Source organism: Trichomycterus rosablanca, chromosome 9, assembly GCF_030014385.1.
Source record: "Trichomycterus rosablanca isolate fTriRos1 chromosome 9, fTriRos1.hap1, whole genome shotgun sequence".
In the NCBI taxonomy this organism is placed as follows: Eukaryota; Metazoa; Chordata; class Actinopteri; order Siluriformes; family Trichomycteridae; genus Trichomycterus; species Trichomycterus rosablanca.
Genome location: NC_085996.1, coordinates 5,598,252 through 5,742,430, shown reverse-complemented (window position 1 = coordinate 5,742,430; position 144,179 = coordinate 5,598,252). Strand labels below are relative to the sequence as shown.

The window sequence follows — 144,179 nt, the reverse complement described above, 5'->3', positions numbered from 1 at the left end:
CAAATTCCTGGCAGTATTTAGACTGGATCTTTGAGCACTGTGCTGTCAGAACTGGTGTCAATAAAATGTGCTGGTTTCTATACATGTAAATAAGTGAATTGTGTAAATGGAGAGTAGATGAGTGAGTGAGTGGGGTATAGAGTGAGGTATAAAGTGAGTAAGTGAGGTATAGTGTGATTGAGGTATAGATAGAGTGCTGTGTAGAAAAAGTGAGGTATAGAGTGAGTGAGTGAGGTACAGAGTGGGTGAGTGAGCGAGTAAGTGAGGTATAGAGTAAGTAAGTGAGGTATAGAGTGGGTAAGTGAGGTATAGCGTGTGCGGGTTTGTGAGTGAGGTATACAATGAGGTTTAGTGTGTGAGTGTACATGTGAGTGAGTGAATTAGTGAGGTATAGGGTGAGGTAGTGAGTGAGTGAGGTATAGAGTGAGGTAGTGAGTGAAAGTGTGAGTGAGTGAGCGGGTGAGTGAGTGAGTGAACAAGGTATAGTGTGAGTGAGATAGTGAGTGAGGTATAGAATAAGGTATAGTGTGTGAGTGTACGTGTGAGTGAGTGAGTGAGTGAGTGAGTGAATGAGGTATAGAGTGAGGTATAGTGTGAGCAAGTAAGCAAGTTAGTGAGGTATAGAGTGAGGTAGTGAGTGAGCGGGTGAGTGAGTGAATGAGGTATAGTGTGAGTGAGGTATAGAGTAAGGTATAGTGTGTGAGTGTAAGGGAGTGAGTGAGGTATAGAGTGAGGTATAGTGTGAGCAAGTAAGTGAGTGAGTGAGGTAGCAAGTGAGGTATAGAGTAAGTAAGTAAGTGTAAGTTACACACACATACACACACACACACACACACACACACACGCACAAACGCAAAATTGTTTTACTACCTCATTATTGTAAATACTATACTTTTTATTGTTATTATTTTGCACTGTTTTTATTAATATTTTATTCTATTCTATATTTTTGCACATGTAACTATTCTGTATATTTTTGTTCTTTCTTATTTTTATTGTTTATATTTCTCTGTAACTTGCTTTGGCAATACGAATGTCCTTATTTGTCATGCCAATAAAGCTTCTTTTGAGTTTGAGTTGAGTAAGTGTGAGTGAGGTAGTGAGCAAGTGTAAGTGTGAGTGAGTGAGTGAGTGAGGTATAGTGTGAGCAAGTAAGTGGGTGAATGAGTGAGGTAGCAAGTGAGAGGTATAGAGTGAGGTAGTAAGTGAGGTATAGAGTAAGTAAGTAAGTATATGTGTGAGTGAAGTATAAAGTGAGGTATAGTATGAGCAAGTAAGCGGGTGAGAGAGGTATAGAGTGAGTGAGTGTAAGTATGAGTGAGTGTACATGTGAGTGAGTGACTAAGTGAGGTAGTGAGAGAGGTATAGAGTGAGTGAGGTATAGAGTAAGTAAGTGAGTGTAAGTGTGAGTGAGCGAGTAAGTGAGGTATAGAGTGAGGTAGTAAGTGAGGTATAGAATAAGTAAGTAAGTGAAGTGTGAGTGAGGTATAGAGTGAGGTAGTAAGTGAGGTATAGAATAAGTAAGTAAGTGAAGTGTGAGTGAGGTATAGAGTGAGGTAGTAAGTGAGGTATAGAATAAGTAAGTGAAGTGTGAGTGAGGTACAGAGTGAGGTAGTAAGTGAGGTATAGAATAAGTAAGTGAAGTGTGAGTGAGGTACAGAGTGAGGTAGTAAGTGAGGTATAGAATAAGTAAGTAAGTGAAGTGTGAGTGAGGTATAGAGTGAGGTAGTAAGTGAGGCATAGAATAAATAAGTGAAGTGTGAGTGAGGTACAGAGTGAGGTAGTAAGTGAGGTATAGAATAAGTAAGTAAGTGAAGTGTGAGTGAGGTATAGAGTGAGGTAGTAAGTGAGGTATAGAATAAGTAAGTAAGTGAAGTGTGAGTGAGGTATAGAGTGAGGTAGTAAGTGAGGTATAGAATAAGTAAGTAAGTGAAGTGTGAGTGAGGTATAGAGTGAGGTAGTAAGTGAGGTATAGAATAAGTAAGTAAGTGAAGTGTGAGTGAGGTACAGAGTGAGGTAGTAAGTGAGGTATAGAATAAGTAAGTAAGTGAAGTGTGAGTGAGGTATAGAGTGAGGTAGTAAGTGAGGTATAGAATAAGTAAGTGAAGTGTGAGTGAGGTACAGAGTGAGGTAGTGTGTGAGTGAGGTATAGTTAGTGAGTTAGTGAGGTAGTGAGTGAATAGACTGACAGTCTGGATGACGAGACGTTTTGATTGGCAGCTCCTGGGCTCCTGATGCCTCTCACCGGGTGGAAGGCGCGAGAGCTGAGAGTAAATGTGTTGGAGCGGCGGGTTGTAAATGAGGACAAAACAAATCATCAGCGCTCGCAGCTGGAGCGCCACCCGACCGCGCCGAAAAACATCACACAGGAAAAGCTCGGCGCAGAATAAACAAGCGCTCTCAGCAGACAATGGGCAAAAATTAATGTGCAAATGTATGCACGGAATTAAACGGCAGAATTAAGCAGCTAAATGAGCTAGCTACACTCCAAACGTCAGAATTATGAATAATTACGCTAAATTTTCTGCTCCTAATACCACTTTTCAGGGTGTAAACAGAGGCCTAATTGTGAAAATTCGGGGTGAATGTTGGTGCTGCCGTCGCTAGCAGACGTTCAGGTTGTGCGGCGCCGATGCGGATCTGTTAAAACTGTTTTTTTTCCTTTGTAGGTAAATGTGGTGAAATAAATAAATAAATTATCATAAATGTATCATCATTTTTAATTACTGTCTTATTAGGGTAAGGGTGGGACCAGTGCCACCCAAAAACACTGGGCGCTGTGTATGAATACTGACCGGAAATGGGGGCAATTTAGAGCAATCAATCCACCTTCTGCATTTGTGAGAGGTGTAAGAAGTAACTCAAGGAAATCCAAGGTACCGTAAGGTGGCACTACGGATTCCAAAGCTGAGAGTTCAATCCAACCTCTGCCGAACATGTGTGTGTGTGTGTGTGTGTGTGTGTGTGTGTGACACACGGTCACCCACTGTCCCTCACCTGGTGTCAGGTATGTGTGTGTGTGGGCTGCCACTATGCAGCTCTCTGTGCTCCCCCAGTAGGTGGTAGTCTGTCGGGGTCTGGGAAAGAGTTAAAGTCGTGGGTGATGTTATTAAATTTGGGGAAGAATTGGGTCAGAATTGGGTCAACACTCACACTTACTGTCATTTTAGTTGCTCCACTCACCAAGCTTATACAGGGTGAACAAACTCACCACCTGAGGAGGCGTGGAGGAGCGAACATTAAAGTGAAGATGAAAGCGGCTCCTTTCTCTTCAGCTCAGACGAGGTACAGAAGGTGTCATGGCGTCCTCAGGAGAGCGAGGAGCAGCTCGCTGTCTCACAGAGATCAGACGTCCTTACAGAGCGTCAGGCGTGAACAGAGACGAGCAGATTAGATCCACTGAGAATTCATCGTTAAAAATAAATACAGATCTTTCTCATCACACAGTTAACCGGCCAGTTCTGTTTAACATTTAGGGTCACAGTTAGGGCCACTTACTTTATCACTACAGGGTGGTTCATAGATACAAATGGGTCTGAAGACTTTCTAAACCCACTATAAATAAATAATTATTGAAAATAAATAAACAGGGTGGTTAATTAATGGGGATTGAAAACTTTTAACAAACTTCAAATATGCTTTATAATTAAAAACAAATGATGGATCCAACAGCAGCTTCTAACAGCTGATGAACATGAGTGAGCCAGTGAGGAGGAGAAGGTTGGGTAAGCGTTTTGAAAAACCATTATGTAGTGAAATTTGTTTTAAAATTAAAAGTAATATATTATCATCCATTCATTTATAAATGCACAGAGTTCACAGACTGATTTGCTTATATCAGTCTTCTTAATGTTTAAGCTTTGGTAGCTCAGGGGTGAAGTTACCTAGCCTAGTAATCAAAAGGTCACTGGTTCAAGCCTCATTACTGCACTAGTTGCTGGTTTAACCCTCGATCTCTTGAATTGTACTCTTAGTCACAATTGTAAACTGCTTTGGATGAAAGCATCAGCTATTTCCCGTAATTTCTCGTAAATATAAACAGACAGGGGTCATGATATGATACACAACATCCTTACAAAGACACAGGACAAGCAGAGGACCGTATTCACTAAACTGGGTTTTATTAAAGTAAAGGATGGAATTGTGTGGTGAAAATAATAAACATGAAAAGATTAAACATAGGGATGAATTGTGAGCGTGAGAAGGATTAGTGGAGTTTTTCCCGTTAAAATTCATTCACTGTCTGTTTTACCACCAATTTATCCAATGATGGGTCCAGTTCACTGGATAAAAGGCAGGAAACACCCTGGACAGGTCACCACTCCATCACAGGGCGTGCACACACACACACAGAGACAATCACACAATTTACCTGACTGCAAGTCTTTGGACTGTAGGAGGAAACCGGAGTTCCTGGAGGAAACCCACACTGATACGAGGAGAACATGCAAACTCCACACAGAAAGGGACCTTCTTCCTGGGAGGCTACAGCGCTACCCATCAAGCCATCGCGCCGCCAATTGGCACAAAAAACATATCAAGCAAAACTGTAAATATTTAGCAACGATTGTGGCATTGAAAAATATTTCTATATTAAAGTTTACAGAAAAGCAATGACAGTAAATGACATCGGCACAGTGGCTAAGTGAGTAGCACTGTCGCCTCACAGCAAGAATGTCCTGGGTTCGATTCCCAGGTGGAATGGGGTCCTTTTTGTGTAGAGTTTGCATGTTCTCCCCGGAGCTCCGGTTTCCTCCCACAGTCCAAAGATGTGCAAGTAAGGTGAATTAAAGACACAAAATTGTTCATGACTGATATTAAACTTGTGAACTGATGAATCTTGTGTACATTTACATTTACATTTTCAGCATTTAGCAGACGCTTTTATCCAAAGCGACTTACACAATGAGCGGAACACAATGAGCAATTGAGGGTTAAGGGCCTTGCTCAGGGACCCAACAGTGGCAACTTGGTGGTGGCGGGGCTTGAACCGGCAACCTTCTGCTTACTAGTCCAGTACCTTAACCACTGAGCTATCACTGGCTATCACTGAGCTATCACTTGTGTAAGCAGTAACTACCGTTTCTGTCATGAATGTAACCAAAGTGTAATCAGATCATGCTAATAAGAAAGTAGTTTATGACACATGCATGATTTAGTTTGTGTTGTTCTGTTTTCCATCTTGACTCCGGGATGCAGCATGAACCTCAGTCAGAAAGGACACGCGTGAGCTCGTCTGCACTAAACGAACAAACGAACAGACTGACGGAGGGTTCAGCGCTGGAACTGACAGCAGCAGATCATCGACTCTGAAACCACATCGACATATTGGCACTGTGGGGATCTCAGCCGGGTTCGAACAGTTTCCTCTAAAAGACTAAGCTGCTCATTTTCACCTCCCCCTCCTTCCTGCACAGATGAAAGTGAGAGAAGAAAGAAAACATGAAGTTAAACTTTTTTAAGTGGCGGGTGGCAATTAGCGCAGTGTTAATGAACCCTGTCACGTCGTCTCACACTGATCAACAGACCTGCAGGCGAAATGTCTCAGTCCTGCTTACTGCTACTGAAGATATCTGATAGATATTTTAAGTGTCCATGTACTTATGGGTTCTGTTCCTGTTTTTAATGTCTACAATTACTGACTGTAGTCCATCTGTTTCTCTTTTAACCTGCTTTCACCCAGTTCTTCAATGGTCAGGACCCCCACAGGACCACCACAGAGCAGGTATTATTTGGGTGATGGATCATTCTCAGCACTGCAGTGACACTGACATGGTGGTGGTGTGTTAGTGTGTGTTGTGCTGGTATGAGTGGATCAGACACAGCAGCGCTGCTGGAGTTTTTAAACACCTCACTGTCACTGCTGGACTGAGAATAGTCCACCAACCAAATATATCCAGCCAACAGCGCCCCGTGGGCAGCGTCCTGTGACCACTGATGAAGGTCTAGAAGATGACCGACTCAAACAGCAGCAATAGATGAGCGATCGTCTCTGACTTTACATCTACAAGGGGGACCAACTAGGTAGGAGTGTCTAATAGAGTGGACAGTGAGTGGACACGGTATTTAAAAACTCCAGCAGCGCTGCTGTGTCTGATCCACTCATACCAGCACAACACACACTAACACACCACCACCATGTCAGTGTCACAGCAGTGCTGAGAATGATCCACCACCTAAATAATACCTGCTCTGTGGGGTCCTGACCATTGAAGAACAGCATGAAAGGGGGTAACAAAGCATGTAGAGAAACAGATGGACTACAGTCAGTAATTGTAGAACTACAAAGTGCTTCTATATGGTAAGTGGAGCTGATAAAATGGACACTGAGTGTAGAAACAAGGAGGTGGTTTTAATGTTATGGCTGATCGGTGTATATGATATAACTAAATAAAACTAGCTGAACACAATGCATGGTGGTGCAGTGGTAGCTCAGTGGTTAAGACACTGAACTAGTAAACACTGTTGGGCCCCTGAGCAAGGTTCTTAACTCTCAATAGCTTGAACTGTAATCATTTTGGATAAAAGTCTCTGCTAAATGCTGTAAATGTAATCAAATGCTCTCGCTCGTGTTCCGGTTCTGTAACGTGATGACATGCAGAATGCAGATGAGCTTAAAGCCGAGCGGTGACTAAACACTCCGGTCTCCAGGGACTCCTCTCCTCGTCTCTCCTCTCCTCTCCAAGCTGTAATTCAGAAATAGAGCTTTAATAACAAGCTACAGCGGCTTCGCATCATTAATCTGTAAATTAATGAAACGCTCCTCCCACGCGCTCATTCCGCTTCTGCTATTATTTTTAGTAATGGGGACAGGCACTAATGCTGCAATAATACACGCCTGCTTTCATTCCGGCGACTGGCCACTAATACCCCCCTTTCACACCTGCTGCAGGTGCCAGGGCTTCTACTCATTCTGGCAAGGCATGAGTCTATTATATTTATATATAGAGCGCTGGTCGTAGGTGGACACTTAGAGAATAGATGCTGTTTTCTTTTTCATGCACAACATATGTTCAACTTTCTCTAGTCTAGCGGTATATTTTTGGTTGGAGCGCTTGGAGGTGTTTTAAAATCCCAGTACTACTGCTACCATGCTGGTGTCACTGCAGGGCTGAGAATGGTCCAACACCCAAAAAACATCAGGTCAGTCGTTGTTCTGGGTCTCTTTCGATCAAGAAATAGCATACAGGGCAACAGATGGACTACAGTCAGTAACTGTTGTCATGGACAAATAAGGTGAGATGATAAATGAGAACAAAGATTACAGTTTACTGGATCGGAATAATTTATTAGCCGCATTGTGGTTTTGTACAGCAGTGGAATAGCTGAAGAACAAGAAACAGAACTGTGGGCATCCCTTTATACTGCTCTAGTTTGTTTGTTTGTTTATTAGGATTTTAACGTCATGTTGTACACTTTTGGTTACATTCATGACAGGAACGGTAGTTACTCATTACACAAGATTCATCAGTTCACAAGTTTAATATCGAACACAGTAATGGACAATTTTCTATCTCCAATTCACCCTCACTTGCATGTCTTTGGACTGTGGGAAGAAACCAACACAGACGTGGGGAGAACATGCGAACAAACAGAGAGATTCTGAACTGGGCGCCATCTAGCGGGCATAATTTTTTCTCCAGTGCCTGGAGCAGACACTAATTGGCCACTGTCTCTGCTAGGGGGGCGGGATGACCGGACTATGTGGGAGGGGTCTTCAAACACTGTGTAAGGACCCTGATTGGCAGATATAGAGAGGCGCCTGTGCAGAGTGCATGGACGAAAAGAAGGGGTCTGCAATCAGGGATCCTCCAGCAGTGGAAGACAAATTAACTATGCTAAATCAGGAGAAAATGCATAATAAATAGAAAAAAAAGATCCTAATAAATAAAAAATAAACCCCGTTAGTAAAATACCCCGTGTCTCCGGAGTGGAGATAATAATACCAACCCAAGACTTGGACAATTTTCTGAGCCAGGTTGAAAAGCTTGTAGAGTAGCTGAGCTTCATCCCAGAATTATTATATCATCATTATAAGCACATTAATCACATTACAATAAATATACATACAATTTAAGGACAAGCTATTTTATCGTAATTTTATGTCCGAAGGCAAAATGATGTCGTGTGATGTCACTGGTCGCATCCCAAGCCTTTTCAGAAAGTCACTCAGTTCCACTGAACACGTCCGTGTCGGGTTCCTATTTTTCAAATGCAAAAAAACAATTTCGCCTGGTGCTCTTTCTAGACAGCGCAGGTTTAATTGCTAATTGTTAGCCGGGAATGAATGCATTTGCATATTAATTAGCAAGCCCATTTGCATTTTTAATTTGCTGCCTTCAAAGGGGGCGAGATAAAAGGTCACACGATTTTAAATAATTTATGCTCCGTCGGTGAAAAGAAGCTAAAAAAAGAAAGAAAGAAAAAGAGAGAAAGAAGCGCTCAGCTGATTTTAACCCCTGAGAGCTTTTACAGATCGATGCTCTTTCAAAAACTGTTTTTACAAATCTAATTAAATGGAAGAGGGATTGGAACACAATAGCACGCGGAGTCGTCCAGCCGGGTACGGAGCGAAGGGCCGGACCGCGGATTATTCTGCTAAAAATACGAGGTGGACGATGTTTCCTAACCTGAGCTCAGTCGTGCAACTACAATCACAAAACCAGCAACACGAGGACAGATCTCGTATCGAATAAGGTCTGAGTCTGGGGGAATTTGTGCTTGTTTGATCAGCAAGAAGGTCCTGAGTTTGATTCCCAGGTGGAGCGGTCTGGGTTCTTTCTGTGTGGAGTTTGCATGTTCTCCCCGTGTCTGTGTGGGTTTCCTCCAGGAGCTCCTGTCTCCTCCCACAGTCCAAAGACGTGCAAGTGAGGTGAACTGGAGATACAAAATTGTCCATGACTGTGTTTGACATTAAACTTAAGACTCTAGATGAGTCTTGTGTAATGAGTAACTACCGTTCCTGTCATGGATGTAACCAAAGACTCGTCACCGTCACCTCGAGCGCTTCCTGTATTTCAGCTTGAGCTGATTCGAAACAAAAGACCGTGAAGATTTTCACCTGCTCGACCTGCTCGATGCCCCCGAAATAAAATCTCTATTCCTGCCTTCCTGCTTTCATGCTCCTTTAAACAAACGTGACGGCCTGTCTGCTACTAAAATACGTCGTGATCTCCCGACTCTCCTCTTTGTAGCGCTGATCCTAATTACACCCCTCCGAATACGGCAGGAGCCGCTACATTTAAATCTCAACATGTGGACGATCTAGTTGGCATTTGGTCTTTGTGCCTGTGCGCCCAAATTACACCCTGCCAGCGCTGACGGTCACCGAGTGAGACAGAGAAATATATAGAAATAAAATAAAGAGAGCGAGAGAGAGAGAGAGAGAGAGAGAGAGAGAGAGAGAGGTGTAGAGGCGAGTACGACCTGTCTGATCTCATCTTCATAAGCGAACTGGCTCATAAACGGACTCGGGTTCGTTCTGTCGTCTTCGTCTGATCGACACAATTAACTCGGCACGCAGGGACACGGAAACGAAAGGTGGCACGCTCACCGCGGCTCCATAAACGGAGCGGGCCGACTTCATTCACCTGGTTGAACGGCGTGAACGAGGGGGGTCTGTCCTGATTAAATAACCGATTCTCTCGAGCGGTGTATGTTTAAAGACGGATAACTTGACATCCTGTGACCGGTAATGATTGTAATTAGTGCACTGACTGGTCACGTCAAACACGACACACGAGGGACTGTTATTAAGACTTATTATCCACGAGGAGGAACGAGAAATCGCGAGACACTGGCGTCTCGAGCCGTGGCATGACCCGACCGCCCGGCGGCGCTGATTGGAGATGTTTCTGCAGAAGCTGGTTAATTAAATGTATGATTTGAGGTGCTGATGTGTCCATGACCCACATCCACAGTCTCTTTATTTATATTATATTATTTATTTATTTATTTATTAGGATTTTAACGTCATGTTTAATAACATGAATTTTTCGGGATAAATTAAGTATCTATCTGTCTTTGTGTCTGTTTATCTGTCTATATATGTCTATCTATCTATCTCTCTATCTGTCTATCTATCTATCTATCTCTCTATCTGTCTATCTATCTATCTATCTCTCTATCTGTCTATCTATCTGTCTGTCTATGTGTCTGTCTGTTTGTCAATCTGTCTATATTTGTCTATCTATCTATCTGTCTATCTATCTATCTGTCTGTGTCTGTCTGTCAATCTGTCTATATTTGTCTATCTATCTATCTATCTATCTGTCTGTCGGTCGGTCGGTCGGTCGGTCGGTCGGTCGGTCGGTCTGTCTGTCTGTCTGTCTGTCTGTCTGTCTGTCTGTCTGTCTATCTATCTATCTATCTATCTGTCTGTCTATCTAGTGCAAGATTAATACATCCACAATATTTTATTTCATCCTGATCAGGGTTGCAGAGGTACCCTGGCTTCCTCAGTTCCTCCTCCCCTTAGACTTACATCTGTGTAGACGCCCAGCAGGCCGATAGCACCGCTGTGCAGATGCCTTTCATCAATAAAACAGGACTGAAGTTTGTTCCTGATCCCACAAGCAAAACTTCGTATTTGCTCAGCGTCTTCGAGCTCACTGAGAAGTAAAGCTTGTTGGACTGCGGTCAGTGTCGAAAACCTTCCAGCAGCTTTTATTTTAAGGTCGACCTGCTGATAAACGTCGGCGATACCCCTCAAGACGATCCAAGTTCCTGAATTTGATTGTGCTTTGTTTCTCAGCAAAGCAAACTTTTATTGCTACCTTGTGCTGTAGCGCATCTGAAGTTGTATTTACCAGTTAACCATATGTACGAGCTTCTGAGGAGCACTTGAAGGCAGCATTACAACAATTATAATAAAGAATGAAACTATCATTGTTTCCTTGTAATTTAAAATTCCACAATGGCACGACCTTGTAATCTCAGACTCATGACCCTGAGGATCTCCGGTGTCTGATGCCCCTCTAATTCCTGCTCTTTGTAATTTAGGATTTCAGAGCAGCGCTCCGGTCCACAGCATCATCAGCTCGAAGCCTCATTACGCTCCTGACAAATGACCCGGAGAAAAAACTTCCATACAGCAGTTTGGCAGCTGTTCTCATTTGCATATGGAGGCATTAATTAGCGGGTGTGAGCGAAGGGGAGAATGTGACCCTGGGGTACGGAGCAGGGAGGCGATCAGCAGGGTGAGGGGTAGAGGATACATCCAACCATCCGACCCAGGGGGGACTTAGCCAACAGGAACTGCAATTCGTTCTGTACTTCAGTCTATATGGAAAAAGTAAGTGGACACCAGTTCTAATTATTCATTTTAACACTTCACGGATCCCAGCGGTGCTATCGGCCTGCCAAGCGTACACACAAACTAATCGGCTGTGCCTGAAGCTCTGTGATGGACTGGTGTCCAGTGTTTCCCAGTAGAACCGAACCCAGCGCAGCACAGACCAGAATGATGAAAATGAAATTAAATGAGAAAAGGGAGCAAATCCATCACACGGCATTAATCACAGCCAATCAAGTCTGTTTAGACGCCCAGTCGGTCAATAGCACAGCTGAAATTTCACTTGGATCTGAGCGTAATAGAACGCTGCACCAGAAATGCAGACGTTTAGGGTTTAACTTTGGGTTTGTCTTTTCCTTTGTCGAATTCTTCACACCAGTGATTCTCAACAACTTTAAAGCAACTCAGCATCAGTGTTAGTGCAAAAAAACTTTCAAAACATTAACTGTGATGTTTCATTATACAGATTTGGTGACCCAGTGTGTAAAATACGTGGAAGCTATATACGAGAGCTCTTCAAAAAGTCTTTAACTTTAATTATTAGTCATTTTAAAAACAATTGACATCACTTTCTACACAGTCGCCTTCCGATGCATTTCTCCAGCGTCGTACCAACTTTTTAATGCTGTCGGCAAAGAATGTTTTTGGTTAAACGAGTAGCCACTGATGCGCCGCTGCTTTCACATCATCATCACATGAAAATCTTCTTCTCCTTAAAGCTTCGAGTGTCCAAAAAGGTGGAAATCAGATGGAGCTAAATCCGGACTATAAGCGTCTCTCGGTCTCTCAGACACGACCGATTACTACCAAAGTACATCACAATCTTAAAAGTAAAACACGCTCTGCTATCCGTGAATCATTTAACCTGCATTGCTTCCCAACCTCAGTCAGCCAAATGTGTTTGTGTGTGCACCCGACCAATCGATAGCACAGCTGATTTTGGAACTTAAGCGCTTAAGGTTTCAGCGGTGCAGGGCTGGCACATTAAACCATTGCGCCGCCTAAACTGGGATAGATTTCTGTTACTTCTTAGCTACTTTAACTCAGTATCTTTTAAAGCAAGTCTGACGAATCAAGAACATCTTGGTGAACGTTTCTCAATCTGGTAAGAAGTAATGATGTTTATTTTTAACCTTTTTGTCTTTTAAATAAACACAGTTATTAATAAAATAGCTTTTTTCCTCTCTTGCAGCACAAACATCATACAAAAATACACCAGATTCCTTTGATAGATTTTTATTTATTTTTATTTTCATTTGTGGAAAAAGTACAATAGTTTTTTCTATACAAATAAAGTAAATGAAAGAACAGAAGAGACTGTGAGCAGATTCTTACTGCAGACATGAACCGGACAGTGGAGGAAACATTCAGGAACAAAACGACTCTTACAGAATCAGAGAAGCTTGTGCACGTTCAACACATCAACCAAATCATCTCACCTCAGAAACTCATTAATGCTTAAATTCATACCATAACTGCTTTGATTTCCATCTCATCACGGCCCAGATATTAGGAAATTCAGCTTTACGTACTAATAACGCAAGAACAAAGTAATCGAATATGCACCAGTGATTCTAGATTAATGAGAAAAATCCTGACTGAAGCGTCGCCACAAATAAAAGCAGTTTTATTATTGTGGACGTGAACACGGTAACAGCAGACGAGCAGGAATCTGAAGAACTAAAAGCAACAGAAGGAAAAAAACGATCTGTCTAACAATTCTAATACAAATAACTTGATTTCTTGAAAGGAAACACAGCAGATACATTATTAACTCATGAAAAAGTTTGGACGCCCCTTTTCTTTTGTTTAAGGTTTGCTTATTTCCCAAACAAGAAGTTATTTTCCCCTAAAGTAAACACATTTCTGCACAACTTAATGCACAATTGCAGTTTATATATCATTTTTCCATTTTATTTATGCATTTTCTCCCAATTTAGCGTAGTCAATCTGTCTTCCGCTGCTGGTGGATCCCTGATTGCAGTTGAGGTGGGTATTTTGCTGCTCACGCCTCCTCCGATTCGCACACAACCCTTAACGGAACCCTTTTCCACCCATGCATTCTGCACAGGCTCCTCTCTTTCTGCCGATCAGGGTCCTTACACAGCTTTTGAAGACCCCACCCACGTAATTTTATTCAAACATAGAAACAGGGGCGTACAAACTTTTGCACAAGACGCTGAGATGATGTTTAGTCTAGGGCCCGATCGATACATCATTTAGCCAATAATATCGGCCGATATTAAAGCTTGCTGTATGAAGTATCTGAATTATAATGAACTTTAAACAATCTGAAGCGTTTATGATTGGAAAAGATTTAAAAGTAATAGGTCGGGTAGTAAACGGGCATCAGGAACATGTAACGACAGGGTGAGGTTTGAACCTCGGCTTCACCGTTGGTCCTTTAAACGAGACTCTTAAAGCGCGAGTCGATTTTGAGTAGCTTGGCGCCTGCCAAATGACTAAATTATCACTGCGTATGATGTTAAAAGCTCAATAGCTCAGCTCGTGAGGATCCTGCTGAATTTGTGACCCAGACCCTCCGAGCACTGATACAGCCTCTCATTATTTTAGGTTGTCGATGTTTCAGACTACAGCTAATTCCCCAAACACCAAGTCAACCAGAAGATGTGTGTCTGGCTTTTGACCAGTTAAATACTTTTATTATTATTTTTTTTTTTTAAAGCATCTTACCCTCCTTTTCTCCCAATTTTGGGCATCCAAGGAAAGTGTATACATTCACCCGACACACACTCTCCCCGACGTGTGTGCAGTCCACCAATCACTCTTATTTACCTATACTGTGGTGGATTTTGCACTAAAAATCCTATTTATTAAGATTTTAACGTCATGTTTTACACACTTTGGTTCCATTCATGACAGGACAGGTAGATACTGCTTACACAAGATTCAAAAACCACAGACACGGGGGAGAACATGCAAACTCCACACAGAACAAACCCAGACAGCTCCACCTAGGAATCGAACCCAGGACCTTGTAGATGATGTGAGGAGCCAGGCTGGGCTTGCAAATACAGAATGTGAACGGAATTACGTGAACCACACATTAGTGCACCTTTAGTGCTGGTCCCAAGCCCAGATAAATAGGAGGGTTGTGTCAGGAATGGCATCTCGCTCTCTCGCTCTCTCTCCACCCCTTAGTCTAGTGTTTCCCACCCAGTAGACTGGAAGCCAATTGTGCCTCCTAGTGGGCGCCCAGACGAAATACGAAAGCTAAAGGTTTACGTCTCTGTGGGCAAAAAATGTCCTCTATAAAACGCTGAACACCTTCAGATGTTCCACAGAAAAAACCTGATTCATAACGATCGATGATAATGATCATGTAGGACAGAAGGAGCGGCTGTATGTGTCATATACACAGATACACGTGTACAGAACAGTGAAATTCCTTTTCTGTATATCCCTGCACAGGGTCAGACGTTGTACGGCATCTTATCTTATCAGCCGAGAGAGTTAAGGGGCTGCATGACAGATCTGTGATTCGAACCCACAACCCACAGCTATACCCACTAGACTCCCTGCGTACATGCAGAACTCGGTCCTTTAAAGCAGGATTATTCGAGCTGAAAATTTGGGTCGCAGAGAAAAGTAGTAATAATTAAATAAACTTGTACACGAACGCCCCCTTGTGGAGGCTTTATGTTACATCTTGTATAGAAAGAGTAAGATGCATTGTAAGATTGCAGCTAAAACGTTAAGTCATGGTACAATGTTCTGAATATTTCAGGTGCCAGTTCTCCCAGTTCTATAAGAGTGATTATCTGGCAACGTTTGTCTGTTAACCATCAATACACGTAAGTTATTGAATAAACCTGAGACAGGTCTGCACGTCTTTTTATTAAGATTATAACACACAAATGATAGTTATGGACATTTGTGCAGTCTTTCTCTGAAGCCATGGGCCACAAAAATTCAGCCGTCCACACTCACACAACCCAATAACTATTGAAATATCAGAACAATGTGCCACATTTCTGCTCATTGGGCTGCAATGCTCACACAGATTTGAAACTTTTCCCCAGGCTGTCTTTATTAAGCATGTGTTTATCGATACGTAATACAAAATTCACTTGAGGCTCTTGGTAAAAAAAGCTTATCAGTATAAAAAAAATAAAGCAAGGACACAAATTCCATAAACTCTAATCTTTATAAAGATCAGAGCGAATCCAAAAAGCAGGGAACTGAATCCAAACGCCTTTTTGTCCGTTTGTACCCGTTTGTTACCCTCACACACGCTGCCAGTCATTAGCAAAGCAGCACAAACTACAAAGTTAAACTACCAAAGTACCTGAGTTAAAGGAATGACTGATTTGATGTGATTCTCAGTAGTTTTAAGGAGTGAGCAAATCTACACGGCTTTACCGATGATCTACAAACCATACGGTGCGAGCTGTGGCAAAATTCAAGGCTGTGTTGTAATAATGGGCCGTGGGTTCGAATCGTGAATGTTCCACACAATCAACTCGTTTTTCCATCTTTTTCAGGATTAACAGGCTACATCAAGAGTCATCAGCTATACCAATCAATCCCAAGGCTTTGAAGCCCCCCCCCATCGCCATCCAAATGTACCCAATCGTGCCTGTAGACACCCGGCTGGTCGGTAGCGCCGCTGAGATCCGGGTTTGAATAGTGGGCTAACCTAACAGACCCGAGCACCACTCGAGCGCATACATTTGAAGTAAAAAAGGCTGTTTAGGCTTTAATTCAGTCTGATTTATTAGAGAAACTGATATTTTAATCGAGCGTTAAAACCAGTACTGTCCTCAGTGGCAAAATGTTCATATCAACCGGGCCCTAGTTTAACCAGTACAATCCCAGACTGGAAATTATTTTGGTCAACGTCATTTCAAAGCTAGAAATTCTAGAGAAATTTGATGAATCATGACTAACCCGATTTATTTATCACCAAACAATCAAGTACAGCTTTCAATCACCCAACTACAGTCTAAAAGAGACACGTCATTATACACAAAACAAAGAGCAGAAGAGCTTAAAGGAAGAGTTCTGTGTTGGAGGGATTTGGGACGAAGGAGTTCTACAGGGTGTGTGTGCTCACACAGTCACATGTCCAGGCCTGACAGTGAGGTTGTCAGGACCTGATCGATTTCTGCATCACTTCTGGTATTTTTAAAAGAGCAGAGTCGCCCTCTTGTGGACCCCACCGAGCACTGCTCCTGGAAAACCTAGATTCTTGTCTCAACAAGAGTCAGAATCTCTTTACCGGGTCGGTACAGGAGATTTCCTCCAGCTCCTACAGGTCAGACCCGCTTCTACCTGCTCAGCCTCAGCTTAATGGAGTTTTTCACCACAGGAATGGGGTTGGATGGAGGGGCCGGGACGTCCGACAGGTCGGTGTTAGGCGCAACCTAAAATGCAGAACGCAAACGTTAAAACACAGTGCTCTCAGATTTGTAAAACTGACTTTATTACAGTACTGAAATGTCAGTTTATCTGTCTATCTATCTATAATATATATCAGTCTGTCCATCCATCTACACAGATCAGCCATAACATTAAAACCACTCCACTTACCATTTAGAGGCACTTTGTAGTTCTACAATTACTGACTGTAGTCCATCTGTTTCTCTACATACCTTTTTAACCTGCTTTCACCCTGTTCTTCAATGGTCAGGACCCCCACAGGACCACCACAGAGCAGGTATTATTTGGGTGGTGGATCGTTCTCAGCACTGCTGCTGGAGTTGTTAAACACCGTGTCCACTCACTGTCCACTCTATTAGACACGCCTACCTAGTCGGTCCACCTTGTAGATGTAAAGTCAGAGACGATCGCTCATCTATTGCTGCTGTTTGAGTCGGTCATCTTCTAGACCTTCATCAGTGGTCACAGGACGCTGCCCACGGGGCGCTGTTGGCTGGATGTTTTAGGTTGGTGGACGATTCTCAGTCCAGCAGTGACAGTGAGGTGTTCAAAAACTCCAGCAGCGCTGCTGTGTCTGATCCACTCATACCAGCACAACACACACTAACACACCACCACCATGTCAGTGTCACTGCAGTGCTGAGAATCATCCACCACCTAAATAATACCTGCTCTGTGGTGGTCCTGTGGGGGTCCTGACCATTGAAGAACAGGGTGAAAGGGGGCTACAAAGCATGTAGAGAAACAGATGGACTACAGTCAGTAATTGTAGAACTACAAAGTGCTTCTATATGGTAAGTGGAGCTGATAACATGTACAGTGAGTGTAGAAACAAGGAGGTGGTTTTAATGTTATGATGAAATGCTTTGCTGTGGCGCCGCCTAACGGGAGCAGCCGGAAGGACTCATTTAATGTGTTTAAGGATCATTACCTGAGCAGGAGACATCGTCCCTTCTGTGTCCATCTCCTGCACACAAGGAACAAAACACAAAACAGGTACGGAATCGCTTGAGGGTCTGAATTCAATCTACAAACAGTGAAGTACCAAAATGAAAAAAATAATCCGCACTCACGGTTGCCTTCACCTCCGTTTTCACCTCTCCCTCCAAAGCCGCTGAATCTCCGACCTGTTACGAATAAACGGTTACGATCGTCAGCTCGTCTCATCAGTGTGCACATTAATCACCAGCTGTGACAGATGTGATGTTTTTTGGAGTGTAAATGAACAGATAGATCTACCTCGGCCATCACGACAGCCTGCGCCTCCTCCTGCACGGCAGCTTTGGATTCCGACTCCTGTGACAGAAGGATGTCGGGTCATTTTCATTATTTGAACGCAACAGCAGTGCTTAACAAACACTCCACAATGGTAAAAACTAGCATGCAATTTGAGACGCAGCCATTCGGGAGGCATATATATTTTACAGGTCATATTTACGTCAAGAGTTCATCGTTACCACTTTGAGTTTCTTGGTGTTCTCAGCCTGAATTGGTGAGCCTGGTCTCTTAGGTGCAGGAGAGGTAGAGGAGCTGCTGCCGGTGGTGGCGGTGGTGCTGGTGGTGCCCGCACTCACAGGCTTGGGTTCTACTCCAGAAGCTGGAACACAGAACAGGAATTAAACTGGTCTAAAGAAACAAGCAAACCCACAAAAAAAAAACAGGATTTAAGCAGCCATACCAGCACTGTGGTGGGTTCCTCCGTATGTTTCCACCTTCCCCTGAGAATCTGAGCCGGCAGTGAAACTTGCGGAGCTGCACGTGTGAGGAAAAACGATGATTATTTACAGTAGGGTTTAAATTCCACCTGCTGGTCAGGATATTGCATCCTAACCTTTATGGAACTAACACCATGTCAGCTGTTATGGCTATTATCATGGCTGAATAATAGATTCAGTGTTTAAACATCAGAGTAGGGGGTCGATTTACTTTCTTTACTCACGTGTATAGTGGTTAGAGTGTTTGTGTGACTATGGGGGTGTGGAGTTTAATAGTTTTCAATGGCTTATATGGTTTTTAAGCGCTAGTGCTTCTTGAATTTAAGCAGTTTGGAGGGGGGGGTGCTGAGGTGAACATTTCCTTGTTGTTTGTACAGTAGAATTTTGTTCTGGTGTTTTTCAGATTTACATTTTCAGCGCTTTTATCCAAAGCGACTTATAGTACTGTGACAGTACACAATCTAAGCAATTGAGGGTTAAGGGCCTTGCTAAGGGGCACAACAGCAACCTGGCAGTGGTGAGGTTTGAACCGGCAACCTTCTGATTACTGGACCAGCACCTTCACCACTAGGCTACAGCTGCCCTGAATAGAGGATGTGTTTGATGAACTTCTTGATCCACATGGGGGGCAAGTGGGAACCTGGTCTCTATTTAGCAGGTAGTTATGGGCGAGTTTGGTGTGTCCTATGCAGCATCTGGTGTAGATCATTTGTTCCCATCGTTTTTGGGGGGTATTAAGCTGCTGTGGTGTATGCTTTTATAACCGGTCTGAGATCGAATGAAAATCTGGTTTGTAAATAGATCCTAAAGACGTGTTGATATGACCATCAGACGTTTCGATTTTAATTGGAAAGTCTAAAAATTGTTCGCAGCTCAGTATGGCCTGTGCTTATATTAACAATGCTAACAAGAGTTAACAAGAACTGACTGAGGCAGAGAAGCCTTGCAACACATCCTGCTGAAGGAAAAAGGTCAGCAGTTAAAATGATGAAACACAAAGCACGTTAAGCTAGAGAATTTCATGTGTCCGTATAAACCTGTTACAATAAAAGTGTCTGAATTGGCCAAGAAGTCAAAAATAAATAAATACAATCAAGCGAAATCATCCCAATAATAGTTGTAGTTGTATAGGCTCTGGTTAGAGTAGTCCAGAACTGACAGGCTCACCGGTGAGGACTGGTACAGAGGGCGCTCTTCACAGCGTTGGCAGCGGTAGGAGAAGGCATGGGCATGCTGTTATCACTGTCCATAGACAAGTCCAGACTGCTCTCGTGAACAAGATGCAGGACTTCAGTCGATTGCTACAGGGCAGCACAAGATGATTTAACATCGTACATAATACAAATAATTCAGTTTGTATGTGTATATACTGTGTATAGTTTAGACTGAATAAACAAAACAGCTCGCTCGCCTTTCTCTTTTTCAGGACGACCAGGTCTGGCAGGAGCTGGTGGAGCTGTTTCCTCTTCACGTGCATGGCTGTTATTTTCCTGTCAGGTTCAAACATTTTACTGCTGATGGCCTGGCGGTACACTGGGAGCGGTCAGAAATGAACAAGATCAGTTACTGATAAACACGAGGGTGTTGTAAACCACAGATGATTCTAGAGCTTTAATTAACTTCAGTATTATGCTAATGAAAAAGTCTGTGGCATTTACAGCCACAAACAAAGTGCCGACTACACATAACTGTACAAAAAATCATCTGTCATGGTCAGGTGTCCACATATTTCTGACCATATGGTGTATCACTATGTTAGAATGAAAGCCTTTATTTATCATAAACACAGATATATGCGTGCAGTACTTGTTTGAAAGCTGGGGTCAGAGCGCAGGGTCACCCATTGTACAGCGCCCCTGCCCTGGCATTCGAACCCCCTCGATTAAAAGCCCAAAGTTCTACCAGCTGAGCTCCCACCATTCGTGTTAAAGAAGCGAATATCCTACCTGTGTCTGTGAACGACTGGATGTCGAGCGTCAGGTCCACGTTCAGATGTTCCGACCCCTCCATCTTTTTAAAACTGATCCCAATAACCCACATGGTGCAGAAAACCTCCCTGTTCACAAACATCAGAGTGAATAACCATCCCACACACACACACACACACACACACACACACACTTTAGAAAGGAGGGTTCGTCTGTACTCACTTATCGGCGCCTGTCTTCGGTCCTGGGTACGACTGGGGATTCACGTGGGCCAGCGTGATGAACTCGTTCTTCTCCAAGTTCCCAACCAGGATCCTGATCTTCGACTCGACGAGGCCGACCCTGCAGGAAAGGACGGCACGTTAGATCTTTTGGGCGTGCAAAAATAGCCACGAAAGCGTGAGAAACATCACTGCACAGGCTGTGTGAACACTGTTTATAAGAATAACACGACTCGTGCGACTGGGTACTCACCACTCGAGGTGCTGCTTCTCAGTGGACGCGCTTGCTAGCAACACAATATAATGCCTTGGAACATAAGAGACAGAACAATGCCGTTACACCCTTTAAACAGAGCTCATTCAGCTAAAGTCCAGGAAGAAAAAAGGTCTGCAGGGCTTCCCAGGTCTAAATCTAAACCCCAAACCCCCAAAAACCAAACACTGCCAGAAAAAAATGATCATGTAATAAATAAAAGCTTCAGGAATGAGTTCAGTGCTCATGTTACAAACTAAATCAGCAGCTTTCTACTGAGTAAAATTGGAATCTTGAACCGCTTCATCCTAGTCAGTGCCATGGTAGACCAGGCACTACCCAGAAACATGGAGTAAGGCAGGAGTACAAGCCTTTCACACACACAGGGACAATTTAAATCAGCCAATCCACCTAGTGCATGAAGATAAACCTGAATACCCCGAGGAAACCCACACAGACACAGAAATAACATAAAAAAATCTCCAGATCAACCAAAGACGCAGATAAAAAAGAGGTTTTGCTAATTAAGAAAGTACTTTATCTGGAATAAAATTGTCTTTAAATACGTAGCCACTCAGGTTAGGCAGAGGTAAATCGCTAAAGCTGAGATCTGGGGTTCTAAGGGGCTCTAAGTGCCGATCCCAAGCCCAGATCAAAATACGGAGGGTTGCTTTAGGAAGGGCATCCGGCGTAAAAACTGTGCCAAATCAAGTACACAAACCAGAATGAACGGAGAGAAGTGGACCAGTAAGAAAAAATAACCAACACTCAATTTCCCACAAAGATTTATTTTAGCTTGGAAAAAACAGTGTGGAAATAATGAAAAGGAATTCTTCACTTGTGGGAATCCTGTTTAGCAGAGTGGCTGTTGTTCTAGCTGAAACGATCACATAGAATAGTATCGCTCTATTTGTTTTTGAAACAAGACGTCCAACTAGCTCATGGTCAGGTGTCCAAATACTTTTGGCCATAACGTGCTACATTACCGTAGCACAGTCCACATTACACGGTAACTCAAACACTGCATGAGCTTCCACAAGAACAATCTTGTGCTGAATCGTTCAAGTACGCAACATTAGTTTAATGAAGGTGTTCGTTCAAACTGGGCGCTTTTCTACAAGTTAGCACTCGAATTGTAGGACGTTTTCATAAAGTATATAACATCCGTTGGCCAAAAATCATGGACCTACCATGACGACACATCTGGCAAGTTCTGATAGTAAAAAAAATTTAGTTTGCTAATCGCTGTAGTTTTACCTTTTGCTCTATTAGATTGTATATATTTAACACCCAGTAATAATACAGCGTATTAGTTCATACATTTCCCAGCCTGAATTTGCACTGATAAACCAGCTTTCCTCTTGTGAACGGTTTAGAATGTAAAAATGGACGAGAACGTAAACACTGGATCAGATTATCAGATCGTGAAGACGATGCGGTAGAAGCTGTCTGCACGTGGGACGTGATTTGGGGGAAATCAGATTGTAAAGCTCTTGTACAAAATTAAAGAAGCAAACTTGGTTTCGCGGTGTGTTGAACCTGATGGACGAGATTTAAGGTAAATTGGAAACTGTGTAAATCTACAAAATAAAGGAGATAAACGTCCCGGTTAAAAAATAAAAAGCTTTAATTATTTACCAGCTCTTTAGCTGACATGATGCACAAGGAAAACCAACTAATTTAGAGAGTTACTCATGTACGTACGTGTAATGACCTGGACTTGGTTATTATTTTATGCCAGATTAAAAAAAGTATCAAAGTTCCTTTAAATATTTATGCCAAATCTGTTCATTTTCCATATTAGGATAAATCCAGTCATCGGACGAGAACATGCACACTGGATGTTTATGGAGGAAAATAAATTATAAACACACAGAAATACGTTGTACAAATTGTGAACTAAAAGATTTTATTTTTGAATTGGGGTACAATTATAAGGGACAAGAACAAACACGAAAAGAAAATCAGTCTCATTATTAAATACCTACCTCAGAAACCACAAACAGAATGATTTATTATAAAAAAAAAAAAAAAACGCTTTCTACATTTTCTACAAGTATTAATCATCAAAATAAACATTAAAAAGCTAATTGTGGTTTTTATTATGCTTTTATATGCTTCACGTTTTAATTGAATAGTGAAAATACTGTGCTGAGGTGCAGGTGTCGGGGCCGTTACGGTAAACAAATCTTTATTGAAATATTTCGATCTCACCATGTGTGTCCGACAGGATAAGCAGATCAATACATACTTGTATTTCTGAAAGAAGTTTGGTGCTTCAAATAGTTTGGACCAATCAGCTTTGCTCTGCAGTATTTCATCTGTGATGGCAAGACCTGCAAACAAAAAGAGAAGGTTTTAATACCCGTACCACTCTGCACTTCTGTTTCTACTCCTCCTTTACTCAACAGCTCCTGTTATGGTCGCCAGAGTGGATCGATCATCTCCATCTTGCCCTGTCCTGAACATCCTCCTATGTCACATTAACCACTTCATCCATAATCCTCCATCCTCAGCACCCTTCTCCCAATATAACTCTCATCCCTGCTCTGCACATGCTCAAACCATCTTAATCCCTCCTCCCTAACTTTGTCTCTAGAGTCTAGAACGTCCTACCAGCTCCGTCCTTCTACTAAACTCTAATAAACTCCTTTCCAATCCTGTCTGTCCTCGTCACTTCCAGTGTGGATCTCAGCATCTTCATCTCTGCGACCTCGAGCTCCTTCTCCTGTCTTATTGTCAATGCCAGAGAGTCCAAGCTGTACAACACAGCAGGCCTCACTACTGTCTTATGTCTCTATTTCCTCGGCTGCTCCCGTTACGGCGTGATCCGCATTATTGATTTGGCACAGGTTTTACGCCGGATGCCCTTCCTGACACGACCCTCCCTATTTATCCGGGCTTTGGACCGGCACTACAGTGCACTGGTTTATGCATCCTAGCGGCCGGGTACCTATAGGACAGTTCAGTGTCTCCAATTACATCCCAACTGCATGTTTTTGGACTGTGGGAGGAAACCGGAGCACCCGGAGGAAACCCACACAGAAACGGGGAGAACATGCAAACTCTGCACAGGAAAAGACCCGGACCGCTCCACCTGGGGATCGAACCCAGGACCTTCTTGCTGTGAGGCGACAGTGTACCTACGCTTGCGGTCTATTTAATTAGACAGCCTGTCAAACTACATCCATAAGTGCTCTGTTTGTGTGTGTGTGTGTGTGTGTACTACATTTGGGCCCTTGAGCAAGGCCCTCGAGCCTCAGGTGCTTGGATTGTCATGATTCAGTCACAAACGTCACACAGTTCATGCTTTCCCTGCCCAATTCAAGTCTGCCGAGTAGTCCCACGGTGGTCATTTACATTCATGACATGCTACTAAAATGACCAGGCAGGTGCAAAGTGATTGGGATGTTGAGAGGTGTGACTAACCCTGTTTGAACTCCTCCACCATAACGTTGCGAGTGGACACGGACACGTTGTACGTGGAGTTTTGCTGCGGATAAGCTGGTGTGATGATGGGCATGAGGTGGTAACGGTCACTAGGGGTCACCTGAGGAGACGGAAAATGACATTAAGAATTAACAGAACATTCAGCATGTTGTTTGCTTTCACAAACGTTATTTTACATGCTGTTTTTACCACATTAGGCCGTTTTGTGCTTCGACTTGTGGCTGTACCACTGACTGCTGAGCTTAAAACAATAGACAATATTGACGATACTGACTGACTATTCACACGCAGTTTGTATGAAACGTATTTTGATTTATACGAGAATGCTCTGAATAAAAACGCAGCAAAAGAATAAAGTGGCTTAATGAAATTTCACCTGACTGCATGTTTTTAGACTGTGGGAGGAAACCGGAGCTCCGGGAGGAGACCCACGCAGACACGGGGAGAACATGCAAATTCCACACAGAAAGGACCCGGACCGTCTATCTAGGAATCAAACCCAGGACCTTCTTGCTGTAAGGTGACGGTGCTACCCACCGTACCGCCCAAAATGCTTCACATAGTTCCATTTTTAGCCACACACCCTAATTCTCCCAATTGAGTCATTTCCAAATTCTGGTTCTATCTCCTGATTGGACTTCCTTTGTTCTGGCCAAGGAGCTCTGTAGACCATTACGTGCCCAGTTGCCACATGCTATGGGTTCCCACACTGAGCCTGAGTATCATGTATAGAGAGCCGCGTCAGCTCCATGTGACGATCCCCACTTGCACAGGGGCCTAGACCAGTCCCAGAGATCGCATATCAAAACAACAGCAGGAAGGGATCCTGTCCGACCCTCCCTCCCTCAAATACGGCCGATGGTGTTTAACTGGATTCCCGTGTGGTCGATTGCTTTGCAAAGATTCAAACCTGCAAGGTTAAACACACCGCAGTGGACCGCTGTGCCACCCCAGCACCCACAGGGTTCAAATTTAAAGGGGAACGCAACAGTTCAGGCTTTTGTGAGACAAAGAGAATCAGGTTCTCAGCCACGTCGGTGCTTCGCTGTTGACTGCATCATATAAACAGTTCTTTTTATGCATTTTCTCCCCTTGTACTCCCGACTTTTAGCATTTCCAATTACCTAACTGCATTATGCTTCCTCTCTACTGAAGCCGATCCCCACCCTGATTGAGAAGAGCAAGACTGACACAGCGGCAAAGTAGGTCAACGTTCAATCAGATTAAAAACTGAGTGTCACCTCACTCTATAAGAAACAAGGGCACAGCCAGTACAAAAGTGGATTTGCCACATAACACACGAATGCAGCCTTTCGGAGGAAATGAGAGAGAGCTTACCCTCGGGTCCCAGACGGGCAGTTTGAGGTTGCAGTCCTCAGGTTGCTTCAAAAGAACTGGATTAGGCCACTCCCTACCAACACAGGAAAACAGAGTTTTTAGCTATTTTATTTGACGTCTAGACCCATTGTCGAATGTAGGACAATAAAACACACACAAAAACCATCACTTAACAGTAAAATAAACTCCTAACATGATTAAAAACAGTGCTCTAAATACAATAAAATGAGTTAAATCAGGGCTAACTTCACCTTCTTGGCTGGATTGCTGCCATGCCTCACTTAAGTGTATTGATATTGATTTTTTTCCCCTGATGAAGTGGGGGGGGACTAAAAGCTGCTGTTTGATTGGCTGGTAAATGTCTATTCTGGTGGACAACAGGTCTGGATTGGTGTTATGTGCAACAAACGTTTTTAAAAAGACGAAACGTGATGTCCATTGCAGGGTCTGAAAGGGTTAAGATAAATTGGAGCTACTCTTATAGATGTTTGATCTATTAGTGGGCGACTATCATCACGAACGCACATGGGTTTGCAATGTGACGTCCAACAAGTTTATAGTCAGGTGTCCACATACTTTTGGCCATACACATCTATTAGAAAGTTCACATAAACTGGACCATTACAGGGAGTGTTCAGTCAACACGTTATGAGAAAACCTTGTACGACTCACCACTTGGAGAAGACCAGGAAGAATTTGTGCACAAGGGTTGAAGCTGCAGCATTGGGGTAGAGTTGGCACGTTCTGGCCACCAGCATTGCCCACGAAACGCCACCCAGGAAGCCCAGGATGTTTGAATAAATGTTATGACCTGAAAAAGAAATGCACAGTTGATGCTTTAATAAGAAACACTGTGAACACTACAGCACTACAGTCAGTGTAAGATAATAAAAACAATGTAAAATTATTAGCCAATAGGCTGCTCACGTATATTTAGGGGTTGCCAGAGTGGATCATTCTGGTCCGCATGTGTGTTTTGGCTCAGTTTTTATCCTAATGCAACCCTCCACTGAGAGCGCACTGACTAGTGAACCCCCCTTAGACATAACCAATCAAGTCTGTGTAGATATCCGACTGGCCGATAGCATTGCCGTGATTCGTTTTACAGTTATAAATTGAATCCAGTGCAAGCAACAGAGGGTTAAGGGCCTTGCTACGGGGCCCAACAGTGGAAACTTGGCAGTACTGAGGTTTGAACTGGCAACCTTTTGAAAACAAGTCCAGACACGTAACCATTAAGCTACCACTGCCCAGATTCAAACCCCGGATCTCAGTGGTAGTGAAATAATAATATTTTCATAATTTATTACTGCTTCATCATGGTCAGGGTTGTGATGGGTCCAGTATCCCTGGAATCACTGGGTTCAAAGCAGAAACACAACCTGGACAGGATGCCCCCGCCCCCCCCCACCACCACCCCCAAAGACACAGCCAATCATGTATGTAGATGCCCTTCTGTCCAATAGCACCCCTAGGGATTCGAACCCTGGATGCCAGTGGTAAGTGGGCTAGCGTAATTTACCCAAAAAGCCCAAAATAATAATTTCATATTTATCTTATCTTATCTTAATTGGCCACCGCTTTATCCTGGTCAGGGTTGTGATGGGTCCAGTATTCCTGAAATCACTGGAGGCAAAGTAGTAACACACACTGGACGGGATTTGCTCAAGGGTCCAACAGTGGGCTGCATGGCAGAGCTGGGATTCAAACTCTTAACCTTACAGTTAACAGCTCAAAGCTCTACCCACTAGGCTACCACTGTCCCAATAATTTTGGCTTGCGAGATACAGTTAAATAAACACAATTAGAAACAGAGAGCAAGTACGAAAAGCAGAGCATAAATATAAAGCCGTACGTTTGGCCCACAGTTTAATCGCCCGCAGTGTAAGTCTGAAGTTTTCAATGTTGGGCACCAGGTGAAGAATCTCATCAGTCACTCTGCAACCTGAGGAGCAGAAGAACGTTTAACAATGCAGCTCTGCTCGGTTTAAGGCAACATGTCACCCGATACCGGACTAACAGAGACCAGAGACGTTTACCATTCAAGCTCCTGATACAGCGGATATCCAGGTTCTTCAGCAAACTATCGTCTCTGAGGTCCAAGTTCTCTGGAATGGTCTGCAGTGCCAACCGGGCAAACAGAATGTCGATCTGGTCCGAACGAGAAATCAAACATGAGGACGAGTTATAGATCTGAGTGCAGTTATTATTAATCTTTATAATGTCTTTCTTTACGATAAATAAAAATAGGAATACCTCAATGCCATCAAAGGACAGTTTAATAACAGGAACGAACGCCTCCTCTACAGCCTAGAGGTATAAAACAAAACAAGAGTTACTAAAGACACTTTTTTAAGCATTTTACCCCCTTTTTCTCCCAACGGCATCCAAGGAGGGTGTATGTTCGCCAGACACACACTCCCTCAGGCGTGTGCGCAGTCCACCAATCCCTTCGCATTCACACATACTTCAGTGGATTTGCGTCTGAGGTCGGTTATGCGTACCGAGAGCCACGCCCCGATCTCTGCGCGCGTCTACTTTCTGTACAGGCGCCTTGGGCAACCAAGTTTCTTACACAGCGTTGATAACCCGCAACTTAGTCCAGTCTTTTCCCACACAGCAGACTGGAAGCCTGCTGGTGGATCCCTGATTGCAGTCGAGTTGTGTATACTGCTGCACACGCCTCCTCCGACACTGCACAGGTGCCTCTATCTGCTAATCAGGGTTCTTAAACAGCGTTTAAAGACCTCGCACACATAGTCCGGTCATCCCTCCCTAGCAGAAACGCGTCTGCTGCAGGCACTGCCGATTACGCCCAGCCGGCCGATGGCACTGGCAAGTTTCAAACCAAGTTTACTGATTACTCCTTTAAAAAGTAACTTAGTTACTTTATTGATGACTTGATTTTAAAAGTAACTAAGTTAGATTACAAGTTACTTTATTAGTTACACTCAGCAGCTGCCGACAACACCCCCCGCCGCCTCAACATAAAAATGACAACCAGTTTTGCCAATGTCTCCTGACATTTAAAGTTGAACTGAAAAACTATTTCCTGAAAAAAATACATGTTTTTATAAAATATAAAATCTTTAGCTGACACAAACTCAAAATAGTGCCTGTATTCCCAGCTAGAAAACGTGCATCTCTCTCCTCCCTCCATTGTTTACGTTTGTGTCGCTGCGTGGTATTACACGTGAGTTGTCCTCATGCTGAAAACGTGACTTAATTGTCGCATAGGCCAGACGTCACTCCCCGAGACGCAAGAAGAAAGCAAAAATATATCTTTTTACTAAGGAAAATGACAAAAATAGTAACGCGCAGTAACTCGGATAAGTAACTTTAATCTGATTACTGGATTGGAAATAGTAACGCGTTAGATTACTTGTTACTGAAAAAATGTGGTCAGATTAGATCAGTGCCAAGGAGTTCAAAATATCCCACTGCGTCACCTGGGTGCCCCACCTCCCTGACATTTCTGTTATCGTGTACCCGGTTTTAATTCACCTACTGGACAGACACCGGGCCGCTTATTTAACCATTACTGGTAAAGTGATACGAGTCGATCAGGATCGAGCAGTTCTGAAAGATACAAAACAAACCCTCAAGTCTCTGACTTCCTCTAGCTCTTTCAGTTTCTCGTAAAAGGAGCTGAAGAAGTCGGTCCTCTCCACGTGACGAGGGGCGACACACAGAGCGTCGATATCGGCACCTGCAGGTTTACGCAAACACTCAGTTTACTACCTAATCAAAGCATTACTGAAGAGTAACTAGTAGACTTAAGTGCTAATGGTTTTACCTTTGGTGTGGACGCCCAGTCTGTAGGATCCGAACGTAAATATTTTACCACCAACATTATCTATCAACAATGCTGGTAAATTCTGGGGAGATAAAGAAAGGAACCCAAGTCATATACGGGCCTTTATTTTGGCCCTCAAAATGCACCCCACAGGCCTGTGTACTGCCCCGTCGCCACATAGTTACAACAGTTTCCTTATATAAAGTAAAAGAGCCTCATACACATCAGAGGTTTGATTTTCTATCATTACAAGCTGTGATTTGGAACCAAACTTTACCGAAACACAAAATTGTTCCACCTTACCTTGGACTCACTGATCTCCCTGATCCACTCCTTGACCAGAGCATTCAGTTTCCCCAAAACCAGGATTCTGCAGACACACAGGGCAGATATATGGAGCCAGATCCTGAACCTTACTTATTTACACCTCGGTTCCTATTATGACAGGACATGATTAATCAGCTCACGTCACGGTCACAGTCAATTTTGTATCTCTGATTCACCTCACTTGCACGTCTTTGTGGGAGGAAACCCACACAGACACGGGGAGAACATGCAAACTCCACACAGAAAGAACCTAGACCACTCCTAACTGATACAGGTTGATGGGGTAGAAAAACCACTTACCTTCGCTGCAGCTCCAGCTCCTCCTCAAACACCCCGAAAGGCTTCAGCGCCTCGATTAGCTTCTTCGTCTGCGCCAGGTCCGCCTCTTTCGGCGGAGCCAGGCTGATGGGCGACGTGATTCCATAATGCTTTTGGGTCTGCAGCCCTGTTTGCGCTCGATTCATGATTGGACTGGAGATAAAAACAACAGTCATTACTGAACTAAGCCTCATCCCAGCAGGGCCTCTGAGTGAGGAATTTAGCCGTCAACTGCAAGTCACTTTGGATAAGCGTTTTTAATAATAACACTACATTCAGTGCATTTCTTATTAATAAAAGTCTGGCTAAAAAGCTGACAAGTCGTGTTTGGTCTGACAAAACAATTTAGCTTTATATACAGGAATATTACTTGAGCAAGCTGAGACATTTATGTCAAATGTAGATATTGATATAAAAAGCATACTGAGCTCTAGATCACTGAAACCAAACTGTTCAATCTGAAGCAAAACAGAACAACAAAACTGCATTTAAACTTGTGTTTAGTGTAACGCAATTGGTACGCCATTGGTACGCCAAAGTCTGGGCATCGAGTAGTGTAGTGTAAAGTACACTAGTCCACTACCACCGAGATCCAGGAATCTGAGGTTCGAATCTCATCTCTTTTGGCTGTCTGCACAGACACGATAGGATAGTGCCCGATGGAAAGAAGGCTGAAGAGCCTAGACATTAGGAGGTGCACTTATCAGTGCGCTCTCAGTGCTGATCCCAAGCCCAGATAATAATAGTCGCTCTGGACAAGTACACGTACAGAAAAACTACTGAAAAATAACCGCTCAGCGTTTAAGCCCCATCACTGCCGAGCAGCCACTGTTGGGCCCCAGACCAAGGCGCTCAACCCTCAATTGCTCAGATTGCATTCGACGATAACTGTAAGCCGCTTTGGATAAAAGCGTCTGCTGAACGCCAAAAATGTAAATGCAATTATTGAATTTAACAAAAGTCGACGTTCAGGTGCTGTCAGCCAGTCAGGCACCTACACAGACATGATTAGCTATTCTAAAAAAAAAAAGGAGGATGGCGGAACAACCCAGCCATTGGGGGGTGCAATTGTAGGTGCGCTCTCAGTGCTGGTCCCAAGCCCAGATAAAATAAGGAGGGTTGTGTCAGGAAGGGCATCTGATAACTGTTCCAAGTCAAATATGTGGACCAGAATGATCCGCTGTTACATAAATAAATAATGACAGTCTAAAATGAGCAGAACATGCAATCACTTATAAACAGTAAGATATAAGCAACCTATGTACAATATTACTTACAAGGAGTCCTTTTAAGCCCAAGTTGACTTTATTCGAAAGCTTATATACACTGATCAACCATAACATTAAGACCACCTCCTTATTTCTACACTCACTGTCCATTTTATCAGCTCTACTTACCATATAGAAGCACTTTGTAGTTCTACAATTACTGACTGTAGTCCATCTGTTTCTCTACATACTTTTTTAGCCCCCTTTCACCCTGTTCTTCAATGGTCAGGACCCCCACAGAGCAGGTATTATTTAGGTGGTGGATCATTCTCAGCACTGCAGTGTGTGTTGTGCTGGTATGAGTGGATCAGACACAGCAGCGCTGCTGGAGTTTTTAAACACCGTGTCCACTCTATTAGACACTCCTACCTAGTCGGTCCACCTTGTAGATGTAAAGTCAGAGACGATCGCTCATCTATTGCTGCTGTTTGAGTCGGTCATCTTCTAGACCTTCATCAGTGGTCACAGGACGCTGCCCACGGGGAGCTGTTGGCTGGTGGACTATTCTCAGTCCAGCAGTGACAGTGAGGTGTTTAAAAACTCCAGCAGCGCTGCTGTGTCTGATCCACTCGTACCAGCACAACACACACTAACACACCACCACCATGTCAGTGTCACTGCAGTGCTGAGAATGATCCACCACCTAAATAATACCTGCTCTGTGGGGGTCCTGTGGGGGGTCCTGACCATTGAAGAACAGCATGAAATGGAGCTAACAAAGCATGTAGAGAAACAGATGGACTACAGTCAGTAATTGTATGGAACTATGGACAGAAAATGAGTGAAGGACAGAAAGTGAGTGTAGAAACAAGGAGGTGGTCATAATGTTATGCCTCATCGGTGTATAATATATTAATATATAAATTCACACATAATATAAGTGTTAATTTAGAGCTTATTGAAATAAGAATTTTAATTCTTCCACCTGCTTGTGTAATTATATTAGCTTTGTATACACTGTTGAACCACGGTATTTTTGACTGGTTGTTTACACCGTGGCTTAAAATACCATACCATACCAAAACACTAGATATTATTTATTTATTTATATTTAAGTTATCTTTATCGATTTATTTACCTTCGTGTTTAAATTTAGAAGTGTATGTACTGTATGCACTGAAGTATTGCACAGTTGGTTTGTCCCAAACCGCTCCACAATGAATACATAGTGCACTAGACCTACTGTAAAGCAGAGCTGCACTGTAGTACACTACGAAGTGCACTTAAAGACAACATGTCAACATATTGAAACACGCCCCATTTTCGCTAACCGGCCTAGAAGCCACTTTAACGTTAGTTTGAATGGTGTACAGCGTACAAACGACACAGATCTGAGACAAATATTCAGTAATTGACACGTTTAAGCGTTTTTGCATAAGCCGTAAATACATTGCTTGGAAAATAAACCCTAATTAACTAAACCTAATCGAGTTAGCGCAGGCCTGTGTTTCCTATCAACTTCTGCACCGTGGTTCAAAACAAAAGAATAAATACTCACAGCGGCATTGTAACATTCCCGTTTTATTCATAGCCTCTCAGCCCTGTTTTAATAGACATTATTTTGCAGTTTGATGCCTGTCAGTGAGGAATAAACAGCTTTACTGCTGTGAACGAGAGAATAACTGTTTCTTTTGTTGCGCAAACATGGCGGTCCGCTAACAACGCAAACACACAACCGTCAGGCTGTTCTTCCACCCGTTTTGCGGCGAACCCCTCCCTCGCCTGCTGTGATTGGCTTAGCGGACGGCTACGTCACAAAATGAGGTTAGGTCACAACCTACCCGTTTTCACGCACGGTTAATGTTTACAGGCAGTGCTGCCAAAGTGCCAATCCTTGGGATTTGGGGGTTTTGCCAAGTAATCTTCGCATTTTTACTTTATTTGCTCTCAATAAATTAAAATCTACATGTATTTTTATGGTATACAGTTATTTATTACTATTTTAATGTCATGTTATACACACTTTGGTTCCATCCATGACATAACTGGTAGTTACTGGTTACACAAGGTTCATCAGTTCACAAGTTTAATGTCAAACACAATCATGGACAATTTTGTATCTCCAGTTCACCTCACTTGAGTCTTTGGACTGTGGGAGGAAACTGGACTCCACACAGAAAGGACCCGGACCGCTCCACCTGGGGATCGGACCCAGGACCTTCTTGCTGTGAGGTGACAGTGCTACCCACTGAGCCACCGTGCCGCCCCTACAGTCATAAATAAGGAATGACAAAGTGTACTACTACTAAATAATAAACTTTGGTCGTCATACTGTACATTTACTTCTTTACTTACTTACATTTTCTTGGATGCAAGAACATGACGTCACGTCCACTGTCATCTGTGTATTTTACTTCCATTTTTGGTAATTGTTGTGATAGATTGCTTGATTGTTTGTTTATTATAATTTTAACGTCATGTTTTACACTTTGGTTACATTCATGACAGGAACGGTAGTTACTCGATACACAAGATTCATCAGTTCACAAGTTTAATGTCAAACACAGTCAAGGACAATTGTCTGTCTCCAGTTCACCTCACTTGCACGTCTTTGGACTGTGGGAGGAAACGGACACAGGGAGAACATGCAACTCCACACAGAAAGGACCCAAACCGCCTCATCTAGGGATCAAACCCAGAACCTTACTGCTGTGAGGCGACAGTGCTACCCACTGAGCTACCGTGCCGCCCCTACAGTCATAAATATGTACATTTACTTCTTCACTTACTTAAATTTTCTTGGACACGAGAACATGATGTCACGTCCGTTGTCATCCGTAAAATACCTCCATTTGTGGTAATTGTTGTGATTTGTGATAGATTGCAGGAATAAATCTGCGCCAATCTTCGTAGTGTAAACAGTTTAAAATCTGATTTTCTTATGGCATCGTTTGATGATTGCAATCACAGAGATCACCGTAAAGTAAAAAAGCAGAGTAAAAAAGCAGAGTAAAAAAGCAAAAGTATTGTGTAGATGACCATTTAATGACGAAGGGCTGTAAATTGATGAGTTTGAACCAGACCCAGAAGATAAGTATGCGGCAAGATGTACCATTTGTCCAATAGTGATAGCGAATCAGATTTGAACACTCTCTGGGTTTGAAAGACATTGATTATTATCTTGCAATTTGTAAATATTAATGCTGATAATGATCCTGCTACTGTTAATTGTCCTGCTTGTTCATGTGTTTGTTCTGTCTGGGCCAAAAGTCTGACACCACTAGCAAAAATGCCCTTAAAAATGGACTAAAGTGTAAAAATCTAAACTATGACATTACAAAGTGTAAATAAACTAAAACTACAGATCTACAGATCAAACATTCAGATGAGTGGAGTCTCTGTGGCCGAGTGGTGGAGGGGCCCCGGCTCCGTTTGCTCTAACAAAGCCGCATGGAGCCGCCACATCTGGAAATCATTTTGTGAAGAAAAAAGGGAGTGCACACACACACACACACACACAAACCAGTAGCAATTTAAAGTTACACCCAACTCCCTCAATCAGTCACGGTCACCATAATCAGCCTGCAGTGGCTCAATGCTACAGAACAAAATATATATACAATGGATGACCAAAAATATGTGAACACCAGTTATTGTGTTTCAGACACATCTATTGTAGTTACATTTTGGGGAAGATCATTTCCGCCACAAAAAGGTGGGGGACTCCATATTAATGCCCATGATTTCAGAATGGGACGTCCAACAAGCTCATGGTAAAGTGTCCACATACTGTTGGGCATTTACTTTAGAAATACCTTTACCTGGTCATCGGAAGACAGACACAGTGATTTGGCTTTTATCGAAGTCATTCAGGTCTTCATGCTGATCAGATCTGGTGCATTCAACACGTGAAGTACGAGTAACTGCAATCAGACCAACAGTTAATCGAACCCTGACTGTGGGGTGCACAAGTGTTATGAAATAGGCAAAGTCGTGCATATTTTCGGAAGGTGTCCATAATGTTTTGGCTCATCAGTGTAGAACTTCCAGAAGTTTAAAGAAAATATATTTTTTAAGTTTTGATTTGTAATGATTTCTAGATTTCTAACCTCGTGTTAAAATGAGGGATGTTCAAGATTTGGTGAAGTTATACTTTCATATCGGTTTCACAAATAAAGAAATCCCCGATCTCCTGCACATCAGCACCAGTTTGTTATTAGTATAAGGACGCTGAAACTGCTTTATAATAAACTGTGTTTATTTAGAAGAACGCGAGCCACCGGTGCGCTCGGCATCTGTACTTTAACCGAGGCCCCAAAGCCTTATGGTATATGGACTCGTATGATAAACTTAAGCTGTGTGAATGGCATCGCTATAAATGGTTGCATTGACGGGTTTCGACGCCATGCCATGTGGATGGAAGCGTACAATACAAACAACGACAAAAGTAATCGCAGGTTACTGGATAACCACACTAACGTGCATTGGAGGCCGATCTAGGTACCGAGACCTAAGCTTCTCTGACCTGACAAGCCCACGACGGCTGCACACTCTTCGGCCATAATATTTCGACTTCATTCTCAAAATTTTAACTTAAAAATATATTTATTACAGTGGCGCTAATACACCATCATACAGAAGAGAACAAATGCGGTAATCACTGAACTTTCACGACTGCCGTGACATGTTGTTTGTCTCTTGCAGTTGGATGTAAACTTTTAACTCCGACTGTACAGGACTGATTAATAATTGTGGATCATTAGGTATATGTGCTCAATATAATTTACAGTTACAGTTTTATATATTTTATTTAACAATCCCTTTTACAGGAAATAAATCACAGTTAGGTAGACCAAGATGTAAAGTAAAGTTTTATTACATATGTGAATATTAAAATATACAAAACGGCGATTGCTGCCAGTCCAGTGGCAACATGGACCGACGTTGATTCTCAGGATCATGTCAACATTACATGCTGTAAAAATATGATGGTCTTTATCAGCTCCATCCAGCTTACAACACATAATGTATAAATATATACTGCCAGTTCCTCCCCAGTACAGTCCAAACCAGCTTATCCATCAACTCTCAATTCACTCTGATTAAATACTGTTAGACCAGGACAGAAAGCACTGTTTTTTGTGATCCCTCTAAATGTTGGTGTTACTCTTACAAAGACTTGCAAACCAGTTGAAGACAGTTTGCTGGTCTCAGCAAGTTTGACTGGTTTAGCTGGTCTTCAAGCCTAGAAAAGCGAGTGCTGGGCTGGTCTACATTTAGTGGACGCTTTTATCCAAAATTGCCTACAGTTATGACGGAATACCATGCAAGCAATTTAGGGTTAAGGGCCTTGCTCAGGGGCTTAACAGTGATTGAACCAGCAACCTTTTAATCACTAGTGCAGTAACTTTAAACTCTGAGCTACCACTGGTCTAGTTGGTTAACCAGTTTGACCTGCACTAAGAACCAAAGCCCTTTGAAAGGCTCCAACATGTTCCAATCACTAGCTTTGTGTAATTTTAGGATTCGTTTATAGGGCAGTAATGTTTTAAAATTTAGGATTGCCCCCTTTCCCTTCCTGGTAGATTTGATGTCCCTCCATTACGAATATTCAGCTAATGGCTACGGTCTTGGGCGGCACGGTGGCTTAGTGGGCAACACTGTTGCCTCACAGCAAGAAGGTCCTGGTGTGGAGTTTGCATGTTCTCCCTGTGTCTGCGTGGGTTTCCTCCGGGAGCTCTGGTCTCCTCCCACAGACCAAAAACATGCAGTCAAGTTAAATGGAGACACTGAATTGCCCTATAGGTGAGTGTCTGCCCTGCGATGGACTGGCGATGTTACTGTGTGCCTTGCGCCCATTGAAAAGCTGGGATAGGCTCCAGCACCCCCCGCGACCCGAATTGGATAATCGGTTAAGAAAGTGAGTGAGTGGCTACGGTCTTGCCCAAAACCCAACTCAAACCATTAAAGACCAGTCAGACCAGCTATAAAGCTGATTCCTAGCTAAACCAGCAAGCTGAACCAGTATGAGAAGGCAAAGGCTTCCATTCCGAACAACATAAACATTCTGCACATGGATAAAGTACATGGATGAAATGGTCACAGTGCAGTAAAGGTAGATGATCTTAATTTGCATCGTGTCGGTTTTTGGGTGTTTGGTATGTTCCCCTTCAGTTTCCAGAATTGTTGGACTAGCTTTGCTAATATTTAAATGTACAGAACATGTTCTCCCCGTGTCTGCGTGGGTTTACTCCGGGTGCTCCGGTTTCCTCCCACAGTCCAAAGACGTGCAAGTGAGGTGAATTGGAGATACAAAATTGTCCATGACTGTGTTTGATATAACCTTGTGAAGTGATGAATCTTGTGTAATGAGTAACTACCGTTCCTGTCATGAATGTAACCAAAGTGTAAAACATGACGTTAAAATCCTAATAAACAAACAAACAAACAAATGTACAGAATTTCAAATTTACCCCTAATGCTGTCAAACTTTCTGGGTTCAACTTTCATATTTCATTTAATACCAAGTTTCAGTTCATTGCAGGGCTTCACATACTGATACATTCACTCCTACTCACACCCAGGGTTTTTCAGAGTATGCCAATCCACCTACTAGCTAGTTTGGTGGAGTGGGGGATCCCCCGCTGCTGGGGATTTTTGCAGTTGAGGTGGGTATATTGCTGCTCACGCATCCTCCCGACCCACATGCAGACCTTAATGGAACCCTTTTCCACCCATGCACTCTGCACAGGTGCCTCAGCGTTTAAAGATCCCGCCCACATAGTCCGGCCATCCCTCCCTGCAGGCACAGCCAATTATGCCGCTGCGTATTGGTGGTTCCTGGGTTTGATCCTCTTTACCCGTCAGTGTAAGTGAAGCTTTTCGTAGCTCGCTGAATCTCTGTGTGAGATTATTTGGGGTACGTCTGGTTCCCTCCAACCTCCAAAAAACATGCAGGAGATAAAAGTGGCCACACTAAATAACCCTACGTGTGTGAGTGAACGTGTGAAGGCGTGTCAGCCTGGAATTGTCTGTGCCACAGCCAGGAAAGTGAGGAGGAAGAGTGTTTGACAGTGTAACAAAGATACAGCATGGAACAGTCCGAAAGTGCTGAGAGATCGCAACATGAAAATATGACACAATAAAATTACAAATGTGAACGAAAATGCTTTAAAACATCAACAAAATTATTCAAAAAATAAAAACAGCAACAGATTTCAGATGTCAGGCATGTTCATCTCAGTATTCACAATCACAAGCGTTAAATTACCCAGCCAACCATCTCCATCTCTGATCTCTAGTGTTAATGAGGGTAGATTCTCAGGTTTCATCGTCTTTCATTAAACTCACTCATATTTTAAATCCCTGGACTAAAACTTGGTTACGCACTTGGTTTGGAAATGCAGGGATATTCAGGTACAAACTCAATTTCTAGAAGAGTTGGGACACTACATCACTACATGGTTTGGCTAGTCTAGATTGAGTGGGTGTGATACACACTGATAAGACCCCAAACTCTTGTAGAGATACAAACCCTTTATTCCAGAACCTTTATTTACCACCCAAACTCGGGTCTTCGCTGTGGTGAGCTAGCGCATTAGACCAATGCACCACCCAAGGACGTACTTTTGACTTCGACTGGTGAATGTTGTTTATTCTGGTTTATTCTTTGAGACCTTTTAGAGCATTTTTTCCCATTTTCCTCCCAATCTAGTCATATCCAATTTCCCAATTGCATTAAGCTTCCTCTCTACTGGTGCTGATCTCCACCCTGGTTGAGGAGAGCCAAGACACACGCCCCCTCCGACACGTGTGCAGTAGCCGGCTGCATCTTTCACCTGCGCGAGGCGAGTTCATATGCGGATCAGCTTTGTGTACGGAGAGCCACACCCTGATCCTCATTATCCCTTGACTCTGTGCAGGCGCCATCAATCAGCTGTTGTTTTGAGTACACAGTCAACACGTACGCAAACTGGGGTGGCACAGTGTCCTCACAGCAAGTAGGTTCTAGGTTTAATTCCCAGGTGCAGCAGTATGGGTCATTTCTGTGTGGAGTTTGCATGTTCTCCCCATGTCAGTATGGGTTTTCTCTTGATATGCAGTCAGGTTAACTGGAGATACTAAAATCGCTCTAATGCCCAGTTCACACTACACGACTGATCGGCGACAGGGGGTCTCACACTACACGGTGTATTCTGATAGAAACTATATTAAGCCCCTGTCCCACATTTTTACAATGCCTCCCCTGTGTTTCCCCTCACACTGTATCTTGCGTTCTCATTGGCTGTTCGACACCGCACTCATTGCCATTCGTGCGACTCAGATCCAGATATTTGACATGCTAGAAATCTCGCTTCGGTTGGCAAATCTAGCACCGACCAGTCAGCGAGTGAAAATCAGGGTAAAAATCGTGTAGTATGAACTAGGCACAAGTGTGTGTGTGTGTGTGTGTGTGTGTGTGTGTGTTTACAGCCCGACCCTGACTAGGATAAAGCAGTGGTAAAACAGACAACGGATGAATGAATGAATGAATGAATGTACGCAAACTGTTTCATTAAAAATAAATCCTAAATTACTGCAATAAAAAGAATAAAAATGGTCAGTCATCAGCAATATCAGTTTATCCAACATTCACCATCGGCTTTATGCTTCCTTAAATATATTCATCCATAAAGTCTTCTCATTATGTCGATCATCATTCCACCAGAGTCCTGGTCCAGGCATCCTTCATTTTCCAGTTTTAAATCAATACCTCAGACACGACCTACTTTCCTCGTAAAAACGTCGTATTGAAATATCATTTTGCTTTAAAATATCACATAATAAAAGTAGAAAAATTAGACAGCTTTACAGGCTACAGAGCTCCCACTGGCCGTCCAGCAGATTGAGGATCAGTCCACCTCGCTGTGCTTCACCAGGGTAGAACGGCAGTGCGAATGTCCATTATTGATAATAAAATAATCCCCAAATGCTGGAATGCAGTAAGTAAATTAAAGACGAAACACCACATCACGCCTCTGGAACGTAAAATAAAGAGCGGCCTGAGGCGTGTCCACGTGCTGGGTCTCCACCTCACTCATCTCGTCGCACGAGCTACATTCGATATCAGTAGATCATTTCCACCTGCCTTTTGTCACTGCCATCACTGTCAGTGTCTTTACTGGCCTGAAGGAGCACGGCACCTCCAGAAAGGTGTAGGCGCTACCGTGTATCATTCAAAAGCAACTGCATGTGTATCCTCCCGGCCACTAGGGGTCCTCCTCCATGTCATCCAGGTTCGGAGACATTATGAAGTGCTTCGGATGAGGGAGCTTTCTCTGGCCAGCGAATTCCTCCCAGCGGGCGTCGTCGCTCTCGTGGGTGATGTAGCGCTCGCCTCGCCGGGTCTCGAACTCCCGCAGGTCCAGCCACGTCTGATAGTCCTGCAGAACAAACGTGGAGGTGCAGGTTCACTATTACGTCCAAATGATGATGTTTATTTCACTTCTAAACAAAAGTCATCCTCAATTACTGCTCCATTCTGATTCTGACTGTCTTTTTTGTTTGTTTTTTACCCCCATGCACCCCAGCGACCCCTGCTGGCACAGAATGGCGCACACCTCCTCCAGCCACTTTTTTACACCGGTCAGCCCCAGATTCTTTTCTATTTATTCATGCATTTTCTCCACCTTTTTCTCCTGCTGGGGGATCCCCGATTACATCCGTATATATTTTCCTTTGCAGACCCCTTCTTTTCGCCCATGCTTTCTGCACAGGCGCCTCTATCTGCGAACCAGGGTCCTTACACAGCGTTTGAAGACCACGCCCACTTAGTCCGGTCTTTTCCCACCCAGCAGACACAATGGCCAATTAGTGTCTACTGCAGGCACTGCCAATTGTGCTCGCTAGATGGCGCCCAGCCGACCGGTGGCAGAGCCGAGTTTTGAACCGAGGTGTTCAGAATCTCAGGCGCTGGTGTGCTTTTATTACATACAGAGGACCACACTGTGCTCTCTGTATTCCTCCACCACACGTGTCACTGTCTGAATCAGACATAACAGAGGTGGTTTCCCATCTAATCAGTGCCCAAATTTGCACAAATTCCCAGACATACTTTAAAGTCTTGCGAGAAGTATTTGAACTCCTGACCATGAGCTTGTTGGACGTCCCATTTCAAAAACGAATGGAATTTAAATAAAGTGGCCTCTACCGACTTTGAAGTAGGTCTGTGAGAATTTGTGCACTGATGTTGGTCAAAAAAACCTGAAGTAATGCTCTGGTTCATTCCAGAGCTGTTAAATGGGGCAGTGGTCAGGGCTCTATGCAGGACAAGCTTTATAGAGCTTATAAGGGGTACAGACATGCTACGACAGGAAAGGACCTTCCCTAAACTGTTGCTGCAAAGTCAGAAGCTGATTATTTCCTTTATATAACTGACATTAATACACCTGTAAGCAACTGCTGTGGCTGAAACACATGAATTGAACAATTAGAAGGGCGTCCCAGTACTTTTATCCACACAGTGTATGCTTAGTGTTTAATAGTACCTGAAGCCAGGGGTGACTGAGAGATTTATCTACACTGAAGCGTTTCCTCATCTTCACTTGAAGCAGATTGTTGATCAGATCAATCGCTGTGTAAAGAAAAGACGTTTCATTATTCAGCTCATATTTCTGTATAAATGCAGCATCAATAATGACAAACACCTCAGTGTCCATATAACACACGTCATAAATACTTTAAACCACACGTCTCTCACTAGATTACACTTAAGTACACACGTTCCCCCCTCAGGTCAGACTAGATCACGTCTCCACCCTGTATGTGTCTCTCGTTACCCTCCTACCTTCTCCAGAGATCTCCTTCCAGGGGTGGGGCGGGTACATGAAGGCGGCGTTCTGGATCTGATCGTTGATGTCCTCGTCCTCGTTAAAAGGGAACGTGCCGCTCAGGCTGACGTACACGATGACGCCCACGGACCACATATCCAGGGAGCGGTTGTAGCCTTTGCTGCGCAGCACCTCGGGAGCCAGGTACGCCGGGGTTCCCACCACCGAGCGGCGGAACGATTTCTCTCCGATGATACGAGCAAAACCGAAGTCACACAGCTTCACCTAGGACGGGGTGAACGGAGATGCCCATGATGTATTTAATAGTGATTATTATGATTATGATGCCAATGCAAACATATTTATCAAAGTCAATGGAAACCTGGTGCTAATTTTAGAGACATGATATAATAATAGTAAAAATAAATAATAAAAATACTACTACTAATAACAGTAATATATTTATATAATAATAATATAACAACAATAATAATATAATGCTACAATAAAATATATTTATAATAATAACGATACTAATATATATACAGTATATTAGGGCTGTCAAACGATTAAAATTTTTAATCGCGATTCATCTCAGAATTTCATATAGTTAATCGCGATTAATCGCATTAAAAAAAATCTGTGTAAATGTTATAGAGAACAAGGTTTTTTAAGTGAAATGTTACAATTAAAATGGTGAACACATTTTATGCTAAATGTACTTATGTTAAAAACTGCTGGGACAAGAGAAAACTGTGAGGGAGTTTTATTCACTCACATACTAGGCAGTAATACTATCCAGCAGAGACCCTCGACTTCGTATAAATGTCAGATGCACAGTTATTGTAACAGACTTTTCTGTGGTTGTATCGTGACAATGGTTTGATGGACGTTTCTACACGAAGTGAGTGTGTTTTGACTAGGGATGCATTGATACCATTTTTTCCCAACCGAGTACAAGTACATGTATTTTTGTACTCGCCGATACCGATACCGATACCTATTTAGAATGATGCAATCTGGAGCATTATGGAATAGTGTAGTTTTTAGTGTAAAATAGTGCAGTGGAACAGTTGCTTGGGTTGCCAGACACTAATTGTAAAAAAAACAACCACCGCACAGACATCATTGAGAAAGCTTCTGACAAGCTAACGTTAACGTTCATTAATAAACGCACGTAATTAACGCTGTGCACATCATACATGCGATGCGATTCTGCTGATTGAAATATTTACTTTAAAAGGATAATACAGTCCGATCCCATCTGAGCCGATTCTATCAGCACATACATTCGTGGTTCACCTCGGTAAATCGTAAACGACTCTGAGTCGGTTCCCGCTCTGTGGTAATAACCAGTATAATTAAGCCTGAGCTTTATAATGTAAGCGAGTCACACAGAATGTTCTGTAGTAGTTGGTGTTTATTTACAACCGCAACATCCATTATAACAGTAAACACGGAGAGATGACTGAGAAAAGAAACTTACGCTGCGCTTACAATAAATCGATTCCTGAATCACTTGTATCGACACTGAACAGAGTATTGAACACAAACACGTCCTATAACAGCGGTCGCTGCTTTTGTAACCGGTTATCTTCACTGTTAGCTCTATTTTGAAGGTTTTTTTTTGTCAAACGGAACTAAATAACATTAAACGTGCGTGTGAGCGTGGTCAGTGAGAATAATTCAATCTGTCTCCCGTGGGTGAAAATGAATTGCTTTAGTTTTAGAAGTGAAAAAATCTCGTAATGTCGTAATGTAATTTGCGTTAACGGCACTATTTTTTTTAATCGCGTTAAATTGAGATCGCGTTAATGCGTTATTATCGCGTTAACTTCGACAGCCCTAATATATATATATATACAGTATATATATATATATATATACTGTGTATATATATATATATATATATATATATAATAACATAATTTATAATAATATTAGTATAGCAACAATAATATTACTGATAAAATAAAATAATACAATATAAATTCATAAAAATAATAATAAAATATCATTTATCATAATAAAATTAATATAATATATTAACAGCATAATATATTTATAATAATAATATTAATATAACAACAATAATATTAAAGATAAAATAATATAAGTTTATAATAATAATAGTAAGATATCTATTATAATAATAAAAATAATATAATGTAATCATAACATAATAATATATTTATAATAATAATAATAATAATAATAATATAGCAACAATTATAATATTAATAATAAAATAATATAATATAAATTCATGATAATAATAATACTAAAATATCTATTATAATATTAAAAATAATATAATATAATAACATAATAATGTTTATAATAATAATATATCAACAATTACAATAATTATGATAAAATAATATAAATTCATGACAATAATAATACTAAAATATCCATTATAACAATAATAATATAGCAACAATTATAATAATGATAAAATAAAATATTATAATATAAATGAATGATAATAATAATACTACAATATTTTTAATTACAATATAATATGATAATGATAACATAATAATATATTTGAAATAATATAATGTGTACATTCATTCCTAAACACCTAAAACCACCGTAACGATGGTACTAACCTGTGGAAAAGGTTCCGCCGACGCCAAAAGCACGTTCTCAGGCTTCAGGTCACAATGAACAATGTTCTTAAAATGAAGATGTCTCAGAGCCACCAGAATCTACACAAAGTGACATGAACCGTTAACTCGACGTTTATTCCCTACAGAGGAAATTAATCCAGCGCTCCTGTAACACTAACCTGAGTCACCAGGAATTTGGTGAGACGCTCGGGCAGTCGGCTCTTCTCGCTGGATAAGATCATCTCCAGCATGTCACCATGCAGTTTCTCCATCACAACAAACACCCGTTCAGGGGTTTCAAACATGCATTCCAGGTTTACGATGCCAGGGTGGTGCAGATTCTACACGATGGAGAGAAGGAAAATACTTACAGGTGAAATTCTAAACATTATACCTCCACTGTTACTGACTGTACTAAGTGTAGTATGCAGTATGTAGTATATACTGAGTGTAGTATGCAGTATACAGTATATACTAAGTGTAGTATGCAGTATGCAGTATATACTGAGTGTAGTATGCAGTATACAGTATATACTAAGTGTAGTATGCAGTATACAGTATATACTAAGTGTAGTATGCAGTATACAGTATATACTAAGTGTAGTATGTAGTATTCTGTATATACTGAGTGTAGTATGCAGTATACAGTATATACTAAGTGTAGTATGTGGTATGCAGTATATACTGAGTGTAGTATGCAGTATACAGTATATACTAAGTGTAGTATGTAGTATTCTGTATATACTGAGTGTAGTATGCAGTATACAGTATATACTAAGTGTAGTATGTAGTATTCTGTATATACTGAGTGTAGTATGCAGTATACAGTATATACTAAGTGTAGTATGCAGTATGCAGTATATACTGAGTGTAGTATGCAGTATATACTGAGTGTAGTATGCAGTATACAGTATATACTAAGTGTAGTATGCAGTATGCAGTATATACTGAGTGTAGTATACAGTATATACTAAGTGTAGTATGCAGTATGCAGTATATACTGAGTGTAGTATGCAGTATATACTGAGTGTAGTATGCAGTATACAGTATATACTAAGTGTAGTATGTAGTATTCTGTATATACTGAGTGTAGTATGTAGTATTCAGTACATACTGAGTGTAGTATGCAGTACTGGCATTTAAACACTTGGATTAGTCTAATAATTATGCACCGTTTAACCCTGCATACCTGTAAGATGGCCACTTCGTTCCTCAGCTGACTCTCCTGCTTGGTAGGAAACCTCATCTTGTCTATGACCTTAATAGCAACGTCTCTCTTTGTTTTTCTGTGTTTGCCTTTACAAAAAGAGCACAAACCAGCATTAACAAACAAAAGAGTCTGGTGGTGAAGTCTGTCTGTCTCCAGCACTGGTGTACACCGTTCCTAAATGCATTTGTTAAGAGAAACACAGTGAAAGTTCACTAATAAAAGTCTATATGTAGAGTACAGACAGAAATGTAAAACCTCCTTTCTAATCTACAAACCACAGAGACTGAGAAAAGCATCGAGTGCAGGAACAGAGCGAGAGAATTATACTCTCACTGAGCTCTCACAGGCCCGAGCGCAGCCGAAACACTCAAGTTTAAACCACACTGCTGTACTATAGGCCTGGTATTACTAGTCAGCTCTAGAATGATTGGCACCCTCGGTAATTATGGGTAAAAGATGTAATAAAAATGTCCCTGGTGTTATATGGGTCAATCTTACTTAAATAAGAAGTAAATGATTATAAGATGCAGGGCTGTACATAAACCTAGCCAATAAGAGGACTCATATCAGTGCACCCTTAGTGCCAGTCCCAAGCCCGGATATATATGAGAGTTGCTTCAGGTAGGGCATCCGGTATAATTAATACAGTGCTGCCAGTGTGCTTGTTTTTTTAACTGAATTGTTTGGATCTGATGTAGAATTTATATCTAATGTGAGATATACAGTACGTCAGGAATAATAATAAAATCTGCCTGACTTGACTCACCTCCATAAACAATCCCGAACTGTCCTGACCCCAGAACCTCGTCTGCAAAGATCTGGTAGACTGAGCTGATATCCTTAAACAGAGGCGAGACGTTCAGTAAAACTTCAAATTACATCATAAAGTATAATAATGTAAACGCTGAGATGACCACGCCCTGATATTATAATCACACACTCACCACATTCTCTGTGATCTGTGAGTTGGATACTGAGATGCTGATAGAAAGTTCTTCTGAAAAGAAAACAAGAAATATTTATATAAAAAATGAATATTTAAAAACATAATTCTGCAATAGTGTAACAACACACACAAGTTTAGCCCTAAGAGTGCTCGGGTGGCTCAGTGGTAAATTACACTAGTCCACTAGCACTATGTTCCAGGGTTCGAATTCCCAACAGGGCTATCGGCCGGATGGCGTCTACATACAGACAGGATTGGCTGTCTTTTTTGTTTATATATTTTTTTATATTTCTTTATATTTTTGTATTTATTTTTTAATATTTTTTATATTTCTTTATATTTTTTATATTTCTTTATATTTTTTATACTTTGTATTTATTTTTAAATATTTTTTATATTTCTTTATATTTTTTATATCTCTTTACATTTTTACATTTTTTTATTTCTTCATATTTCTTATTTATTTTGTATTTCTTTAAATTCTTTATATTGCTTCATATTTTTTATATTTTTTATATTTCTTTATATTTTTAAATTTCTTTATATTTTTTGTATTTCTTTATATTGTATTTATTTTTTTAAATTGTTTATATTTCTTTATATTTTACATTTTTAATATTTATTTTTTGTATTTATTTTTTATATTTTTTATATTTTTGTATTTTATTTTTTATATATTTTTTTAAATATTTTTTGTGCATTTATTGAGAGGATTTGGGTGAGATCATGTTTACCTGCTACATTAAACATGCCTTTTTTGCGTGTCTCGGCTGATGCACTGGTTCAGTGTAATTCATTTCATTTTTTTCACCAGCGCTTTATCATGATCAGGATCGCAGTGGGTCCGGTTTCACTGGAATCACTGGGCACAATGCAGTAACACAGCTCGGACAGGACGCCAATCCATGGTACCTGTGTTCCTGGGTTCTGTTAGATGCCTTCAACAGTATTATTATAATGAGACTAAAATCAGGAGTGTTGATAAGCTCGAGTTATTTAGACTTTGTTTTTGGGCTCATTGTCATGTTGGGTTTTATGGACGAGTCTATCATAAATAGACACGTAGGTCCACTTATAAATATGAAGTGGAATTATGGGAAATGTTGCTTTACTGTATATATAACAGTAGTGATACTATATGGGGAGTAAGTTAGCATGTCAGAAGTGGTAAACACTCACCCTTTTAAACACACATAGATTAGTGTGTGCATTGGTTCCATATGGTTCTGTGTGTGTGTGTGTGTGTGTGTGTGTGCTGTCCCACAAAGAATCAGTGTGGCACCCATACTTATGGAAAGGGCCCCGTCTCGTGGTTTTCGGGGGCTTCATAAGTGTGTGGTGCGCTTCTGGCGACAGCGGTTTAATGGTGGAGATCTAGAATTCAGCTTCTGGTCTCTCAAACATCACTGATTCCAAACTCATCTCTCTTCCTTCACTTTCACTTCTACTCTCATTTCTACTTTATATTAAAATATAACGTTTCTACACAATCAAGAAAACAAGGTTCAGAGAAGCAAGGGGGTAGAAACGGCATTGAGGGGCCGTTATTAACTTTAAAACATACCATCCATTCACCTATCCATCAAACTATCTATTCAAACATCCATCCGTCCATTCAAAAATAAATCAGTCCATCTATCCATTTATTCATCCATCAGTCTATCCATCCATCCATCCATCCATCTATCTATCCATTCCTCTATCTATCCATCCATTTATTCAACAGCACTTTCAGCCATCCATCCATCCATCCATCCATCCATCTATCTATCCATCCATTTATTCAACAGCACTTTCAGCCATCCATCCATCCATCCATCCATCTATCTATCCATTCATCCATCTATCCATCCATTTATTCAACAGCACTTTCAGCCATCCATCCATCCATCTATCTATCCATTCATCCATCTATCCATCCATTTATTCAACAGCACTTTCAGCCATCCACCCATCCATCCATCTATCCATCCATCCATCTATCCATCTATCTATCCATCCATTTATTCAACAGCACTTTCAGCCATCCATCCATCCACCCATCTACTTTCGGCCACATCTTACTAAAACAGACCAAACTAAAGGACTGGAGGACTCATGCACATCTCTACTGAACCCCCCGGTCCCAGACTGTGTGTGTGTGTGTGTGTCACTCACTGTGGTCTTTTCCTTGGCCGCTGCACACGCTGGGCTGAGGGGTGACCGGCATCAGGGCCTGGCGGATGGCCTTCTCCCACGCCTGTGCCACTTCCAGTCCAACTCCAGACGCTGCCAGTGTGGCGCTGGGCTGCAGCGCCCCCGTGTTCTCGCCGACGTAATACACCATGGTGTCTGTGATGATCTCGAAACAGTGAGGGTTGCTCCCCTGCGCCAGGCTCCTGAAGTCCCGCGCTGGATCTACCTGCAGGATCTCCGAAAGCGGGATCTCCTGGATCACACACACACACACACACACACACACAGAAGAGGCTGAGCGAAGTAAACCTAACAGCCTGAAGTCGTCCTGTGTTCTGTCCACTCCTCTCAGGAACGAACTATGAGGCTTTTCTTTCCTCCCATGAAGAGAAGAGAAGCCCGTTTAGGAGGGAAGGCGTGCACATGCAGCCAATGGGAGCCGAGCTGCCTGTGGTCAGAGGCGAGCGCCACATGAGAGGGCGCAGGATTACAGGGCAGGCCGGGCACGAGCCACGCTGGCGGCCGGCCAGTCTGAGCGACACCCCGCCCGGGTCTGTGCAGAGCGGGAAGACAGACCCCCTCCCTGATTCTTTATTACCTCTTTAATTCCTCTTTCCCCTTCTGTTTTCCATTTTTTAGAAAACACATCAAAGAATTGTGGGTGTGTGGGGTGTGTGTGTGTGTGTGTGTGTGTGTATGTTAGCTGGCTGAAATACTGAAGGTCACATGGTTTATTTAGATAAAAGAGAAATAAGTGAGAGATAGAATGAAGGCGGGCGGAGAAATGAATCCACCCGTGACCCGGCCTGTATGTGTGGGGAGTAAAAAATGTTCCCTACAGACAGAAGTCTGGACATTTTAACACAAATTATAGCTGAACTGTATGCATGAATCTCACCCAAAAATGATTCATTATAATTTACTAGTGGCTTCTCAGAGTTTGGGGGTTCTTGATCATAGAAACTTGTGGTGATCAGGGATGTTGGGTTGCTGTCGTTCTGCCTCTCTTGTCCGGTCACTCAGGTTTGATGACGGTGGGGGAGGTGGGCGCTGATGTCCTGTGAAAGCCTTCATGACCTCGTTACCTGCTCGCGGTCTCTTTTAGTTCTGCTGTAATAATTAGGGCTGCCGGAGTCTAAAGCTACTCACTGCAAAACTGACATTTTACTCAACTCACATTTTACATTTTTAACATTTTCTGTTGTTTTACCCCAAGGTGGATCTGATGGAAACCTGTTTACCCGCCTGAGGTTAAGGAATGAAGTCGAGACTGCCGTGCCAACAATGCTGCTCCTGCCAGATGTGACGGGCTCACATTATTATTTTTTTGATAGTTAATTTTGTGTTTGTATGATTTGTGTAAATCCTATTTATTAAACTTATCCTCCAGACCACCCAAGGAGGACGGGGGTCCCTGCTGAGTCTGGTTCCTCTCAAGGTTTCTTCCTGTAATTTTAAGGGAGTTTTTTCTTGCCACTGTCGCCCTCGGTTGGCTCAACAGGGGTTTTTATATCTGTCGGTCCTGGATTCTGTAAAGTTGCTTTGAGACAATGTCTATTGTAAAAATCACTATATAAATAAATTTGACTTGACTTGACTAGTGGTACTTATGGGTTGATCTTTTTAGGGCAGTGGTCCCCAACCACCGGACCGCAGAGCCATAAGTTATCCTAATATTTATATATCATATCAGTCAGTTCTGGAGTACACAGAGAGAGAGGCGTGTGCAGTGTGAGCGCTACCTTGTAGTATTTGGCTCCGGAATCGTTCTGGAAGAGAGTCAGGCTCTTACTGTCCAGCCTCCAGTAATGTCTCTTTTTCTAATAAAATCACAAAAAACAGCAATCAGTACTAAACCGATTCATCCCGGAACAACAGCGTCGTCCTCCTGTATCAGCAGAACGCTCCGCCACGAGTGATCTCACCAGGTTATCACGGCTGGTGTAGTGCACCATCCAGCCCTCCTTCACCAGAGTGGAGCTCCGTCTCTTGGTGTGCTTGATGGACTGAACCAAACGCATCAGGGGAATGTTAGTGCTGGTGGACGGACTATCAGAAAAGAAAGAAGCATCCAAAAATAAGAGAAAATGGTTTTCAATTCAGCTCCAGGATTATTAGTATTAGAGAGGTCATTTAAATGTGTGCATATACAATATACAGAAGACCCCAAACAATGTATACACACTTTAACATAAAAACACCTGCATAAAAGCTTTATTTATTTATTATTATTATTTATTTATAAGACATCAAATCTATTTATACAGACATTAAAGGGTAGCTGCAGGTCATGTCTGACTTAGTGTCATACCAACTTTTTAACGCCGTCAGCAAAACATGTTTTTGATTAAGCGTGTAGCCACTGATGCAGAGATGCTTGCACATTATCATCACATGAAAATCTTCTTTCACCTTAAAGCTTCTTTGAGTGTCCAAAAAAGGTGGAAATCAGATGGAGCTAGACTATAAGCGTCTCTCAGTCACGATTACTACTCCTCCCGTTCTCACCGCTTATGACCAAATATAATAGTGAGGAAACTTTTGGAAGATCCTTCATATTTACATTTTCAGCATTTAGCAGACGCTTTTATCCAAAGCGACTTACACAATGAGCTGAACACGATGAGCAATTGAGGGTTAAGGGCCTTGCTCAGGGACCCAACAGTGGCAACTTGTTGGTGGCGGGGCTTGAACCGGCAACCTTCTGTTTACTAGTCCAGTACCTTAACCACTAGGCTATCACTGGCCCTATATATGTATGTATATATTTATACAACAGTTACAATCTGATTGGTTGAGAAGCGTTCTAACCGTGCTGATATTGGTGATAACAGCACGGCCTTTTCACACCACAATGGTATTACTCCGCTGACGCGTTGCCAGTAACGACAAGCTGCATGCACACAAACGCGCACGCAGGCGACACAGACCTTTATTCCCGATCGCGTTTTAAATCCGTTGTCTGATATACAATCTAGTGCACTGTGTAGGGAACATAAATCAATTGTCTAATTCACTATCTAGTGCACTATGTAGGGAACATATATCCGTGATCTGATACACAATCTAGTGCACTACGTAGGGAACTTTAATGTGTTTGTAACGCAAACAGTTAGCTTAATAGCCCAGTCAGCAGCTCCTAAGAGTTCTGTTATCACCCATAATCCTTGTGTGTGCGAGAGGTTTTTTATTTCTTTTTTTCCCTTCGGAGGTTCTTGCCTTTTTCTTCTTGTTCTTACCTCCCTAAAATGAGTTTTTGCAACTTGGGATGTTTGCTTTGTAGTGTTAAACTTTATATTCGGTGTGGAACTACTTTTTGGCGGAAGGTATTGTCAATATTAAAGCATATTTATTATGAAATTCAGGGCTTCTTTTATTTATTTTATTTCTTTATTTTGTAAAAACTGTTGTATAAAAGCAATAGAACACTCGAGGTCGTGTGTTATCGCGAATTACATCACAGCTGTGATTTGGTCGCAGGCACGAGCCGAAGGCGAAGGGATAACACACTCCCTCTCGTGTTCTATTGCTTAAATATATGTGTTCTCTCTCTCTCTCTCTCTCTCTCTCTCTCTCTCTATATATATATATATATATATATATATATATATACAGTGTATCACAAAAGTGAGTACACCCCTCACATTTCTGCAAATATTTCATTATATCTTTTCATGGGACAACACTATAGACATGAAACTTGGATATAACTTAGAGTAGTCAGTGTACAGCTTGTATAGCAGTGTAGATTTACTGTCTTCTGAAAATAACTCAACACACAGCCATTAATGTCTAAATAGCTGGCAACATAAGTGAGTACACCCCACAGTGAACATGTCCAAATTGTGCCCAAATGTGTCGTTGTCCCTCCCTGGTGTCATGTGTCAAGGTCCCAGGTGTAAATGGGGAGCAGGGCTCTTAAATTTGGTGTTTTGGGTACAATTCTCTCATACTGGCCACTGGATATTCAACATGGCACCTCATGGCAAAGAACTCTCTGAGGATGTGAGAAATAGAATTGTTGCTCTCCACAAAGATGGCCTGGGCTATAAGAAGATTGCTAACACCCTAAAACTGAGCTACAGCATGGTGGCCAAGGTCATACAGCGGTTTTCCAGGACAGGTTCCACTCGGAACAGGCTTCGCCAGGGTCGACCAAAGAAGTCGAGTCCACGTGTTCGGCGTCATATCCAGAGGTTGGCTTTAAAAAATAGACACATGAGTGCTGCCAGCATTGCTGCAGAAGTTGAAGACGTGGGAGGTCAGCCTGTCAGTGCTCAGACCATACGCCGCACACTGCATCAACTCGGTCTGCATGGTCGTCATCCCAGAAGGAAGCTGACGCACAAGAAAGCCCGCAAACAGTTTGCTGAAGACAAGCAGTCCAAGAACATGGATTACTGGAATGCCCTGTGGTCTGACGAGACCAAGATAAACTTGTTTGGCTCAGATGGTGTCCAGCATGTGTGGCGGCGCCCTGGTGAGAAGTACCAAGACAACTGTATCTTGCCTACAGTCAAGCATGGTGGTGGTAGCATCATGGTCTTGGGCTGCATGAGTGTTGCTGGCACTGGGGAGCTGCAGTTCATTGAGGGAAACATGAATTCCAACATGTACTGTGACATTCTGAAACAGAGCATGATCCCCTCCCTTCGAAAACTGGGCCTCATGGCAGTTTTCCAACAGGATAACGACCCCAAACACAACCTCCAAGATGACAACTGCCTTGCTGAGGAAGCTGAAGGTAAAGGTGATGGACTAAACCCAATTGAGCACCTGTGGCGCATCCTCAAGTGGAAGGTGGAGGAGTTCAAGGTGTCTAACATCCACCAGCTCCGTGATGTCATCATGGAGGAGTGGAAGAGGATTCCAGTAGCAACCTGTGCAGCTCTGGTGAATTCCATGCCCAGGAGGGTTAAGGCAGTGCTGGATAATAATGGTGGTCACACAAAATATTGACACTTTGGGCACAATTTGGACATGTTCACTGTGGGGTGTACTCACTTATGTTGCAGCTATTTAGACATTAATGGCTGTGTGTTGAGTTATTTTCAGAAGACAGTAAATCTACACTGCTATACAAGTTGTACACTGACTACTCTAAGTTATATCCAAGTTTCATGTCTATAGTGTTGTCCCATGAAAAGATATAATAAAATATTTGCAGAAATGTGATACACTCACTTTTGTGATACACTGTATATATTCATATATAGACAGAGAAGCGTAATTCGTCAGTCCACTGCTCTTGAGTCCAGTGGCAGAGTGCTTTACACATTACATTTACATTTTCGGCATTTAGCAGATGCTTTTATCCAAAGCGACTTACACAAGAGCTTCCATACTAAACATTTCATTACTCTAGTTTAAGTAAACAACAGTCCAAGAACACAAATCTGCTAAAACCTGTTAGAACCAAAGTTGTTGTTTTTTTTTAAGAAATGAAAGAGCATTAGTAAATAAGTACAAGTCAGCTTAAGTGTTTAGTAAAGAGGTGATGAAGGTTTTTAATCGTTTTTTAAAGACAGTGAGAGACTCAGATGTTCGGACAGACAGAGGAAGTTCGTTCCACCACTTGGGTGCCAGTACAGAGAAGAGCCTTGATGATCGTCTTCCTCGAGTCCTGGGTGGAGGATCGAGCGAGACTAGTGGCTCGGAGGTTGCGTGGTACAGAGCGGGGTTTGATTAGACCACGAAGGTAGCTTGGGGCTGGTCCATTTTTGGCTTTGTAGGCGAGCATCAGTGTTTTAAACTGAATGCGTGCAGCTACAGGAAGCCAGTGAAGAGAACGCAGCAGTGGGGTGATGTGGCAGTGTTTAGGTTGGTTACACCACTGCATCCGGCGCTTTGCATTGCGCTTGGTGATGTGAGGCTTGGATGCAGCTGCTCGGCCATGGAAACCCATTCCATGAAGCTCTCTACGCGCTGTTCTTGAGCTAATCTGAAGGCCACATGAAGTTTGGAGGTCTGTAGCGATCGACTCTGCAGAAAGTCGGTGACCTCTGCGCACTATGTTCCTCAGCATCCGCTGACCCGCCCTGTCATTTAACATGGCTAACACTTCGTGGCTGAGTTGCTGTCGTTCCCAATCGCTTCCACTTTGTTATAATCGCACTGACAGTCGACCGTGGAATATTTAGTAGCGAGGAGATTTCACGACTGGACTTGTTGCACAGGTGGCATCACGGTACCACGCTGGAATTCACAGAGCTCCTGAGAGCGACCCGTTCTTTCACTTATGTTTGTAGAAGCAGTCCGCATGCCGAGGTGCTCGGTTTTATACACCTGTGGCCGTGGAAGTGATCGGAACACCTGAATTCAATGATTTGGATGGGTGAGTGAATACTTTTCGGCAATATAGTGTATCTGAGGGAGAGAGGGAAGTCAATGGGTTCCACGTTGCTGCTGTAAATGTGACCTCTGCTGGCTGGTCAAAGTATGTGCATTAAGGATGGGGAAATCACCAAACATAGAGGTTCTTTCTTTGCCACACAGCTCTTTGTGATAGTCTGCAGTGCTTCCCAGTCAGGGGAATCGGAAACGACTAAATTGGGAGAAATAAATGGGGGGGGTAAAAGAAAAAGCGTGTATAGAGTAGACGAATAGCGGCCATTACCTGATAGCGTTGACAATTTCCTCATCCCGTTCTCCAGACATATACGGAGCGTCCATGTCCTCTGGAGTGGACACCTCCTCCGAATCATCCATCCCTCTGCTGCTCTCACTATTCACATCGCTGCTGTCAACCTCCATGGTGGCCTCAGAATCCTGTCCTGAACTGGCTAGTTCTGCATACACACACACACACACACAAGCATTCATGTCAATTCATCACACACTCCACGGTCCAGAACGTCCAGAGAACGTTCTCACAACATTCACGCTGAGTCACAGGAACGTCATTTCTGAAGCAGTGATGTTAGAAGGTGTGATGGCGCTCACCTCCATTAAACACCACCTCACCCAGACAGTCTCTCGGAACCTTGGACGCGCAGCGCTTGTGACAGTTGAATTTGCAGTCTGAAATAATCAGGAAACACATTTTGTAGGCTTCATACATGGAGATACATAGTCAGCGATAGTCAGTGCAGTGAAAAAGTATTCACACCCTCCTTAATGGGCTGGATTTTACCAAGCTTCACTTACCATATAGAAGCACTTTGTAGTTCTACAATTACTGACTGTAGTCCATCTGTTTCTCTACATGCTTTGTTAGCCCCTTTTCATGCTGTTCTTCAATGGTCAGGACCCCCACAGGACCACCACAGAGCAGGTATTATTTAGGTGGTGGATCATTCTCAGCCCTGCAGTGACACTGACATGGTGGTGGTGTGTTAGTGTGTGTTGTGCTGGTATGAGTGGATCAGACACAGCAGCGCTGCTGGAGTTTTTAAACACCTCACTGTCACTGCTGGACTGAGAATAGTCCACCAACCAAAAACATCCACTCAACAGCGCCCCGTGGGCAGCGTCCTGTGACCACTGATGAAGGTCTAGAAGATGACCGACTCAAACAGCAGAAATAGATGAGCGATCGTCTCTGACTTTACATCTACAAGGTGGACCGACTAGGTAGGAGTGTCTAATAGAGTGGACAGTGAGTGGACACGGTATTTAAAAACTCCAGCAGCGCTGCTGTGTCTGATCCACTCATACCAGCACAACACACACTAACACACCACCACCATGTCAGTGTCACTGCAGAGCTGAGAATGATCCACCACCTAAATAATACCTGCTCTGTGGGAGTCCTGTGGGGGTCCTGACCATTGAAGAACAGCATGAAAGGGGGCTAACAAAGCATGCAGAGAAACAGATGGACTACAGTCAGTAATTGTAGAGCTACAAAGTGCTTCTATATGGTAAGTGGAGCTTATGTGGATGATGGATCATTAGTACCTTAAATAAAAAGGAAGTGGAATTGTTAGTAATCAGGAGCTTTGTTAGATTTTTATTAGTTTATTATAAAAGAGTCTGTGGCCCCATGGTTGTGTATTTTTTACTCCATTGGCCCCAAAAAGAAAAGTCTGGACACCCCTGGCATAGAGCGTGTGTTTACCTCTGCACTGCATGCCCTGGCGGAACAGACCCTTGAGCAGGCGTTTGCAGTACTGGCACATGGTGGGTCTGGTGTACGTGTGCACGTTGAAGGTGTGCGGCACCTTGACCCGCCCCAAAACCATCTTCTCCATCCAGATGGGGCGACCGCTCCACGACGGGATCCGCTTCCCCGCCTCCAACAGCGGCCTCTGCTGTACGCACGCGGATAAACGATAAAAGATGAAACGTCGTGATGCGGACATTGGAAATAATTTCAGCACAAACATACAGGTGATGGACAAAATAACGGAAACCTGTAATGATAAAGAAGCTGAGCTTATGAGGTTTGCTTTCTGAAATGCTCTGACACAGCAATAAAGAGTAAAATGCAGTCGGGTGATAGGATACGACTAGACTGAAAGAAAAATTGACAAAAAAATAATAATAAAATTTAAAAAGAATAAATTCCTTTATATAATTGATTTATTACAGCTGTTAGCAACTGTTGTGTCTGAAACACATGAAGTCAACATTTAGAAGGGGCATCCCAATACTTTTGACCATATAGTGTACGTTATTTAGATACGTTAATTAGAGACAAAAACAGAAAGTAAGAGACGTGAAGACAGTAAGAGGATGAAAAGAAAGAAGGACAGACAGTGTTTGTACCTCCTCGCAGGTCATGACTACGCTCTCGGTGGGTGCAGGCCGGGGGATAGACAGCGAGGATCCGGGCAGGGACACGTTGGACAGGCGTCTCTTTCGCACTCCTGTGCAGTTGTTGGGGATTTTAAAGGCGCAGCGCTTGTGGTAATTAAGACCACATCCTTCAACACACACACACACACACACACACACACCAATTAAATTCATCACACATCACACTGTCAGTACTGGAGCTTCCATTAGGTGGTGCCACAACTGATCCTGAAAATGTTGCAGCATTTAGTAAAATTTCATTTCATTTCTAGCCACCATTTGATCCTGGTCATGGTCTCGGTGGGTCCGGATCACCCATAAACTGTGCGCAAGGCAGGAATACCCTGTACAGGGCAGAGATGTTCACGAGTCACAAAATACGAGTCCGAGTCAAGTCACGAGTCAATATAATCTACACAAAACATACAGTATATTGGAAATGTAGCGTAGAAATAAATAATCTGTAAATTCAGATAAAAAACAACAGATTATCGAGTGTATTTAGCCGTTTTACTTCGTGCCTTTACTTTCCTCCTCATTGTGTAAATGAATGTAATTTCTGTAACAAGAAGGTTCCAGTTAAAAGCTTCAACTGATACGTTTTGTTTTCATTACAGAACAAAAGCGCTCGATAAATCACGGAACAGCGGCCAAAATCCCAAACACAGCAAAAACAATCATAACCGCTGCTTACCTTAGCTTCTGTTCTTCCAGATGCTATTACATTTATAAGCGTGTGTCCCATTAGGAACAGAATCCGTTATTTTGTAAATGTGCTTATAATTAAAAACCTCCAAACTTTTTCCGCTTGTGAAGTAAAACAGGAAGTCGTTAGAAAGCCGATCGAGCGTTTCATTACCGCGTCATCTGTGTGGCGCAAACTGAATAAATGCAAATAACAGCATTTCTTACTAACAATTACAATCAGAAGCTCTGATTGGTTCAGAAAGCGGCTTTTACAACCATTAGCGCCGATTCTGTAGGAGCGTTCCATTCACCCCGGTTGTTCCTGTGAAGTGTACTTCGTGGGGTATTCCACCATTTTAGGTGAGAGTCCAATCCAAAGGTAATGAAAATGTTCATTATATAATTATATATATAATTGTCACACGTAAGTAATGTTAACATATGCTGACGCTAGGGACTCTTGTTGTTTACGAGTCATTTTTTTGCGAGTCATGAGTCGAGTCCGAGTCACTTGAAACGAGTCCGAGTCTGAAGTCGCTGTGTGTGCGACCCATCTCTAGTACAGGGTGCCAGTCCATAGCTGGGGTCGGCTACAACTCCCTCATACAGAGCCGATCGTGTCTGTCTAAACGCCCGGCAGCACAATTAGGATTCAAACCTGAATCTCAGAGGTGGTGTGTTAGCGTAAAAGACGTTGTATATAAGATTTCAAACTTTATAAAACACTGTGCAGAGACTGTCCGTCTGTCCCAAACACGCCACGCTAAGCAGTGGTGGAATTTGAACCAACAACCTCATGCTTACTAGTCCAGTACTTTAAGCGCTAGGCTACAACTGGAGATCAGATGTGGAGGAAGTAAACAGACATGAAGTTCATAAAGCGGAAGGACGTCACGCTACATCGTGCACGAGGTCGACTCGTCTATTGTAAAATGATTAGATCACATCCTTTACTCCACACACTGAACACATTATCAGCCACACACAGTCTCCATGTGTGCAGTTCAGAGACAGTCAGGACTGTAAGACCTTTAGGACTTTAAAGCTTCGTCCTTTCTGTAGCAGCGGTGGGCAGGAAGCCTCCCGCTCAGGGGCGACGCCCTGCAGCGTCTTCACTTTGATCCAAAGCAACGTGGCCCCGGTTTGAGCTTCCTCCCGAACACTCGGGGCTGTAACTTTGTGCACCTGCTCTGTTCTGCAACTGGTTCAGAGGTGCAATTTGTTCACTTTATACCCCAAAACAGGAGTGGGAACACAGTTAACTCAAAGTGTACAGGGCCAGACGCCAACTGTCCCTCTGTCCTTCATCCAAACAAGAGAACAGCACAAACAGTGAAGATGTTTAATCACAAGTGCATTTTAATTTATATTTTTTTAGTTTATCAAGACAAGCAGTGCCTGGTTCTGCCCATGTCTTTGCTAAATCCAAATGCAAATTAGATAGACAGGCAGGCAGACAGACAGACACACAGATAGAATGATATAAAGATAGACAGACTGACAGACAGATAAATAGACAGACATACAGACACACAGATAAATAGATAGACAGACAGATAGATAGATAGATAGATAGATAGATAGATAGATAGATAGATAGATAGATAGATAGATAGATAGATAGATAGATAGATAGATAGATAGATAGATAGATAGAAATACAGACAGACAGACAGACAGACAGACAGATAGATAGATAGATGGACAAATGGACAGACAGACAGATAGACTTAGCCAAACCTTCTACTCGGATTGTTGCCAGGTTGCCAGATCCGGGTTTTTCCACCTAACTTTAATTTCTGTATTAAATTCTAATTTGTATAAATTAAATAAATATACTTGTTTTTATAGTATTACAATGCCCATCAAATGTATTATATTAAAGTAAATCTGGCAACCCTGATTTTCTTTCCACACAGAGGTTTTGATGACTGGTGTCTGAATCATCATCATCAAGTGATGCAGCAACCTCAAAGTTGTTGTTTTGCTGTTTTGACCTGATATGAGGTGAGTGGTCTCAATGTTTTGGCTCATGGGTGTATAAAATATCTAAAATCTTTTGGACAGTCATTTACCTTCACACTTGAGCCCCTGCCGGACGAGACCCCACAACATCTCTCCGCAGTCGTCGCAGAAGGCCGGGGCCTTGTACGAGTGGACGTAGAGCGCGTGAGGCCGGATCTGGAAGTCCTCGACCTTAGCATGAGCTGAAGAACAAAAACAAGGAAACAGGTCATAACTACCAGAACAAACAGCAGGAATTACCCAGCATGCACCTGGAGAGTGGAAAAACAACAAGGGGAAATAAAAAGCAGTTCAAAAGACTGCGTGGACCATCATCCTGCATCAAGGGTCAGTTACACCGTGTAGGTATTAAAATAATTTGTTTGTTGTGTTCGTAAGTGTTAACAGAAAAAAAATAAAAGGATGGAAAAATAATTTGGACACCACTAATTAATAACTCATTCATTTTAAATTCATTATTTAAATCTAAGTAATTTAGGAAATGCTTTTATCCAATTACAGGTCATACAATGCAAGCCATTTAGAATGAAGGGCCCTGCTCAGGGGTCCCAATGGTGGTAAATTGGCTATGGTGGGGCTTGAACCAAGAAACGTTTGATCCCTAGTCTAGTGTCTTAACCCCTGTGCCACCCACTGGCAGCATGCTCGTCTCTTTAAAAGCATAATGCCGGGCTCGACCTGGTCCGGATTTCTGGACGCGGGCCGTACCAGTCTGTGCAGTGGCTGGCCACTCGTATGTTATCTGGTTTACAGAAGATCTGGTCAATTAGGGTCACAGTCAGAGGACACAGGGATTAGACATTGAGTAATTAACACTGTAATTAACGCTGTAATTAACACTGAGCGTGTGCCATTTACATGCTGGATTTGGGTATGAATTGTAGGTGACACGGGTGCTCAGTGTTTATTAGGTTCTATCCACACAGCTCAGCAGGATCTGTGTGTTATTGTCCTAGTGAGTGTGAAGCTGAAGGCCAGCAGAAAGGAGGTACACACACACACACACATCTTACATTTACACACACACGCGCATACACACACACCTACACACACACATGCACACATCATTTACACACACATACTGTACACACACTCACATACACAAACACTTACACACACATACAGTGTACTTCATAACTAACACATCATCACTTACATCTACATACACATACACACCTTTATTTACATCTACATACACACACTTACTGTACATACACACCTACACTAACTCCTACACACACCTTCATACACATACACATACACACATACACATACTGTACACATACACTCATGCACATACACACCCTCATACACACACATACAAACACACACACATTTTAATAATAATAAACAGTTAAACAAATATTAATATTAAACAAAAACTGCCTGCTACTACTACTGAGTTCCAAACTGCCTTCTAAATGCAACATCAACACTGAACCGGGTCAAAAAGGCCCACACAGTCCTCAGATCAGCGTACATGATACCAGTCTGCAGCGGCATAAAGCACACTGTCATGCAGCCACTGTTGGGCCCTTGAGCAAGGCCCTTAACGCTGTCTGCTCCAGGGGCGCTGTACAATGGCTGACCCCAGCTTCCAAATATGCTGGGATATATGGAAAAACAATGTTATTGTACTGTACACGTGTATCTGTAAATATGACCAATAAAGACATTCAATTTGATTCTACTGTATTTTATTCGAAAGTACTCGTAGTGGCGGCCCTGCATTTCATCACTTCCTCCACACCCCAACACGCCACATTCATGTCAAAGAAAGAATTCAGGAGTCTGTAAGAGTCTTTAAGTCTTTACGTTTTTGTGCTGAAAGCTCCTGGTTTACATGAAAGAAAAAGAAAAACAGTGTTGATTTATCAGCCGAGAAATAACGACGCCGAGAGGAACGTCGAAAAAAAACCCAGCCTGATGTGGTGCGCGCACACACACACACACACACACACACAGCAACAAGATCCAACCCTGCACCAGAAGACTGCAGAGCGAGGAAGTGTGTGTGTGTGTGTGTGTGTGTGCGTGCGTGCTTGTGTGTGTGTGTGTGGAGGGTACGAATATGAAAACCGCAGCTGTTCAGGTGTCGCGCTGAGTTTTATAAACACCGGCAACATGCGACCGCATTCTGCACAGCAAGAGGAAACAAGTGCCAAACCTGCAGTATCAGGTGCAACTTGCACACACACACACACACACACACAGCATTGCTGGCCCTGCATGAAAACTACACGGCACTTTTCCACCGGTGTGGCACCGGTGCCAGTGCCAAAATCCCCAAATCGTGGGTTCTCTGGCCCCATGATCTTGCTGGTCTGGTCTGGAACCAACCAACCTGTGACACAAGCAGCAATTTGTCCAAGCGTCACCGTAGTAACGTTCTTTACCCTTCAACTATAAGGTAAATAATCGTAGCAAGGCATGGGGTCTGTCTGAAAACCTCATGATCTCTCTACACAGACACACTTTACGTCATCCTACTCTCCCGAGAAGAGGGCGTATCTAAATTCTCAGATTCATTAAAATGCTCCTACTGAGGCGCCTTAATTCTGAGTGATGATCTGACTGAATAACGAAGGAGCGTCCGACACCTCCTCAGCGCTGAGGGCAATCCCAGCATTCAGTGCGGCACGACTTTTCTCACACAGAATTACAAACGTGGTGGACGAAGATGATGTGAAGCAACCAACGGAGTTCTCTTCAAATGTAAATAAATTCTTTTTTTGTGCATTTTCGTTTATTTTCTCCCAATTTTAGCGTAGTCAATCTGTCTTCCGCTGCTAGTGGATCCCTGATTGCAGTCGAGGTGGGTATATTGCTGCTCACGCCTCCTTAGACCTGCGCGCAGCCCTTTGCGGAACCCTTTATCACTTATGCACTCTGCACAGACGCTTCTCTATCTGCCAATCAGGGTCCTTACACAGCGTTTGAAGACCCAACCAACATAGTCCGGTCATCCTGCCCTAGCAGAGACGTGTCTGCTGCAGGCACTGCCAATTATGCCCGCTAGATGGCGCCCAGCCGACCAGTGCCACCCCGAGTTTCAAACTGAGGAGTTCAGAATCTCGGCATTGGTGTGCTAGCGGAATATCCTGCTGCGCCACCTGGGTGCCAATTCTTGTTGATGTTTCATTTGTATAAAGGTGTAACTATTCAAGTGTCTTTTATTTGCAAATGCGGGCTCGTCGGGGACAGTTTAAGCGTTTTCGGTACACAGAGGGAGAAAACAGCTGGCATGCTAGCGGGTTAAGCCGCCTTAGTCCATCGGTTTGAATGGTCTGATGCTAACTGTGGTAGCTTACATTTTTGACATTTAGCGGACGCCTTTATCCAAAGCGACTTACAGTACTGTGACAGTGTTCAGTCTGAGCAATTGAGGGATAAGGGTCTTGCTCAAGGGCCCAACAGCAGCAACCTGGCAGTGGTGGGGCTTGAACCAGCAACCTTCTAATTACTAGTCCAGTTCCTTAACCAGCTTAACCGGCTTAGTAAGCTAGAACTACGGTGACTTAAAGTCGTGCGTCTAAATAATCTGCCTCATGAGTTCGGTGTCGCATTAGAATCCTCTCTACTGAGGCAGCTGATCAGGTAGGCATTAGGCAGCAAGGCAGCTCACTAGGTTTTCAAACCGACCCTCAGTGTAAATTAAAAAGAGCCGTCTCTCACCTGACAGGACGACCTCGATCAGATCTCCCTCGTGGATGTCCTCAGCTGAGGTCAGGCGCTGCAGGATGTTCTCGGAGCTCAGGTCATGCCGGAAGAGCAGGATCTTATCGTACATGCCGAAGAAGCCGCATTCTGGAAACTGGAAGTATCAAGGACAGAACGTGAGACGTCAGGAGCTGTTTATATGATCAGTGCAAAATGAGTCACATGAATCACGAAACGTTTGATATGATACGTCCTGAAATATCTGATGAAACGGCCTCGGTTTAACCTTATCAGCCCCACAGACAAAACAAACCCAGCGTTGTTTAGGAGAAACGTAACGACGTAACGTAACGACGACTCGCACACCAGTTCTGGATGCAAGTGCAGACAATCTAAATAGTCGTGGTCTGGAAATCAGACAGGGTCAGTCGATATGTGAGCGGATTTTGATGGACAAGGCTTCCGAAAAGCATCGAAGGTACAAGGCTGGGATAGCTCGTCTGTTGGATTGGACCACACGGACCAGCCTTCGCTCCCCACGTGCATCAAATTCAAGGTCCAGAAATACAGGAGTGGAGACTGTTGTAGACCAACTCCATGTTAATGCATATACACCGATCAGCCATAACATTAAAACCACCTCCTTGTTTCTACAGTACACTCACTGTCCATTTTATCAGCTCCACTTACCATATAGAAGCACTTTGTAGTTCTACAATTACTGACTGTAGTCCATCTGTTTCTCTGCATGCTTTTTTATCCTGCTTTCATGCTGTTCTTCAATGGTCAGGACCCCCACAGGACCACCACAGAGCAGGTATTATTTAGGTGGTGGATCATTCTGCAGTGACACTGACATGGTGGTGGTGTGTTAGTGTGTGTTTTGCTGGTGTGAGTGGATCAGACACAGCAGCACTGCTGGAGTTTTTAAACACCTCACTGTCACTGCTGGACTGAGAATAGTCCACCAATCAAAAATATCCAGCCAACAGCACCCCGTGGGCAGCGTCCTGTGACCACTGATGAAGGTCTAGAAGATGACCGACTCAAACAGCAGCAATAGATGAGCGATCGTCTCTGACTTTACATCTACAAGGTGGACCGACTAGGTAGGAGTGTCTAATAGAGTGGACAGTGAGTGGACACGGTATTTTAAAAACTCCAGCAGCGCTGCTGTGTCTGATCCACTCATACCAGCACAACACACACTAACACACCACCACCATGTCAGTGTCACTGCAGTGCTGAGAATGATCCACCACCTAAATAATACCTGCTCTGTGGTGGTCCTGTGGGGGTCCTGACCATTGAAGAGCAGGGTGAAAGGGGGCTAACAAAGCATGCAGAGAAACAGATGGACTACAGTCAGTAATTGTAGAACTGATTGTGGAGCTGATAAAATGGACAGCGAGTGTAGAAACAAGGAGGTGGTTTTAATGTTGTGGCTGATCAGTGTAGTTCTGGAACATGATTTCTAACATGCTGATGGTCTGGTGTCCACACACTTCTGACCATTATGTGCACATAAAATCTAGATAAACGTCCTAATTAAAGGAAAATGATACAGATACATAATTAACACGTTGTGAATCATTTCACGTGCGGTTGAAGGAGCTGGAGTGGGAAACCCGAGTCGCACCGGCGGTCCGGTCATTCATTCATCTGCCCACGGTCATCAATAATGCCTGAGGCTCGTCTAACCACACCCGGACGTCCAGCACACGCTACCGACACAAAACAACCCAGCAAAAATATTAAAGAAACCAAGCCACCTCAACAAACTAATCATAATCCTTCATTTGTGGAACAGGACGGTCTTTCTTCACACGGCGTCGCGTCAGAGTGGAAAATAATCAGCGGTACGGAGCCGGCGGTACGAGCGTATCGTTTACTGATATGATTCACTGCATCTGAATGAAAACAAAGGCCGCGGGCTGACCCGTGTCCAGGACGCCCACACACAAAGCTCTGATGGATTATTAGCAGACATGCTATACTCTCCACTCCCGAGCGTGGGATTAATGTTTTATCCAACCTCCAGTGGTTCAGGTACTGGACTGGACAATAGCTGTGGTATCTCAGTGGTTCAGGTACTGGACTGGACGATAGCTGTGGTAGCTCAGTGGTTCAGGTACTGGACTGGACGATAGCTGTGGCATCTCAGTGGTTCAGGTACTGGACTGGACAATAGCTGTGGTAGCTCAGTGGTTCAGGTACTGGACTGGACAATAGCTGTGGTATCTCAGTGGTTCAGGTACTGGACTGGACGATAGCTGTGGTAGCTCAGTGGTTCAGGTACTGGACTGGACAATAGCTGTGGTAGCTCAGTGGTTCAGGTACTGGACTGGACAATAGCTGTGGTAGCTCAGTGGTTCAGGTACTGGACTGGACGATAGCTGTGGCATCTCAGTGGTTCAGGTACTGGACTGGACAATAGCTGTGGCATCTCAGTGGTTCAGGTACTGGACTGGACAATAGCTGTGGTATCTCAGTGGTTCAGGTACTGGACTGGACGATAGCTGTGGTATCTCAGTGGTTCAGGTACTGGACTGGACGATAGCTGTGGTATCTCAGTGGTTCAGGTACTGGACTGGACGACAGCTGTGGTGGCTCAGTGGTTCAGGTACTGGACTGGACAATAGCTGTGGTATCTCAGTGGTTCAGGTACTGGACTGGACGACAGCTGTGGTGGCTCAGTGGTTCAGGTACTGGACTGGACGATAGCTGTGGTATCTCAGTGGTTCAGGTACTGGATTGGACTGGACGATAGCTGTGGTAGCTCAGTGGTTCAGGTACTGGACTGGACGATAGCTGTGGTATCTCAGTGGTTCAGGTACTGGATTGGACTGGACGATAGCTGTGGTAGCTCAGTGGTTCAGGTACTGGACTGGACGACAGCTGTGGTAGCTCAGTGGTTCAGGTACTGGACTGGACGACAGCTGTGGTAGCTCAGTGGTTCAGGTACTGGACTGGACGATAGCTGTGGTGGCTCAGTGGTTCAGGTACTGGACTGGACGATAGAGGGGGTCGAATATATCCTCCTCGTACGTGATTTCAGTTCAAGCCCTACTAACGCCAAGATGCCACTGTTGGACCCCTGAGCAAGGCCTTTAACCCTCAGTGGTCTGCATGGTATTCAGTATTGCATAAAAGTGCTTGCTTAATACCGTAGATGTAAATTTGTCAGGATTTCCTGAATCTTTCGGTAATATCATGCACGGTAGATCATGCAAAAAGTTGCACCCGTCCAAACAGACATCGACGTCTTTGTGCCTCTTCTGTTACAGTGCAGCTAAAAGTAGATTAACAAATCTCCGCTTCCTGTTTTGATTTGCATTTCTCACCCTGACCCCTTTCTTCTTTTTTTTTTTTGGGGGGAGGGTGGGGGGGGGCAGGTCGGTAAATCTAATCTCCGCTCCTCAGTCCGATGTCTTTCCTACACGCGGGAGAGGAAACGAGGATTTAGAAAGTGATTTGGCGCTCACACGTCTTTCACCTCGCTCCAGTGATCAGGAAAACGCAACAGGAAGCGCGGCTGACTGGATCTGAGTGACGCCGTGATCCCGCCCGGCAGGAAGCGAGACGTGAGGGGCCCGGCCTGAGATACGACGGACGTGTGAAGCGAAAGTATTGGGACCACCTCAATTATAACTGTATAATTCACGGCGCAGTCATGCCAGAACAGGAAACTCCTACATTAGCTGTACGATAATGTAAGTATCCGCTACCTGACCCCCGACCCCCTGCTTGTTGTTTTTACCTCTTTTTGGGGGGGTCCAAGTATTAATTAGGAGGGTCGGACCACCCCCCCGCCCCCCAAGGCTGTGCCCGTGTGCACAATGCAAGGTCTCTAAAGACTCCAAACTCCAGTGGGCTGCACAGAGCCCTGACCATGCTGTCTGAGATCTGTACGGAGCTTCATAGACCTTCCCAAGATGAACAAATGCAGTCAGACTGGCTATATTTGTATGGACACAGAGAAGTTACTAGCTGTCTATAGTCAGACCATGTGGCTGACACCTCACCGTGAGCTTGTTGGACCTCATGTTCCAAAAAAATATCAGCCCTACTCTATGTTCTCAGCTATAGCAGCCGTTACTCTTCTTTGAACACTTGATACTAGATTTAGGAGTGCGTCTGTGGGTATTTGTGACCGTTCAGTCACAAAGCGCGGGTCAGGTTAGGTCCTAATTCTAGACCATGTCTTTATGGACTCTCCCCAAACTGTTGCCACATATAGATTTGGTCAGAACCGCTGGACGCTGGACGCTGACGTGCGTCCACTCTTCCTGGACACACGGCGCTGCTGCGTCTCCCTGGATACCCGGCAACGCTTCACCTGATCTTTGGCCTGTGTTACCACGGTAGCGGGTAGCGCTGAACGGCGGCTGGCGGAGTTCTGTGTCGTTGGGCAGACACCGGGGCGTTTTTTTTTCACGTGCCTCATAATGATCAACCAGCTTTTCAGCTCAGGTTTCACGCCAGGGTCATTAAAACCATTAACGACTGGACAAGAGTCCAGCGGCGGGGACAAGAATGCTCGAGGCCACTAAGAGCTGGCTAATGGATAGACGACGTTAAGAGCGGAACTGATTCGGAAAACAGACGACGTGAACTTTCCACAGGAAGCGTATCCCGACCAGACGTGTGCTTCTTTTCTAGAGTTTGAGATTTCGGAACATGACTGATGGAAATCACTTCCATTCAGACATGAGAGCATTAGTGAGGTGCACTGGGGTTGGACCTGGATCACAGTCTGCGTTTTAGTTCATCGATCTGTTCAGGAATCTATTCAGGGCGGTCCATATCTTTCATTTCTTTTCAGGCTCATACAGGAAAGGGCATTCCCCAAACTGTTAGACAAAGTTGGAAGCACATTGTAGCAAATTTCCATTCACTTGAGGTTGGCAAAACTGGCAAAACTAAAAAAAGGATTTTTTTAGATCCTTTCTGATCCTGATGGATAGTTAAGTCTTCCTTCACTGCTCCAGAGTCCAGTGGTGTTAAGCTTTATACCACTTTAGTGGCGTCTAGAACCCAGTAGTGAGTGCTGTGACCTAGGAAATCCAAAAATATGAACTTAAAGCACTCGTGGTATATAGCTGATCACATCACTGGATAGTTAAGTCTACCTTCACTGCTCCAGAGTCCAGTGGTGTTAAGCTTTATGCCACTTTAGCCAATTTCTGGCAACTCAGTAGTGAGTGCTGTGAATCTACACTTAAATCACTCAGTACACAATAACAGCACGTCACTGCTGGAAATGATCGATGAGTCGAGCCAGAAGTATCTGGACACCCATCCTAATTATAAAACGTACATGTTTTAGCCACAGCAAATGCAAACGGGCATAAAAATAAGAAATAAAACAATAAAACGATTCCAGCTTTGCAGAGACCATTCTGCCACTGAGCCGTTTCTGTCATTCACACGTCCGCCCGAAATAGTTTCACACTCAGCGGCTTTTGCTAATATTTCCTTTTTAGCGTCCTTCATTCTGCACCGCTCAGACTGAGAGTCTGCAAACGTTTAACCAGCGCATAAATCGTTTCTGAAGCTCAGAAGATGATGAACGAAGTAGAACGCCGAGACGTATTAGTGAAGTATAGTGAAGCTACAGGTCAGCATTGAACGATACTGGTCAGCATTGGCTGATTTACTTAAATATCTACGTAATTAAGCTACAATTTGAGCTTCTGCTAATACTAAACTCTAGCAACACCAAAGCACCGCCAGAAAAATTTAGATAAGGTCAGAAGTTTACATGCACGAGCAACATTGCATTCTGTTACTGAATGACTGAAACACAAACTTCTTTCACCAAACAAAAACGTTTTGGATCAAAATATACATACAGAAATGTACAAAGCTAATTTCTAAAGAAATTGGGACAAGAATCTAGGATTCTCTTGATCTTTCATTTAACCAACAAATGTAAAAACAAATGATCATTAATGTTTCACTGATCACCTTGATATTATTTGGTAAATTTGGTAAATATATTTAGAATTAAAGCCACTAACAAAATGAATTTAATGGCCAAACAAAGCAACAAATGAAAGACACAAAAACGTCCGCAGCCTGTGATGGAGAAAGTGGACAGAACAGGGACAGTAATAAAAAGTGGCATTACACGCCGCTCACGTGGCGCAGCGGTAAAGTACGCTAGCGCACCAGAGTTGGGGTTTCGAATACATCGTATCGAATCTCAGCTCTGCCTTTCCGACTGGGCTGGGCGGCTGCATGAACAATGCTTGGCTGTTGTTCAGGGTTAGGGGGGTAAATCGTCGGATCATAGGTCCTCATAACTGGTGCGACTGCGGCCCCTGCTGGCTGACTGATGGCGCCTGCACAGGGCTGAGGAATAATGCTGATGGGGTGTGGCCCTCCGTACACAGTGCCCGTCGGTGTATGAACTCGACTCGTGCGGGTGAAAAATGCAGTCTGTACTGACTGTACGTGCCGGAGGGGGCTATATCAGTTGAGAGGCGTCCTCAGTCAGCGGTGGAGGGTCGAATCAGTATAGAGGACGTAGGAGTGCTATGTCAAACAGCCAATGAGAACACAAGATACGGGGTGAGGGGAAACGCAGGGGAGAAGTTGTAAACAGGTGGGACAGGGGCATAACATAAAATATATATCAGAATACATCACAACACACAAGTTTTACAGTATTTCTGACCTGATCGTTCTCTACAAAACACCCACGCTGCATTGCAAACAATATTTATTAACCTCCAACTAACTTAGAACAATCCCTGCTGTTCATGCAGCCAAATCCACTCATATTCATTTATTTTTCCTCTTTGATTTTACGCTGCACGTCAGCACACACACTTTGATCGCTCGCTACTTGCTGGCGTGCATTTTTGGACGTGGTATCGTTAAACCTTTCATCAATTCTCGCGTTTGTTTTCGTGACTAAACGTAGTTTGGGAGACCAGAGAAGCTCGCCTGCGATTCCAGTTGGTGATAGATGGTGTAGTGTGAAACCCCCTACAGAAACCAAAACACCATATGGCCAAAAGTATGTGAACACCCCTCTTAATTATTGACTTCATGTGTTGTAGCCACAGCCATTGCTAACAGCTGTATAAATCGGCATTTAGCGAATGCTTTTATCCAAAGCGACTTACAATTATGACCGAACACGATTTTGAGCAATCGAGGGTTAAGGGCCTTGCTCAGGGGCTAGTTCTCTATGGCTGTATGTAAACTATTGATATAACTCTAATAATCATTAGCACCATAAAAACAATAAAGCGAGTTTAAATCTGAGTGATTGTATCGTATCGTACAGCTCTTATAACCCTAATATAACGTTCATTACACTGAATCTGAGCAACCCGGTTCTACACGTTAATAAAGACGTGATTCATATCAGCTCAGCTCGTGTTTGTTTAAGCTTTTCATACATCACGCCGAGGTGCAGGAAAGCCTGATGGGATTAGCAGAGCGAGGCGAAGGGTGTTTCCTGGTGCCGGGTCATTACGCCTCGCGCCCGTTCAGAGGAACAAAAGCATCTCGTGTGAGGCGACGAGAGACGACGTGAGGAGAGACGGTTTCAGTTCGGAGCGTGAAGTTATCTATGAAAATGTCTGCAGGGAGTCGGGACTTATCCTGAACAGATAGCATGCAAAATCTCTACATGTTCACTTCACTTCCTCTTTGTCAAGGGTTAGACGATTAATTTTATGAGCCTGTGACTGACAGGGGGGCCATAAAATATTAGGTATTTTATTCCATAATAAATGATTCAATAAGCATAACAAATAGAAAATCATTTAATTTCATTTTATCAACTGCTTTAACCTGGTTATCCAGCAGGCCACTGGGAAACCCTTTCTGCACAGCTTGAATACCCTGGACAGAGCGCCAATACATCAGTGGTCTTCATCCCCCCTCAACCCATCCCCCCGGAGGCACAGCCAATCATGTCTAGATTGATAGAAGACTGGCTGGCCGATAGCAGCATCTTATTTAATAGAATATTTTATTTAGAAGTACATTTTTCTTTTTCTTTTCTTGTATTTGAAAGAAAGTAAACACCCAGAGATCCTCAAGAGAGCACCCTCAACCCCCCTTCCTGCTTCTTTTTACACCAAACGGGTCGATTCGCCCTCACACCAAGCGAGAATGGTACTTTCTATCATTAAACTGCGAGAAAGAAGTGACGCATCGTGTTGAATTATGAAGAAAAAACCTGGTTACCAAAACAAAAAGAAATGAAACTAAGAGAGAAAAAAAGAAGAACGTTACAATTAAAAGATGACAGTAAAAGATGAAAGATGCGCCAAGGCACTTTTCTCATAGAGAGTATCAGTCTTGAATCAGATAGTGAATTCCACTGTATGTACAAGTGTTATGTTTTCATGATTGGCGTGGTCTGGGTTGGTGAAGATCCATATGAAATCCTTTCACATAACCCAAAATCCCTGACAGCACCCCTGCCCATTGCACCAGTTTTGTAAAATTCTCCTGCAACCCCATCTGCATCCCAGACGACCCAACGTGCTGCACAACCTGACGGTTAAGAATCTTTGCTCCATGTTTATATGTACCGCGTGTGGTCGCTGTAATGCCTGTTATTAGTGTGTTATTAGTACTAATATTAGTACTCTTTTTACAGCACTGTCGCCTCACAGTATGAAGGTCCTGGGTTTGATTCTCTGTTTAAGTTGCAGAATCCATTCAGACCAGTTCAAAACGACCTCTTAATCAAACCTCATGATTGTCAGTCATAATCACACCCACAATTTATCCCTGTGCATGTCGTGATCCTGGTCATGACTCGGCTTCAGAGTTGGATGAACCAGTTAGTGAATAAATTACCCCAGTAACCTATTTTGAAGAGACAGACCGATTAACCAGTATGAGAAGAGTTTGTTTAGACTGATGAAGCTTTGAGAGCATAAAAATGATACAAAAATCCAGTCGATTTATTAAGTACCAGCCTCTAAAAATCAGAAACACGGCCGGAATTGCACAGATTTGTAAACCAGGCGTTTAAACTCTGGTCTGGTCTACAACACTGGCCAGTGATAAGATATTTAAGCTCTGTGAGCAATGGTATTGGATGAGCAGCAATTTCATTACTGGATTTCTTTATGATTATAGATGCAGAAGTTGGATTGGCTGTTCTAAACTGCCCCTATGTAGCTCTCAACAAGTGTGATGGATCTGCGTCCTGTTCGGAGTGCATTTCTACCTTGTACTGCAACTATAGATGTTTCAGAATGAAACATATAACTGAATGACATTTTTGGACCAATCAGAATCAAGGATTCAACAGCGCATAGGTATAAACATACAGCTATAACCCGACACTACGGTGTATCATTAATGTTAGTTATTATTTACCGGTCATGACAGCAATTTCCGAATTAGATGACACATTAAAATCACTCAAGCTAAACAAACTCTGCTGACCCTCGTCCTCTCCTCAGCTCTGTGCACAAACGCCTGGATGATTTTCAGGGCTGAATGTCCGTGCAGGCCAAAATTTAACCAGACTTGAATTTTTTAAAGAGCGAGAGACTCACAGAAAGAGCAAAAAGACAAAGTCCGAAACAAAGAGGATGAAGAAGGAGGCAGCCACCCGTCTCCTGTCCGGGAGCCTATACAGACAATGATTGGCTCATTCCGAAGGGAGGGATGCCAATGCCGGATGGGATTCCTCATGACTGCTGCAGTTAAGACCCCCGCTAGAAGGTCGATGGCATCTGCACAGAGACGGGGAATAACGGGGATCCGTACGTGACTCTCTGTGTGCGATACAGATCTCTGTTAATGCACCGCAGCACGTATCGGGGGCATGTGTTAGTCAAGGCCCTCCTCGGTCAGGAGTATCATTTGGATACGACTATATCGGGAGGAAAAATGTTAAAAAAATAAATACAAATATTACAGAGCGCAGTGGGGACACAATTTCTTTAATCAATAAGCAGACGTCATCTGCTAAAGTATAAAACACACCACGAAGATTCATATCAGCATCACGTCTCTGTGCTTTATCTAATAATAATAGTAATGTAGTGAACGTGGAAATGATTTAGAACAGGAAGACGAACAGGAAGAGCAAAACCAACTCTCCACGACATTAGTGTTGCTATTATAAGACAATAAGAAGATTTCTACCTGGGGTTCGATGCAAAATACCTCTGTGATTTCTGTAAAGATCCACAAGAAGTCACATGCTGATACGAAATGGCCTTACTGTTTGTGATTTTTATGTATAACAGTTAAGCTGCACATTATTAAAATAGCGTCCAGCTCAACAAAGCTGCAGCGATTTACGATCGTCTGGCTGTCTAACGCGTGTTCAGGTAAACACTGAAATCTTCAGACTTCCAGTAAACACGGTAACTCGGATTCTTCACACCGATCTGTGTGGAATGATAAACCCAGCAGATATTTGCTCAGCGCTGGTGCCAGGGTGCTGGTATGTACAGATCCACTGGACTGAAACGAAACTTCCCAAACAATGTCAAGCTCACGAGTGCAAACGATGGAGGGATTTTACTGACGTAGTTCTGGTCTCACATCCACAGTTAATAACGTGTGTAAACCTTCATAACACAGGAATGGACATAAAATCAGAAATTTAGTGGAAACTGGTCTGATCTACAGTTAGTAAAATAATTATAACATCCAATCAATTGGAACTCTAGAGATAGACAGATAGACAGACATATAGATAGATAGATAGATAGATAGATAGATAGATAGATAGATAGATAGATAGATAGATAGATAGATAGATAGATAGATAGATAGATAGATAGATAGATAGATAGATATGGACAGACTGATGGACAGACAGATTGATGGATGGGTAGATAGATACATAGACAGAGAGAAAGACAGACAGGGACAGACCGACCAACCGATAGATAGGTAGATAGATATGGACAGACAGACGGACAGACAAATAGATAGACAGAGAGACAGACAGACAGATTAGACAGATAGACAGACAGACAGACATACTGATGGATGGGTAGATAGATACATAGACAGAGGGAAAAACAGAGACAGACAGACCGACCGATAGATAGACAGACAGACAGACAGACAGAGAGAGACACACGCGAGACAGATAGACAGACAGACAGAGACAGACAGATAGATAGTAACTTTATTGACCTTGAAGGAGATTAAAGAGTGTGGAAGATGATAAGAGCAGCAAAACATTCCCAAAGATCACTATTCTACCATCAGATGCCACATCCATGCCAACAGATTATTTGGAAGACTTGCCGAAAAAAGCTTTTCCTGTCTCTAACCTGACTGCAACCACGTTTCAGGGTCTGAAGGATCAAATATGAACTTTTTGTAAACAAACCCTCAAGAACGACTACACGGACTACTCCTGGTGGAGGATCTGTGATGTTGTGTGGCTGTTTTGAACTCCAGATACTAGAACACTTTAAATTAAGATCTGTTCTTCTTTAAATTAAGATCTGTCCACCGCTGCCAAGGAACTAAAAATGCTGGACGATGCTCCAAGACACGTTCAGATGTAGAGTAGCCGGTCCATGAGAGGTGAGAGGAGACCAAAGAACTTCACACAGACGGTGCGTGTGGTGGGGTACTTGGGCTCAAACCCTGGTCGTGAAGCTCTAAGACACTGATACTCCCTACTTTATTATTATATTGTATGAGTTACAAATAAAAATGTATGATATTAACGTTACACCCCAGCCATTAATCTACGCTGTGTAAAGTTTAAAAGCCTCTTTATCACGACCTCTTTATTAACATCAAGATTAACCATTTTTTTATTTAGACGATGATCCTTTCAGCAGGTTTTTAGTCGAATAAGCAGATTTTGTAATGAACCCGAGCCAAACGAGAATAAATCCCGACCCGAACGCCTCCTCCTCCTCCTCCTCCGCTGTACTGTACACTCCTCCACACTCTTCCTCCTCCCCACACACACACGGATACCCAACGGGACAGAATGGCGACCAGCAGGGGAGGGGAACTTCCCCCCTGACTTCCTGTAGACCTGAGGGGCTGCCCCCTCCCATCCACACACACACACTCTCAATGTGTTTGCTGAGCTGAAAAGGCCAATATAAAGAACTTTGGTTCCTCAGTGGAATTAAATGTGAAGTAGAAATATGAGCAGAGGAACTAAATGTTGACCCAGCCTGTCCAATCAGAGAGTCAGAGCCACGTTCAGTTTCACATTCATACTTATAATCAGCCATAACATTAAAACCACCTCCTTGTTTCTACACTCGCTGTCCATGTTATCAGCTCCACTTACCATATAGAAGCACTTTGTAGTTCTACTGACTGTAGTCCCTCTGTTTCTCTGCATGCTTCGTTAGCCCCCTTTCATGCTGTTCTTCAACGGTCAGGACCCCCACAGGACCACCACAGAGCAGGTATTATTTAGGTGGTGGATCACTCTCAGCACTGCAGTGACACTGACATGGTGGTGGTGTGTTAGTGTGTGTTGTGCTGGTATGAGTGAGTTTTTAAACACCTCACTGTCACTGCTGGACTGAGAATAGTCCACCAACCAAAAACATCCAGCCAACAGCGCCCCGTGGGCAGCGTCCTGTGACCACTGATGAAGGTCTAGAAGATGACCGACTCAAACAGCAGCAATAGATGAGCGATCGTCTCTGACTTTACATCTACAAGGTGGACCGACTAGGTAGGAGTGTCTAATAGAGTGGACAGTGAGTGGACACGGTGTTTAAAAACTCCAGCAGCGCTGCTGTGTCTGATCCACTCATACCAGCACAACACACACTAACACACCACCACCATGTCAGTGTCACTGCAGTGCTGAGAATCATCCACCACCCAAATAATACCTGCTCTGTGGTGGTCCTGTGGGGGTCCTGACCATTGAAGAACAGGGTGAAATCAGGTTAAAAAGGCATGTAGAGAAACAGATGGACTACAGTCAGTCATTGTAGAACTACAAAGTGCTTCTATATGGTAAGTGGAGCTGATAAAATGTACAGTGTAGAAACAAGGAGGTGGTTTTAATGTTATGGCTGATCGGTGTATGCACATATACACATTGGAACCTGGGGCTCAAGGGCCCAAAAGTGCCAGCATGGCTGAGCCAGGATTCAAACCCACAACCTTCCAAATACAGCCAAAAGCTCTAACTGAATAAAACAGATCACCCGATGATTCTATACTTTATTCTATATTGTTTTTCATGATGTTTCAGGCCTAGAAAATACTTAATGTTTAGGAGCACTGCAGGAGCACACAGGCTGGATACGTGACACACGGTAGGTTTTATTTTTTTTATGACTGGGACTTTTTACATGTCTGTGGCTTATTCTACTGTCATAAGTACATAGCATATAAAACGATTTAACTAAAACTTCGTGTATCAGTGAGAACTCATTTCAGAGTGATTCTGCTCAGCACTGCACAAAAACAAGGTCGAGCAGCTACACAAACGTCGCTAAAAGTCCCAAACTCCTCCTAATCACACAGCGCTCTAAACGCTGCGACCCCCCCCTTTTTCCTGCACCCGTCCAACCACGACAAGACAGGATGCAGGTCACATGTGCTGACCCACCGATGACATCATCCATGGGGCTCCATGTTTTCCTGTCCCGTCATCCAAAACAGTCTTTCAGTGAAGCCACAGAACAAAAGTGTGAAACTGTAGCGCACGCTAAAACACAGGCGCTGGACAAAATAACAGAAACCATAAACCGTACTACACTGTAGTAATACTGAGGTCCTACTCAGAAGTAGTTATTTCAAGACAAGACAAGTAGTTCAGTAATTGTTCTCTAGCCGCTGCACATCTCTCTGTTTACATTAGTGATAGGCTTTATTTTGCCGGGAGGCTCGCTTTGTTCTCGCCTTTTTCTCTGTGATTTATACTTAATTTTTGCAAGTTCTAGTGATTAGTTCTGCACCAGCAGAGCTTCAGATTCAGAATAATAGAAACTCTGAGTCCCCACTAACAATCACGGCCAAAAAACAACCCTCCTCCACCACACAAGATAAATCAAATTTCTTCCCAGTAGTACAGTCCACCAGTTTCAATATTTATTTACAGGTTTTACATGACATATGTACAGATCTATTGACATTGCTCATTTTACTGTTGATCATATGTGCATGTTTAGCACTTTTGTGGACCTTAGTGCTGTGTGTTCGTATATTTTTGACTCCCTGGGGAAAAAAAAGCCTTGCTGTTTCGGACAATCGCATTTTACGGACCAGTGCTCCCCCCTTTTAGTCCGGTAAATCGAGGTTCCACTATACTTCTAAACGTGTCAATCAATGTGTGGACGGAGGACCACCTGATCAAACCATATCAGTCTCCAGACCTAACCCATTAAAAATCTCTGCAATAGGTCAAGAGGAAGACGGGCGATCACAAGCCATCAAACAAAGCTGAGCTGCTTAAATTTTTGCATCAGGGCTGAAAATAGGGGTTATTTCACCGAATATTGACTTCTGAACTCTGTGGGTCTTTAAAAATGAATATAAACTGTTCAACCGCCATTATATTTAAAAAATTACCCACTGACGAAAGGCTAGAGGAATAATAATGCATACTGTGTCTCTAACTACAGGGTGCAGTATGTGTTCCTAATAAATTGATCCAATTCTGAATGGTCATTATATATATATATATATATATATATATTTAAACAAGCAGACGAATGAATGGCGTCCATTTATAAGGTCTGCATGCGACAACTCCCACAACCCCATCCATACTTTCCACTTCATGTCTGCCACCTTTGCCTGACTTTAAACCTGGAAAATCCCTGCATTCCCATAATTCTGTTCAGCAGACGCTCTCTGTAAGGGTTTGGAAAACATGACCTCTCCAAATGCTTGAAGATTTTATACAATATTGTGATACTGGAACTGTATTGTGATTAATCATGGTGAGCAAAGTCATGTGATTATTTATTCATTCACCTCTTTATTAACTGCTGCAGCCTGATCAGGGTCCTGGTGGTCTGTTCAGTGCCGGTCAACATCCGGGTGGCGCAACGGCCTAACGCGCTAATGCACCCCTGCAGAGGGTTCGAATTCACCGGTTTGAATCTCAGTATAGCTACTGACCTGGCCGAGCGTCCACACAGACACAATCGGCCGTGTTTGATGAAGGGAAGGTTGGACGGGGTCTCTTCCCACTGCTGCTGCCAATTTGTCTTTAATAGGAATCAGATCTTGGTGCCTTTAGAATTAAACAGGAGCCTGGCTTGAGGGCCCAACAGTGGCAGCTTAACAGAGCAGAGATTTGAACCCACAATCTTCTGATTAGAAGTCCAAAGTTCTAAACTCTCAGCCTGATGGGTGATTTCCATACTAGCAGTCTCAGCTCTGCCCGAAACTGAAATGGTTAGTTATTGAATATAGTTTGGTTAGTTAAATTCTGTAGCTACAGAGGGTTAGACAGCATGTAAAGAAAAATCTGCTTTACCTTCTGATCCACGATGGAACACACCAGCTCCTTGACCGCGGACAGGGACACGTCGCTGGCGTCCAGGTTCACCGTCTCTCTCGTGAGGCCGATCTGCAGGAGGAAGGACACGCCTTGGAAGGACTCGCGGGAATGGGTCGGGCTCGGGGCGCTGGCGCTGCCGTTAGACAGGCGGCCGCAGGTCAGGCTCGGCGGGCTCGCGGACGGAGACGGTGATGGTGGGAGCGGGGAGCTGGAGGGAGGAGCGGGGACGGGGAACGGTCTGGGGAACGGTAGAGGGGACGAGTTGCCACACGAGGACATTTGCATTCTTCAGGTGACAGTTTTCTCTTTTTACTGAAAAGTGAAGAGTCACGGAAGGTCGAGCATGTCTTAAAATGTATCCGCTGAGATGTTAGGAGCAGCACAGTTCTTGGTACCTGAAGCTGTTATCCAGTCACCAGAGTCCAGAAATGTCCAGGATTACTGCAAAAGTTGAAAAAATTAAGGTTAGGAGGTTACAGGTACTTGATGTGCCGGACAGACAATTAATGATTCAACAAGAGCACAATCACCTACTGAGCATTTTGTAAAACCTCCTTTTGCCAACATAACAGCACTAAGTCTTCATCTGTAATGCTTTATAAGAATCCAGAGCAAAAAAATCTGAGAGCACCTCCTAAAACTAAACATCTCCAGATCATCCATCAACAAAAAATATCAACAACAATACGAAGGTAATGTGCGAGGGTCCTTCACAAAGTTTCCACACTTTTTGAACTCTATTTATTTAAGAATTTATATTTTTCTACATAATCACCTTCCCATGCATTTTTCCAGCGTCGTACCAACTTTTTAATGCGTGTAGCCACTGATGCGGCGCTGCTTTCACATCATCATCACATAAAAAACATCTTCCACTTAAAGCTTCTTTGAGCATCCAAAAAGGTGGAAATCAGATGGAGCTAAATCCGGACTATAAGCGTCTCTCAGTCTCTCAGACACGACTGATTACTCCTCCATAAAAGTGCAGAAACTTTTTGAAGATCCCTCGTTCACCAGCTCCTTCTGTCAGGGTTAAATGGAGCCGTTTGTATGAAGAATATCTGAACAGTTCTGTGTTCTTAACATCAGCGTGGGTTAAGAAGAAGACTCCACTGTCATCATGATCAGTAATAAAGATCTCAGGCTGCAGATTTCGGAGCAGGTGCCTCTTTCCTGCACAGCAGTCTCTAAATGAATAGTGATGTGAAGCTTGCTCGACAGTGCGCAGTGTCACATGTTCCAGCAGCTGGTGGACCTTGGAATACCTCTGATTATCCAAACAGCCCTAAAGACTTTGGGATAATGGTTTTCCTTCCAAACCATGGTGAAAGAGACACGTTTCACGTACTGTTCGCGTACTGAGAATTTTTGTACAGATGATTTTCAGGTGACGTTGATTAAAATGAAGAGACATTCCTGATTTCCTTTATGGAATCAGTAAAGATCTTTCAATGCTTCCTGTTGCAGCACTTTTGTTTAACGGTGTATGTAAGCTTTTGACCTCAACTGTGCACATCCTGATAATTAACTGTAGCCTATTTTCACACAATAAATGCTGCACCTTAAACAAAACATAGTGCCATCAATACAAAAGCTAGGACGGGTTTATTATAAGCCAAACTAACGCTCCATTTGTTTGAAAAACCTGCCGTTGAAAAGAGCGTAAGTGTTTGGAACACGTCTGGATAGTCGTCTGTGTTTGCACTCTTCGTATTAAATAAAATATCATACAAAATATTAAACATAACAAAGCAAAAATGGGTTTATTATTACTCAGGGTTGGTTTATTACAGACACAGAGATGTTTGGACACCCTGTTCTGTTGGTTCTGTTGGTTTTCCAGGTAAAAATTATGAAACTAATTCTACAACAATCAAACAAATTTGTCCCTCAGTAAAGATATTTTAGTACACTGTTTTTATTTGCTAGATTTAACATATTGTATAGAAATATAAAATAATATTCATTGAAACATTTGCTTATGCCACATTTTCTGTTGTATTATTTCCCAATCTGTTAAATTCTGCAAACAAAAGCAGTGATTGTATAATAAAACATGTCTTTGTTCCCTGTAGAGACAGTGTTAAAAAACAGAAAACAGAATTAAAACTGTGCTGTTTTGCATGACTTTTGCATACTGCTGTAGATTGAGAGAAAACTGGTGAATGTTACAGTAATCAGGGTAAAACATTCAAATTTCCTGTTACCTTTTGTCAGATAGTGGATTTACTGTGTTGCCCTAATGCTCAAAAATGAAAACAATGTGTTTGTGTTTTTCTTCTCTATATAACAAAAAAAGTACACGTTTGGTCTATGTTTCACAATAATGCCAATGCAGTACAGAGGAATTCTCCATCACAAACCACTAAATAGTCTAAATGAACTCTGTTTGTAGGTTTATGTTCAATACACACCAGCAATGAAACACTGGTCCCAATTAGCTTTAGTCTGCTTTATTAAACCCCCATGTCTAAAACAATAACTAGAACATGGTAGGTTTATGTTCAATACACACCAGCAGTGAAACACAGGTCCCATTTACCTTTAATCGTATGTTGTGTTTATCACAATCCATCAATCCTCAATTTAATATTTACATTAAAACAAACATAAATGCAGAGCACACATCTGTATGATCATCTGTAGCCTGGTTAAACGTTTCTATGATAAAAACCCCACGTCTAAAACAATAACTAGAACATGGCAGGTTTATGTTGGCAATATAATACGATATACAGGGGTTGGACAAAATAACTGAAACACCTGTCATTTTAGTGTGGGAGGTTTCATGGCTAAATTGGACCAGTCTGGTGGCCAATCTTCATTAATTGCACATTGCACCAGTAAGAGCAGAGTGTGAAGGTTCAATTAGCAGGGTAAGAGCACAGTTTTGCTCAAAATATTGCAATGCACACAACATTATGGGTGACATACCAGAGTTCAAAAGAGGACAAATTGTTGGTGCACGTCTTGCTGGCGCATCTGTGACCAAGACAGCAAGTCTTTGTGATGTATCAAGGGCCACGGTATCCAGGGTAATGTCAGCATACCACCAAGAAGGACAAACCACATCCAACAGGATTAACTGTGGACGCAAGAGGAAGCTGTCTGAAAGGGATGTTCGGGTGCTAACCCGGATTGTATCCAAAAAACATAAAACCACGGCTGCCCAAATCACGGCAGAATTAAATGTGCACCTCAACTCTCCTGTTTCCACCAGAACTGTCCGTCGGGAGCTCCACAGGGTCAATATACACGGCCGGGCTGCTATAGCCAAACCTTTGGTCACTCGTGCCAATGCCAAACGTCGGTTTCAATGGTGCAAGGAGCGCAAATCTTGGGCTGTGGACAATGTGAAACATGTATTGTTCTCTGATGAGTCCACCTTTACTGTTTTCCCCACATCCGGGAGAGTTACGGTGTGGAGAAGCCCCAAAGAAGCGTACCACCCAGACTGTTGCATGCCCAGAGTGAAGCATGGGGGTGGATCAGTGATGGTTTGGGCTGCCATATCATGGCATTCCCTCGGCCCAATACTTGTGCTAGATGGGCGCGTCACTGCCGAGGACTACCGAACCATTCTGGAGGACCATGTGCATCCAATGGCGGTGCCGTGTATCAGGATGACAATGCACCAATACACACAGCAAGACTGGTGAAAGATTGGTTTGATGAACATGAAAGTGAAGTTGAACATCTCCCATGGCCTGCACAGTTACCAGATCTAAATATTATTGAGCCACTTTGGGGTGTTTTAGAGAAGCGAGTCAGGAAACGTTTTCCTCCACCAGCATCACGTAGTGACCTGGCCACTATCCTGCAAGAAGAATGGCTTAAAATCCCTCTGACCACTGTGCAGGACTTGTATATGTCATTTCCAAGACCAATTGACGCTGTATTGGCCGCAAAAGGAGGCCCTACACCATACTAATAAATTATTGTGGTCTAAAACCAGGTGTTTCAGTTATTTTGTCCAACCCCTGTATGTGTCTCCATCAGCTTTCATGTACAGGTGAGATGATTCGAAACACCTTAATGCCAAACGTTATGTTTTATCAAGCTAATTTACACTTAACAGTCAATGAAATCAATAAAATAAAGTTCCTATTATTATTAAAACGCTGGTTTTATTACATGTTATTACCGGTTGTATTACCGGTTTATTACATGTTATTACCGGTTGTATTACACGTTATTACAGTTATTACTGCCGAATCTGACAGCTTAATCATTATGTAAGTCATAATTCTGTGTATCAAAACAAGCTTTTCAGGGCCTTCACAGCTCCAAATAATCACAGATTCTTCCACATACTTAACAGTAGATGTTTGGGACACTTTTCTGCAAAACAATCCATGCAAATTACACCAAATACTAAACACATCATACTGGTCTCATCTGACCACATAACCACATACCCGAGGTCCAGTCTGAATTCCATTAGCATCTGGCTTTGAAGGTTGATGAAAACTTTCCAATAGTTTGGAACCAATCGTTTGTCAGAGCCATGCACAGGGCCATGGGTGCACAATGGTGTTTATATCTGATTAACAATAATACTAATAATAATGATAATAAATGCAGATCATTTCTATTCCATTGGCATGGTTCTGTATACATATAATAAAGTATCACACAGTAGCAAAGAATTACAAACAAGTTTAGATGTTTTAATAGATCCATGATGAACATGACATCCATAGTGGGATAAGAGCACATCTGGACACACGATCATAACAAAACATGTTTTAGCATGGTAGATGTGTGTTTACTAATATAATACAGCAGTGCGAAATAAAATAAAATAAAATAAAATAAAGGGGTATCAGTTTACTTTTATTAAAGGATGGGTTTGTTTTGGGTCATCCTGATGCGTAATGATGTTGAAAAAAACATCTGGATGATCATCAGGGTCACATCTGAGCACTTCTGTACCCTAAACATTACAGTTCTGTTTGATAATACAGATATAATGTAAAGAAACAGATGTATATTACTGGTTGGTTTAGTTTTAGGGCAGTTTGAGAGAGAACTGGTGGCTGGCGCTCATGTGGATGATCAGCTGGTGCCAATTTGCGCTTTTTTCTGTTTGCACAAACGCACATGAATAAACATGGCAGGACGCTGGTGAACAATGGCAAGACAAGACTGAGATGTTTTCCAGCACTAGAGTTTATTGAAAACCAATAAATAACTGAAGAACATGAGAGGTCTGTGTTAGTAATAATGGACAGTTTTGTCTTACCTTGTTACTTACAGGGCGGGTTTTCTTTCCTGAGATGTAAAGTTCCACCATAAATACTTTAAATCCACGTTAGTACGTTCAGATCAGCTCGATAATCCTCTGCTGGTGTCCTCAGACCCTTGAGGAACATGTTCTCCAGAACTTTTCCTCCTCCAGCTCGGTGCGCTTCTGTTCCAACTTGCAACTTCCAGCCCTGAAACTTTCCATCAGTTCATGCGTATCCCATTATCTCTCTCTCACTCACACACACACACACTCTCTCTCTCTCTCTCTCTCACACACACACACACACACACACACTCTCTCTCTCTCTCTCTCTCTCTCTCTCAGTCTCAGAGAGGATAATAATAAGAAAAGGAAACGACCCAAAACCCTCCGAACGCTGCTGGGATTGTGAGTTCCGATATTTTTCCCCTGCGAAGGCGAGTCATGAAATAAACTACACTTCCCATCGCCAGAGAGGAGGCGGATCTATTCTGCGCATGCGCAGTTTTAGAGGTTTTTTATTTTAATTTAATTTTAATTTATTTATTAGGATTTTAACATCATGTTTTACACACTTTGGTTAAATTCACGGCAGAAACGGTAGTCACTCGCCACACAAGAATCATTAGTCCACAAGTTTAATGTTAAACACAGTCATTTTTTAACAATTGATACAATTTTGTATCTCTAATTCACCTCACCTGGACGTCTTTGGGCTGTGGGAGGAAACCGGAGCTTCCGGAGGAAACCCACGCAGACACCAGGAGAACATGCAAACTCCACACAGAAAGGACTCGGACCTCTCCACATGGGGATCAAACCAGTACAAACATTGATTGATTGATTGATTGATTAACTGATTGTTGCGATGATGACCAAGGTGACCCGTTCAATGGGTAAATTAAAGCCTAAATAATTAACATCTTAAGTCATCTGTCAGTTTGCCCTCACAAATAACTTTGAACATGGAGAGAGACCAGCTTTACCATTAATCATAAAATGAAGTAAAGCCTTCACACTAACAATTTAATTCTTAAGTCTTCATCAGATAGCATTTTATTTTAGGTGCAGCAGATCCAGAATAGGAACGAGCCGCCCCTGCTCACTACACAAGATTCATCAGTTCACAAGGTTATATCGAACACTGTCATGTATCTCCAATTTACCTCACTTGCACGTCTTTGGACTGTGGGAGGAAACCGGAGCACCCGGAAAAAACCCACGCGGACACGGGGAGAACATGCAAACTCCACACAGAAAGGACCCGGGCCGCCCCACCTGGGGATCAAACCCAGGACCTTCTTGCTGTGAGGCGACAGTGCTACCCACTTAGCCACCATGCCACCCCACATGGAGAAAAGCTCGGTTTAAAGAAATTCCAGTGGCCTGCAAAGAGCCCTGACGTCAGTCCCACTGAACAGCTTTAGAATGAACTGGAACATCAATTGAGGGTTTCTTGAGCAACATCAGTGCCCTTTTAAATGAATGCTTTTTTGACTGAATAGGCACAAATTCCCACAGACAGTTTCCAAGTCTTGTGAGATGGTCATAAAATGGTCTAATTTAATGTGGGGCACACTGTAGCCTAGTGGATAAGGTACTGGACTAGTAATCAGAGGGTCACTGGTTTAAGCCTCACCACTGCCAGGTTGCTGCTGTTGGGCCCTTGAGCAAGGCCCTTAACCCTCAATTGCTCAGACTGTATACTGTAATGTAAGTCACTTTGGATAAAGGCGTCTGCTAAATGCTGAAAATGTAAATGTAAATGCCCTTGTTTAACAAGTGGTAGCTCAGTGGTTAAGGTACTGGAATAGGATTCAGAAGGTTGCAGGTTCAAGCCTCACTACTGTCAGGGTGCCACTGTTGGGCCTTTAACCCTCAATTGCTCAAACTGTATTCAGTCAGAATTGTAAGTCGCTGTGGATAAAAGCGATTATGGATAAAAAGCGAGTGCTAAATGCTGAAAATGTAAATATTGTCATAACATCAAGATGATTCAGCGTAGAATCGACTCCGACGCTTCGGAATCGACTCTTTACTTCTGAAGCATGAATCCGCTAAACGACTCCCGGCCCCAGCAGCAGTCATGGCCGGCGCTTCTGCGACCTCTAACGGTGCGAGTGAAAAGCGCTCAGAGGAACCAGAAGGAGGTAAAAAAGGCTGGCTTTCCAAAAAAACCCAGTTCACACGGCGGTGGAAGCCGGTCTGGTTTCACATTAAAGATTCACAACTTTACTACGGTGGAAACGAGCAGGTAAATTAGCCAGATTAGCACTTAGCACGTTAGCTAGCTCACACCTGGTTATAAAGTTATTAAAGGATTATCAGATTAATCAACAGGACATTGCTACATCTCAAAATGTAGAAATTTCTTTCACTATTCAGCACAAATAATTTCACTTTATGTTTGATTTTGTGTTTGTTTTATTAAATCGAAATCGTTAAATGCAACAAGTTTGCTTTTAATGATTTGTTGTTTTGCGTCGCCATGGCAACAGCAGCCAGCGTTTATTATAGGCACAAATAAAATCCATAGTGTAATATTTTATTATGTTTAGATTTATTCTGTAAATTAAATTTATTCATTAACATTAGTAAATATGTACTATTTGTTCATTCATTTGTTGCATGTTTTGTGTTCAAGACAAGCAATTAACAATAAATTAATCATCATAATATTTAACAGTAGTTCTTAATAAAAGAGCTGTTTGAGTAAATTTTATCATTTTTATTAACTATTTCATCTTGATCAGGGTTGCGTTGGGTTCGGCGCCCAAAACTGGTCCCTTATTTTGGGATTAATAAAGTTTCTATCTACCTGCCTGTCTGTCTGTCTGTCTGTCTGTCTGTCTGTCTGTTTTTCTATTTGTCTGTCTGTCTGACTATCTGTATTTCTATCTATCTATCTATCTATCTATCTATCTGTTTGTCTGTCTGTCTATCTACTGGTCTGTCTGTCTGACTCTCTGTATTTATATATCTGTCTGTCTGTCTGTCTGACTATCTGTATTTCTATCTATCTATCTATGTCTGTCTGTCTGTCTATTTATCTATCTGTCTGTCTGTCTATCTATCTGTTTACTTATCTGTCTGTCTATTTGTCTATCTATCTTTGTCTGTCTGTCTATATGTCTGTCTGTCTATAAATAAAATCTATCTACTTGTCTATCTATATATCTATCTGTCTATTTGTCTGGTCTGTCTGTCCATCTACAGTGTCTATCTCTCTCTGTGTCTGTCTGTCTGTCTATCTATCTATCTTTCTGTCTGTCTAATTTTCTGTCTGTCTGTCTGTCATCTAACATGAGGTGCATGGCAGGAATACTACAACAGGACATTTTTGGTAGGTGTAAGTAACATTCAGAGAAGACCCTCTCAATCAGTGGGTTTACGTGCCAGGCAGGGATCAGAGAGAATTAAATCTATATGTTAAACTGTATTATGTAGAATTGAAGGCCATGATTTGCATTTGTTTTCAATAATTATTATTTTACATACTAAAATTTTAAAGTTGTAATGAGATGAGTTTTGGTTACAGGAGACGTAAGCAGTCTCTCTAAATCATCGTGTGTTCATTTGATTCTGCAGTAAACAGGAGTCGTAACCTCTTTATCATGATAAACTGAGAACGGACTTTTCTTCCAGACTCCTGTCAAGTCTATCAGTCTGATCGGGGCAGAGGTGGAAGCTCTGGAGGACGATACGTGTTTCAGCTGGACTATTAAACCACAGAACAGAAACAGAACCTTCTTTCTAAAGGCTGGTTCAGCTGAGGAGCAGCAGCAGTGGATGGTGGCTTTAGTCGAGGCTCAGATGAGCTCCAAGGAGCATGCTGTAAACGCCTGCGTTCTTCAGTAGTGTGTGTGTGTGTGTTGTTTATACAGACTAATACATTTTATAAGCATCCCCACTCCATCACATTATGAGTAGATGTGTTATGTAATGTTATGTAATGAGACATCCTGATAATCACCAATCTGCCTTTAGCAGAGAATGCTTTGCAGAATAAGTAAGTAGTAATTTGACATAAAACCACAATTGTTAATTGTCAATTATTTTAATTAAGACACTAATAACAAAGAAAATAATTTTTTTAACCATAATTAATAATTGTTTTTCCTGTGATGCTACCTGAAGTATTTTGAAGAATTAAGCTAATACAGAATGTCTTCATATCCTTCAGGTTGAGATCTTGTAGACTTTCCTCTTCAGCTCATCTTACAGCAGGGAAATAATAGAATTATTTATTTATTTATTTATTTTGCATGTAATTTAGACATGTTTTGGGTTATTTTACCTTTTCTAAATCTCCAGGTACTTTACAGAGTCTGTTTTGTACGTTATACCAAAAAGGCGTCAAATCTTCCATCATTCATAAGAGTGGGGATTGATTTATTTTCTGTATAATCATCCATCACTTAATGCTGAACCCACACAGAGTGTCTGTTCTCTCATCTGATAACCGAGCCTGACTGTAGCCAAAGTTCCACAGGAGACTCCAGCTGCTCAGATCTGTGGTTAGATATAATAGTTTTCCTCTCATGCCTTCCAAGTGTGGTGTGTTGGCACTGAGGTGGTGATCACGTGATTACTGTAGAACTGTGTGTGTGTGTGTGTGTGTGTGTGTGTGTGTGTGTGTGTGTGTGTGTTTGCAGGAACAAATTACACTTGCGTCCTCTTTCAGGCTTCAGGCAGGTTAATTATAATTCTGGTTGTCTAAATATTTGTTTAATTACTGCTCTAACCACAAATGTGATATTATTATGTAGCTATTTTTATAACATATGATTAATAAAGGTCAACAAGCTTTAGTTTAATCTTCTTTGTGTATTTTCTGTTTATAAATGTTTATGTACTCACTCACTGCCTTAACCGCTTATCCAATTAGGGTTGCGGAGGAGGTGCTGGAGCCTATCCCAGCTTTTCAATGGGCGCAAGGCACACAGTAACACCGTGGACGGGACGCCAGTCCATTGCAGGGCATGCACATATACACACACACACATACACATACCCATTCATCTATAGGGAAATTCAGTGTCTCCAATTAACTTGACTGCATGTTTTTGGACTGTGGGAGGAAACCGGAGCTCCCGGAGGAAACCCACGCAGACACGGGGAGAACATGCAAACTCCGCACAGAAAGGACCCGGACCGCCCCGCCTGGGGATCGAACCCAGGACCTTCTTGCTGTGAGGCGACAGTGCTACCCACCGAGCCACCCTTAATGGTTATATAAATGATATAATCACGTTTTTAATGGTTTATGGCTTATGTTTACCCTTTATTTAACTGATAAAAGTACAAAAAATATCCAGTGTTTTCATCGACCGACTTCACTGTGTTTTGTAAATACAACACACTCAAAAAACTTGGGACATAGACAAGTTTCCCACTGTGTGTTACATCTCTTGTGGCAAAAACAGCACAGAACTCACAACACTTTTACTCTAACTGGGTTTTATATTTTTAATATTTCACTTCCATCAACTGGTCAGAGTTGAAACACTGTGTGCAAGGCAGGAATGCATTGTACAGGTTGGCAAACCAGTGCAGGGCTTCGGCCATCCACCCCCCTCAGACACAGCCCATCATGTCTGTGTTGACTCGCAGCCAACTGATAGCACCGCTGACATTCGAGCCCAAGTCTTATCACTGGTGAGCTAGCATAACAGGCTGCTGTTCCACCCAAACGTCTTCAGAAAACTTTCACTACACACGGTCACATTGGAATTTTGGATGCAAACTGATTTACAGAATTAAAAAAGGTTATAAGAACATTATAAAGGTACATGAACAAAACACAGACTTTTTACATGTGTATATGATAACAATATATTTATAGATTTAAGAGATTATATAATATTCTTAGAGATTTGTAGAATTAATTCAGTATTTGGTTACAACATTTACAAAATATTTGTGAACGTTGTTGTTACGTTTCCACACCAGACCGCCAGAGGGAGCGGCTTCTGTACAAAGTTCTAGTTTGTGTACTCAGTTACATGATTATACCCCACGTTTTACATTTACCCTGTTTAAAGGTGCATTCTTTAACATTAAATGTTTAGTACAATTCTTTATCCAATAGTTCTTGTGGTTGCAACCCACAATGTTTGTGTTTAATGCCCCTTAGACGCGTTTCTGTAATGCTAAGTGACAAGATGTAAACACACAAGGAGACAAACCAAGATGTGTGATTTTCTTACCTTCTTTTTTGGGTTAAAACTAATAAAGTTTGCATGGTCTTTGCAGTAGTAAGAATCAGTGCCAGAACCAGCTACCCAGTGCCTCTCCAGGCTTGCGACTTCACCCACATTTAGCACCATGGTAGATTTTAACCCCCCTTTTTAATTGCATGGTGGCCTACAGTACAACAGGGTACACATCCAAATCTAAAACTGTACGGTACATAATGTACTACTGTCTGTTTTCAGTTGCACAAGGGTACCTACTGTATGAACTGTACTGTAAGTGAGGAGCTGAGCTTTTCCTTAAATGCTTTTGAATTTCCACACAGACCATTTCAGACTGGATCATGGATTTTGGAGGAGTAACCCAGGGGTGTCAGACACTGGTTCTTTAAGCGTTACAGCTGATACACCTGATTCAGCTAATCAACTAGTTATCAAGGCTTGATTTTTGTGTTAGAAGAAAATAAAACATGTTAAATAAAGTCAAATGTATTTGTACTGGGCAGTTGTAGCCTAGCAGGTAAGATATTGGACTGGTAATCCAGGTTGGCACTGTTGGGTCCTTGAGCAAGGCCCTTAACCCTCAATTGCTTCGATTGTACACTGTCATAGAACTCTACGTTGCTTTGGATAAAAGCGTCTGATAAATGCCAAAAATGTAAATGTCTCAGGGCAACTTCTACATATTTTAGAACTCCCAAAACCCCTGATGAGCAAGCCTAGGGCAACAGAGGCAAAGAAAAACTCTCTTAATATTACAAGGAACCTTCAGAGAAACCAGACTCATCCGGGACCTTCATCCTCCAGTCTTTATAGGACTGCTCAGGGGACTTGGACACCCTTGGTGTAACGTGATCCGCCTTCCATCATCCCACCCTGACCTCCTACAGGACACCAGTCCCAACATCTCTCTCTCTCTCTCTCTCTCTCTCTCTCACACACACACACACACACACACACTGTGAGTCTCGGTATTGTAGAGAACAGCTCGGTACTGCGGGATTGCGCCTCCACATTATTACTGATTATTAATAAAATTAATGGTGTCGGTATGAAGCGTGTGTGAGGATTTTGTACCACATCTCTTCACCTGTGAACTCACCACAGCTGTTACATTATGGATCCTATAACTAAATGGACACCAACTCAGGTTATGGACTGGATGAAAGGTACGACTAACTTTATACCCTCCCAAACTCTTTTACTCTTTCTTTTATTTTACTAGCTCCTACAAATATGTATTTCAGACTGCACCGGTGTGTTTTCCGGTTCATTTCTGGTTTAGTATCATTTACTGTGTTTGTAAAACTTTAATAAAAGCTTCCGTAACACAAACCCGCTGTTTTTGCTTAACCGGTCGACGCATGCGCAGTCTTGATTGAGTTAACTTTCCACTAACAGTAATAATATCTCATTTTTAATAAGATATAAAAATCTAACATTTTAAGCTTAAGCTGTTTTACATAGATCATTGACTACAACTATATTATTACTATCTAACTACTACTAACACTAATAATAACAATATCTAATTTTTAATATGGTCTGAAAATCTAAAATCTTAAACTCAAGCTGTTTTACATAAATCACAAAATGCTGAAAAATGTTCGAAAATAAGTAAACAATAATAGTCTATATATCACAGTAAATTAAATGTTCAAGTAATAAAATATGACAAAAGTACTATATTATTACAATACTACTACTACTACTACTAATAATAATACTACAGTAATTATAATAATAGTAATAATAATACATCTACATAGTGTCTCATGCACACTGACACTCATACCATCATGTCAAACCTACATCTAATTCCTTGATAATACTTTGACATTTTTATCTCTTATATTTATAATTACATGTATACTATTGGTTATAATCTATACTACTGCCTCCACTACATATATTCATTCATACCTCTATCTATATGTCTGTCCGTCCGTCCGTCCGTCCGTCTAATCATAAATAAACTCTTAAAATCAAAAATCAACCTCGAGATTTATATACGTCCCTTAAGTAAAATTGCATTCCATAAATTATTAAATAAGCAAGTAAATAAATAAACAATAAAATCCTACAGTAATAAAAAAAAACACACACACACATATATGTATATATGTTCTTAAAAAATTCTATTACTTGCACATTTACATTAAGAATTAAATCTGCAACAAAGTGATGATTGTATTGGCAACCACACTTTAAGCGTGTAGCTACAATATCTTGTAAATACTAGTTTTTATTCAACATCGATGATCTGCTTTTGCAACTGCAAGTTACAAACAACGTTTGTGTGGAAGAATTTTGAAAATTGACCAACATTTACCAAAGTTATAGACAAAGTTACAGAGTCATTTTTGACTCACAGTGATTATATAGTAGCAGCATGTTGTGGATTTGACTTTGAATAGATATATTTGTTATTTTTCTATTAATCTACGCTTAATTAGCTTACAAGTTTGTGATTCTGGAATCGTGCCACGGTTTAAGCATGGAAATCCAATTCTTAGTTCTTGAGTGCTGTTTATTCCAGAGGCACTTAGTTTCCAACCCAACACACAATGTTGATGCTACATGCTCAGTTGTACTGCCATGTAAGCTGTGTGAAAATATCTTTTAATAACAGCGCTTAAGAGTTGTCGCAGGGCAAAAGTAATTGGGACTGAATACAATTTAATCAATTGAGGGTGATCAATACTGGCATCTCGGTATAGCAACCTTCCAACTACAGGTCAAGTACCTGAACCACTGGGCTACCACTTCCCTTCTAGTGCAACCCTTCACTGCCATGGTTTGCCAATGGTTACTGGATGGCTAAATAAACTAGTAAAAGTAAGTGACCATGTAAAGTAATTAAAGCTAAATTAAAATCATCTGAAGCTGGAGGTTAGATGTTTTTATCAGGCACTGTGTGGACGTGTAGACTGTATTACTGTGGCTACACTCGCTCTGTAAGGTCAGCCAGTCCAACACACTGAGTTATGGCGCCTCTGTTTGGTTTTCTACCCACTTCCACGGAGTTATCTTTAAAACGTTGTTGTTTGTCCATGACCCAAATCTTTAAGTCATCAACAGATAATCAGCAGTTTCGCTGAACTTTGGTCCAGGCAGTAAAATGGTGTCTGAGGGACAGGGGTGCAGTCGGGAGCGTCGGTAATCAATTTGAATTCAGGTGTATTTATACAGTAGATGTGAAATGTTTACAGACGTGTGTGTGTGTGTGAGGGACGTGTGTGCACAGGGCAGCGGTCGCTTAGTGGGTCGTTACGTGTTTGTTTAGGGCTGTAGCAGGCTAGTGGTGATGATACGGGACTAGTGAGCTGAAGTTTGGGCTCCTTCTTGCAATGTATTCAAGTTGCTTTAGATAAAAGCACAAGTCTTTTGATTTCTGCACCTTTAGCGTTTTATTTTACACAGGTTCAAAATAAATAGTCACCCAGTTAGAGCCACTTCTTATCACCTACCAGGATTGGGTTCCCATACAGAGCTGTATCATGTATGGAGAGCCACGTTATTCTCTATATGACTTTAGCTCACGTTAAAGTCAGAACTGAACTCCAGTCTGGTGTGTACAGGGCTCAGCTGATACTCTCTCATTACTCAGACTGCACTCACAGACTGAATTCAGTAAGCACTCACTCAACCCTGTTTTGGACTTTTAAACATTCGCCTGTAGCCGTGACTTCAAAGTCAGAAAGACCTCAAGTTCACCGCCGCACTTCAAAAGCTTCGTCACGCTGTGTAAGTCTGTAGGAAGTGAATTTCGAGGTGGGAACAGGAATAAAAGCTCTCGACAGGTGTTTGATCTTAGTAAGTGGGCTGTTTAGAACCCACAGAATGGTTCGCTGATCTCTGTTTTTCCATTTTGTTTCATTATTATGTTTTACCACCATTTATCCTGGTCAGAGTTACATCCTGGACAGGGCACCAATCCAGTGTAGGGCATCAGCCATTCTGCTCAGACATAATCAGTCATGTCTGTATGTAGATGCTTGACTGGCTGATAGCACCACCGTTGATTTGAACCCTGGATCCCAGCGGTAGTGAGCTAGTTTAGTTTACCTCTGCGTCATCTGAGTACTTTGATACCCGATACCCGATTGTTTGCCAAAACAAACTAGACAGTTTTCAGCTGGCAAACTAAGTTTGATATCAGTGCAGAAGAATCAAGAACGGTGACACCAGGAACGTGAGAATTGCTTCTTTTAACGGCGACTCCGGCGACAGGTTTTTTACTAAATGACCATTAAAAACGATGCTTCAAGGACTAAAATGTCTAAATATGCATCACAACTTTTCACACCCCAGCGTCCAGTCTTCTATAGTCCTTCATGACCTTTGTTTACTATTATTTGTTTACTATCCCCCAGCGTCCAGTCTTCTATAGTCCTTCATGACCTTTGTTTACTATTATTTGTTTACTATCCCCCAGCGTCCAGTCTTCTATAGTTCTTCATGACATGTTCCCACAGTGTCCATGTGGGTTTCTTAGTGTCCTCACACCTTCCTAAAGCATGCAAAAGGTGGGTTGAAAGCTCTAAATGGTTAAAGTGTGTAGCACCATGGAATAAACCGGGGTCAAGATCAGAATGGATTTCCGTCACGCTTTCAGCTTTTCGCGTGAGCTCTGTTTAGCATGCTTAAGATAAGATAAGATTAGATAAGATACAATAAGACAAGATATGATAAGATAAGATTAGATAAGATACAATAAGATAAGATATGATAAGATAAGATTAGATAAGATACAATAAGATAAGATATGATAAGATAAGATTAGATAAGATACAATAAGATAAGATATGATGACAAGATAAAATTAGATTAGATAAGATACGATACGATTAGATTAGATTAGATTAGATAAGATACGATAAGACAAGACTAAATAAGATTAGATTAGGTAAGATATAATAAGACAGGATAAGATAAAATATGATATCTTATATATAAAGAAAAGAGTGCTCTCAGGGTGTGTCTCTCTGTACACAACACTGAGCTGCACTGCACTCGTCGAAGTGTGGGTGATAAGATGCATACGGCTGCTGCCCACGTGTCGGAGGGGGCGTGGGTTAGCTTCGTTCTCCTCAATCAGAGCAGGTATCGGCATTGGTGGAGAGAAAGCATGACGCAATCGGGCAATTGGACTCGCTAAAGAAGGGAGAAAAAATGGAGAAAATGCATAAACAAAATAAAAAATATATATTATTATTATTATTTTATTACTATTAAATTTGCAACATAACAGCAGCTTTAAGAATATATATATATGTGTGTGTGTGTGTGTGTGTGTGTGTGTGTATATTTTATATTTTATATATGTATATAAAAAGAAAAATACAAAAAATAGCGTATGAAACTCCAGGATCTTACTGAATATAACTTTGACTTAGCTGCTAGAACTTAACTGTTACCTCGTCAGTGAAAAGGGGCAGAAAAAGCTCAGGTGGCATCTTTCAACATCAGATAACAGGACAATAAAACAACGTGCCACCTTAACGACAGTTAAGCCAGAATGAAGCACCGTCACACACGCTGACGTGAGAAGCCGATCGCTGTTGATGAAGCAACTGTGGAAAGTGTCGGTTGAATAGCTGACGAGTTTCAGTTAAACAAGCCTGGAGCTAAAACAACAGTCTCATCCTGGCACGTGTGCCAATAGAAACCAGTAAAGATGTTTGATGACAGTTTCAACCAGGATTTGGCAGAACTTCATTCATGGCTTGCCAACTTCTGAACTGTTAAAAAAAACAGGGAATTGTCTACAGTCGGGTCGGACTTTTGGTGGTCAGGTGGTCAAAAAGCAGATTTCACAACAGGTTTCTAGTACCAGTGAAACACTTAGCTTAGACCTTGTGGTTTTATGTTCTTTTGGAACATTTGAACACATACAGTATTTAATATTTATAAATGCACATGTACATTAGTGATTTTTACTGCTACTATTTTTAAAATACCGATGCTGCTACCTCTATTGGAAGATGACATACAAAATGTTATTGTACCTGTGTGTAGTGACAATAAAGATTCTATTCTATTCAATTCTAGGCTGTTTTTTCTACATTTAGGGGTCATCACAGTGGATCTGGACCTTATGCCAAACTTGTCATAGTTTCTATGCCGAATATCCTTCCTGAAACAACCCTCCTATTTCTATCCGGGCCTGGGACCAGCACTTTAGCCATGTCGTGTGTGGGTTAGCACAGCGGCCCCCAACCTTTTTTGCAGCACGGACCGGTTTCATATAAGATATAATTTCTCGGACTGAATCAGTGAAAATCAGTGTGAATCCTGAGCTTTTTTCGATGCTCCCACCTAGTGGTGATTGGAGACAACAACACCCGAAGAGTTTTGGACATTTCATTGCTCTTGTAGCGATCTCTAATTATTTATTCTTTCTGTGCGACCCGGTAATAAATGACCCACGGACCGGTACCAGTCCGCGGTTGTTGGGGACCACTGGGTTAGTGTACTTTATACTTTATGGAATAATAGTAAAGACATGAAAATGTTGTGTTTTCATTCATCAGTTCCTTCTGGTCAGTGTCGTGGCCAGTTCATTAAGGGGTCTGGGTCACCCCCTCAGACATAGCCAATCATGTCTGTATGTAGACATTGACCAGCACTGAGCTACAGTCGGATTTGAACCCTGGATTCCATCAGTATAGGTCCCCACCACAGACCGGTTTCATATAAGATATAATTTCACGGACCGGAGGGGGCGGGAGGATTTAAAATAAAAGAAAATGATACAAATGATAAGCTCGCTGTATATTTTATTTCATATTATTTACCTGCTTGTGTAATGAAAACACCTGAACCTTATAGCGAGGAGACGTGTCCACATACTTTTGTGCACGTTAAACATTTTTAAATTATTTGTTTGTCCTCAGCCTTTACTTATCCGCTGTGTTTAAAGCTAACCATTAGCTAAAGCTTTAACTGTGTACATTCCTATAGAAAACACTTTAGCTCGGACTCCAGCTGTTAACAGCAGGTGCTGATGGACGAACCATTAACCACGGGGCTTCTCTCCTCCCCGCTGGACCTGTAATAGGGTCGCAGGTCGTGGAGTTATGAGCGTGAAGCGTGAGTGTTTGGTGTTCTGGACTTCTGTTTGTGTTGACGCTGGTCATTAGGAGACGACTGGGAAAGCCTCGGGTCTCTGACTGATGTGTTCCGGTAGCGTTTCACACCCAAAACACACCAGAGGCTTTTATTTCCAAAATATAGCTCAGTGCTTCAGGTACTGGACTAGTAATCAGAAGGTCTCTGGTTCAAGCCTCACCACTGCCAAGTTGTCACTGTTGGACCCCTGAGCAAGGCCCTTAACCCTCAATTGCTTTTACATTTTCAGCATTTATCAGACACTTTTACCCAAAGTGCTTTACAATTGAGACAATCAAGGGTTAAGGGCCTTGCTCAAGGGCCCAACAGTGGCAAGCTGGCAGATGTGGGGCTTGAACCAGCAACCTTCCGATTGCCTTTACCGGTGGGCTACCCCTGCTTGTACTGTGTTCAATCATTATTGTTATTACTTTGGATTAAAACGTCCACTAACTGCTACATCGGGACAGTGGACAGTGCTAGCTCAGAGCTTAAGGTACTGGACTAGCAATCAGAAGGTCACTGGTTCAAGCCTCACCACTGCCAAGTTGTTGGGTTCACCCTGAATGGCTTGAGCTGTATTCAGTCACAATTGTAAGTTGCTTCGGATAAAAGCGTCAGCTAAATGGTGTACGTGTAAATTCTGGGAGCTGCAGCGTTATTAATGTTATGCTAGTGCTAACAGGCGTGTTTGAGCAGCTGCACACTCAGAATAAAGAGATAAAGCGTCATGACACGCGTCTCTCATCTTCTGCGTAATTGCTGCGTGTGTCTGTGTGGCTTATAGACGTTATTGTCTTTAATCTGACGTGTAAATATGATCCAAAACTCAAATCCAACCAGTAAAACTATTTATTTCTTAATAAATTATGAATTTTATTCAGTCTTATTGAACTTCTGTATATGATGAAGTAACATCATGTCACTAACACCAGCGTGAGCTCTGTGTGGATGGAAAAGGGTAGTAAAGTAGGACGGTAGTTATGGAAATAGGATGGTGAGATGGTGAGGTTGGGATGAGAGGATTGTTTGGTCTTCTGTTTCCTCTTCGCTGTACATGAACAATTTTGTATTTCTAATTCACCTCACTTGCACGTCTTTGGACTGTTGGAGGAAACCGGAGCTCCCGGAGGAAACCCACACAGACACGGGGAGAACATGCAAACTCCACACTGAAAGGACCCGGACCGCCCCACCTGGGGATCGAACCCAGAACCTTCATGCTCTGAGCCACCGTGCTGCACTGTTTACATCAAGAACAGTCCAGAATGAGAGTTTAGCATGTTAGAAGAGAAGCTCTGAAATGCCAACAGCAAGAGATTGCTTTTAATATGTTGCACTAACAAATACGATCACTTTTATATTTTGGTTGTAAGCAGTGTAGTAGAGAGGAGGAGTAATCAGTCGTGTCTGAGAGACTGAGAGACGCTTATAATCCGGATTTAACACCATCTGATTTCCACCTTTTTGGACACTGAAAGAAGCTTTAAGGGGAAGAAGATTTTTATGTGATGATGATGTGAAAGCAGCGCTGCATCAGTGGCTACCCATTTAAGCAAAACCACTTTTTGCTGACGGCATTAAAAAGTTGGTACGATGCTGGAAAAATGCATTAGAAAGTGACAATGTAGAGAAGTGATGGAGTTTGTTTTCAAACGGCACGGTGGCTAAGTGGGTAGCACTGTCACCTCACAGCAAGAAGGTCCTGGGTTCGATCCCCAGGTGGGGCGGTCCGGGTCCTTTCTGTGTGGAGTTTGCGTGTTCACCCCGTGTCTGCGTGGGTTTCATCCGGGAGCTCCGGTTTCCTCCCACAGTCCAAAAACATGCAAGTGAGGTGAATTGTAGAAACAAAATTGTCCATGAGTGTGTTCGATATAAACTTGTGTAATGAGTAACTACCGTTTCCTGTCATGAATGTAACCAAAGTGTAAAACATGACGTTAAAATCCTAATGAACAAAGAAACAATCTTAATAAATAGAACATTAAGTGGAGACTGCTGACCAGTGTGTCTGGTTCTTTGTGGAATGAAACAGATCTGACTTCCTCTCAGCTTTTTTGTGGTGTTCAGATGCAAACAAACCAACAAAAATAAGCCTGCAAACTGTAATATGCATATCTGGTCATTTTTCACCCTCAGTAATCATGCATGTCCCTCTTAATTTGAATACGAGTTGTAGTCGTATAACCCAGCACTGTGGATGCACTGAAGTAAACAGAACGTCTTTGTGGCGGCTGAATTTACTCTCTCAGTATCAAACAGAAAGAAGGAGATGTGGTAAAAGACGGGGCAAAGGGCAGCGGACAGCGTAACCCCTTCTTTTCAGTCTATAGGACAACTGCTGCATTCTGCAGTCTCAGAATGAGAGAGTCTCGGACGCTGGAACCACTAGAACCTATTTACCACAGGATGGGAAAGAACAAGTGACTGTAGCGGCTCTGTTTGTGGATGTATAAGTTTTTTAAAGACTGTAACACCAAACGTTCAGTGGACATGAACTTCATTATTATAAAATAATGCACTTTAATAGAAATCTTTTTGAGTAGGGATTAAGGTTGTGGTGTCAAATCGTTATAATAAAGACCCCTGCTTTACCCAAAGTCTTTATACACCTGACCATGAGGTGTATACCTGTTGGACGGCTATTTGTGCCTATTCAGTCAAAAGACCATGTGTTTGGCTGGGCGCTATGTCGGTCAAGAAAGCCTCAGTTGATGTTCCGGTTCATTCCAGAGCTGTTCAGTGGGGTTGAGGTCAGGGTTCTGTGCGTCCCACAGAAGGCGTCCCAATACCTTTAAAGGTGAATGAACCTTAAATGTTCCTTGATTAGTAATCAGAAGTTTGCTGGTTCAAGCTCTACCATCGTTGGGCCCCTGAGTAAGGCCCTTTCTGAAATGATCCCGTTTTGCAGCACTGTGGTTCAATTTTGGCCCGTTCCTCCTGACAAACCATTTTCAGTTCCCCAGGAATAACCCAGTCCTGTTTATCTGTCTCAGGATCCTCAGCACCACCTAACCGGGATGTTTTCTTTAAGCCTGTCAGAGCTTGAGAGAAAAGCATAAATGTGTCACTGTGAGCCGACGCTGTTCGCTTGAGAACATTCCTGTAAACCTGGTGGCATGAAATCTAAACCTCCAGCAGCAGCAGCAGCAGCAGCAGCGGTTCTGTCAGTTCCAGTTTCATCACATAAACCATTTCACACGGTGCAGTTCATATATGGTGCAGTTCATTCAGCCAGTAAAGAATAAACTGCTGCTGATGAATCTTACTGTGATCTTATGCTTATCTTAGGATTATGACCCTGTGGGACGACATTCACAACCTTAAACATACTATGCTATTTAACTTTGTACTTAAGAATAATTACAGGTATGTATTTATAGTCATTAAGAAAGATGTCTTATGTCCTTTGGCATCAGTGAATCCTGAGCGCTTTTTGGTTCGTCACTTTTCAGACCACGGTTGGTGGCTACTGTTGTGGAAAAACCCTTAATGAAATACCTCAGAGACCGGATTATGAGTAGAAAAGCGTAATCAATTTGTCTTCCGCTGCTGGTGGAACCTGATTGCAGTCTAGGTGGGTATATTGCTGCTCACACCTCCTCCAACCCGCACACAGCCCTTAGTGGAACCCTTTTTCACCCATGCATTCGGCACAGGCACCTCTCTGTCTGCTAATCTGGGTCCTTACACAGCGTTTGAAGACCCCACCCACATAGTCCGGTGGCAATGGCAAGTTTCCAACCCAGGAGTTCAGAATCAGACACAGCAGCACTGCTGGAGTTTTGAAACACCTCACTGTCACTGCTGGACTGAGAATAGTCCACCAACCAAAAATATCCAGCCAACAGCGCCTCGTGGGCAGCGTCCTGTGACCACTGATGAAGGTCTAGAAGATGACTGACTCAAACAGCAGCAATAGATGAGCGATCGTCTCTGACTTTACATCTACAAGGTGGACCAACTAGGTAGGAGTGTCTAATAGAGTGGACAGTGAGTGGACACGGTGTTTAAAAACTCCAGCAGCGCTGCTGTGTCTGATCCACTCATACCAGCACAACACACACTAACACACCACCACCATGTCAGTGTCACTGCAGTGCTGAGAATCATCCACCACCTAAATAAGTGGTGGTCCTGTGGGGGTCCTGATCATTGAGGAACAGGGTGAAATCAGAGAAACAGATGGACTACAGTCAGTAATTGTAGAACTACAAAGTGCTTCTATATGGTAAGTGGAGCTGATAAAATGGACAGTGAGTGTAGAAACAAGGAGGTGGTTTTAATGTTATGCAAAATTGTGAAATAAATGTGATTAAAATCAGGAGGTTGGATTGACCATGAGGGCATCGCGGTCACTGGTCGTCCAGGCTGCAGTTCAGATGATAGCAGTAGAGTCTCTCTTTGTTTTCATGTTCAGTGGGAACGTTGGTGTGTACGAGAGGCGGCAGGAGTGTTTCTCTCTGTTGCTTTTTTTATCAGCTGTTCAGGGACCGGGAGAATGTTTATTGTCGTCTGGGTGCGACTCGATGTCTTCCAGCTATTCAGAGCCGTCCTGTACGCCTACACTGTTTATAAAACAGAAAGATCACGCTAACTAACACTGGTACTCTTCAAACGATAAAAATTAGACTTATAAACCTTCTTAGTTTGTAATACTTACTGCTTTAAACCTGTGAAATATTCTATTCTGTTTTAAATAGGTCAGTGGCGTGTTTAAAGAGTTTTAACACCCAGTCACGGAGCGCTGGACTAATCATTGACCAGGAGAACAGCCACCATGCATCATTCAAACTGCACTGCAGAACACACGACCCGCCGTGTCGGGCAATACTGATCATTCCTGTTAAATGAAGCCTGTAACTAACAGGCATTAGTCAGTGGTTACCTGTTAACCGGCTGCTTACACCAACCCATTAAATATCTGCCCTGTTTTATTGTTCATCACGGTTTTTGGTTATCAGCAGTATCAGTGCTAGACTGGAGACCTTGATCCCCACAGAGCGCGTGCTGTACAGTCTAGACTGAGAATTAACGGAGGTATAAGTGGAGTTTGCCAGCGGTCTGGGTTCCACAGCCTCGGGGTCAGCGGAGCGAATATTTGCCCCGTCGCACCCCCCACTACACATAAGAAAGAAAAACAAGAGCACCAAACAGACGTGGGAGGTAAAGAGGAAGAATTTAAGAGTCTAACTTTCTGTCTTCGGGAGCTGAGAGAGGGAGAGAGAAACAGTTTTAAATATGTATTTAACTATTTATTATTTCCCTTTCAATTCCATAGCTGCTATTCGTACAGTTTGGGCTCTTCTTATCATCATTATTTTACCATGTAATGAAACTGAGTTCTGAGCCTTACAGCAAGAAGGTCCTGGTTCGATTCCCAGGTGGAGCCGTCCAGGTCCTTTCTGTGTGGAGTTAGCATGTTCTTCTCATGTCTGTGTGGGTTTCCTCCTACAGTACAAAGACGTGCAGTCAGGTTAACTGGAGATACAAAATTGGAACGTGTGTGTGTGTGTGTGTGTGTGTGTGTTTGGACTTTATTGGTCTGGCCGGGGTGTTTTCTACCTTTCGCCCAGTGAATTGGACCCACTGCGACCCTGAATAGGATAAAGTGCTGGTGAAACAGACGGCGATTTTTGTCTTCTTGTTCCTTTTTGATAACATGTTGGCAACGCTGTGAGTGAATATCAAAGCAATAAAGCTTATTAAGAGAAAGTGCAACCTTGAGCTCATGGTAGTGTAAAGCTTGCTTGACTGTCGGCAGTGTCACTAAAGTTTCACCAGCTTGTAATCTGTTACTGGCGGTTCTTAGTAGAGATGTGCCGATCGGGGTTTTTGGCACCGATTCCGATCTGCGATCTCCTTTCAGGGACATCGGCCGATAGCCGATTGCGATCGGGGGGAGGGGGGAAGGGTGGGTTGGGGGGGTTTAGCAGTAAATAAAATAAATAAACTTAAAAAGAGCCTCACAGTGAAGATAAACCGGAGCAGCGCGCGCGCGTGTGTGTTTGTGTGTGTGTGTGTGTGTTTGTGTGTGTGCCCTTGGAAGATACGCTTTGTTCACAGTATCGCTATAAGTGATTCATTGATTCATGAGTCGATTCATTTTTCGCCAAGCGTAAGTTTCTCTTCTTAGTTATCTCTCCGTGTTTACTGTTATTAATTAAATGTCGTGGTTTTAAATAAACACCAACTACTACAGAACATTCTGTGTGACTCTCTTACATTAAAAAGCTTCATTAAAAAGCTTCATTAAACTGCTATTACCACAGATCTGTAACCGAGTCAGACTCGTTCCGTCTAAGGAGCTAAAAGTTCAGCAGATGATCCTGAACTAACGAATTTGGTAATGAATAAACTTTTGCCTCTGATTGGCTCTGTAACGTTTTCTGTTCTCATCTACATCACAAGTAAGAACCACTTACGATTTACCAAAGTGAACCAGGAGTTTATATAACGTGCTGATAGAATCGACTCAGATGTGACCGGGTTAATTATCTTTTTAAAGTAAATATTACAATCAGCAAAATTACATCGTATGTATGATGCACAACGTTAATGATGTTATTTTAGGTCATGAAGAGCTTTCACTGTGGTTTCTGTACGATGGTTGATGAATGGTGATGTGATGGTTGGCGTCTGGATCAATCCACTGAGCTGTTAACTTAACATGGTCTTTATATATCACACGATCGGATCGGCTACTTTTAGGAGAAAAGCATATTTTCTATATATATATATATATATATATATAATCGCCGATAGCATATTTTGATTAAAAATCGGCCGATACCGATTCATAGCCGATCGATCGTCCCATCTCTAGTTCTTAGACTTTCCAAATAATTTCATTTCAGTATGAAGCGACAGTTTGGGTTTTATTTTTGACCTTGGAACAAGAGGACTGTGATATGTACTTTTTAATGGGGGCGGTCAGATAGCCATATTTATATGGACACAGGAAAACCATCTGGTTTTTTTTGTTTATTAGGATTTTTACGTCATGTTTTACACTTTTGGTTACATTCATGACTGGAACGGTAGTTACTCATTACACAAGATTCATCAGTTCATAAGTTTACAGTCATGGACAATTTAGTGTCTCCAGTTCACCTCACTTGCACGTCTTTGTACTGTGGGTGGAAACCGGAGCTCCACACAGGAAGGACCCGGACCGCCCCACCTGGGGATCGAACCCAGGACCTTCTTGCTGTGAGGCGACAGTGCTTTCCTTTCAAATGCCAGTTTGGGTTTTATTTTTGACCTTCACACGAGAGGACTTTATTATGTACATTTTAATGGGGGCCGTCAAATAGGCGTATTTATATGGACACATGAAAGACCAGCTGAAGTCAGCGTACTACATGATGAGTTAAATGACATTTAACTTTCTAAATCAGGTCCTGGGTTTTGATTCCCAGGTGGAACGGTCTGGGTCCCTTCGGTGTGGACTTTGCATAGTTCTGGTATTATATTACATTTTAGAAGACGCCTTGATCCAAATCGACTTACAAGTACTTTGACAGTATACAGTCTTGCTCAAGGGTCCAACAGCAGCAACCTGGCAGTGGTGGGGCTTAAACCAGCGAACTTCTGAACCGCTAGGCTACAACCGCCATGCACATCAATGTATTATTTGTACTTGAGCTGCTTTGTGTATTCAGCACTTGTAGAACCATCCATCATGTTTTATCTGTGGCCCTCAGGGGCCCCTCATAAGTGTGAACATGAGTCTCGATCAGGAGAGTAAAAAATGTGTCGGTGAGGAGCTGATCCGCTCAGAGTAAATATCTGGTGTTGACTTGTCGCCCCTGTGTTTGTTCTAACACACTTACGCTGTGGTAACAGTCCAGTGCTTCGAGCCTCTCAGTGAAAGACGGTCTTTGTCTCATCTGTCTCTCTCTCTGTCTCTGTCTCTCTCTCTCTGTCTCGTCTCCCAGGGCTGGACGACAGTCTCCAGCAGTACATCCCGAACTTTGAGAAAGAGAAGATCGACGGTGAGCAGCTACTGAAGATCTCGCACCAGGACCTGGAGGAGCTAACCGCCATCCGCATCGGTCACCAGGAGCTCATCCTCGAAGCCGTGGATCTCCTCTGTGCCCTGGTTGGTGTTGTCGCCGTACTTCTAAACTCAGAGCCAGTCAGTCATTGAAGCAATAAATCAAACTTTTTCCTGAGAGCTGACGAGTTGTAGCGTGTCTAAAAATGTGTTGGTACAGGACAGAGCTTGTAAAAGTAAAAAAAAAAAAGTGTTATTATATATGGCTCACATTGTTTCACCACAACTGAATTATTGCTATTCAATAAAATAATTTATATATATACTGTACGTATATATATACACTGTTCAGCCATAACATTAAAACCACCTCCTTGTTTCAACACTCACTGTCCATGTTATCAGCACCACTTACCATATAGAAGCACTTTGTAGTTCTACAATTACTGACTGTAGTCTATCTGTTTCTCTGCATACTCTGTTAGCCCCCTTTCATGCTGTTCTTCAATGGTCAGGACTCTCCCATTATTTGGGTGGTGGATGATTTCAGCACTGCAGTGACACTGACATGGTGGTGGTGTGTTAGTGTGTGTTGTGCTGGTTTGAGTGGATAAGACACAGCAGCGCTGATGGAGTTTTCAAACACCTCACTGTCACTGCTGGACTGAGAATAGTCCACCAACCAAAAATATATCCAGCCAACAGTGCCCCGTGGGCAGCGTCCTGTGACCACTGATGAAGGTCTAGAAGATGACCGACTCAAACAGCAGCAATAGATGAGCGATCGTCTCTGACTTTACATCTACAAGGTGGACCAAGTAGGTAGGCGTGTCTAATAGAGTGGACAGTGAGTGGACACGGTGTTTAAAAACACCACCATGTCAGTGTCACTGCAGTGCTGAGAATGACCCTCCACCCAAGTAAAGGGAGTCCTGACCATTGAAGAACAGGGTGAAAGGGGGCTAACAAAGCATGCAGAGAAACAGATGGACTACAGTCAGTAATTGTAGAACTACAAAGTACAAAGTAAGTGGAGCTGATAAAATGGACAGTGAGTGTAGAAACAAGAAGGTGGTTTTAATGTTATGGCTGATCAGTATTTATATATATATATACTACGGTTAATGGTGCAGCCTGCACTTGTTAACTTTTTTAGGGTGATACGGGTGTTTGATAACGTTATACCTTAAATAAATAAACTTCCACTTGTGTGTTATGTTTAGTTGAAGGATCCGCACTCATTTACTCAAATATACACAATGATAAGAAATCAAAAAGGGTGCATTTAGTTTTGCGGAACTCCCCGCCCGGCTGTGTATATTACGTTGTGTTAACAGTGCAGTCGATTATAAATGTCTGAAAGTGAACATTTGGAGACTGTAGAATAATACGAGGTGTATTTGGAGGAGAAGCAAAGCCCTGTGAAGCCGTACAGCTCGTAATTATAGCATTAGCGGGACAATGATAGCTTCATGTGTGCCTCACATCAGCTCACAGCTGGATTATACACACAAACAGTCATTTACTGGTGTTACCCTGAGCTCTCCACCTGCTCGGGGGTAATTGGTAGGTGGAGGTGGTGAAGAGGAAAGAAAAGATTTTCTACATACATGTCATTTAGTTTTAGTGCTTACTCTGTTTCTCACACTATTTCCACTAGTACTGGTGCTCTTTCTGGGAAGCAGGAACCAGTAAAACCATTACGCTCTTAGGAAGTAGTGAGAGTCTACTGATACGTTTAATGGCACAGTGATATATTCCACTAGCACACCTAGGATTCTGGACTCTCCGAGTACTACCGGTCGGCTGGGCGCCCCCTAGCTGGCACAGTTGGCAGTGCCTGCAGCAGACAAAATTGGCCACTAAAGTCTGCTGGGTGGGAAAAGACCAGACTAGAAAGTGTAAGGACCCTGGTTGGTAGCGTGAGGCGCCTGTACAGAAGTAAAGGAACGTGGAGATCAGTGTGTGACTCTCCACGCGTGAGACCTAACACATGAATCCAATGAAAGGGTTGGAGGACTGCGCACAACAGAGCATTCAGAAGGTGGATTGGCTATTCTAAATTGCCCCTATGTGTGTCCTGGTGGTGCCCTGCGTTCTAGGATGAAATAGTTTGTGAAAATGAATGGATGTTTTATTTAATGATTTTTTTTTTGGTTCCCGTTGGGCCTGACCGAGATCTCTGTACTGACAGGGACGGCGCGGGTAGTCGAGATCTTCTCGTTATTGAACCGTCAGCTCTGGATTGTGAAGCTGTACTGAATGGAATCAGCGGTGGCTTGTTTAGATATTGTGTAGCCGCTCACAGTGAATAGTGTGAGGATTCACTGCGCTGCAGAACGGCCGTCTTGGAGCTCAGCTCGAGTGAATCGTAGTCGTCAGCTGATTTAATATAAAGTGAATCTGAAGTGACGTTGTTTGTCATTAAAGTAGGAACAAGTGGTGTTTTATTACAAATGAAGCTCTCACAGATCATTACTGTCCAGTATAGCATGTTGTCAATGGCTTCCTCAGGGTCTGGTCAGATCCTTGGCATTTGCAACAGTATGTAAAGTGAACAGTTAGCCAGAATGAATCCATGGCTAGCACGGCCCTAACTTTTAACATTCTAGCTACATCTAAAGACGGAGGTCCTATATGCGGTCATAGGTGGATCTATCTATCTATCTATCTATCTATCTATCTATCTATCTATCTATCTATCTATCTATCTATCTATCCATCTATCCATCCATCCATCCATCCATCCATCCATCCATCCATCCATCCATCCAGCTATCTATCTATCTATCTATCTATCTATCTATCTATCTATCTATCTATCTATCTATCTATCTATCTATCCATCCATCCATCCATCCATCCATCCATCCATCCATCCATCCATCCATCCATCTATCTATCTATCTATCTGGCTGGCTGGCTATTTATCTGTCTGTCTGTCTGTCTATATATCTATCTATCTGGCTATCTATCTGTTTGTATATCTGTCTGGCTGGCTATCTATCTATCTATCTATCTATCTATCTATCTATCTATCTATCTATCTATCTATCTATCTATCTATCTATCTATCTATCTATCTATCTATCTATCTGCCTGGCTATCCATCTGTCTGTCTGTTTATCTGTCTGTCTATCTGTCTGTCTGGCTGGCTATCTATCTATCTATCTATCTATCTATCTATCTATCTATCTATCTATCTATCTATCTATCTATTTATCTATCTATCTATCTATCTATCTATCTATCTATATAGCTATATAGCTATATAGCTATCTATATATACATCTGTCTGTCTGTCTGTCTGTCTATCTGTCTGGCTATCTGTCTACCTGTCTGTTTGTATTTCTGTCTGTCTGTCTGTCTGTCTGTCTGGCTTTCAGCTACCTTTGTGTCCACAGAATTGGTTATTAGTTTTCCAAACTCACTTACCCGAGTCGTGTTTTTAGCTGCTTTACATTTCGACATATTGGACATTTTGACTAAGCGATTGCTAACTGAATTGCCATAGGATTTCTAGGACGCCTCATAGTGCAAATTAACCAATAAACATGAGACAGTAAATGTTAAATCGCTAAACAAACACCTTAAATTTAGAATTTCACACACAGGAAAAGGTTTATTTTCACGTTCCATAATGTGATTTTTACGGCCGTGAATTAGGTAGAGCCTCACTAATTACTAATAGCAGTGAACACGAAGCCGAAACCGCGATTACTCACTCCGGATAGAACAGTGACGGGAACAAGGTGGAGGAACATTCTAGAAGATATCTGCCGGACAGCAGGAAACAGATGTGACCCACCCACCTGTCAGGCATCCCCCACCCTGCCAACACACACACACACACACACACACACATATACAGACACAAACACACACTTGTGTGCAGGAGCAGGAAAGCATGTCATGCCATTGTTCCAGCGCTTTCCGTCCACAGGCGTCGGTTGATCTGTTCCGCGTGCTGCTGCTTATGTGAAAGTGGGATAAGCATGCAGGATAGTTTCTCTCACGCTACAGCTGCTATATATATGCACATGTACACTGTATGGCCAAATGTATTTGGACACCTGATCATGAGCTTGCTGGACGTCTCATTTCACACAAAAAACAAACAATATTAAAATAGAGTGACCGCTATTGTGATCCGTTCAGCTAGAACAGCTTCTGAGAAGGCTTCTCACAAGACTTTGAGGGATGTCTGTAGGAATTTATGCCTATTCAATTAAAAGAACAATTATATAACTGGTTCATTTCAGAGCTGTTCAGTAGGGGTTGAGGTCAGGGCTCTGTGCAGGACACTGAAGTTTCTTTAAGCCGAACTTCTCTTCATGTCGTTATAGTGCCACAGTCTTGGTTAAACATGAAAGGGCCTTCCTTAAACTGTTGCTGCAAAGCTGAAAATAAATATTCAAGAAATATGTTCTATTTCTGTTCTATTTGGAACTGCTGGCAGGCCCCACTATCACTCTGGTTTCATTTGTGCTGGCACAGCATTTTTTTTTTTTTTATATTACTATAGTTTGCACTTGCAGGCCAACAAACTACACTTAATCTTAGCCCTGCATTGTTTTTAACCAATCAGTTGCAAGCTTTGTCAAAATTAAACCCCAACAAGCCTCACAAAGTAAATGAAGTAAATGAGTACTGAATCACTGGCTCTCACACACGTATGGGGATCAAGGGAAAGTCAGAGCACAGGAACAAACCCAGACAACCAAGCTCCAACATAGCTGGGAAGTGACGTCAGCCGTCCATTAGAGGACACTGTTGCCCTCATTGTCTGGGTACACTTTGAACATCGAACCCCCCGACACTAAACCACTGAAGATCTTAAGCTAGATCACATCATTCTATACAAAGCAGCTCAACGTAGAGACCTGCAAGTCTGCGCTCGCTCACTCCTACCAGAGCTCATTCCTCCTGGTGCTCCACACAGACTCTATTCATACTGAGATCTTCCTACATGAGCACATTCCATATTTACCACAAGTTTATCTTACTTTAGTTCCCCAGACGTTTAGTGAGTAATTTTATTTACAGATAGATACTTATTTATCTTGAGGGAAACTTTTGGCTTCCAGTAGTTGAACAAGTAAAAGAAGAGAAACTAATACAAATACAAATAAAGTATGTAAGGTGTAGTGAATGTACAACGTGCATACACCGATCAGCTATAACATTAAAACCACTCACTGTCCATTTTATCAGCTCCACTTACCATGTAGAAGCACTTTGTAGTTGTACAATTACTGACTATTGTCCATCTTTTTCTCTGCATGCTTTGTTACCCCCTTTCACCCTGTTCTTCAATGGTCAGGACCCCCACTGGACCACCACAGAGCAGGTATTATTTGGGTGGTGGATCATTCTCAGCCCTTCAGTAACACTGACATGGTGGTGGTGTGTTAGTGTGTGTTGTGCTGGTATGAGTGGATCAGACACAGCAGCGCTGCTGGAGTTTTTAAACACCTCACTGTCACTGCTGGACTGAGAATAGTCCACCAACCAAAAATATCCAGCCAACAGTGCCCCATGGGCGGCATCCCGTGACCACTGATGAAGGTCTAGAAGATGACCGACTCAAACAGCAGCAATAGATGAGCGATCGTCTCTGACTTTACATCTACAAGGTGGACTGACTAGGTAGGAGTGTCTAATAGAGTGGACAGTGAGTGGACACAGCATTTAAAAACTCCAGCAGCGCTGCTGTGTCTGATTCACTCATAACAGCACAACACACACTAACACACCACCACCATGTCAGTGTCACTGCAGTGCTGAGAATGATCCACCGCCTAAATAATACCTGCTCTGTGGTGGTCCTGTGGGGGTCCTGACCATTGAAGTACAGGGTGAAAGCAGGTTAAAAAAGTATGTAGAGAAACGGATGGACTACAGTCAGTAATTGTAGAACTACAAAGTGCTTCTATATGGTAAGTGGAGCTGATAAAATGGACAGTGAGTGTAGAAACAAGGAGGTGGTTTTAATGTTATGGCTGATCGGTGTATATACAATATACTGTATGCAAAATTGTGCATTTGGTACAATATAATAATAATAGGAGCAGTATAATAGTGTATCTATTCTTATAAACAATATATACAGATATACAAGTATAAATATAGAAATAAAGATATCCTTATAGTTATAAATATATAATATATTGGTTATAGGTATAAGTATATACAATACCCACCAAGCCACTGTGTTTGTGCTACAAGTCTGTGGAACATCTGTAATCTGTAATTACATCTACAGTAATGTTCTGGAATAAAGGGCCCATGGGGTGGAGACGGGGGTTGTGGAGGGGTAAACTGTGTTCACCGGCCAAAAAAGTTAAAACCACCTTACATAAACGTATTAGATAGCGAGCGCGCTCATTTTTCTTCATAAGCGCTCTTGTGTTCTTTGATGTTAATAGAAATATCTCTGACGTTCATTAGAAGTGATGGATCGGTTCTTAGGAAACGAGCAGCGAATCGGTTTAAAAACATGTGATCCCGTCTCGCCCGGAGGGTCCCGTCTGATACAGTTAGATTTTAGGTTTAGAGGGCATGAGAACGACCTGCCCTTGTGTCGCTTTATCCGCTAATAAGTGCTTGAGTGGAAGAAAGAATTAAAACCTTAAAGTCTGGAATGCCGTAGTGAGTGAAGATTACGAGGTGGTTAGTCGTTAATGTGTTTGATTTTGTGTTGTTATTTACAGAACTACGGGGTGGAGAGCAACAATCTGAAGGTGCTGGTGGGTCGGATGAGAGCGGCATCCGATAACCTTCACAACTGTGCTTCAGAGAGAAGGAAAAGTCCGGTGTACGACGCCAACGGGTTTAAGAAACCTCCCAATGAGTTCCTCACGGCCGTCGTGGAGCTTATAGGAGCGGCAAAGAGCATGCTGGCCTGGCTGGACCGGTATTAAAAAAACACCCACACACAAATTTAAACACTTACAAATGGTTTAGGAACGGTTTGAGAAACACAACAACCAGCTTGAGGTGTTGACCTGGCCTCCAAATTCCTCAGATCTCAATCCAATCGAGCATCTGTGGGACGTGCTGGACAAACAAGTTCGATCCATGGAGACCCCACCTCACAACTTACAGGAGTTAAAGAATCTGCTACTTACATCTTGGTGCCAGATACCACAGCACACCTTCAGGGGTCTAGTGGAGTCCATGCTTCGACGGGTCAGGGCTGTTTTGGCAGCAAAAGGGGGACCAACACAATATTAGGAAGGTGGTCATAATGTTATGCCTTATCTGTGTATATTATCAGCACCCAGAAAAGTTGACAACACCTCATCCGTCCCCCTCTCAGACACAGCCAATCATGCCTGTTAAGTGCATCATTCACAAATGTGGACTGTACAATGTGTAAAAATTAAAACAAAATGTATTTATTGTGAATGCTTCATCCTGGTCAGGGTCATGGTGGGTACCATGCCACCCGAAAACACTGGACAAGGGTCCAGTCCATCTGATGGCAGCTTAAGAGTTTTATTTCTATTCACCTTCTCTAAAAACAGTGTTTAAAAATGATGTTATACAGATGTTCAACTGGCACACAACTGGCAAACACTAATGTCAGTGATGTTCTTTAATTGAACCTTCTTTCCCGGACCTCTCTGACCTCTCCTCATGCAGGACCCCTCTGACGGGGATCAGCGACTTCACCTCCACCAAGAACAAGATCATCCAGTTGTGTCTGGAGCTGACCACTACTGTCCAAAAGGTCAGTGGCTGCACCTCCTCTCTACTGCACGTCTATATAAAACATTCATTCACTCACTCATGGTCTGTTTTACTGCCGCTTTATCCTGGTCAGGGATGCGGTGGGTCGTGGGTCTGAAAGACCCCGAAGGAAACACCCTGGACAGGTCGCCTGTCCATCACGGGACACACACACACTCTCACATTTGTAGGAGGAAACCGGAGCACCCAGGGGAAACCCACACTGACAAAAGGAGAACATGCAAACAAGCCCACCATGCGGCACCGTGTATAAAATATTAAATCTGAAATATTTACACCATCGACTGGTGGCAGAGCCCTTTTCATGGGATGTGGGACAGGTTTTTGGACAAATTAAGGGGACCCTTGATTTTGTTTTCTGTTTTTATCATCATTATTTGAAACCTTCTGTTGGTAAATTGGGTTGTTTGTTTTGTACATTTGTATTATAGTTGTTTAAACTGATAAAACCATTAATAAAACATAAACAAAATTAAAGAAAACCATTTTAATATGTATTAATTCTTCGTTGTTGAGCTGTGACGTCTTCTGTCTTTGATTGCAGGACTGCAGCGTGTACGAAATGGAGGAGAAGATTCTGGAAGTGGTGAGAGGGAAATTTTTTCCTTTAATGCAGCATTTAACATGTTCAGTGTTGTTATGGGGGTGGTTTGGTACTTTTGGAAGCTTGCGTAACGTGGCGGCTGCTGAATGAGTTTGGCAGTGAGCCCCTTTAAGAGTCGTGTCCTTCTGCATTGTCGTTTTCGGCTAGCAAATGGGGCACGGAGGCACACAGTGTCGGTTCCTTTGGATTGACTGTCATCTGCGCTTTGTTAGCGTTAATTTGCACCAGGTGGGAGTTTTTCTATGTATTACGGTTTCTCCTTGTCAGACTTGCCAGCTCCTTTATTGGCAAACCTGCTTTTTTCTGAAACTGTAATACTGAGCTGCTTGGTCCAGTCTGCCTTTCTTCTGGCATATTTCTTTCTGGATGAAGGAACCACTCTGGGAGGGTGGATTACCCCAGAGGCGGTGTGATGTCCCCTTTGTTCAGGAGCAGAACCTGTAAATCCTTATATGTCCTGGCTGCACCGGTTGGTAGGGTTGGAGTGCCGCTCATGAACCAGTCAACCCTGACTGGTTCTGAGGGCTCCATATCTTTCTTTTTCAGAGAGCTGGATTGTCCCAGACGTCCGGAGCAGCCTGTCATACTGTAACAACCAGTTCTTAGTTCTGCGCTACCCCTGTTCTGTCCACTTTCTCCATTATGGGCTGCAGAAGTTTTTGTATCTTTTATTTCTTACCATTTCTACCATGTCTAGACATTATGCACTTGGGTTTATTTTCTATTCCTGCAGGTACGGGGCTTCACCTCACGCTTCAATCACGAGGCACGACAGACCCTGTTAGTTTAGGTGTTTTGGTGAATCTGTTTTGCCTACAGGAGTGCAGTCAGTCAGAAACAAAACCTTTTCCAAGTGATTGTCACAAAGTTGAAGACGTGTCATTTATTTATACAATTGAGTTTTTTATTAGTCATCAGATGGAGGTTCATGTTGGTCATGTAGTCACTTATAAACCATGTTTATAGATTTGTTTTGTAAAAGATTTGTCTCCTGTTCCTCTTATGTGGAGGAGAAGTCGAATGTGAAGGTGTGTCCGGTTCTATTGTTTAATCAGCATTACTGGAGGATGTTTTCTGAACATCCTGTCTTATATAACTCCACCAGCAGAGTCTCTCACATATTAAACGGACACTTTTCCTCTACGGCCGACCTTTAACCCTAGCCGACATTCCAGACATTCCTGAAGTGTCTGATCACTTGCTATCTTTGATACGCTCGACTGCCGCGGTGCACGCAGGGTCCCAAAAGTGTCTGAATATTGTCGGCATTCTGTAAATCAAAGTCCCCGGATCATGTTTTACCCCCGTCAGCTTCACTGACTTATATAAATATTTGCTAATTACTAATTTGATGACTGAAACAGGTTCTTAACAAACTCAACTCAAGAAATAATATGTGAACTGTCCTAAAAAAGGTCAGTACATTTGATTTAACCAATTGTAAGTGGTCAAAGATCAAGACGGAGTTAGGCCGGCCTGTTGTTCAGATTTGGGCGGGACTAAGCCGGATGGGGTCTCTCTCTCATGGCTGATTGATAGCGCCTGCACAGGGTGTGTCTCTCCGTACACAATGCTGAGCTGCACTGCACTCGTGAAAGTGTAGGTGATAAGATGCATACGGCTGCTGCCCACGTGTCGGAGGGGGCGTGGGTTAGCTTCGTTCTCCTCAATCAGAGCAGGGATCGGCATTGGTGGAGAGGAAGCATGACGCAATCTGGCAATTGGACCCGTTAAAAAGGGAGAAAAAGGGGAGAAAATGCATAAAATAAAATGAAAAAGATCAAGACGGAGTCGTGATGTAATAAAAGTGGTTCATCAAGGTAAAAAGAGCTAAGTGGACGGTTGGGTGGCACAGACGCAAATAACGCTAGCCCACTAGTCCAGAGAACGAATCCCCAGTGGTGCTATCGGCTAGATAAAGATATCATTGGCTGGGACCGGGGTGTGTTAATGCATTACCCCCTGACCTGGATAAAACGGTAATAAAACATGGATTATATGACCAAAGTATTCGGACACTGCTCCTAATAATTGAGTTCTGGTGTTTCATTCTAACAGTTTGGGGAAGGCTGTACCAGCGTGGTCTTGTGCATAATGTAAGGTCTATAAAGACCAGGTTTGACATGTTTGTTTGGTAGGAACCCCAGTGGCCTGCAAAGAGCTCCGATCTCATCCCCACTGTCCACCTGTGGGAGGAATTGGAACATCACCCGTGAGCCAGGATCAATAGCACAAATGCTGTTTTGTTTAAATAGGCACAAATTCCCACAGACATGCCTTTGCAGAAGCCTAGAGGCTGTTATTGCTGCAAGGAATGGTATGGGTTGGGGGAACAAAATACCTTGTTTTGGAAGGAGATGTCCAAAACGCTCAGGTTCATGTGTCCACATACTTTTGACCACGTTGTACATTTTTTACAGATTATTTTGTCTCTCACACTTTTCATTAGGCTCGAGTTTTGACTGAAGTGTGCGAGGCGACTCTGAGGACGACCTCTGACCCTACCAAGAGCCGCGCTACCTGTCTGGAGGAGGTCCACATTGCGAACGTTAAGCCGGGAGAGGGACTGGTGAGTGACGTCTGTAGTATACCTGCAGTTTTACTCTTGTCTTGGCTAAAGTCTAATGTTGTTACGTTATGTGTTTTCAATAGGGGATGTACATCAAATCCACGTACGATGGACTGCACGTGATCACCGGGACCACAGAAGATGTGAGTGATGACGCTCCTTCTAAACCACGACTGAGTTTATTCATCTAAATCATTCGGTTTTTTGATTTCTTGCTTCTCTTGTTTACCGTGTAGTCTGCAGCAGACCGGACTCAGCGGATCCATGCTGGAGACGAGGTGGTGCAGGTCAACCGTCAGACAGTGGTGAGTCTGAGCTGCTTTTTTGGACACAATCGGCTGGCACACCACTGTGGAGCGTTCGGACTTGAGCCACCGTGTTTGCCTGGCGTCCACATGAACACAATTGGCTGTGCTTGTGGAAAGGAAGGGTCTCTTCCAGTTGCCTTTGTAGTCCAGGATTGGGGAAGGGTCACATGGAGCTAAGCGATACAGCTCTGTGTGGGAACCCAATTCTGGTAGGTGAAAAGAAGTGGCCGCAGTTTGTACACACGTCGGAGGGGGCTTGGTGGTGATCGACTCTCCTTGATCAGATTAGGGGTTGTGCAACCAGCAACGGAATCACAATTGGGACTTGGAAATGACTAAACTGGGAGATAAATGGAGAAACTGTGGCTGAGTCATGTCTCATGGAGTAGTTGTTATTTGTCAGGTGGGCTGGCAGCTGAAGAACCTGGTGACCAAGATGAAGGAGAATCCACACAGTGTGATGCTGATGCTGAAGAAAAGACCTTTAGGTACGGGGAGCTTCACCCCTGCGCCGCTGAAGAACCTGCGCTGGAGACCCCCGGCCGTGCAGGTACCTACTGACCACTGACCGCTACTGCTGTCATCCTGAACAAGAACCAAAACAATCATCGTTTTAATGTGGTGGTGCCATCAGTGTTTCTGTACCATACTTAACAGTGGGCATCATGTGATCAGGTCCTTTCTTTATGCCAAAACTACCTTGAGTTTCTATAAATCATCTGACCGTAGAACATGAACCTTGGTTGTTTGGTAGATGTTAGGAACGGCTTTTTCCTGGCAAACCTTCCAAACAATCTGTTGGCATGGAACACTAACCTGGTTCCAGCCAAGTTTGTCACAGTTCCAGTTGATTTAATTTATCTTTACCAGAGGTGCCAGTAGGTGAAGGGACTGTATATACTTACACAATGTGAAGTTTTTGGCTGACATCCCTCGTGACTTTTGATGTCAAGGCACAATGGGTGTGTGTTGGTGTGGAATTAGGTTCCTACACTTCAGGATGTGTGTTTAACCCTGATTGATGTCCTCTAAATGTCAGGAGTCTATTGAGGACGTTAAGCTCAGTCCACTGAACTCTTACTGCTCCACCCGCTCCACAAGCCCTCTCCACAACCTGGTTACAGGGGAACAGTCAGGTTTGGTTATTATTCAGGGTTTAAAAAATGGCTCCGTAACAGCCGAGCTTAGAAAAAACAAATGTATTATTTTTACTTAAAGCCAGAACATGAAATAAAAACAGAAAAATGGACCAATGACGTCAATGAGCAATGACTAGTGTTCACCTAGTGGAGAGAACTGTGAAGGTTGTGGGTTTGAATTCTGCCTCTGCCATGCAGCCACTGTTGGGCCCTTGAGTGAGGCCCTTAACCCGGTTATTAATAGCCCATTTACCAAGTCTATGCTCAAGTGTGACGTCACAGGTTCAGTTTTTCTTGTATTTTTTTTACTAATAGTTTGAGGAAAATTAGTTCATATTTTTTACATTTCAGCACTTAGCAGACACTTTTATCCAAAGAGACTTACAGTACTGTGACAGTATATTGTCTAAGCAGTTGAGGGTTAAGGGCCTTGCTCAGGGGCCCAACAGTGTCAGCCTGGCAGATTGGGCTTAAACCAGCGACCTTTTCATTACTAGTCCAGTACCTTAACCACTAGGCTACAACTGCTTTTTTAAAGCTGTGGTATTGAGCCGTCGTTTTTAATGCCCATCGTTCCCCTTCAGTCCATCAGCTAATGGTTTGTTTTAGCTTTGTAAAGGCCAAAAGTATTCGGACCATCGAGTTCTGGGCTGTTTGGGCCTATTTTGAACTAATATCGAGTTTAAACAGAGGCACAGACACCAAATATGTCAATCTACTGCATTTGTAGTTAAAAATAAATCGTGTACATATTATTTTGGGAATGAGATACGAGAGCAGTACGATCTCTTCACCACTGATTTAAAAGTTGTTTTTCTCCTTTTAAGAGTTCCTCTCTCGTTCCTGTTGCCCAGCCATCCCAGACTAACATGGAAATCTCTGCTAAAAAAGAGAAGCCGGCTATTTTGGATCTGTATTTGCCCCCTCCTCCGGCCATGCCCTACACCCCAAGGTGAGTAACCCTGTTTTCCCCCTTCACTCAAAACTCCTGCTGTTCAACCTCTCATATTATTAAAAATCATTCCCAGCTGAATTAGCCATTCCAAAATCCTAAAAACCTATGGTAAAGCTCTCTCGGCTGAGGATAGTGTTCTAGTTCTGTGTTCCAGCAGCTTTAAAATCATGATGAAGCTTTTTGTGCTTCTCAAAGTACATCTGACCGAATGGACAAATTTCCTCTTCGAATAATAGTTTAGGTTTTCTTCCCCAACTTGGCAACGATACCACTGTTCCATGGAGCATTTCCCTCCTTTTTTACCCAATCCTGTCGTGGTAAATTGGAGCTTATCTCTCTCTTGTCACTGCCGCCACCCTTACCCCAAATCGAGGAGGGCCGAGGCTGTCACACTCAGACACACTCGTGTGAGGCTGTCACACGCCCCCTCAGACACACTGGCATCCTCCATGACTCCACAGAGTCTTGCAGAATTATAAGGCCAAGACAAAGTTAAGGAGGCCAGATTGAGATGGGTTGAGCATGTGCAGAAAAGGGATGAGAATTATATCAGGAGCAGGGTGGTAAGGATGGAGGACATGCTGGTGATTTGTAGGACAGAAGAGGATGTTCAGGACAAGGACAGATAGAGACGAATGATCTGCTGTGGTGAACCCTTACAGAAGCAGCCTTACCAGGCCATACCACCAAATTAAACCATCCATGCCACCAAATTTAGAATATTAATCAATGTTTGTCTATTTTTAACCCAGATGATTTTGTCATGTTATCAAAAATGAAGTATTTTTGGACAAAAAACCTCCCAAGATAGTCGTGACCCAAGTGTCCCTTACAGGTGTATGTAAACTTTCGACTTCAGCTGTATATCAGTATTATTTATGACGCATATACGTTTTATTTTCTCTCCTGATCTGTAGAGACGGGGCTCACACTGCACACTCGGGTGTCAGGATGAGGCAGAAGATACACGAGTCCCCAAACTCGTCCGTGGACCGGGCGTCTCGGCGGCGCTCTAACTTGATAGATTACATCAGCAAACCCAACATTAGCATCTCTCCTCCTCCAGAAAGTGCCGTGCCACAGGCCAGACTGCGCCAGCGCCCATCCACCAGAGGTAAGATGAACCTGCACCACCTCAATCTCACTTACATCCTACATCTGCAGGTTTCCTTTACTGTTTTACCACTGCTTTATTTTGGCCAGGGTCGCAGTGAGTTAGCTTTGCCTGGGATCACTGGGCGCAGTGCAGTAACACACCCTAAACAGGACGTTTATTATGTTTATCATGGGGCCTTGACCATCCAAATTTCCCTCAGACACAGCCAATCATTTCTCTATGTAGATGCCTGCCTGGCCAGCTGCTAAAAACATGCTCTTAACATGATGCTACCACCACTGTATTTTACAGTAAGGATGGTGTTATCTGGTTGGATTTACATTACATATTCACTACAAGTTGGAAAGTTCTGATTTACTAAATGAGGCCACATTTTCGAGGGTCTTTCAAATGACAGGTCACCTCACTAGTCTTTAAATTTAGTGGGGTGACCTAATGTAGGGTGATCTCACAAATGCTCTTATGTCTAAATGAGCGCACATTCCCATAAACACACTCCAGAATCTTGTGGGAGGCCTGGTTCAGGGGACCGAATGCTCCTCCAATGCACTGGATCAACCCATGTGCAAACACAGCAGGGCAAACACAGACACGGAAGGTCCCGGCGCTTTCTGTAACCAAACATCAATTTAAAACCACTTTGTAACACGCGATGGCTGAAAGTATTTGCTCTAAACTGAATGCTGGGAGAAAACCGCGTGTTATTAGCTCAATTTGAGTCGGATTTATATGCGTACACATGAATGATGCTAATTATACCTGATTATAACCCTGTGTGTGTCTGTGTGTGTGCCCTGCAGGAAGGCCGCGACCCGTTTCCATGCCTGCAGACTCCTGCGTGGGCCTGTCTGACACCCCCTGGACTTTTGGAAGGAAAGGTAAGAGCAGAAATCAGAAGCAAACTGACACGATCACCTGCTGTAGCTCCGAGCTTTTTATAGACCACATAAGCACACGCGAGCTACATTCTCGTCATGTAATCACCGAGGGGTTTGGCTAGATGCTCTCTTTTCAAACGGAGGAACAAGTTCAGTCAACTGTAATCCAGATGTGTAGCTAAGGGTCTTGCTCAAGGGCTAAATGTACTTAGCTTTTTATTTTGGAATGAATGAATTTAATGAGTTTAAACACTGTCAACATGAATAATCTCTCCCAAATACACATGCAAATAATAAAGCATTGCATCAAAAAGGGTTTGATTTACTAACATTTAAGTAATCGGACGTGGCCAATTTTGCTTTCAGTTGGTTCCACCTTCTAAATTGTGGTGTAAAATATGCAGCGAAGTTGCTGGGAGTGAATGGCAGGCCCAGTTAATCAGGCCCACCGCCACCCTGACCAGGATGAAAAGGTTGGAAAAAGAGATGATGAATGAATAAATAAATAAATAAATAATAATAAAAGCAACAATAACAACCATAACATTAATACTAGAGTACTAGATGCTGCTTCAAAATGCTTTGTTTTTTTAATAAAATAGGGTAAAAGTTACTCATGACTCAAAATAATTTGTCTTAATAATGTTGTGGCTGCATGAGAAGATGTCAGAGGTAAAACATTCATTATATTACCAGTCTATCACTTTTCAGATGCTATCTAGGGCCTGAAAGCATCTCCAACATCCTTGTTTCCATGTGGGTTCACTTAGGGTACACCAGTCCCCCCTCTTCCCCACCAAAGAATATGCAAAAGGTGAACTAGCTACTCTAAATTGTTGTGTAACAATCAAAACGAAGACTAATAAAACCTAATAAGTCTTTTCGATGTCCTGTAAATGCACTTTTTTTTACTAGAATCTTATTATCATGTTATTCTTTCTGTCTCTCAGGTGAGGGCCTGTTGCGCACGTTCATGAGTAATGAGCGGATTCCTCCCATCTCTGAAGAAGGTCCATGTTTTTCTGTACCTTACCGGGCTCCCAGCGAGCGACAACTGCTCCGCGGGGTGGATCACATCCGGGGCAGCCAGTGTTTCATTAACACCGAGCTGCAAAATAACACCACCACGTCGTACCGCGACTCTACGCGACGCAAGAACCGAGGCACGCGGTCATCAAGACGGACCACAGAGGTCTCGTCTCTCAGCGCCTGGTTTGCCAGACTTAAACTGTTCACACATTGATGATCGCTGTGAGGATCTGTGGGCATGTAGAGAAGAACACTGAGGATCTTTGGACTCTTAACATGAGAACACTGTGAGGATCTGTGGACTTCTAGAGAAGAACACAGGATCTCTGCACTCTTACAGATGAACACTGAGGATCTTAACCGGAGAACACTGTGAGGATCTGTTAAGTCTTGCTGAGGAACACTGTGAGGATCTCTGGACTTCTAGACAAGAACACAGGATCTCTGGGCTTTTACAGATTAACACTGTGGAGATCTGTGGACTCTTACAGATGAACACTGTGAGGATCTGTGGACTTCTACAGAAGAACACAAGATCTCTGGACTCTTACAAGAGAACACTGTAAGGATCTTTTAAGTCTTGCTGAGGAACACTGTGAGCATCTGTGGACTTCTGTGGGATGTGTGGACTCCTAGAGAAGAACACAGGATCTCTGGACTCTTACAGATGAACACTGTGAGGTTCTGTGGACTGTTACTGATTAACACTGTGAGGTTCTATGGACTGTTACTAATAAACACTGTGAGGATCTCTGGACTTATGCTGCTGTTACTAATGTATTCCTTCAGGTATAACACTGTTTACCATCCACACTCAGTATTATTCTTTATCGATTGATTTTAAACAAACATTCTGGCAAAAAAGAAACTATCATTGTACATTAACTTCTTTCATTTAAAGTGACTTTCATTTCTGACTGTTTACATTGAGGCTTAAGGTCCTTGCTCAGTGGCAATGTGGCGGTGGATGGGGCTGGAACCAGCAACCTGCTGAACTGCTGAGCTACCACTGCCTTAACTTACCCAGATAGCACCATGGTGCTGGGTATCTGAGTTTGCATCTCGTCTTTGGACACAGGAGTGTCAGTCTCCTGTTCTCTTTGTGTCCACATGCTTTACTTCTGGGTACTGCATGGGTCCAAGGGATCCGAGTTCAAGCCCTACTTGAAGTCACTTGCCTGTGAGGAAGTTTGGCCTGTTCTCCTAGGGTCTGCAGGTGTATTCTCAGGACATTCTGGTTTCCCCCACCTCCCAATGGCAGTAGGTCTATTTTTTGCCTCTAGGTGATGAACTGGTCTCATTTCCAGGATGTATCGCTGTTGTATGTCCTGATCCGGTATAGTGCTGATCAGTGGAAGATAAATACTGGGCTCTGGTTATTCCCTACCTCCCTCCCTAAGTATTGCTGAGTAAGGGGTTGAATGTGTAAGGGTGTTTCTTGTGCCTAAAACATATGTTAGAATAATTTAGTTGCAGAAGTCATTAAATAGCCGTCTTTCCATTCATGTAGTAAAAACATAGGATCTGGCCTTGCAGGGTATGAAGTAACTTCAGAAGTGGCTTTACCATAAGGACTTTGCTTTGTGCAGTTCAGTTTTCTCTTATCCAAATTTTTTCTTTCTTTGTTTTGGAAATAGTTTATTTACAACCCGTTATGCTCTGTGTGCACAACCTGAGAAGAAATGTGTATTTAAATGTATGTCTGAATGGCCTTGTTTAATTCACTTTCTGTGCCTTCTTCACTGCTAAGTATTGAAACAAGACGTTTCGCATTAACAAATCAGTATCAACATTCTTTTGAATATTTAACACAGTAATAACCCGAAAACAAGTGGATTTTAATTACATTTCTGTTGATAGAGTAATATATAACATTCATTTATTAGCATTACTGATCACAAGCTGCTCTTCTGTACAAATGTACTAATAACAGTAAATAAAAAATGAAAGGACAGTGTACATTTACATCACCATTGTGTTCCTGATAATAAAGAATAAAATCATGATATGAAACATGACTCAAGAGTGCTAGTGTTGTTTATTTATTTCATTACATTTTACTTTTACTTCATCAGGGTCGAGGTGGGTTCAGAGAAGCCAAAAAGAAGGGAACAAGGCAGAAATACAACATGTATAGGGCAATTTGGTGCAGATCATTCACATTTTGCATGTTTTGGGGGGTGGACACATGGACAACATGCAAATATCCTCATCGCCATACCGCAAGGATCGAATTCGGGACTTTAGGGTCTATGTTACTGTGCGACACCCACTTTGGTGGCTGCTTCAACGTTGTGTTCAAACATGGAATCTTGCTTACCACCGCCATCTTGTGTTTAACATAAGTAAATATCAATAAATAAAAAAAATTTCAATATATTATATACAGTACAGTATATATTTAATATAATAAATAATAATATTTTTGACAAAAATCCAATTAAATAGTAACACTAACAATAATAATAACAACAACAATAAGAAGAACAACTATAACAAATAATCTGTATCTCCTCCATGCAAGCTTTCAACTGGTGTCCCTCAGGGCTCTGTGCTTGGTTCTCTTCTGTTTTCCATTTACAACAGCTCTATTGGTAAGATCATATCCTTCCATGGTGTTTGTAAGGATTTCTATGTTGTATAAACTCAACACATCCAGTCCTTCCTTCGGACACACAAGTCTCAGCCTGCAGCTAATCACCTGAAACTTAACCCCAGTAAGATTGAGGTGATATGGCTGGCCATGTTCCTGGAGATCAGACCCAACCCAGGATCTAGCCATTTCCCTCAAAGACTCTCAGATCAAAACATCTGATAATGTATACAACCGTGGTGTTGTCCTGTACAGTCAGCTGTCCTTCCCTTCTCATGTAGCTGACATGACAAGATCATGCTGGTTCCTTCTCTACAACATCAAACTAATTGAACATTTTTCTTCATAAAAGCTACTCAGATTCTTGTCCAGTTACTTATCATCTCAAGGCTGGACTACTGCAACTCCTTCCTGGCAGATGCCCCCGCGTCCACTATTAAACCCCTTCAACTGAGTCAAAATGAAACCAAAACCAGATGCTGCCAACCCACACTTCATCCCACTGCTGCACCATCTTCTGTCCTCATGTAGCTGCCCACATTCAGTTTAAGACAATGATGCCTGCCTATAAAGCCAAAAACAAACCAGCCCCAACCTGCCTTAGAGAATTTATCAAACCCTTTTCCCCACAAGTCCAGCTCGGTTTGATCCACCGATCAGAACTTGAGCAAGACAGGCATTAAAAGATGATTAAACGCGTTCACTGAGCACTTCAGCTGAAACTAACTCTAAAATCTTCTACCTTTACTTCAGTTTTAAAAGGGTTTTAGCAAATTTGTGTTTTATGCTGTTGTCTATTTGTACTAGAGTAAGGAAATGTTACTGATATATCACTACTGTAAGTTGCTACTTCTGTAGTAGTGGTAATAATTAGTATTTTATTATTATATTAACAACAAAATGAGTAATATTAATATTATTAACAACATCAAGGTGAATTAGCAGCCTACTATACTACCCACCGCTAGTAGCATATTATAGTAGCATAGCATAGTAGCATAAGCTCAGCGGTGCTTGTTCTAAAAATCTCTAAATTCTGTCTTTATAAGATGCTTATGTAGTCTAAACATTTTAACTCATATATATTGTTTTTACACTATGTATATTTTAATGAATACAATATGTATAATATGTAAATTTAGTTTATACATATAGTTATATATATAGTTTTAGGTGAGGGGACGAGCTAACAGACTTTTATTCACTGTTCTCTGTTCGCGTTTGCGAATCGATTCGCTCTTGGGAATCATTTAAAGACTCATTTAGGTGAACCGATTCGATAATGAATTGACAAACCATATAGGGCTCTGCTGCAAGCATTTCTAGGTTAAATGCTTCAGCGGTGGTTTGCCAAATTTAGGTTTGGTTTTTGTTTGTTACCATAATGAGCACACACGTATTACTGAGAGCTATTTTATACACGACCTGGAAACTACACGAATTGCAGTGTTGGCTACAGGTAACTGAATCATACTGTCAGTAAACTCACCACGGTCTGGTTTTCTGTTGTTGCATTGTGTAGACTAGTAACAAGTACTGTTACATGCACAAGTACTTAATTATTTTAATATATTTTCTACATACTGTGTCTGCAGTGTGTTAATTACAATCACACATAATCATTTTGGTTGTTTCTTTATACTCAGAAAGTCTGCAGTCCTCTCTTGTAGACTCAACCTTGGTTCACTTCCCAGCTTTGTAATGGGGTTTAGATCAGGGGACTGATGTGTTCATGGCTGAAGCTTGATTCTTTGGTCATTAAACAGCATATTTTACATTATTATCCTACTGGAAGGTTCAAACCAAAACCCAAATTTAGCTTCTTGACCATGGAGGCCAAATTTTTAAGATATTTAACTATGGTCCTTAAGGAATGTCTTGCTTTCCTAAACATCCTCCTCACTGTCTGTGGGGTAAAATACACATATGGCCTCTTCAATACTAACTCATTACAGCTCTGGTTGTTTTAAACTTTATAATTATTTGCTCTATTGATTATTTTTATTGCTTGTAGTGTAGCCATCACCTGATTTATGAGGGTCAACACACATTTGTCCCATTTTATTTGTGTATTCCCTCAGTTTTCTTATAAAAGGACTAAGAGAATGTCCCGAAAAAAAGACATAGTATGGGTTTTTATGGGAGTATGTATGTTTATCCCCTGAATATCAGGTACCTCGGCATAAACATTTGCAAAGAAATGTGTTTTTAATAGTATGAATGTCATGATTGCTTGAGAAATTTCAGTAGTGCTTTAAAGCAGAAGCAGCCTGATGAAGTTTTATTCAGTATACGAGAACTTCAGTAGTACTTTCAGTCTCTAATGTGGTGCTTTCTTTGTCTGTTTTGCAGAACTTGCTCTCCGCCTCTCCTGTAGTAAACAACATGGAGAAGTCTGTAAGTGTTTATGGCTGGGTGATATGACAGTACAATAGCAATATCATGATAAATTACTGTACAGTACACTTTCTGTCAATGTTATCATCACATATTGTATTGTTCTATTAACCAGACCTTCTTTTTCATTATTGAATTCATAAAGTTATAATGTGATAACAACACAGATCGTCCTTGTAAACACATTATACATTAAAACTGAACACTGAGGTGGCACAGCAGTCTATTACACTAACCCACTGAGGTCCGGGTACAAATCTCAGTGGTGCTAGCGTCTACACAGGCCCGATTTACTAAGTATGATAGGGGTTTGAATACCTGTCCAGGGCATTCCTGCCTTGTAGTATTGGGACACCTTCTAATTATTAAATTAATGCCACCACAATTGCAAAAGTAGATCTATAAAGACATGAAAAGAAGCTCTGTTTAAAGAAACCCTGACCTCAGTCACACTCAACGTCTCTGGGATGAACTGGAACCTTAGTTTAGACTTTCTTGCCCATCCATGCACATGCATTTTTGACTGAATGGGCGGAAGTTCCAACAGACATACTTCAAAATCTTGTGAGAAGCCTTCTCAGAAGTGGCTGTTGTTGTAGCTGAAAAGATCACACAGAGGCCACTCTTTTTTAATACATTTACATTTGCAGCATTTAGCAGATGCCTTTATCCAAAGCGACTTACAATTATCACTGAATACAATTTGTCCAACCATATGTCCAACCATAATACCATTTGTCCAACAATCCCATAGTCATGTGTCCCAATACTTTTGGCTATATAGTGTAAATATACAGGGGTTGGACAAAATAACTGAAACACCTGTCATTTTAGTGTGGGAGGTTTCATGGCTAAATTGGACCAGTCTGGTGGCCAATCTTCATTAATTGCACATTGCACCAGTAAGAGCAGAGTGTGAAGGTTCAATTAGCAGGGTAAGAGCACAGTTTTGCTCAAAATATTGCAATGCACACAACATTATGGGTGACATACCAGAGTTCAAAAGAGGACAAATTGTTGGTGCACGTCTTGCTGGCGCATCTGTGACCAAGACAGCAAGTCTTTGTGATGTATCAAGAGCCACGGTATCCAGGGTAATGTCAGCATACCACCAAGAAGGACAAACCACATCCAACAGGATTAACTGTGGACGCAAGAGGAAGCTGTCTGAAAGGGATGTTCGGGTGCTAACCCGGATTGTATCCAAAAAACATAAAACCACGGCTGCCCAAATCACGGCAGAATTAAATGTGCACCTCAACTCTCCTGTTTCCACCAGAACTGTCCGTCGGGAGCTCCACAGGGTCGATATACACGGCCGGGCTGCTATAGCCAAACCTTTGGTCACTCGTGCCAATGCCAAACGTCGGTTTCAATGGTGCAAGGAGCGCAAATCTTGGGCTGTGGACAATGTGAAACATGTATTGTTCTCTGATGAGTCCACCTTTACTGTTTTCCCCACATCCGGGAGAGTTACGGTGTGGAGAAGCCCCAAAGAAGCGTACCACCCAGACTGTTGCATGCCCAGAGTGAAGCATGGGGGTGGATCAGTGATCGTTTGGGCTGCCATATCATGGCATTCCCTTGGCCCAATACTTGTGCTAGATGGGCGCGTCACTGCCAAGGACTACCGAACCATTCTGGAGGACCATGTGCATCCAATGGCGGTGCCGTGTATCAGGATGACAATGCACCAATACACACAGCAAGACTGGTGAAAGATTGGTTTGATGAACATGAAAGTGAAGTTGAACATCTCCCATGGCCTGCACAGTCACCAGATCTAAATATTATTGAGCCACTTTGGGGTGTTTTGGAGAAGCGAGTCAGGAAACGTTTTCCTCCACCAGCATCACGTAGTGACCTGGCCACTATCCTGCAAGAAGAATGGCTTAAAATCCCTCTGACCACTGTGCAGGACTTGTATATGTCATTTCCAAGACGAATTGACGCTGTATTGGCCGCAAAAGGAGGCCCTACACCATACTAATAAATTATTGTGGTCTAAAACCAGGTGTTTCAGTTATTTTGTCCAACCCCTGTACATTCCAGTTAGTGAAATTAGTCAGTGACAACATTAAAATATTTTCTTGGTACTATTATCAGTTGAATATAATTCAAGATAAGAAACAAATCAGTCCTCTTTGAATAAAAAAAAACGGTGTATTTTTATTGTATTTTTATTTGTTATTTTGCTGAACCTAGGCCTACATCATGTGTGGGTAAAACTCATTTGATTATTTAGATGTGACATTTTGGCTCCCACAAAGTGTTTCATGTCTGTCTGAATGTTCATGAAGACGTGTGAATGTGGTGCAGTGCAGAGACAAGGGTCCTGACAGCATTAACACACATGTGGCAGTTTCGTGGCAGGGGAAGTGTGTATGTGTGAGTGTATAAATGTGTGTGTGTGTAAGAGTGAGATTTTAGAACTGTAGCTTGACTGGCTGAGCTGTGCAAGCTGCTGTTTTTGTGGCCTCGGGGTCGTATTTGAGTGACTCAACCTCTCAGCTTTTGTGTTTCACTGTCGCCTCAAGTTTCCTCTGCAGGACTTCAGCGCTGCGACGACTCGATGTAAGTACCAACCTGAGACTCAATTAAAGAAATTCATTATTTATTCCTAGTGGCTTTCATTGTATCACATAGTTTTCGTAGCTGTGCTCACCTTTGTCATGTTACTGATGGTCTAATTGCACTGCTAAGCTGTTCATGTTTCCGTGGCCGATGCCAGGCGATGCCACGATGAGCCGGAGGAGGATCTCGGTGAAGGAGCTGGGAAAGGTGGACTGCCACGGCTGGCTCTACAAAAAGAAAGAGAGCCGCGCGTTCCTGGGTAATAAATGGAAGAAGTACTGGTTCGTGCTGAAGGAGAGCTCACTGTACTGGTACAATGGTGTATTGGTGAGTCAGATTGGGTTTTTGACACTAATGCTGCAGTTACAGTCCAGATCAAAAGTTTACAGATGTTTTGGATTGCGTTGATTTCGTCTGTTCTCCGGCTTGTAGACTTGCAGCAGTTATTATTTTTTATTATTATTAACTTTTATTTAACCAGGGAAGTCACATCGAGGTTAAAATCTCTTTTACAAGTGAGCCCTGGTCAAGACTGGCCAAGTTAATTGTGGGTAAAATAAAATAGAAGTAAAATAAAAGAATTTGGAGTCTAAGAGCTACCAAACCAGGTCTGCCATGATTAACAGAGTTTGTTTCTGGTTACATGGAACAGCAAAAGTTCTAGAAGACAGATATGCAGTTGGGTTTGGTTCCTCTCAAGGTTTCTTCCTTGTACAATTTGGGGACTTTTTTCTTGCCCGTGTCGCCCTCAGCTTGCTCAGCAGAGGGTTTTTGTTCCTGGATTCTGTAGAGTTGCTTTGACAGATGACAAAATGTGACTTTACTTTGCACTCTGATTGATAATACAATGCTTGAGTAGTTAGGTCACCAGAAGTGTCCATCAGGCAGAAGGTTGAATCTTGGGTGCTTGGGTGTTCCAACAAAATGGCACGAATGATCACAGCCGATCTAGAAATGGCTAAATCAGGCTAAAACGAAGCTTTTACAGTTTCCTTTCTAAAACCCTGACCTCAACCCTATAAGACAGACAGACAGACAGACAGACAGACAGACAGACAGACAGACAGACAGACAGACAACTTTATTAATCCCATAGGGAAAGTCAGTTATGACAGCAGCTCAAGATACATTAAAGTACACAAGTAATGTTGCACACACTATGTTATTAAATAAATAGAATAAAAATGTAGTATGTAATATAAAAAGTGTAATAAAAGTCACGTCCACGTCAGGAAACGGAAACCGTTGGTTGCAATTCTGTCAGGTAAAGTGGTCAAAGATCCAGAATTGGTGGCTGTGGAGGTGAAAAGTGATTTGAGCTATATAACAAATAAAACAAAATAATAGCTTTGTTATGTATGTTTTGGACCAGGCTGATTTTGCCCCATCTTTTGGAAACCCAACAATAAAACCCAACAGCAAGTCTAGTCCAGTACTCCAGTTTTTACACTGGATACCCCTTTCTGACGCGACCCTCCTATTTCTATCTGGGACCGGCACTTTACGAGGACAGTTTACAGGATCCACTGTTGTTCCACTTGAGCGCCCAACAATCAAAACAATCATCCAAATCCAAACTGAAATGTCTATGTATGCACAATAAAAAATCAGCTCTGTGTTTTCTATTGCATTAAGCATTATAGGTGAAGACTCAGTTTTTATATTAAAGTATAAAGTATTAATAGAAGAGTGTAAGAGTGTTCATTGAAGGTGGTTTTATCAGACCTGGCTGTAATCTAGATCTAGTGAACAAGACGGGTGATTAGCATAAGAAAGACCGACCCCGTCCATCATCAGCGACCCTGTTGATCAACAGTAATTAATCAGGGTTTGGCTATGAATTAAATTAAAGGCACTAATGGTGGATCTTTAGGACTTTTAATCCCATCAGACCGCCGTATAACAGCCTGATGCAGCCGCTTCGTCCTGAGACGTTGACTCTTCTTCTGTTGGGTCACGCAGGCCGAGAAAGCTGAGGGCTACATCAACCTGAGAGACTTCAGTCTGGAGCAGGCGCAGGAGTGCAGGAGGAAATTGTGAGTTTGTTTTTTATTCTTATTTTTTAGATCAGATGTTTGGTAGATTTGGAAAGTAAGTGAGATATCGGAGTAACGACCGCTGAGTTTAACCACCAGCACTGATTTTCCCCACACATGTGTAGTTTCAGTAGAACTTTAACCATCACCAAGCAGTTCAGTTCATGTGAACAAAACATACTGTAAACTGTATGGCCAAAAGTATTTGGATGCCCGACAATGAGCTTGTTGTAAATCTAATTTCAAAAACAAGTGGTATTAAAATAGAGTGAAATCTATGGGATCTTTTCAGCTAGAACAACAGCCGCATGTGTTTGACGTATGTCTGTGGGAATTTGTTCCCATTAAGTCAAAGGAATAATTGTATAGCTGGTCAAGAAAGGTTCAACAAAATATGTGAACCCTTTACTTTTGTTAGAGCAAAACTGCACAGATGTTAAGGAGCTGTTTTAGACCATTGTGTAATTTCTTTTATATTTATTTATTTATTTGTTTATTTATATTTTATTTATCTTTTGCGTTTACCATCATTAGGTCATATCACATCATCTTAATTGGGTTTGTCAACTATTATTATATACGTTAAGATCCAACCACAGTTTAATAATGTAATAATCTAGGGCAGATGGGACGCCTTTATTTGTCACAAATACAGATACTCTATATGAACAAAAGTATTGGGACACCCCTTCTAATAATCGAATTCATGTGTTTTAGCCACAACAATTGCTGACAGCTGTAATAAATCAATCATATATAAAGGAAATGATATGCTTCCAAAGGGAGGGCCCTTTCCTTTTCCAGCATGTCTGGTCTTAGTTGAAAGAAATCCAGTGTCCTGCACAGAGCCCTGACCTCAGCCCACACTCACCAGCTCTGGAATGAACTGGAACATCAGTTCAGACTTTCTTGCCTATCCATGCAAATGCTCTTTTGACTGAATGGGCACAAATTCCCACAGACATACTTCAAAGTCTTGTGAGAAGCCTTCTCAGAAGTGTCTGTTGTTCTAGCTGAAAAGATTACACAGCGGTCACTCTTTTTTTAATACCATTTTGTTTTTTAAATGGGGTCCACCTTTCTGTGTGGAGTTTGCATGTTCTCCCCGTGTCTGCGTGGGTTTCCTCCGGGAGCTCCGGTTTCCTCCCACAGTCCAAAGACGTGCAAGTGAGATGAATTAGAGATACAAAATTGTCCATGACTGTATTTGAGGTTATACTTGTGAGCTGATGAATCTTGTGTAAGCAGTAATTACCGTTTCCTGTCATGAATGTAACCAAGGTGTGTGAAACATGACGTTAAATCCTGATGAATAAATAAATAAATGGAGTCCAAATACTTTTGACCATTTCGTGTACATGTACAGTGCAATTAAGTTTTTTTTTTTTTCATGTATATCAGCTTGTTTAGAAGCTGGGGTCATAACGCAGGGTCAGACACTGTATAGCGCCCGTGAAACCGAGCGAGTTAAGGGCCTCGCTCAAGGACCTGGTGGGCTCGGGATTCGAGCTTTCCAGTTGATAACTCATAGATCTACCTACTACGCTACACTGTCCCTAAATAAAGAGATTCACTTGTTTTGATTAAACTGTCTAGAAGTCGAAATGTTGATTGCTTTTACAGAAATTGTTTTGCCCTTATTTATCACAGTACGTTTGTATAAGTCACACCAGCTCAACATGTGAATCTGACGTGTAAATAAACACGCTTCGTAAAAGGAACTGATTCATCCTCAAGAAGTTTCGTTTTTACGTGTTTCTCCACCGTCTGTAAACTTTCGAAATGGCATTTTGAACCCTGTGTGTGTTCCTGTGTGCAGCACGGCCTCGGAGTCCGAAAGCGTTTTGATCCCCGAGTGCTTAACATGTGTGCTAATTAGCCCGCTGTCACCGTCTTCAGACAGGAAATGGTGTGGTAAACACATCCGCACCCGCCTGCACTTCCTACGCTGACCGAGCTCGATTGTGACACTTCAGTCTGATAGATTCGTTTTATTCGAAATGTTCCGTCCTCCGGAACCGCACGTGCACCAAGCTCGGTTCAGCCCGGTGCACTTCCAGCATAACCTGTACTAAATCGGCCAGCCTTAACGATGCATGCTGGGTATTTATATTAATGTGTATGTGCATGTTCTCTGCTCTGTGTTCTGCAGTGCTATAAAGGCCAGCCACCCACAAGTCGTGACGCTCTTCTTTGCAGCCGAGAACACACACGACATGCACAAGTGAGTTTCACAAGCATTTACATGCAAGCGGTGTACACTGTACATGACCAAAAGTATCCGGACACCTCACAATGAGCTTGTTGGACACTAATTCCAAAACCATGGGCTTTAATATGGTGGCCACCTCCCTCTTTTTAAGGTAATGACAACCTTTACTCATTTGGGAAGGTTTTCTACAATATTTTGGAGTGTGCCTGTGGGAATTTAGGCCTAATCAATTTCTCACAATAGATACTTACATCCCTAACAAATACATGCCGGCACACACATAGTCACCTGTCTGAGCAAAGGTATTTACACTCTGCACCAAAAACATGCTTGTACACACAATCACCTTTTGAAGCATTTACATGTGTGTAGGCAATTTTGTATTTGGTGCAGAGTGTACATTTACATTTTCGGCATTTAGCAGACGCTTTCATCTAGAGATGCATGAGTACCGATACTGGTATCGGGTATTTTCCCGATACCACGCTCATTAACTTGTACTCGTACTCGCAAACGAGGCTCCGATACTAAACATCCGATACCGTGTGCCTAGTGCACGTTGCTGCGTTATGCCTGGTTCACACTACACGATTTTTGCCCTGATTTTCGCTCGGCGGCTGGTCGGCGCTAGATTTGCCGGCTCAGGAGCAACTCGGCGTTCGCTCAGCGATCAAAACTCGACTCTCGATCGCTGAGTGTGAACTATCCAACAACTCGATCCGACCGGCTCGCCGAGCGCTCCCCGACCGGATCGAGTTTTCTACCATGTCAGATATCTGAGATGTGCGACTGGGAATGAGTGACGTGTCGAACAGCCAATGAGAATGCAGCATACGGTGTGAGGGGAAATGCAGGAGAGGAGTGTAAACAGGTGGGACAGGGGGATAATATAGTTTATATCAGAATACATCAGCACACACACGTTTTACAGTATTTCTGACCTGATCGTTCTCTACAAAACATAACAACAAAACACCAACATTGCAAAAATATTTATTAACCTCCAACTCATTAACTCCATCATTCTAAATAGGTATTGGTATCGGTATCGGCAAGTACAAAAATACATGTACTTGTACTTGTACTCGGTTGGGAAAAAATGGTATCGATGCATCCCTACTTTTATCCAAAGCGACTTACAGTTGTGACAGTATACAATTTAAGCAATTGAGGGTTGAGGGCCTTGCTCAAGGGCCCAACAGTTGCAACCTGGTAGTGGTGGGGCTTGAACTGGCAACCTTCTGATCACTAATCCAGTACCTTAATCACTAGGCTACAGCTTTCCTCGCAGAGTGTAAACGCTTGGATAGGTGATTGTACAAGCACGATTTTGGAGTATAAATACCTTTGATCACACAGGTGATTATGTGTGTGCAAGTATGTATTTGTTAGGGATGTAAGTATCTATTGTGAGCAATGTGATTAGGCCTAAATTCCCACAGGCACACTCCAAAATCTCCAAATGTATTTGGTGCAGATTGTAATTACCTTTGCTCGGACAGGTGATTGTGTGTATGCAGTTTTGTATTTGGTGCAATCACCTGTCTGAGCAAACGTGTTTTCACCCTGCAGCAAATACATGCTTGCATACACACAATCACATATTATTTCCCCCACACAATCTGCTGTTGCTGAGCTGCAAGCACACTCGCATTCTTGTCAGGGAACGCACCTCTCTGGTTGATTTTATACATGGCTGTATTCTATATGCATGAATTTTCTTTAACTGCTTTTTTATGCTTTTATTTCTGTAATACCAGGTGGCTGAGCAAGCTAACCATAGCTTCAAGCAAGAAGGAACCCGTAGAAGTCGTCAGTACAGGTAGCGAAGAGCACCATTACCCACACACACCAGGTTGGGGAGCGGCACTGTGGCTCAGTGGGTAGCACTGTCCCCAGGTGGGGTGGTCCGGGTCCTTTCTGTGTGGAGTTTGCATGTTCTCCCCGTGTCTGCGTGGGTTTACTTCGTGTGTTCGATATAACCTTGTGAACTGGTGAATCTTGTGTAATGAGTAACTACCGTTCCTGTCATGAATGTAACCAAAGTGTAAAACATGACGTTAAAATCCTAATAAACAAACAAACACACCGGGTTGGGACGTGACAGAATCAGTCCAAGAGACTTTTAAAAAACAAAATATTCAGAAATATTTAGGAGAATAATTTTCCTGCAGACCTTAACACAAACCCCCCTCCGTTATGTGTGCAGTAGCTGACCACTTATTTTCACTTGTATGAGATGGGTTCATACGGAGATCCGTATAGCACACAGAGAGTCACGTACTGATCCCCGTTATCCCCCGCCTCATTTCAGGTTTAGCAGTTATGTGGAATTCCTAGGGCTTCCCTCCCTCGGACTGGCCGGTCAGTGTCCGGCCGATCATTAGCAGAGCTGAAATTCGAACTCGCAAGCTCTAGATGACAGCACTGGTGGGCAAGCATAAATATACTCAATATCTTTTAACTGAGTAGTTTTGACCAGGTTGTGGATATTATTTTAATATTTAGGGTTTCTTTTTCTATGGGGCGGCACGGTGGCTAAGCGGGTAGCACTGTCGCCTCACAGCAAGAAGGTCCTGGGTTCGATCCCCTGGTGGGGCGGTCCGGGTCCTTTCTGTGCAGAGTTTGCCTGTTCTCCCTGTGTCTGCGTGGGTTCCCCACAGTTCCCTCCCACAGTCCAAAAACATGCGGCCAGGCTAATTGGAGACACTGAATTGTCCTATAGGTACCCGGCCGCTAGGATGCATGAACCAGTGCACTGTAGTGCCGGTCACAAGCCCGGATAAATAAAGAGGGTCGTGCCAGGAAGGGCATCCGGCATAAAAACTGTGCCAAATCAATGATGCGGGTCACGATCACAAGGAAGTAGTAGTAGTAGGGTTTCTTTTTCTATTATATATGGATCCAATGCCCCCCATAAATAAATAAAATAGTAAAAAAGAGGTTAAGCACCTCTTCATTAGTCAAACAGATTAAAAATAACGTGACCCGTTTTTGTTCTTTTGTATAGAAATGGACCACAAATACACCAGATCTTAATCAAACTGGGTCGTAATTACCACTACACCAGTTCTGTTTTAATACTGTGGTTACTGGTCACAGCATCTGTGTGTTGTTATAACTGTGTGTGTGTGTGTGTGTGTGTGTAGAGTGTTTAGAGTGTTACAGTGAAGCGAGTGACGATGAGGATGAAGTGGAAGAATCGGTGGAAACTGGAGCCCAGAGCACCGAGCAGCTAACAGCCAGTTCTATAAATGTGAGTGGTATAAACACTTTGAAGGTGATCCAGCTCTTATTTATTTATTCTTAAGATTTGAGCAGCTAGAAGAGGAAATTTGCTGTTAGAAGACAGTTAAACTGTTATAACAAAACGAGGAGCTTCCTCTTTTAGCCAAGCTGGCAGTCTGTTCATTCACACCTCAGCACATCACTCCAGTTCTAAAATCTCCACACTGGCTTCCGGGTTAGTTCCAGAATAGAGTTCAAAGTGCTGCTATTAGTCTATAAATCACTGAACGGATTCGGCCCAGGATATATCTCAGATATGTGTAGAGAATATAAACCCTGTAGATCCCTTAGATCCATGGACTCAGGTCAGCTAGTTTATCTGGGCTTGGGACCGGCACTACAGTGCACTGGTTTATGCATCCTAGCGGCTGGTACCTATAGGACAATTCAGTGTCTCCAATTAGCCTGGCTGCATGTTTTTGGACTGTGGGAGGAAACCGGAGCACCCGGAGGAAACCCACGCACACACGGGGAGAACATGCAAACTCCACACAGAAATGACCCGGACCGCCCCACCTGGGGATCGAACCCAGGACCTTCTTGCTGTGAGGTGCCCTTGAGGCGGAAGTAGCATAAAGCAGTTATATACAATCAGTCTAGTGGAGAAGTGTGCAAGGTGCAATGCTTCATTTAATACACAGTATCATTGATAAAGATGTATTTATATGTATTACAGTGAGATTTTGACGTCATTCTGACTGTAACCTGATGTAATTAAGCAGGAAATCGACCCTTGTGTCATCTAATGGGTCAAAAATGACCGTCCAGAAAACAGTTACATATTCGGAATTTAGTGGACGCGTTTATCCAAAGCGTCTTACAGAACTGGGACAGTATACAGTGTAAGCATCCAAAGTCCTTGTTTAAGGGTGCAACAGTGACAACCTGGCAGTGGTGGGGGTTGAACCAGCAACCTTTCGATTACTAGTCCAGTACCTTAACTGCTAGGCTACAACTGCTCCAACTGATATAGGAAAGCACCAGATTTTTACTAGAGTGACCCCAAATATTCCCAAAGTTTGTGATGATTGACAGGTTGTTTCTTAATGCAAAATAGATTTGGGGTTTTAAATTCGATCAGGCTGCTTTATTTTGGGTGGTTAGTGGACGCAGGGCGTTTTTGACCCATAGTACAAGGGGAGAGTACAGAAGGATAAAACTACACTTTGTTAAAATGACAGGGTCGTCTGCCTCCACCACGCTCCTGCTCGTCCCCGTCCCGGGCGATGCTTCCCCTCGAGTCCCCGGTGTGTAACACAGAGTGTGTGAGCTCAGACAGCGAGTCGTGGCTGGAGCTCAGCATGGACTCGGACTGTCCCTCCGTCTCCGTCAGCGAGGAGCCAGACGTCGGCCGACTGCAGGACTACCGGGGCGATGATCGTGAGTGACCAGCATTTATTCTATTTTCTATATCTGAGCCATAAGAACATAAATATAAAGTGGAATTAATGTGTAAAGAAACTATAAACTATAAACAAACTGAAACATAATACCTGACATGGCATAAAAGCACAAAACGTGCTGAACACGGTGGTAAATCCAAATAAAATAGTATATAAATGTATTCTATTTCTGTACTTTTCCCTCATTTTCTCCCAATTTAGTCATATCCAATCCCCCAGTTATATCTCCTTTGCTGCTGTAGATGCCTACACTGACTGGGGAGAGTCGTACCTTACACACACTGTGTATGTCAGGGGCGGGCCAGCAATTACAACCTCTGCTGGCTGATCGGGTATCAATTTATGACTCTTTATGCACGATACGGATCTCCGTATGAACCCGCTTCCTGCTGGTGAAAAAGAAGCGGTCAGTACTGCACACGTGTCGAAGGGGGCGTGTCACAATGCGACGCTGTCTGGTCAGGAGTGGAGGTCTGTAGCACTAGAGGCAAATTACTGTTGGGTAATTAGGTACAACTAGATTGGGAGGGAAAATGCATAAACAGAAAATACCTTGAAATAAAAACAACCCTGTACATGTTATACTAAATACACGTACACACGTTCACCCAATTCTATTCTACCTTCATTAATGTGCATGTTTATCTAACATTGTATTATTATTTAATATTTTATATCCTTTATGTTTATATTCTCTTGTACCATTAATAATACCCTGGTTTTTTTTACCTTGTTTTCCACAACAGTGACAGCTTTATTTACTTTTAATGATGATGTTACACTCGATCTAGTAATGAGACGCCGTTGTTGCACAGGTCCTCCGTCCGACGAGCTGGAGATGTTATATCTGCACCTGAAACATGCCAGTCTGTCCCTGTGTGGTGCGCCCCAGCTCGTAACCAAACGGGACTACCGCTCGTCCTTCGTCAGGCGCTGTAAAGACGACGCCGTCAACGAGAAGCTGCACCTGGTTCGAGCTCTCAACAGCACATTAAAGGTATCATTTCTGTCAAGGGTTTGTTTTGTAGCTCGCCATGACCAGTTCAGAAGCGGTTAAGGGCACTGGCCTGGTAATTACAAGGTTGCTGGGCCCCTGAGCAAGGCCCTTAAGCCTCATTTGCACATATTGTAGTCATTAACAATTGTTGTTTTGGATGAAGGCGTTTGCCAAATGTCTAAAATGTGCATGTAAATTATCATTCTCATATAAATAGCCACCTCTGGACATCCGTTATGGTCAGTGTGAATGTAAGGACGTACACCATGATGTCAGACGTATGAATTACAGTCACATCATCTGCACATCCAATAAAACCTCAACAAATGGTGTCAAATTTGATTTATTTATGTCTTAATTTTCAGCTTAAAAATTACTGCACTACGTCCATGATTACTAGGACCAGCACATGGTCCACATGGCGGACACAATTGTGGGCGTATACAGAGATCAAGGGCCATAGTCATGCAGAAATAGAAAAGGGCCTTCCCTAAACTGTTACTGCTAAGTTGGAAGCCTATAATAATACTTCCTAAAATAAATTCTTTGAAAGAAGAGAAACGGTTCCTCTCGTGTAAGGTAACGTACGTTTTCAGGTTCCTTAAATACTTTCCTTTGAATGAAACACGCCCACGTTAGTCCTACAGCTCTGATTTAAAGCTCAGAAATATCTATGCTGATTTGAAGGTTGCTGGTTCAAGCCCCACTGCTGCTAGATACCCCTGCAGGGCCCTTAATCCTCGATTGCTTGCACTGTGTTCGCTGTATTGCTAGGGCAAGCCATAGCCTAGTGGTTAGGGTACTGGACTAGTTATCAAAAGGTTGCTGTTTCAAGCCCCACCACTGCCAGGTTGCTGCTGTTTGGCCCTTGAGCAAGGCCCTTAACCCTCAACTGCTCAGATTGTATACTGTAACTGTACTGTAAGTCGCTTTGGATAAAAGCGTCCGCTAAATGCTGAAAATTTAAATGTGTTGATGAGGTGTAATGCCTGATTTCAGCCAGCAGATGGAAGCATTTACATGGCAGCGTTCACCAAGACAACCATCATATAGAGCGCCTTTATTATTCATAAATATATATATATATATTCATACACTGTACAAATACATTCTTTTTCCAACGTATCCCAGCTCGTTTGGAACCTGGGGTCAGAGACCAGGATCAGCTACTGCATGACGCACCCAGGATTTGAACCTACAAGCTTTCGATTGATAGCCCAAAGCTCAACCCATTAGTCTCCTACTGTCCAAATGTTTGTCCAGCTTTTAAATACTGGAACATACTAAATCTCCCACACACAGTAACTGGAACCCAGAATCCCAAAATATGACCAACAGACCTACCTCTCTATCCTGATCAGGGTTGCAGTGGGAGGAAGGCACACACTTACTCAATAAACAGCTTTTAAATAATAAAATATATACCAAATCCATGAATGGAGCACAGGATCAAACCCGATGATCTAAAGCTGCACAGCACAGCTTACTTACCCTTCAAAACTTGTCATTAGGTGGATTGGATGTGAGTAAGCAGTGTCATTAGATGGTTTGATGCTTTGATGCTAGGCTCCAGAGCCACTGTGACCCGGATCAGGATAAAGTTTATGAATTTTTTCCCTCAGTTACCCACATTATGAGTCGCCAAAGCAGATAATGTGTCCACACGTTTGATTTGGCTCAAGTTTTTACGTCGGATGACCTTCCTGACACGTCTACTTATCCGGGCTTGGGACCAGCACTAAGGGAGTACTGATTTGTATCCACTCGATGGTTAGGTTCAAGTATCGCCATGCACCTTCTGTATTTGTGGCCCAAGCCTGGGATTCGAACCACTTGTTACCAGCGGCGTGGTAATGACGCATTGTAGCGTGAGGTACGTCGTTTGGACGACTCTGATCATTGTGACCGGTGTTTTCTTGTGTGTTCCAGGCCAAAGAGACGGACCTGCTGAGCATAGAGCAGATTCTGAGTGATTCAGATCTGGATGCCAGTAAGTACAGACAGTGGAGGAGTGCGAACGTTCTCCTGATGGAGGAGATCAGCCAGAAGAGCAGGACAGAGGAGAAAAACACGGAACCTGGACTAGAACAGACGCCGAGTCCGACTCCGCTCGCGTTAGATGAGACCTGCCTGTGAGGTTCGGCTTTTTCATGAGACCTGTAGTTATAGCACCCCCTAAAACCCTAATACTTTCTTCTGAGTCCCCCTCAAGGTCTCTGTTTAACTGGCTTCTCTAAATTGTACTTAGCTGTGAACAAGCAAGTGTGTCCTATGCAGCCTTGCACCCACTGTGACCCTGACCACTTTGTAAAATGAATAATAATTATTGACCCATTCTAACCAACTCACCCGCAGTGTGAGATGTATGTTGTATGAGACGCTTTGGAATGCATCCACACTATGTGGCCAGAAGTATTTGGACACCTGACCGTGACCTTCTAAAAGTCTCTTCTTACAGGGCTTTGAAGTATATCTGTGGGAATTTGTGCCCATTTAGTCAGTATCTTTCTATTGAGGATCTCCCAGGGAATCAGAGGAGGGATTGTTAGTGAAGGAATGATTTTAAATCAGCAGCGTTACCTCCTATTCACTGTTTAGATTTTACAACTATGATAGACGAAATACGTTTTATCCAGTTTTATTTTAAATATAACAGCCACACTGATTAGTTTTGAGTGTCAAAAACTTTTAATATGTTGTTTTTAAGATATTAAAATGAAATATAAGGTGAATCTCAGGTTTATGAGCCCTGGAGGTGCCTCGACCGCCTTAAAACTGTTTCCACAAATGATGAACCTGCGTCCTGTTTTAAATAAAAAAGTGCTTTCTTCTGTTTGTTTTTGCTAAACGTTAAAACTGTATTCATTGTACATTTTGCTTGGTCACCTCTTGAATTAATTTGAAGTTTTATAGGTAAAAAGTTCTTAATTTTACTTTTCTTACTTATATTTTTGGAAGCGATCTGGTATAAAATAGATTTTATTTTAAAAAACCTTGATGACTGTGTTTAACACTAACCATTCGCTGTGTCGTTTTTGCTGTTAGTTTGCCTGTTTTAAGAAATGAAATTTAAAATCTTGTAAAATCCTCATTTTCTTGGTTTTAAGTTATAAACAAACGTTTATTTACTTGTAAATAAATACTTATTATTGTACGTGTCAGTTCTGTAAGATTTTCTTGTAATTTGGACACACTTTCACATTTCCCTGTGTGTTCTGGCGACCTGTCATTTACATTTTCAGCATTTAGCAGACACTTTAATCCAAAGCGACTTGCAGAACTGTAACAGTATACTGTCTAAGCAGTTGAGGGTTGAGGGCCTTGCTCAAGGGCCCAACAGTGGCAACCTGGCAGAGGTGGGGCTTGAACCAGCGACCCTTCGATTATCAGTCCTGTACCTTAACCGCTAGGCTACACCTGTCTCTGTCAGTTCCTCCCTGTCAGTAAAGGCAGATTTCTGTAGAGAACCTCAGTGCAGACGGAATCCAATCCACCCTCTGCATGTTCTTCTGTCGCCCTTCTTTTCAGCACCCTCCAGGCCGGCAGCACCGACAACACTTTACCCCAAAACCTGAGCCTCAGCGGTGGTGCCAGATCCTCTTCTGCGGAGTGGAAACTGTCCTTATTATTAATGAAATAATCCTCAAACGAAGTCACAAGTAAAACAGTCTTTGGGTGGCGCTAGCCGACCACCTCTCGGATCTGGGTTTAAATCTCAGTGGTGCTAGCAACCGGCCAGCTGTCTACACAGACATTGGCTGTGTCTGAGGGTGGGAGGATGCTCAAAGGGACACGGCGCTGATATGCAGATGATCCTCGGCCATCTGTTGCCGCCTTTGTGTTGCAGTATAATGAGATTTGAGCTGGTCGACATTGTTCGATCTCGGCTCTGTCGCTGATTTAAATAAGAATGCAGGGACGTCTGCACGCTCAGTGGCTCACGTATGGAAGAGTTGTATGCCGAAGATTAAAACTTTAAGTAAAATTTAAGTTCAGTTATGTTATCACAAAGAATTTAAAGCTATAAAAAATCCCTGCATGGTTAAGGTCAAACGTTTACCTAGCGCTGGTGGGCTGGCGTGTTTTGTTGCTGCGCTACCCGAGGGCCCAAAAATGTTATTTTAATTTATTGTTGGTAGACATGGTTCCATACGTTTTACTGAATCGCAGAATGTACTTGTTTTGTCCCCTGGTATCTAAATGCTGGTTGT

At 42.6% G+C, this 144,179-nt stretch overlaps 4 protein-coding genes across 4 annotated transcripts; 2 read left to right on the top strand and 2 right to left on the bottom strand.

The window, feature by feature from the left end:
- Nucleotides 1–16,184: 16,184 nt before the first annotated feature.
- papola (poly(A) polymerase alpha) lies at nt 16,185–32,987 on the bottom strand. The gene is made up of 23 exons (XM_063001735.1): nt 32,809–32,987; nt 30,025–30,195; nt 29,701–29,767; nt 29,398–29,479; nt 29,201–29,310; nt 27,858–27,911; nt 27,641–27,752; nt 27,457–27,546; nt 26,274–26,412; nt 25,602–25,674; nt 24,243–24,363; nt 23,065–23,149; nt 20,814–20,867; nt 20,562–20,681; nt 20,358–20,467; nt 19,823–19,944; nt 19,579–19,712; nt 18,375–18,448; nt 18,154–18,293; nt 17,936–17,992; nt 17,770–17,823; nt 17,628–17,663; nt 16,185–16,680 (listed from the first exon to the last, which is right to left on the bottom strand). The coding sequence occupies exons 1-23, from the start codon at nt 32,814–32,816 to the stop codon at nt 16,585–16,587; spliced, it is 2,109 nt and encodes a 702-aa protein (XP_062857805.1). The 5' UTR covers nt 32,817–32,987; the 3' UTR covers nt 16,185–16,584.
- Nucleotides 32,988–39,822: 6,835 nt separating this feature from the next.
- LOC134320373 (serine/threonine-protein kinase D3-like) lies at nt 39,823–85,053 on the bottom strand. The gene is made up of 19 exons (XM_063001733.1): nt 84,824–85,053; nt 79,555–80,019; nt 64,131–64,269; nt 60,506–60,637; nt 57,714–57,871; nt 57,064–57,256; nt 55,947–56,024; nt 55,621–55,792; nt 50,930–51,053; nt 50,747–50,824; nt 48,987–49,257; nt 46,828–46,880; nt 46,650–46,722; nt 45,863–45,969; nt 44,853–45,014; nt 44,674–44,772; nt 42,076–42,343; nt 41,777–41,862; nt 39,823–40,672 (listed from the first exon to the last, which is right to left on the bottom strand). The coding sequence occupies exons 2-19, from the start codon at nt 79,861–79,863 to the stop codon at nt 40,499–40,501; spliced, it is 2,676 nt and encodes an 891-aa protein (XP_062857803.1). The 5' UTR covers nt 79,864–80,019; nt 84,824–85,053; the 3' UTR covers nt 39,823–40,498.
- A 1,814-nt stretch (nt 85,054–86,867) lies between these two features.
- si:ch73-111k22.3 (pleckstrin homology-like domain-containing protein) lies at nt 86,868–88,718 on the top strand. Its single transcript, XM_063001017.1, has 2 exons — nt 86,868–87,062; nt 88,454–88,718. The coding sequence occupies exons 1-2, from the start codon at nt 86,895–86,897 to the stop codon at nt 88,664–88,666; spliced, it is 381 nt and encodes a 126-aa protein (XP_062857087.1). The 5' UTR covers nt 86,868–86,894; the 3' UTR covers nt 88,667–88,718.
- A 3,260-nt stretch (nt 88,719–91,978) lies between these two features.
- LOC134320489 (connector enhancer of kinase suppressor of ras 3-like) lies at nt 91,979–143,027 on the top strand. Its single transcript, XM_063001895.1, has 24 exons — nt 91,979–92,171; nt 106,056–106,219; nt 112,828–113,030; nt 113,762–113,849; nt 114,414–114,455; nt 116,923–117,042; nt 117,126–117,185; nt 117,279–117,347; nt 117,754–117,900; nt 119,317–119,441; nt 120,362–120,558; nt 121,362–121,439; nt 122,390–122,669; nt 123,105–123,144; nt 127,414–127,458; nt 129,996–130,032; nt 130,190–130,359; nt 131,995–132,068; nt 134,221–134,292; nt 136,041–136,102; nt 137,430–137,536; nt 138,750–138,948; nt 139,787–139,968; nt 141,898–143,027. Exons 1-24 carry the CDS (start codon nt 92,120–92,122, stop codon nt 142,102–142,104), a joined length of 2,820 nt encoding a protein of 939 aa, XP_062857965.1. The 5' UTR covers nt 91,979–92,119; the 3' UTR covers nt 142,105–143,027.
- The last annotated feature ends 1,152 nt before the right edge of the window (nt 143,028–144,179 follow it).

Bases quoted from the DNA above. Each gene is read 5' to 3' on its own strand.
- si:ch73-111k22.3 (XM_063001017.1), top strand. From the start codon at position 86,895: ATGGCCGGCGCTTCTGCGACCTCTAACGGTGCGAGTGAAAAGCGCTCA. The intron at 87,063-88,453 runs GTAAATTAGCCA...CTTTTCTTCCAG, and splicing joins ACTACGGTGGAAACGAGCAG to ACTCCTGTCAAGTCTATCAG.
- papola (XM_063001735.1), bottom strand. The intron at 29,311-29,397 runs GTAAAACCATTA...GTAAACCTGCAG, and splicing joins ACTGGGCGTCCACACCAAAG to GTGCCGATATCGACGCTCTG. The intron at 18,294-18,374 runs GTATGGCTGCTT...TCTGTGTTCCAG, and splicing joins AGGAACCCACCACAGTGCTG to CTTCTGGAGTAGAACCCAAG.
- LOC134320373 (XM_063001733.1), bottom strand. From the start codon at position 79,863: ATGCAAATGTCCTCGTGTGGCAACTCGTCCCCTCTACCGTTCCCCAGA. The intron at 60,638-64,130 runs GTGAGAGACGGC...TTTGTTCTTCAG, and splicing joins GATCGAGGTCGTCCTGTCAG to CTCATGCTAAGGTCGAGGAC. The intron at 41,863-42,075 runs GTAGGAGGGTAA...TTCTTTACACAG, and splicing joins GAAGGAGATCTCTGGAGAAG to CGATTGATCTGATCAACAAT.
- LOC134320489 (XM_063001895.1), top strand. From the start codon at position 92,120: ATGGATCCTATAACTAAATGGACACCAACTCAGGTTATGGACTGGATG. The intron at 113,031-113,761 runs GTATTAAAAAAA...CTCCTCATGCAG, and splicing joins ATGCTGGCCTGGCTGGACCG to GACCCCTCTGACGGGGATCA. The intron at 139,969-141,897 runs GTATCATTTCTG...TGTGTGTTCCAG, and splicing joins CTCTCAACAGCACATTAAAG to GCCAAAGAGACGGACCTGCT.